Source organism: Pelophylax lessonae, assembly GCF_965119305.1.
Source record: "Pelophylax lessonae genome assembly, chromosome: 3".
NCBI classification, from domain to species: domain Eukaryota; kingdom Metazoa; phylum Chordata; class Amphibia; order Anura; family Ranidae; genus Pelophylax; species Pelophylax lessonae.
This window is the reverse complement of record NC_138770.1, coordinates 665720519-665864697: the sequence shown is the minus strand read 5'-3', so window position 1 is coordinate 665864697 and position 144179 is coordinate 665720519. Positions and strand designations below refer to the sequence as shown.

The window sequence follows — 144179 nt, the reverse complement described above, 5'->3', positions numbered from 1 at the left end:
GCCGCATCAGCATTATGGTTCCCCTCAAAGGGCCGGTTGTATCTGTAAGACTAAATGTCCAGAGCGCCCCCTATCCCCCCCTCTCCTTACATCACCCCCCACTATCAGAAGTTAAAAGTTCCCCACCCTCAGCTGCAGACACCTGAGATAGGGGCAAGGGCAGAGATGAGTCTTGGGCAGCTTCACAGAGAAGCGCAGGATCTTGCAGAGCAGTTTTGTCCTCTTCTCTGCTGTCGACTGCTGAGACAAGGGGATGGGCGGAGAAGAGGGGGGTGCCTCAGCTCAGGAGAGGTGCGAGGGCCACGTGAAATGGCCTGGCGGGCCGGATTCGGCCCCCGGCCTTGTGTTTGACACCTGTGCTGTACATGGTGCATTGTGCCCAAGCATGGTAGCCAGGCACTATAGCAATGTGTATAAGACCTGGGGGCAACCAAGTACTGGTAGGCCTGCTTGCCTTATTGGAAAGGGGGCTGCTATAGGCAAAAAACACAGAAGCCAGCTATAGTGCCTGACCACCAATGCTAGGGGTAGGCATGACATTATCACAAGCCTTTAAAAAGAACATTTTACTGTGAAAATGGACTCATTTATTTGCTGAGGAGCTTTGCAAACGGCACGCCAAGTCCAGGAACTGTTTTAGTGTGTGACACAGTCTGGGAATGCTTAAGGTTAACCCGCCTGACCTCCATATGTAACCTCCATATGTTTTCTAACTTTAAAAATGGTTGTGTACTGTACTTAAGGGCTTAAGTTACGCTCTTCTAGTTCAGAAGCAAGGCGGGTTAAACTGATTACATGACTGCAGGGGGACCCCAAGTCTTGGGATTTTAGTCTTCCTGCAAAAGATCCAGCCCAAGAGTCAGTCAAGGCATTTTTCAAGGCCCTGGGTTCTATGATGATCCAAACCATGCCCACTTAGCAGGAACAAACTTTAGGTTACTATGACGGTAAATGCACCGCTGAACATTACTATTCGGATTTCTGCCACTGGGCTCCTGACTCAGGGTGGAATGACCCAGCTCTAAGAAGCCAGTTCAGGTTAGGCTTATCAGACACCAACCACGACTCCTTAGTACAATACCCTGAACCAAAGTTGTTGAATGAAGCCATGTACGGAGCCATCTATATAGACATGCATTTACAGGAATAGCATAGAGAGAGGTTTGTTCCCTCGTCTCCTAGTATGCTGCCTGCTTATTCTCCATCAGGCTTTCCTGAGCCCTCTCAACCACTTCAGAAGGAGCCCATGCAAATTGCCACTATTAATTTATCCTTTAGGGAAAAGGCTAAAAGAAGATTCCAGGAGCTCTGCTTATACTTTGGCGACCTCGGCCACTGTGTCGCCAGCTGTCCTAATAAGCCGGGAAACGGCAAGAGTCTGGTGCGGGTGAGGTCTGATTCTTTAGACTATACGGAGCCAGGTTCCCTCTGAGACAAACTTATGTGTTTCTGCATAACTTAGTTCTGCCATGTTTTCCTATCACCCCTCAGCTGTCAGATTCTGGTGCCACTAGTATTTGAATCAATACAGACCTAGCACACAATCTACAGATTCCCTTGACTAATGTGCACAGACCATTTTCAGTCCTAGCTGTTAAAAATTCCCCCTTGTCCATGAGCTTTGTCACCTAATGCACTGTAGCTAATATTATGACCATTACAGAATTACATAAAAAGACAATCAGCTTCTACTTAAAATATCCACTGCCTATCCCTGTATGCTAGGTTATCCCTGGCTCAAACTCCATAACCCCCACATAGATTGGTCTACAGGGGAGATTATGTCCTGATCCCACCGGCCTCCAGAACTGCAATAAAACCGCATATCTTACAGTTCCAGCTTTCCCTACCTGTTACGCTGACTTTGTTAACGTGTTCTCTGAAAAGGCCGCATCTGTTCTCCCTCCCCATCAGCCATTTGACTGTCCAATAGACCTCCTGCCTAACATTACCCCTCCTAGAGATCACATTTACCCGCTGTCACGCAGCTCTGAGCTCTACAATTTACAATAGCTTACCTCCTGCACAAGTAAAAAGGGCCCCTTCCCCTGACCTTTCAAAGTCTATTTAAAAGGCTCAGTTTAATGCTCTGCATAATTTACACCCTAAAAATCTTTACCCCCCCCCATTTTAGGCTTAAAGTGCTTTCTAAAGCACAGGATGTGAAGATGGCCGAGCACCCAGGGATTACTAAAACTTTTTCTTTGGTTTCTTGCAGTTTTTGGTGTCCCTCTCTTCGTAAGGTCTCCCGTTCCTATGTAAAATCTTGCAAAACCTGTGCTCACTCTAAGTCCTCGTAAATCAAGCAGTCTGGATAACCCCCACATTTGCTTGTCCCTAAACGCCCTTGACGGCACATCCAGGCTAACTTGTCCCCAAGTTCTACTGGCCAAAAAAGCTTTGTGGATCGCCTTCAATCTCAAACTCCTCAGATTACGGTCAGGGAAAAGGTCTGGCTGTCCACAAGAGATCTGTCTCTCAAGAGTTCCCTCACAGAAACTGGCCCCTAGGTTAATCTGGTATTCTTTAGACTACATTTTCCTGCTTGAGGATTCCTAATCTCTTCCATGTTTCACTTTTAAAACCTCTTCAGATGGCTACCATTGTTTTTTTTCTGCTTCTGCTCATGGTCAACAACAAGAAGAATATGAAATGGAATGTATTTTAGACTCTGGGAGAGTAATGGCCCGTACACACGATCCGAAAATCGGACGAAAAATAACGCTGATCGTTAGTACACAGCTTACGAGAGGCGATCACGACAGTTCGCCCGATATTATCCAGTCGTGCAAGCATAAAAATTTTGATCGTATTATAACACATCGTACGATAATCGTATTATCAGTATGTTGTTCGTCCGAAAAAAATGGTGAGCAGTAGACATCATTTCCCCTCACACCCTACAGCGTGGTTACGCATACCGGAAGCTTTTGAATCATCGTCCGAGAAAATTCGTATCTCAAGTAACCTCTCCCGTTTGCGAATATAATTGAGAGTTCCTAGCAACCAAAAAAAAATGGATTTTTGTAAGAACTTACCGTAAAATCCTTTTCTCTTAAGCTCATTGACAGACGTAGTCTTCTTGATTCTCAAGAGCTGGGTTATGTTGTCTCCGCAGGAGTAGGACTAGGCAGAATGACAAAACGTTCTGGCTCCACCCTAGGGGGCAGTCCCTGAGGGTATATCCTCCCTCTCTCTGCTACAGGGAATCAGTTCTGTTTAAAGCAGTACAGAGAAATTAACCCAACCCAACTCAATGATAGAGGGGCGGGTACTACGTCTGTCAATGAGCTTAAGAGAAAAGGATTTTACGGTAAGTTCTTACAAAAATCCATTTTTCTCTATCGCTCATTGACAGACGTAGTCTTCTTGATTCTCAAGAGCTGGGACATCCAGAAGCAGTGCCACAAATGAGGGGTGGGATTGACAAAATCAAATCCAATCTAGTAGGCCCAACCGGTGCCAAACTAGAAGTTTTAAAGGCTCATTATAAACAAAGAATGAGACTAAAAGAAAAAATTTTCCAACGGAAAAAAACCCTCGAGGTAGACCACTGGTCTCCTCAAATTGCGGCCTGCAAAACCTTGCGGCCAAATGAGGCATCAGACGATGCCATTACATCAACTTTATAATGTTTAGAGAAGGTATGCACCGACGACCAGGTAGCCGCCTTGCACACCTGGACCACTGACGCCTGATGGCGAAAGGCCCATGACGCACTAAGTGCCCGAGTGGAGTGCGCCTTAACAGGGAACGGGGGCTCCCGACCCTTAATAGAATAAGCCTGTACTACCGTCTGTCTGATCCATTTGGAAATGGTCGCGGCAGATGCAGGCAACCCCTTTTTGGGTCCATCTGGGATCACAAAAAGTGAATCCGTCTTGCGAAACGAGTCTGTCGTTTTCAAGTATACCCTGATCGCCCGGACCACATCCAAGGAGTGCAAAGCAAATTCCCGAGGATGACTGGGCTTAGGACACAGGGAAGGTAATACAATTTCTTCATTCAGATGAAATTCTGAAACTACTTTTGGTAGGAAGGATGGATTCGGACGAAGAACCACCTTATCTCTATGAACCACCAGATATGGTGAACGACAAGATAATGCGGCCAGTTCTGACACCCTGCGTGCAGAAGTAATAGCCACCAAGAAGGCCACCTTCTGGGACAACGTGGGTAGAGGAATCTCCCTAATATCTTCAAAGGGAGGTTTCTGAAGAACCGACAACACTAAATTAAGATCCCAGGGGGGTAACGGCGCGTGCACTGGCGGAGCCAGATGTCGCACCCCCTGGATGAAATTCCGCACCAAGGAATGAGTAGCCAAAGGCTTCTGAAAGAAGATGGCTAATGCTGAGACCTGACCCTTGATAGTACTCAAGGCCAGTTTCTGCTCAACCCCTTGTTGCAGAAAAGCCAATATTCGACTAATCGAATAAGACCGAGGACGGAACCCTAAAGGTTCACACCATGCAATGTAGGACTTCCATGTGCGATGATAAATCTTTCTGGAAGTCGCTTTCCTTGCTTCAACTAGAGTAGGAATAACTGAAGCTGACAAACCTTTGTCCTTCAGCACCTGGGTCTCAATAGCCAGGCCGTTAAAGCCAGCGATCGTAAAGCAGGATGGAAGATCGGTCCCTGAGACAGTAGATCCTCCCTGAGAGGAAGTCTCCATGGGACGTCCGCCACCAGTCTGACCATGTCGGCGTACCAAGCTCGACGAGGCCAGTCCGGAGCTACCAGGATTACTGGGATTCCTTCCTCCTCTACCCTGCGAAGAAGTCTTGGCAGTAACGCGAGAGGAGGGAAGGCATATATTAGCTGGTATTGCCCCCACGGGGCGATCAGTGCGTCTGCGGTTTCTGCTAGAGGATCGCGGGAGCGAGCCACGAATCTCTGAACTTTCCTGTTGAATCGTGATGCCAACAGATCCACATCCGGTGTGCCCCACCGTAGGCACAACTGGTGGAAAACGTCTGGATGGAGGGACCATTGCCCCTGATCCAGGGTCTGACGGCTGAGATAATCTGCCTGCCAATTTTCCACCCCCGGAATGAACACCGCAGAGATTGCTGGAACAAATCGTTCCGCCCAGCGAAGAATGCAAGCCACTTCTTTGGCCGCTCGGACACTCTTGGTGCCCCCCTGATGATTGACATAAGCCACGGCCGTGGCATTGTCCGACTGGATCCGAACCGGGCTGCCCTGGAGCTGCTCGGTCCAGTGAATCAGACAAAGTCTGATCGCTCTCAGTTCCAATACATTTATCGGTAATCTGGATTCTTCCGGGGACCAAAGTCCCTGGACAGATAACTGACCGAGAATTCCTCCCCATCCGGATAGACTGGCATCCGTGGTCACTATCGTCCAATATATTGGCAGAAATGACTTTCCCTGGCTGAGCATTGGAGACCGAAGCCACCAAACCAGAGACTCTCTGGTCTGTTTGCTCAATCGTATCTGATTGTCCAGGGATTCCGGATTCCGATTCCATCTGAGAAGAATCTCTTGCTGAAGAATTCGGGTATGGGACTGGGCAAATGGGACTGCTTCGAATGAAGCCACCATCAACCCCAGAACCCTCATGCACGTCCGAAGGGAAGACCAGCTGTTGGACAGTAACAACTGGACTGCTGATTGAATCTTTCGAAGTTTCCCTACCGGAAGGAAAACTCTCGTCCTGACTGTGTCTAGAATTAGACCCAGATATTCGAGCCTCTGGGTGGGAACCAGAAATGACTTTTGCTGGTTCACCAGCCACCCGAATTCCTGTAAAGAAATCATAGTAATTTCTATGTTTTGTAGCAAGGTCTGAGGAGATTCTGCATGAAGCAGAAGATCGTCTAGGTAACCTAGAATCGATATACCTCTTTGGCGCAGAAGTGCCAACATTGGGGCCAACACCTTTGTGAAGACCCGCGGAGCCGTGGCGAGACCGAAAGGTAACGCCACAAACTGATAGTGGTTCTCCTCTACGGAAAAGCGTAGAAAACGCTGATGTCCTGCGAAAATGGGAATGTGAAGATAGGCGTCCTTGATGTCTATGGACGCTAGGACATCCCCTGGATGCAGGAAGGCTGCTACCGTGCGAATGGACTCCATTCTGAATCTTCTTATGTTGACGAAAGAATTGAGTGCTCTTAAGTCCAGAATTGGACGCACTTTGCCCTCTTTCCTGGGTATTGTAAACAGGTTTGAATAAAACCCTTGAAACCGTTCTGTCCAAGGAACGTGGACTACCACTCCTTGTTGTAGTAAATCTGTGACTGCTCTCCGCAGATCTTCTAAACGATCTGCGGATAGACGGATATTGGAAGGGAAGAATCGCGCCGGTGGGAGAGATCGAAACTCGATCTTGTACCCTGACCTTATGACTTCGCAAACCCATTTGTCCGGGATTCTGGAAAGCCATGGATCCGGGAACCGGCGAAGACGTCCCCCCACCCCAGTTATGGGTGGGGGCGCACCTTCAGGCTTTGGATGGTTTATCTTCGGGTCTGGAGGGGGCGGGCTTTTGCTTGCCCGACCACCGACCCCTGACGCCTCCTGCAGGAGCTTTGGAGGACTTAGTTTTTTCACCCGCTGGACGAAAAAACCTCTTGTGAGCAGAAAAAGAAGGCCCTCGTCTTTGACGAGTTCCTTTACCTTTAAAATTTTGCGGTAAAAAGGTGCTTTTTCCACCGGTGAGATCCTTAATGATCTCATCTAAGTTGGCTCCAAATAGACGCTCTCCTGAAAAGGGGATATTAGCCAATGCTTTTTTGGAACCTTGGTCGGCTATCCAACCTTTTAGCCACAGTGTACGCCTGAGAACCACTGCTGAGACTGATGCTCGCGCCATTAATGGAGTGGCGTCTAACGCCGCATCACATACAAACTGTAACCCCTGTATCATTTGTTCCAACAAATCTGATACCGCCTGAGGGACTTCTTCTAAGTCCCGGCGTAACCACTTGGTCCATTCAGTTACAGCCTGCGAAACCAGACCAATAGCAATCATTGGCCTGAAAGCTGATCCAATCAAGGAAAACATGGTGCGAGACATAGCTTCCATCCTGCGATCCACCGGATCTTCAAAAGACGGAGCGTCTTCCAAAGGAATAACCGTGGCTCCATTCAATCTAGCAATAGGTGAATCCACCACAGGTGGTTCCGTCCATTTCTTAATAAGGGTTTCCTCAAACGGATAACGCCTGTCAATGCGTTTGGAAATATTAAAAGTGCGTTTTGGCAGACGCCATTCTTCATCGATTGGATTGCCAAAACATTTGGGCAATGGAAAAACCTTTGCCACTTTGATGCGCTTTTTAGTCCCAAAAGGGATCTCAGTTTCAGCTATTTCTGATGGAATACCCTGTAACCTTAAAGTCTCTTGAACAGATACAATGAGTGCGTTTACCAACGCTTCCTCTCGGGCTATGGCAGATGCCGAAACATCCTCCTCACTGTCTGAAGAGACAGGACCCGAGACACCAATACCAGATGAAGTACCTGCAACTGCAGAAATAGGCTCAGAGTCTGAATCCGAGGTTTCAGATAATAAGGGGTTAGGCGGGGGTCGCTTTCTTGCGCCCTGTCCCTGACAAGCCACTTCCACCCGGGACACAAAAGTTTCCATAATAGCTGACAAAGATTCAATTGTCAATGGGGTGCTGGAGGATCCCGCAGACCCCTCGAGGGGATCCGGAGGAGATACATGAGTGGCAGGGTCCATGTTAATACAGGACACTTTGCCAGCAATAAACAAAAAAACTTTTTTTTTTTTTTTTTTTGTGTGTCTCCCCCTAGCGCAATAGCGCCCCTCAGAGTACCTGCTTCTCGATCCCAGAGAGAGAGAGAGGGACCCCCAAGGCTCACCAACCGATGCAGTGCAGTTTCCAACAAACTGCAGCCAGCGTCTGTCTTACACAGACTGGAAGGAGCTGTTTGCTTTTTCCCGGGCAGAAGGCGTGGCTCCGCCCCCTGTGTACGCCTTCCGGCGTTCCCAGCCCTCCACGAGGAAGCTGGGCTCACAAAACATGGCCGCCCCCATAGAAGAGACATAAGACTCCAAAAACATGGCGGCCGACGTGACCTGAGGACATATATGTATTCGGTCTACGGCAAAATGGCGGCGGACCGCCGATATCGTCTTCCCAGCACATCCACCTGCACTCTGGTTCTCCTCTACCTGAGAGGTGACATATGGATCTACAGAGATACACTGCACATAAGGTAGGATTATACCTCCTATGTCTGCTGTAATGTTACAGTCTGCTGGGTAGAGTGTTAGCTCTTGAACCAAGTCCACTTCCCACAAACACATGCTGTATTACAAGGGGGACTTGTAAGTGTCAGATATATACTGACCATATATGGAGGGGCCCATAATATATACTGCCTCATAAATGAGGAAAAAAAGGGAACGTTTTACTCACCATACCGAACCGACAGGCACCCTCTCTTCATAATACCCTCTCCACCGGGGTGGGGGTTTGTGGACGCCTCGACTCTCTGGTCCTGGCGTCCAAGCGAGCTTTAACTCGCAAAGTCAGTCCCTTTACTGGGACTCCGTCGCGGCCGACTCAGCGCACTGGTCTGCACGCGCCTTTTAGGCAGAAACCGGGGTGACCACTGGATCTCACATCCAGCCCGTCGCCCGGCCCCGCATACTTACTTGAATATGTCGCGGCCAACCAAGCGCAATGCCTGGTCTGCACGCGCTCGTAGGCCGGCTGGGCTGACCACAAGTGTCGCCCAGTCCGGCATTTTTGCTTGAAGATCTCACAGGAAAAAAACACTGGAGAAAAGTACCTAAAAAATGTCTTTTTCTTAAAGAAAAAAAGTCTTGCCAGGACCAAAAGATCCCAGCAAGGAGCTTAGGTCCTTACTCCTGACTAGACAGAAAAAAACTGATTCCCTGTAGCAGAGAGAGGGAGGATATACCCTCAGGGACTGCCCCCTAGGGTGGAGCCAGAACGTTTTGTCATTCTGCCTAGTCCTACTCCTGCGGAGACAACATAACCCAGCTCTTGAGAATCAAGAAGACTACGTCTGTCAATGAGCGATAGAGAAAAACGGACGGAACGTCGTCCGATTATCGTATCGTGTGTACTGGGCATTAGGTCCAGTATCTGGTGGCCTAAAAGGGCTTTGATCCCGAGGAGAATTCTTGGGGCCCAGCTGCATCTGTTTATGCCAACAGACTTGTACTGAACTTCCATTGCTAGAATCCTGACATACCTGCTCCGAGGGGTCTGGGGGCCCCTCCTTAATGATGGGGGGGGGGGGGGGGAGGATATGTCAGGAACGTGTAACCCTTCTGTTTCATGACAGTTGCTGGTCATATTCCAGCATCCTGGTTTTGTCTGAGCTGCATTCTCCCTATCCACCTACAAGGTGATTGATGTTGCTAGTCTCTGGGTGGAGAACAAACCTGTTTTAAGCCAACCAAAAAAATCTGTGTCTTGCTTGTGGTAGTGTTTTCAACATGTGCTTCAAGCTCCCTGTTTGCCTGCTCTGTTCCTTTACCTTGACCTTCTCCCTGCCTTGCCTGCCAAATTGGATTCCCTTGTTGATGACTTCAGATCAGATATTGACTACACTCAGAACTCAGCCTGCCATGAACCTGGACTGTCTGACCACTCTTCCTGCCAACCGCAAGTACCTGTTTAATGTGCTTGGTTCGCATCTGCCCAGGCACCACAGCATTGTGTAAAAGACCTGGGGGCAACCGAGTACTGGTAGGCCTGCTTGTCTTATGGAAAAAGAGGGCTGCTATAGGCGAAGAACACAAAAGCCAGCTATAGTGCCTGAACACCAACGCTTGGGGTAGGTGTGACAGAAGATATGTTCCTATAGAGACGTCATGTAAAGGGACATAATTCTACAATGATGTTGTGAAATGGTACATAAAGTCATGTTCCTACAGACATGTCATGAATACTACAAAGTCGCATTGTTCTACAAACATGTCATGAGATAGTACAAGGTGACTTGTTTGTACAGACATGCCATAGACATTATAAGGGAATATAATTCTACAAATATATACAACAGAATGACATGTTCTTGCAGACATCACATGAGACAAGGTAATACAGGCATACCATTTACGTACACTCACGAGTACGGACACAGCTTGGTCAGCTTGGCATGGCAATACTCCCAAACCATAAGTGACAGGGATAACAAACTTAGGGAGCATCGAGAGGGGACCCAGGACTACAACATATCCTATTTTGTGGTCGACCATGTTGCCTTGGTAATCTACCATTGTCACTTATTATTTGGGAGCAGTGCCATGTCAAGCTGACCAAGATTTCCCAAAGAGTTAGTTTATTTACATGCATTGAGAAGTGAAAAAGGTATTGCTTCACTTTAAGTACATTTTCGCTTTACATACATGCTCTGGTCCCATTGTGTACTTAAAAGTGGGGTATGCCTGTATGACAATTTGAGAAGCATCTCATGAGATACAACAAAATCATTGTCTGACAGATATGTCCTATGATACTCAAGACCAAAGATACAAACTTTATGTGACTTACCTGGTGCCATCCAAAATCAACAACACAAAATATTCAATAAAATGTACATTTATTACAAATATGGTTAAAATTTCATAAAAATATAGCATACATCGACATAGTTACATCATTCAAAAGGAATGACCTATAGTGTATATGAACTTTAATGTCCTCCGGGCATGGCAGGACATCATAATAAGGTACGCCAATGTGAATTCTACTCTTCTTCTGGCGTAATAATGTCTTCTCCTTTTAGTTGACCCATACCGAGAGTGGTCTGACTACTATGGCAAATTTATACAAAGACTTTGCGGAGATCTATGCCTCTATACTCCCGATGAAGCTTTTCAGCAAAACCTGTTGAGTCTTGACTTGATCCATATTCAAGATCTTACGAATTTGTTGAACAAAGAAGGAAACAATGCATGGCTTATGACAAATTAAGAACACGTCATTAGAGGCTTTATATTATACGCTATGGGTCATTCCTTTTGAATGATGTAAGTATGTTGGAACACACAATTTTAATTTGGAATTTTAACCACATTTGTAATAAATATAAATTATATTGAATGTTAGTACTGTAGCTATATAATGATACTACAACAAAATGGTGGCTATCTGCACACAGACACCAACTCCCTGTTGCATAAATGTGAATTAGATGGTAGATGGGTAAAACATTCCTTCAGCTCCTGTTCTCCACCTGAAGAAAATTCCTTAGAAGGGGTTCTCCCTTTTCGGGGCTTAATCCCGAAAAGAGAGAAAGGTGTCTGTGAAGTTCTCTACAGGTGGAGAACAGGAGCTGAAGCCATCTTTTACTGATCTCATTCACATTTATGCAACAGGGAGCCGATGTCTGTGTGCAGATGGCCACCATTTTGTTGAAGTCTACTGGAGCCTGACAAGCCGAGTCTGTCTGTCTTGCACCAGTCTTTTCACATGCTGATCTGACTGATGCAGGTTTGGAGGGGCATTGGAGCGATATTATTTTAATTTTTTGGGCTACATAAGATACTACAAGTTTCTATAATGTGATGTGGTCCTACAAATGTCTCCTTAGATGACATAATGTAAAATTAATCTTCAGGAAAATGATGTAATACTACAATGTGGCATGGTCCCACTAAAATGTGATCAAATACTGCAGTGTGACATGGTTCTACAGGAGACTCTACGTGTGAGGTCCTCCATAGGGTGCCAGCACACATGACCTAATCCTTGAGTGGGCAAACCATAGGCAGGTCTTCTTTTTCCCCATGCAGTTATTGGTAAATTCCATTTTTTAAAAGAATTTCCCTTTGAGTGTAGATTTAGGCCATAACATTGTGAAGTTTTACACATGCAGAAGGACCCGGTTTAAGTGAAAGCTGTCAGGCTTTGCAAGTACTGAAGTATAAGCATGCATTAGTTAAGCCAGTCCACCAGCTGGAGCTTGTATTGACACAAGGAACATGGTGAAATGGCCGAGGCTCCTGATGTACTCTGAGAAGCTTTAAAACAGTGGCTCGTGGAGAGAAGAATATATCCAGTACTGATATAAAAGGCTGATTTCAGTCCTTTTAAAGCCATGCATCGTGATATGCGCCGAATCAAACCATGTGGCTTTTAGACTGCATTAAAATAAGAATGTATAGCTCAACACCTCAAAATATGAAACACAAACCCATCTATTATTGCTCATGTTCCTAGTGGGAAATTACTCTACCCTACTACTCTCTATAACCCCTTCTATTACTTATAGCATGTTTCATTTCACTTTAACTTCATCTTGTGTCTCCTTTATTACTCCACCATGTATTTAATCTAATATTCCACCTTGTATCTATTCTGCTACTCCACCTTTTATCTACTCCAATACTCCACCTTGTATCTATTCTTCCACTCCATCTTGTATCTATTCTACTACTCCACCTTGTATCTTCAATAATATTTTTTTAACTGCAATGACTATAAATGCTTCCTTTTTAATGCCAATTATTGACTCCCTGTTGGTCTACTACAAACCCAAATGTTCAATCCAGTGGTCGTGTCTTCGGCATGTATTACTATGATGGGGCACCAGTGTAATCATGTGTCTCGGGGTTCTTTCACTTTACATTTTCTATACTTCAGTCACTTCGTACTTTAGTAACTTACACACAAGTAAATTAAATATAAAGGCAACTGATACTTGGAGGAAGATGACACTGCAGCTCCATCATGGTCATCATCCATGAAAAGAAAAAAGTCCTCACCGGAGAGCCTACTTGGTGGGGCTAGTGCCAGGATTTGTCAAACCCGTCCCTTTTTATAAAGACTGCCAGTTTACGGTATGACCTTGCCTATATTCCAAAGTAACATTACTCACAATATCTTATGCAGGTCCTCCCTGTAGCTTTTCATATTACTAATAGCAATTTTTTTCCTGCCAAAAATTAATCAGTATTAGGAACTTCTATTATTTACTACAGCTCCTTCTATTATTCCAAAAAGCTTTGTATAACACCTCCTATTATTTCCTATAATTCTGTATAACTACTTTTATCTCTTAAAGCTCTGTATAATTTTTATTCTTACTGTTATCCCTTACAGCTCTGTTTAACTGCTTATATTATTACCTATAGCTTTGCATTGATCCTTCGATCATCCCCTATATTCTGTATAGCTCCTTCTATTACCCCTTATAGCTTTGTATATACCACCTATTATCCCATATAGCACTGAATAACTCCTCCTATTATGCCTTAGAACATAGGTCTCCAAACGTTGGCATCGAATGCGGCCCTTTGCTTGTCTTTATCCGGCCCTTGGGACACTATTCTTCCCACTGATATGAGGCAATATTCCTCCTACGGACACCAATGATGGGTCATTCATCTCACTGACACCAATGATGGGACACTATTTCTCCCACAGACACCAATGATGGGGCACTATTCCTCACACTGACAACAATGATAGAGCACTATTCCTTACACTGGCACCAATAATGGAGCACTATTCGCACTCACACCAATGATAGGGCACTATTCCTCCCACAGACACCAATCATGGGGCACTATTCCTCCCACAGACACCAATCATGGGGCACTATTCCTCCCACAGACACCAATCATGGGGCACTATTCCTACCACAGACACCAATCATGGGGCACTATTCCTCCCACAGACACCAATGATGGGGCACTATTCCTCCCACAGAAACCAATGATGGGGCACTATTCCTCCCACAGACACCAATGATGGGGCACTATTACTCCCACCAACACCAATGATGGGGCACTATTCCTCCCACAAATACCCATGATGGGCCACAATTCATCTCACTGAAACATGATATACCTGCGCTCAGATTCTAATAGCTTGTCCATGCATATAATATACCAGGTGCTAAAGGGGTGTGACCACATATCAGCACTAAAAATACTGGATGAACTCTCTGCACACTGCTATACCCTTTCAAGCAAACTTTGCATTAAAGCAAACTTTGCATTAAAAACAGGGATATTTAGTTCACACATATTGCAATACATGTAAGCTGAGCAACTGCGTAAAAGCAATCCCTCTTTAGCCAGTCCTACTCTGCTTTGCCACTACACATGCTACTGTGGACACAATGCCAACTGTGAAGCTCTCTCCCATTTTGTATCTTTTTGCCCCAGGATGGCATTGTGTCAACAGTAAAATTTGCAGCGGCAAAGCAGAGTAGGACTGGCTAAAGAGGGATTACTTTACCGCAGTTGGCCAGCTTATACATGTATTGCAATATCTGTGAACTAAATATCCCTCATTTTTATTGCAAAGTTTGCTTGAAAGGGTATAGCAGTGTGCAGAGGGTTCCTCCAGTATTTACAATTCATCTCACTGACACCAATGATGGGGCACTATTCCTCCCACAGACATCAACGATGGGGCACTATTCCTTCTACTGACACCAAAAATGGAGTATAATTCCTTTCATGATACCGACAATGGAGCATAATTCCTCCCACTGATATAAACACTTGAACACTTTTCCTCCCACAGACACCAACAATGGGACACTAGTCCTCCCAGTGGCACCAACGATGGGGCACTATTCCTCCCACAGACACCAATGATGGGACACTATTCCTTCTACTGATACCAAAAATGGAGCATATTTCCTCCCACTGATACCAACAATGGGGCACAATTCCTTTCACTGATATAAACAATTGAACACTTTTCCTCCCACAGACACCAACGATGGGACACTAGTCCTCCCAATAGCACCAATGATGGGGCACTATTCCTCCCACAGATACGAATGATGGGACACTATTCCTTCTACTGACACCAAAAATGGAGCATAATTCCTTCCACTGATACCGACAATGGGGCAGAATTCCCCCCCACTGATATAAACAATGGAACACTTTTCCACCTACTGACACCAAAGATGGGGCACTATTCCTTCTACTGACACCAAAATGCAGCATAATTCCTTCCAATCATACCGACAATGGGGCATAATTCCTTCCACTGACACCAACAATGGGGCATAAATCTTCCCACTGATAGGACGATGGGACACTAGTCGTCCCACTTTTCCTCCTGACACCAACGATGGGACACTAGTCCCCCCAATGGCACCAACGAAGGGTCACTATTCCTTTCACTGATACTAGTGATTGGTGTACTACTCCTGCCACTAATACCAATGATGGACCACTACTCCTCTTACTTTGTTTACAAAGTTTGGAGACCCCTGCCCTAGAGCACTGTATAACTCCTACTATTATTTCCTGTAGCACTGTATAACTCCTTCTATTATTCCCTGCAGCACTTTATAACTCCTACTATTATTCCCTGTAACACCATGTAACTTCTTCTATTATTCCCTGTTGCACTGTATAACTCCTCCTATTATTCCTTGCAGCACTGTATAACTCCTCCTATTATTCCCTATAGCACTGTATAACTCCTCCTATTATTCCCTGCAGCACTGTATAACTGCTCCTATTATTCCCTGTAGCACTGTATAACTCCTCCTATTATTCCCTGCAGCACTGTATAACTCCTCCTATTATTCCCTGCAGCACTGTATAACTCCTCCTATTATTCCCTGTAGCACTGTATAACTCCTCCTATTATTCCCTGCAGCACTGTATAACTCCTCCTATTATTCCCTGTAGCACTGTATAACTCCTCCTATTATTCCCTGTAACACCATGTAACTCCTTCTATTATTCCCTGTGGCACTGTATAACTCCTCCTATTATTCCCTGTAGCACTGTGTAACTCCTCCTATTATTCCCTGTAACACTGTATAACTCCTCCCATTATTCCCTGCAGCACTGTATAACTCCTCCTATTATTCCCTGCAGCACTGTATAACTCCTCCTATTATTCCCTGCAGCATTGTATAACTCCTCCTATTATTCCCTGCAGCACTGTATAACTCCTCCTATTATTCCCTGCAGCACTGTATAACTCCTCCTATTAATTACTAAAGCTCTGCATAATTACAGTATAATAAAACCTCTTCTATTATTCCCTGTAGCACTGTGTAACTCCTCCTATTATTCCCTGTAGCACTGTGTAACTCCTCCTATTATTCCCTGTAGCACTGTGTAACTCCTCCTATTATTCCCTGCAGCACTGTATAACTCCTCCTATTATTCCCTGTAGTACTGTATAACTCCTCCTATTATTCCCTGGTTCCCTGTATAACTCCTCCTATTATTCCCTGTAACACTGTGTAACTCCTTCTATTATTCCCTGTGGCACTGTATAACTCCTCCTATTATTCCCTGCAGCACTGTATAACTTCTCCTATTATTCCCTGTAACACCATGTAACTCCTTCTATTATTCCCTGTAACACTGTTTAACTCATTCTATTATTCCCTGTAGCACTGTATAACTCCTCCTATTATTCGCTAAAGCTCTGTATAATTACAGTATAATAAAACCTCTTTTGCTAATCTCAGCCATATACAGAGTAATATTCCGATAATCTGGAGTTTCAGCTTCCCCTGAAAACAGAAAGTCTCCACTACAGCAAAGAGTCCGCTTCATGCATCCAGTAACTCCTTCCACTGCAAGTGGTCTTCGGTAAAAGCCTCCATCCATCCGGCAGTCAAGGAGTTGGGGGGGCGTCAAAGCTCACCATGCACTGACAAGTGTGTAAAAACGTCCGACTTCCGATACATCAGATGTATCACTTGGGGTGATAAGGAACTGGCAGCGGTAGAGATGCCATTTATGAAACATGCCGGAGTTACCCATGTCTCTCACCATCTCGTTAGCGACTCCACAGCCGTCAAGATGCTCACCTGATCGCGGCTCATTCAGCTCGGAGCCTGTGAAGTAGAATAAGTTGGCATTTCCATGGAAAGTCAAGAAAAAGGGGGCCAAAATTACCAGAATTGTTTGCATTATAAACACATTATAACCATGAGTACAGCTCCGGACAGGTTTTGGTCAGATTTGTAGAAGGACAAATAACAGAAATGACATCTTGCGCTACCAATATATGTGTAAATACCGTAATTAAACTATATATGTTGCCGCTAGATAACGGTCATGTGTTTCCACATCAGCTGAAATGTACATGGAAAAGTGCAGCGCAACTAAATGTAAATACAAATAATCAATATTCATACTACAAATAATCACACTTATATCTTCATAATACCACATATTTTCAACTTTTAATGTTTTTTCCCTTTGATGAAGTCACACGTCATGTGACGAAACGCGTCAGTGGCAGAGCCATGTGACATCATCATGAACTCAAACGGGAGTATACATGCAGTGATTCTAATGTTATTCCTATATGGAATATGGAATATTATAATGGATATTTATTGAAAGTATGGACTCCAGAAGTTGAAAATTTGTGGTATGGTGAAGATATAAGTTTGATTGTTTTTGGTATGGGTATTGATTGTTAGTAATGTATTAATATTTAGTTGTGCTGTACTTTTTCAGATTCTAATATCAATTGCCAAATACCCAACATATATTAGAATGGGCCCATACTAAAAAAAATACATTCAAATGCCAGTCAACAGGAAGCTTGTTCATTTTATTAACTGTGCCAACAGCCTTTGGAATGTCAATATCGGCACTCATCTGAACATAACTTTCAGGATGGGGACACGCACTTCTTTCCATGGAATAAATACATTTACATGACATCCAAAATGTCATCATCAACAAAAAACTTAATATTTTACATCTACAGTGCCTTAAAAAGTATTCATAACCCATATAAATGTACCACATTTTGTCATGTTACAACCAAAAACGTAAATGTATTTTATTGGGATTTTATGGGATAGACCGACACAAAGTGGCACATGATTGTGAAGTGGAAGGAAAATGATAAATGGTTTTCAAAATGTTTTACAAATAAATCTGTGAAAAGTGTGGCGTGCATTTGTATTCAACCCCCGTTAAGCCTCGTACACACGCACCGATTGTTGGCCGACCGATCGGCCGACTTTTGTCCAGTGTTGTTGTGTTGGTTGAAATGTGCTCTAGACTGCACACAAATTTTTTCGGCCAACAACAACCAACTTCAGAAGTGATGTCACGTGCTGGTTTACTTTTCGTGTGTTTTTTCTTCTCTGAGCATGCCCAGTCTTGCTCATCTGATGTTTGTCGGCCGAAATCTGTACTGACTGACGAACAATCGGCCGTTCTGTTGTTGGCCAACAAAGATTTTATAGCATGCAGACCAGATTTTGTTTGGCAGAAAAGTCGCAGTCGGTTGTCGGAAGCATCATACTAACAAGCCGACAATCGGCCGATCGGACGTTGGCCGAACATTTACGGCCGACAATCGGTACGTGTGTACAGGCCTTTACTCTGATACCCCTAACTAAAATCTAGTGGAACCAATTGCCTTCAGAAGTCACCTAATTAGTAAATAGAGTCCACCTGTGTGTCATTTAATCTCAGTATAAATCCAGCTGTTCTGTGAAGCCCTCAGAGGTTTGTTAGAGATCCTTAGTGAACAAACAGCGTCATGAAGGCCAAAGAACACACCAGACAGGTCAGGGATAAAGTTGTGGAGATGTTTAAAGCAAGGTTAGGTTATAAAAAAGTATCCCAAGCTTTGAACATCTCACAGAGCACTGTTCAATCCATCACCCGAAAATGGGAAGAGTATGGCACAACTGCAACCCTACCAAGACATGGCCGTCCACCTAAACTGACAGGCCGGGCAAGGAGAGCATTCATCAGAGAAGCAGCCATGGTAACTCTGGAGGAGTTGCAGAGATCCACAGCTCAGGTGGGAGAATCTGTCCACAGGACAACTATGTTGTGTACTCCACAAATCTGCCCTTTATGGAAGAGTGGCAAGAAGAAAGTGAATAGGGAAAGACCTGAAATGAGATAACCTCCATACAGAGAGTTCCAAATTAAAAAGTTTATTATCAAACGTAGCTACGTGAGAGCACACCCCTATAAAGCCAGCCTGTATGCTCTGATCTGATGGATCTCAGATCCCCTTTTTATAGCGTATCTTATCACACAACACACATTTAAGAGTGATACATCAGTATGGGGGGCGATAGTACACGGTGGTGCTCTACTGATAACATCTTAGCAAAAACATGTTTCTAACAAATTCACAAATGTCATTTTAGCTTCACTTACCAATATAGAAAATACATATGTATATATATCACCCTAACTTATCAAAAGCCATTGTTGAAAGAAAGTCATAAGTCCGGTTTGCAGTTTGCGAGAAGCCATGTGGGGGACACACCAAACATGTGAAAGAAGGTGCTCTGGTCAGATGAGACCAAAATGTAACTTTTTGGCCTTAAAACAAAACACTTTGTGTGGCGGAAAACGAACACTGCACATCACCCTGAACACACCATCCTGTAACGCTCCTGCGTTTTTGTAACAAGATGGATTTGCAGCTGCAGAAATCTCCACTCAGCAGTCATGTAGAGATGTGTTGAAATACCAATTCCAACTCCCAAGACTCATCACTGTGGCCTGCCTGATTCAGCATACAAATATACACACTCAATAAGATGTTCCTGGAGTGATAGATGTATATAGCAGTATAGTGGTGATGTGCTGAAGGGACAGGTATGAACAGTGACAGTAGATGGCAAGCACTTGAGAGAAATGTTCAGGAGAGTATAGATGGTAACAGGTAGGATGCAGATAGGTTAGCAATCATGTATGGTAGTAGGTGGTAGGATAGCAGATGACATACAGGAGAGACTAACCCAGTGCAAGGATAGATGTTAGTAGGCTCAAGAGCTAGCAATCTAAATAACAGTGCAGATGATAGGTTTAGTATTGCATAGAGAGTGACAGTCTTTAGTGAGCAATAGATATAGTGTAAGTAGGTTTTATGGAGGTTTCCCCTGCGGGGTACTTATCACTAGAGAGTAGGTTAGTAGCGGGGTCCGGTAATGAGGAGTGATCCGGTAGCGGGATACAGGGATCAGGAGCGAGGTTCCGGTCTGTTCAAGGCAAAGGAAAGCAACTGGAGGTTCCGACAGCGAGACACACTAGCAAGCATGTGGACAGCCAAGCAGGTTGAACGAACGATGTGAGTGAGACCGCCGGCGATTGAAATAGCCGCTCTGCGGCGCTCAGCAGTGACCTCATCGCTCTTAAAGGTATATGCGTACCACCTAAAGGGAAAGGTGGGACACATTGAAAAGAAAGTAGTAAATAAGGGTACTAGAGGTACCAGAATCTTACAGTACCCCCCTCTTAAGGCCGGCTCCGGAAGGCCTATAGTACTGGTTTCTCTGGGTATTTCGAGTGAAATCTTCGTATAAGCCTAGGTGCATGTACATCAGAGGTATCTAACCAGGTGTCGTCTTGGGGTCCATAGTTCTTCCATCTTATGAGATACTGGAGTCTTCCTCTATGGATGCGAGAATCCAAAATCTCTTTGATCTCATATTCTTCTCCGCCTTCAACTTGTATAGGAGGTGGAGGCAAGATGGTAGGCCTTATTCCTTGGTTAGGAACGTGTGGCTTCAATAGCGACACATGGAAGATGGGATGGATCTTGAGATCTGCCGGTAAGGTGAGCTGTACTGCAGCTTTTCCAATAAGTTTCCTGATTGGGAAGGGTCCCAAGAATAAAGGTCCAAGCTTTTTGCTAGGGATCTTTAATCTTAAATTTTTTGTTGATAGCCAAACAAGGTCCCCAATAGTATACTGAGGAGAAGGTCTTCTACGAAGGTCGTAGTACTTTTTTTGTTGACTATGAGCGTGTGAGATGGTAGTATTAAGTAAACCCAGAGAGTCTTTTATTTGGGTAAGATAGTCTGAGGCTACTGGGTTACTTGAGGGAAGGATGCGTGGTGGAAGAAGAGAGGGATGAAACCCATAGTTCAAGTAGAACGGACTTTGTTTGGTAGTACTGTGGGTTGCGTTGTTGTAAGCAAATTCTGCTAGGGGAAGGAGATCCACCCAATCATCCTGTAGGTATGATGTGTAGCAACGTAGATATTGCTCAATGCACTGGTTGACTCTTTCAGTCTGTCCGTTGGTCTGAGGATGGTAGGGAGAAGTGAGCTTTCGCTCAATCCGTAGTATGTGACATAGTTCTTGCCAAAACTTGGAGATGAACTGTGAACCACGGTCAGATAAGAGAGTCTTTGGAATTCCATGTAACTTAAAGACATGTTTCACTAGTAGTTCCGCTGTTTGTTTGGATGAAGGTAATCTGCGAATAGCAACGAAATGTGCCATCTTTGTTAGATGGTCCACTGACACTAGAATGGTATTAAATCCTTTGGAAGGTGGTAGTTCTACTATAAAGTCCAAGGACACAACTTCCCATGGAGCCTGGGGTATTGGTAGACTGCATAGTAGACCGGATGGTTTTGTAGTGTCAATTTTGGACCTGGCACAGATGTTGCATGAAGAAACAAATTTCTGTACAGATGTCTTCATCTCAGGCCACCAAAACTGTCTGGTAAGCAAATTAAGAGTTTTCGTCATACCTATATATCCTGCCATAGGCACATCATGTGACAATTCCAGGATCTTGGTACGCATAGTAGGGGGTATGTAGAGTTTGTCGTTGTAGTAGAGGAAGCCTTCTGCATCAGTACTTAGGTGTGGTGGAGGTGAATCCAATCCTATACTGTGCAAAATCTCTTCCTTCAAGGAACGGACAACCCCAATAATACGCTTGTAGGGTATTATAGGAACAGAAGGGATTTCGGCGTAATTATTTTCAGTTAATCGTGATAGCGCATCCGCTTTTTTATTCTTGTCTGCAGGCGTGTAGGTCACTAGGAAATTGAATCTCAGGAAGAATAGTGACCATCGTACCTGCCGGTGGGAGAGAGTTTTGTTAGTCTGAAGATATTGAAGATTTTTATGATCTGTATATATGATTATTGGTAATCGGGTACCTTCAAGTAGATGTCGCCAGTTTTCCAGAGCCAGTTTTATGGCAAGCAACTCCTTTTCACCCACTGGGTAATTTACCTCTGGGCTGCTTAATGATTTGGAGAAGAAAGCAACTGGATGGAGTGGTGAAGTACTCGTTGGTCGTTGGGAGAGAACTGCTCCTACTGCCATATTTGACGCATCTACTTCCAGAATATATTGGAGGGATGGGTCTGGATGGCGTAGTATGGGAGCAGAGGTAAAGCTTGATTTTAACAAGCGAAAAGCGCCACTTGCTTCATCTGACCATTTAAATGTTTTTTTTATACTTGTGAGCTGTGTGAGAGGTCTCACAATGGCAGAGAAGTTCTTGATGAACTTCCTATAGAAGTTTGAAAATCCAAGGAATCGCTGTAGAGCCTTGCGGGTGGTTGGTATAGGCCAATCCTGAATGCAGGATATCTTACTCATATCCATCTTGATTCCGGTTTTGGATATGATGTATCCTAGGAATAATACTTCTTCTTTATGGAATAGGCATTTTTTTAATTTCACGTATAGATTGTGTGTGAGTAGTCTGGATAACACAAGTCTTACATGTTTTATATGTTCAGACAAGGATCGTGAATAGATAAGTATATCGTCCAGATATACCACCACACAGACATCAAGTAAGTCTCTAAAGATGCCGTTTATGAATCGTTGGAAGGCTGCGGGAGCGTTACATAGCCCGAATGGCATTACAAGATATTCGAATAATCCGTATCTGGTTCTGAATGCTGTCTTCCACTCATCTCCATCACGGATTCGGATTAGATTGTATGCCCCTTTCAGGTCCAATTTTGAGAAGTAGGTAGCTCCACGCACTTGTTCAATGAGTTCAGGGATGAGCGGTAAAGGATAGCGATCCTTTACTGTGATGGCATTCAATTGCCTATAGTCGATAATAGGCCTAAGACTTGAGTCCTTATTGCGGACAAAGAAAAGTCCTGCAGCTGTGGAAGAAGTAGAGGGTCTAATAAACCCTTTTGCCAAATTCTCATCCAAGTATTCCTTGAGATGAGAAAGTTCATCCTGGGAAAGAGGATAAACATGACCAAAAGGCAATTTGCTATTTGGGAGTAGATCGATAGTGCAATCGTAATCCCTATGGGGAGGCAATATTTGAGCGTTTTTCTCAAGAAAAATTTTGGACAGATCCTGATAGCATAGTGGTGCAATCTCATCTGACACCACAGACAGGATCTTTCCATAAGACGGGAGGTTACACGTAGTCTCGCAATAATAAGAAAGGAAGGTTAAGGTCCGTTTCTTCCAATCTATGGTTGGTTGATGTGTGTGTAACCAGGGAAGTCCCAAAACAATGGGAAAGTGGGGTGAAGATAATAGATCGAAGGTGGTGGTCTCCGTATGAGACTCGTTAGTAGTGACGAGAAGTGCTTGTGTCTGATTAGTGATTGGGCCAGAAGATAACGGAATACCGTTAATAAGACTAACAGAGACAGGCTTAGGTTTTGAAATAATAGGTACTTTATTTAAAGTAGCAAAACGTATATCGATATAATTTCCGCAAGATCCTGTGTCGATCATGGCTTTAGTGGTAATCCTAGTCAGGTCCCACTACAATGTCAAACGAACCAAAAGATAAGGGTTAGTAATTGAAGTTGTTAATCCCCCCAGGAGGACATGTGAACACTCACCCTCTTTTTTGCGGGCAAGGGGACAGACGCTTATCATATGATCCGGGGATGCGCAGTACATGCAGAGATTACTGGATCGTCTCCTGGCTCGTTCAGTAGTTGATAAAGGTGGGCGTATGGTTCCTACCTCCATAGGAGTAGGGTCAACAGCGGCAATCCGAGAAGGACTGGACAATGGCATTCCCATTTTTTCAGCCTTTCTTTCTCGCCGCCTGTCTATGTTGATACTGAGTTGTATCAAGGCATCCAGAGTGCCAGGTAAATCCGCTCGGACGAGCTCGTCTTTAACGGCTTCTGATAGGCCGAGTCTGAATTGAGTTCGCAGAGATGTGTCATTCCACCCTGAATCAAGGGTCCATCTTTTGAACTCTGCTACAAAGTCTTCTACAGGTCTCCTACCTTGTTTCAAGGACCTCAATTGAATATCAGCAGTACTCTGCCTATTGGGGTCATCATATAAACTAGCGAGTTCCGCTAGGAATAAAGCATAGGAGTTGAGAAGCTGATCATCTTTCTCAAAGAGAGAGTCTGCCCAGGCCCGTGGATCACCCGTCAGATATTAAATAATAGTACAGACTTTAATATGATCAGTAAGGTAAGTACAAGGTTTTAGCAAAAAAAGTAACTGACATGCGTTTTTGAATTCACAAAATTTTTTGCGATCACCTGTAAACACTAGGGGAGGATTTATTTTGGGTTCAGGGGGCTGAGCAGTGGCAAGTTGTGATAGACGGGTTACCTGCTGCTTCAGAGCCTGATTGTCTTCTTTTAATTCAGTAAGAGCATGTATTAATGCATTTACTTGTTGTTTTAATTGTGTCACTTGAGTGGGTATTTCTGCTGAATCCATTTTTTGGGTTCGTTCAATCTGTAACGCTCCTGCGTTTTTGTAACAAGATGGATTTGCAGCTGCAGAAATCTCCACTCAGCAGTCATGTAGAGATGTGTTGAAATACCAATTCCAACTCCCAAGACGCATCACTGTGGCCTGCCTGATTCAGCATACAAATATACACACTCAATAAGATGTTCCTGGAGTGATAGATGTATATAGCAGTATAGTGGTGATGTGCTGAAGGGACAGGTATGAACAGTGACAGTAGATGGCAAGCACTTGAGAGAAATGTTCAGGAGAGTATAGATGGTAACAGGTAGGATGCAGATAGGTTAGCAATCATGTATGGTAGTAGGTGGTAGGATAGCAGATGACATACAGGAGAGACTAACCCAGTGCAAGGATAGATGTTAGTAGGCTCAAGAGCTAGCAATCTAAATAACAGTGCAGATGATAGGTTTAGTATTGCATAGAGAGTGACAGTCTTTAGTGAGCAATAGATATAGTGTAAGTAGGTTTTATGGAGGTTTCCCCTGCGGGGTACTTATCACTAGAGAGTAGGTTAGTAGCGGGGTCCGGTAATGAGGAGTGATCCGGTAGCGGGATACAGGGATCAGGAGCGAGGTTCCGGTCTGTTCAAGGCAAAGGAAAGCAACTGGAGGTTCCGACAGCGAGACACACTAGCAAGCATGTGGACAGCCAAGCAGGTTGAACGAACGATGTGAGTGAGACCGCTGGCGGTTGAAATAGCCGCTCTGCGGCGCTCAGCAGTGACCTCATCGCTCTTAAAGGTATATGCGTACCACCTAAAGGGAAAGGTGGGACGCATTGAAAAGAAAGTAGTAAATAAGGGTACTAGAGGTACCAGAATCTTACACATCCCCACCGTGAAACATGGTGGTGGCAGCATCATGTTGTGGGGATGCGTTTCTTCAGCAGGGACAGGGAAGCTGGTCAAAGTTGATGGGAAGATGAACGAAGCCAAATACATGGCAATCTTAGAAGAAATCCTGTTAGAGTCGGCTAAAGACTTGAGATTGTCCTGCTGGAAGGTAAACGATCCTAAACATATAGCCAGAACTACAATGGAATGGTTTAGATCAGCCTTTCTAAACCTTTTCAACACAGAGGAACTCTTGAAATACATTTCTGATCTCGGGGAACCCCTGCCAAAAATTAAAAATCTACAACTCATGACACATTAGTGTGACAGTCAGTGGGAAGAATGCTCCTTACTCTTGTCATCATTGGGAATAATTACCCCCTCTTACAGAGAGCTAAAAGGAACAATGGTGTCAATGGTAACTTATCTGAGAGGCAGAAATTGCCCATTGCTCAATGAACCCCTAACAACCTCAGGAGGAACCCTAGGGTCCCACGAAACCCTGGTTTAGATCAAAGCAAATGGACGAGTCAAAGTCCAGACCTAAATCTAATTGAGAATCTGTGGCAAGACTTGACAATTGCTGTTCACAGACGCTCTCCATCCAATTTGGCAGAGCTTGAGCTATTTTGAAAAGAAGAATGGGCAAAAATGTCCCTCTCTAGAGACATCCCCAAAAAAGACTTGCAGCTGTAATTGCAGCAAAAGGTGGTTCTACAAAGTAATGACTCAGGGGGGCTGAATACAAATGCACACCACACTTTTCACATATTTATTTGTTAAAAAAGTTTAAAACCATTTATCATTTTCCTTCCACTTCACAATTATGTGCCACTTTGTGTCGGTCTATCACATAAAATCCCAATAAAATACATTTACGTTTTTGGTTGTAACATGACAAAATTTTGAAAATTTCAATGGGTATGAATAATTTTTAAGGCACTTTAGATTAATGTAAACCATTGATGTTCCAATTCATCCTATGCAAGTGATGATAACAGAAAATCAAAAAGATGTTTAGTGAGATAGAAAGAAAGAAGAAATTGTGGACCTGTATTGATGACTAAAGCCCCGTACCACACGCACCAATTGTTGGCCATAAATTTTCGGCCAACGTCCAATCGGCCAATCGTCGGCTTGTTAGTATGATGCTTCCGACAACCGACTGCGACTTTTCGGCCGAACAAAATCTGGTGTGCATGCTATAAAATTTTTGTTGGCCGTCAGCAGAACGGCCGATTGTTCCTCAGTCAGTACAGATTTCGGCCGACAAAAATGTGATGATCAAGACTGGGCATGCTCAGAGAAGAAAAAACACACGAAAAGTAGACCAGAACATGACATCACTTCTGAAGTTGGTTTTTGTTGACCGAGAAAATTCGTGTGCAGTCTAGAGCACATTTCAACCAACACAACAACACTGGACAAAAGACGGCCGATCGGTCGGCCAACAATCGGTGCGTGTGTACGAGGCTTAAGAGGTGGCTTCAAACACTGATAGGTAGTCTGACATTAAGAAGTGACCCAATAGCTGAAAGGCTGTATCTACATATGACTTTGACCCACAGAGGTTCTCCTGTATTGTACACAGCTATGTAAAAGGTAGGCATCGCCCCATTGGAAATCTTCACTCAGTACCAAGGAGAGGTGGATACAGCTTGGTATGGACCAAATGATATCTTCAGCACGCCTCAAGGAGGCTTTGAGGTATCTCCACTCGTCTGACAGCCTGATCACCTCCAATCCAGCAGAGAAGATTGGGCAAAAGGATGAGAAATCTCTATCAAATCCACAGAAAAAAAACAAAACTACAATCTAAGGCAACCTTTCTCATCCAGAGTTCCTCCAGAGGTTGCTGGGTTTCCGTGAGCAAGGTACAATTTCTGCCTTTCAAAAAAGTAACCAGACACCAACAATCTTTTCAGCTATCTGTAAGAGTGCCCTTTCTCCACTGACCACCAATGTAGGAGGGTAGTTTTCCCACGACCACCAATGTAGGAGGGTAGTTTTCCCACGACCACCAATGTAGGAGGGTAGTTTTCCCACCGACCACCAATGTAGGAGGGTAGTTTTCCCACCGACCACCAATGAAGGAGGGTAGTTTTCCCACCGACCACCAGTGTAAGAAGGAACATTGACCACCAATGTAAAAAGGGTCCTATTCTCACTGACCACCAATGTAATAGTTTCCTATTCCCACTTACCATCAATGTAATAGTTTTCTATCCCCACAGACTACCAGTATAAGAGGGCCCCTTTTCCTGCTAACCACCAGATGGTTCCTTTTTGCACTGACCAATAATGTAGGAAAGTACTTTTCTCACTGACCCCCAGAGTAAAAGGGCCATTTTCCCAATAATCACCAATCTAAGAGGGCCCTTTTCTCACTGGCCACCAATGTAAGAGGCTTCATTTTTCCACTAACCAACAATGGTAATGGGTGCTTTTCCCAATGACCACCAATGTAAAAGGAGCCTTTTTTCTCACGGACCACTATTGTATAAGGGACCTTTTCCCACTGACCACCAATGTAAGAAGGACCTTTTTCCCACTGACCATCAATGTAAGAGGGTCCTTTTCCCACTGACCACCAATGTAAGAGGGTCCTTTTTTCCCCACTGACCACCAATGTAAGAGGGTCCTTTTTTCCCCACTGACCACCAATGTAAGAGTGTCCTTTTTCCATTGACCATGAATGTAAGCAAGTCCTTTTCCCACTGACCTCCAAGATAAGAGGCTCCTTCCTCTCTTTAACCACCAATGTAAGAGGGTCCCTCTTGCACTGACCACCAATTTAAGAAGGTCGTTTTCTCATTGACCACCAATTTAAGAGGATCCTTTTCTCACTGACTACCAATGTAAGAGGGTCCTATTCCCACTGACCACCAATGTAAGAGGGTCCCTTTCCCACTGACCACCAATGTAAGAGGGTCCTTTTCCCACTGACCACCAATGTAAGAGGGTCCCTTTCCCACTGACCACCAATGTAAGGGGGTCCTTTTCCCATTGACCACCAAGATAGGAGGATCCTTTTCCCACTAACCACCAATGTAAGAGGCTCCTTCCTCACTTTAACCACCAATGTAAGAGGGTCCTTTTCCCATTGACCACCAACGTAAGAGGGCCCTTTTCTCACTGACTACCAATGTAAGAGGGTCCTTCTCTCACTGACTACCAATGTAAGAGGGCCCTTTCCTCCACTGACCACCAATGTAAAAGGCTCCTTTTCTCACTAACCACCAATGTACGAGGGTCCTTCTCTGACTGACCACCCATGTACGAGGGTCCTTCTCTGACTGACCACCAATGTAAAAGGATTCTTGTCTCACTGACCACCGATGTACAAGGATCCTTGTCTCACTGACCACCAATGTAATGGCACTTTTCCACTGCAAGTACCGGCTCTGCTCGGCCCTGCTTGGCCTTCTTTGGTTATCCACTGCATGGTACCGCATGGTACGGTGTTGGAACGGTTTGGTATGGTTTGCTTTTCCACTAAAGTAGTACTAAAGTAAGTGGGTGGGATAACAATGATTCTCTGACCAATCAGTGGCTAGTAGTGACAAACAGTCAAGGATGCATGCAAAGGATTGTGGGATATGGTATCGGTACGGCCCTGTTGGAACCACAACTGAGGTGGTACTGTTTAAGCGAGCCGTACCGTTCGGTTCCATGCAGTGGAAAAGCGCCGCCGTACCGTTCCTACACCGTACCATGCGGTAGCAGCAGTGGAAAAGCACAAAAGCAAGCCGAACCGTTCGGTTCCATGCAGTGGAAAAGCGCCTTAAGAGGGTCCTTTTCTCACCGACCACCAATGTAGGAGGGTCCTTTTCCCACTGACCACCAATGTAAGATGGTCCCTTTTTTCCCATTGACCACCAATGTAAGATGGTCCCTCTTTCACTGACCACCAATGTAAGAGGGTCCTTCTTTTACTGACCACCAATTTAAGAGGGTCTTTTCCAACTGATCTGCAATGTAAGAGGGTTCTTTTCCTACTGACTACCAACGTAAGAGGGTCCTTTTCCCACTAACCTATGGGTCTTTTTTTCCCACTGGCCATCAATATAAGAGGGTCCTTTTTCCACTGAACCTGTACAAGAACACATGAGGATATGAACCAACTCTGGAGGGATCTGGCAGTTTCTAGAGAGGCTGCATGAAATGGATATACACAATTAACAATGACCACCAACGTAAAAGTGTCCTCTTACTGACCACCAATTCAAATGTCCTTCTCTTACTGACCACCATTGTAAGAGGGTCCTTCCTCTCTTTAACCACCAATGTAAGAGGGACCTTCTCTCCCTGACCACCAATGTAAGAAGGTTCTTCTCTCACTGACTACCAATGTAAGAGGGTCCTTCTCTCACTGCCCACCAAAGTAAGAGGGTCTTTTTCTCACTGCCCACCAATGTAAGAGGGTCCTTTTCTCACTGCCCACCATTGTAAGAGGGTCCTCCTCTTACTGACCACCACTGTAAGAGGGTCCTTCCTCTCTTTAACCACCAAAGAGGGACCTTCTCTCACTGCCCACCAATGTAAGAGGGTCTTTCTCTCACTGACTACCAATGTAAGAGGGTCCTTCTCTCACTGACTACCAATGTAAGAGGGTCCTTCTCTCACTGACTACCAATGTAAGAGGGTCTTTCTCTCACTGCCCACCAATGTAAGAGGGTCCTTTTCTCACTGCCCACAAATGTAAGAGGGTCCTCCTCTTACTGACCACCATTGTAAGAGGGTCCTTTCTCTCTTTAACCACCAATGTAAGAGGGTCCTTCTCTCACTGACTACAAATGTAAGCGGGTCCTTTTCCACCTGACCACCAATGTAAGAGGGTCCTTCTCTCACTGACTACCAATGTAAGCGGGTCCTTTTCCACCTGACCACCAATGTAAGAGGGTCCTCCTCTTACTGACCACCAGTTCAAGTGTCCTTCTCTTTCTGACCACTATTGTAAGAGGGTCCTTTCTCTCTTTAACCACCAATGTAAGAGGGACCTTCTCTCACTGACTACCAATGTAAGAGGGTCCTTCTCTCACTGCCCACCAATGTAAGAGGGTCCTTCTCTCACTGACTACCAATGTAAGAGGGTCCTTCTCTCACTGACTACCAATGTAAGAGGGTCCTTCTCTCACTGACTACCAATGTAAGAGGGTCCTTCTCTCACTGACTACAAATGTAAGAGGGTCCTTCTCTCACTGACTACCAATGTAAGAGGGTCCTTCTCTCACTGACTACCAATGTAAGAGGGTCCTTCTCTCACTGACTACAAATGTAAGAGGGTCCTTCTCTCACTGACTACCAATGTAAGAGGGTCCTTTTCTCACTGCCCACCAACGTAAGAGGGTCCTTTTCTCACTGCCCACCAATGTAAGAGGGTCCTGCTCTTACTGACACCCAATTCAAGTGTCCTCCTCTTACTGACCACCATTGTAAGAGGGTCCTTCCTCTCTTTAACCACCAATGTAAGAGGGTCCTTCTCTCACTGACTACCAATGTAAGAGGGTCCTTCTCTCACTGACTACCAATGTAAGAGGGTCCTTTTCCACCTGACCACCAACGTAAGAGGGTCCTTCTCTCACTGATCAATAAAATTAGTAGCTGGCGACTGGACGTCATAAAGCAAGGGATGATAACGCGACTGTTGAGAATTACTGATGACCTTGAAGTGGACTCCGACAACGATTCCATTTTTGCTGATGATATGAAACTGTACAAGATACAATAACAAAGGAGGATGTGAACCATCTCTGGAGGGATCTGGCAGCTTCAGTCGAGGCCGCATGAAATCAACTGACACAATTTATCTCTGCATGTCAGGTCGAGGATTTGCTTTCAACTTATTGTTTATTTTAATGAATTGGCAATGAACAACGATGGGCAGGAATATAATATTCATACAGATCACCTAGTGTCCATAGTCCTTCAGAGAGACAAGAAAGGATTATATTATTAGGGGGGTGTTTGCGGCTAGGTGACAACGCTATATCAGGCACCTCATTCCTGGAGTAATGTATACGAAACAGGTCTATGATGGGATTATAGCGGGGCCATAAAGTAAAGAGAAAAACAATGTTAAATATAAAATCTATCACTATACACTACAATCGCCTATTCAACACACAACTGTGACTATCGAATACCTCGTTTCCACTGAGAGGATCGGTTCGGTATGCTATTTTGAGTGTTTCCATTATGAAAGTGGCCCATACAACAGAACCAAACCGCACCATTCCTGGTCCTCCTTCATAGGAAATGGTACGGTACGGTTAGGGCGGAGCTACTGACGTCACGCGATACATTCCACTGATTGGCGGACAGGAAAACGTCAATGCTCACGTCAAATGAAAGCGCAAAACAAACACCACATAAATCTCGCATGGCCCCTGGCGGTCCGACTTGCAGTGGAAACGCTCACCTGAATAGGCCGGACCATTCTAACCCTTCCAAACTGTACCAACCCGAAGCGTTCAGCTCAGTGGAAACGAGGCATAACTGGCATGAGCTAAAGGAAAGTATGTTGGACTTTATAAGAAACGTATATGACTATAAGTCTCCATCCCTATTCAATGTACTATTTCCCCAATTTATGGGTACAACATTAGACCATATTGGTTTATTTATGTCGTTTTGCAGATTTGGATGTGCATCCGCCCCTGAGAAGTGGTTGATTACCATGAAACGCGTCAGTGGTCACAAGTTAGCCTGTAGTTTTTGCTAGTATACTCTTACCTCCTTGCTGCATTGCTTCAACCTTGCTTCTTTTCACTTGTGTGGTTTGGCTGTGATCACCTATGGGCGCCGCCTGCTTTTCTGTGGGCTTTTATTTCCTGTCCCTTCATCACTTCCTGGCCCGCCTCCTAGTTGGCTTGTCTATATAAGACTTGCTCAGTGTAACTATCATTGCCTGAGCAACTTCACTGTTCTCTGAGCTCCCATCTGTATACCCCTAGGCTACTGTATCTGATTTACTGTGTACCGACCCAGGCTTCGTTTTTCCGTCTGTTTTTGTTTGCTGCCTGCCCTGACCTCAGCTTGTCTCTTGGATATCCTTTGGTCTGCTGCTTACTCTGCACACGCCAGCGGTCTCCACATCTTCAGCTGGGCCTACATGGGGGCCGCGACCTGGTTCTAGCTTGCTGCAAGTCCATCCCTAATATTAAGGGGCCCTGGTGAAGAAGCAGGCTGGGGCTTAGACTCCACGCCCTGGGGAATCTACAAGGGCTCACTAGCACAGCCCCGCTGACAGCGAGCACATTTGGATGCACTCTTATCTTTTTAGACAGTTCAATACATTTTATCGATTTTATTTTACTATCCTGCCTTTCAAGTGACCTTACGACATGAAGGATATACGTCCTTTTACCACATAATGCAATGTGCTAGGTTGCCATGTATATATATTTTTTTTATGCATATGATTGGTAACATGCTATCTGTATGTTCACAGACTCATACATGTATCTATGCGATTATTCTATGTCACTTATTGTCCAATACAATCAACTAGATATATTGTTAAAAGTGATTATGCTATACCATTTACTGTCCAATACAATTAAATGGATATATTGTTTACATTGACTCATTAGTCCGCCATGCTGTACATACTACATACAGGCCTCATTTAAAGTCCCAATTGCTTCCCCATTTCACATCCAACTGGCATGTGTAAAATTTTTTTAACTGGTTCCGGACCGCCCACCGCATATATACTGCGGCAGGCTGGCCTTCCTGCGTGGACCGATGTAGGGCTACGTCGGTCGCGCGCCGGCAGCTAGGGGGTGAGCGCGCTGCCGGCGGCGTGCTCCCACCCCCACTTGGCAGCGAGCACTCCGATGCACGGGGCAGGTGGCTCTGATTGCCCCTGACACCCGCGATCGTTCCCCGCTGAGAGAAGGACGGCCGGCTGTTGTAAACACATCTGACCGTTCTCTCTGGAATGATCACAGAGCTCCATTGATCCTTCTATATAGGATCACAGGTCTCTATGGTCATTCCATAAGCTCTGCCGCCATACAGTTAGAATCACTCCCCTAGGCTCACATTTAACCCCTTGATCACCCACAGTGTTAACCCCTTCCCTGCCAGCATCATTATTACAGTAACAGTGCATATTTTTAGCACTGATTACTGTAGTAATGTCACTGGTCCCCAAAAAAGTGTCAAAAATGGCAGTTAGGGGTCCGATCTATCTGCCGCAATGTTGCAGTCCCGCTAAAAACCACAGATCGCCGACATTATTAGTATTAAAAGAAAAAACAATAAAAATGACATAAATCTTTCCCGTAGTTAGTAGACGCGATAACTTTTGCGCATACCAATCAAAATACTCTTATTTATTTTTTAACAAAAATATGTAGCAGACAGCAAATTGGCCTAAAATGTTAAAACATTTTGATTTTTAATTTTTTTTTTTTGGGAATGTCATATAGCAGAATGTGAAACATATTTCAAAAATATGAAAAACATTTCAGAATTGTCGCTCTTTTTTTGTTTATAGCTCAAAAAAATAAAAATCGCACAGGTGATCAAATACCACCAAAAGAAAGCTCTATTTGTGGGGAAAAAAGGACATCAATTTTATTTGGGTACAGCGTCGCACGACTGTGCAATTGTCTGTTAAAATAACGCAGTGCCGAATCGCAAAATATGGCCTGGTCATTAAGGGGGAAAATCCTTCCGGTCCAGAAGTGATTAAAGTCCCAATTCCTTCCCCTTTTTACTTCTAACTGGCATGTGTAAACAGTTTTTAATGAGTTTATTTTTAATTATATACTAAATAAAATATGTGAATTTTTATGTTTAACATAATTTTTCGCTTTACTTTATGGCCCCGCTATAATCCCATCATAGACCTGTTGTTTCATATTATATTATTAGCCGGAAAACAACACAAATGGTCTGCACACACATCCATGTCTTTATGGACTTTGCTCAGTGCACTGGTCCAAATCATTTGGTGGAGTGGGGATTATGGTGTGGGTTATTTTTCAGGTGTCGGACTTGGGCTCTTAAGGCGTCAGAATACCAAGACATTTTGGACAATTTCATGCTCCCAACTTTGTGGGAACAGTTTGGGGATGGCCCCTTCCTGTTCCAACATGACTGCACACCAGTGCACAAAGCAAATTCCATAAAGACATGGATGAGCGAGTTTGGGGTGGAGGAACTTGATTGGCCTACACTGAATTCCGACCCCAACCCGATCGAAAACCTTTGGGAATAATTAGAGCGGTGACTGCGAGCCAGGCTCTCGTTCAACATCAGTGGCTGACCTTCCAAAATGCGCTTCTGGAAGAATGGTCAAACATTCCCATAGACACACTCCTAAACCTTGTGGACAGCCTTCCCAGAAGAGTTGAAGCTGTTATAGCTGCAAAGGGTGGGCTAACTCAATATTGAACCCTACGGACTAAGACTGGGATGCCATTAAAGTTCATGTGCGTGTAAAGGCAGGCGTCCCAATACTTTGGACAAAATATATATATATATATATATATATATATATATATATATATATATATACACATACATACACACACACACACAGTATATAGAATCCAGACTTCAAAATATGTCTGTTTTTCTCTACGTAATATTTCAACTAGTGATCGACTGATATCGTTTTTTTTATTGCCGATACCGATATTTTGGTCATCGCATATCGGTATCGGCCGATATTTTCGTACATTTAAAAAAATTATTTTCTTTTTCTTTTCTTCAGGTACTGTTGTGGAGGGATCTGGGGGTCTAAAACCCCAAACCCCTCCTCTGCACATAAACGCATTCAAAACGCCAAGTTTGGCTGTTTTGAACCCTGTCACTTTTTGAATTTGGCGCAGAGTACCCGGAAGTGATGTCATGACATCACTTCTGGGTTTTTACAAAGAGACCCGATCAGAGCCGAATGCGGTATCCCCGCCTGCTCCTTGTAATGACAGCTGAGCGGCCTCTCAGCTGCATCGGTTGTCATTACAAGACAGCAGACTGTCAGCTATGGACGGCGGTACCGGGGTGATGCCTCTAGCTGCAGCCATTACTCCAGTACAGCACTTTCCGAAATATCAGTCACCTCCGGGGGCCAATTCCGATATATCGGGAAATCGCATATTGGTTTCTTTGCAGAATTGTGACTCATTTTATCCTCTCTAGCTTTAGTAAATAAACCCCCAAGAGATAAAAAGCTGACAGGGGAGGGAGCTCCAGCACACAGCCTGTGATTGACAGCCTCAGCTCTGTTCCTGTGTGCTGTGTGAAGGGGGCGTATGTTCATTTCTCCCAATCAGCCATTAGAGTTCTCCTCACTGAGCTCTGCAGTATGTAACTGTTTTCTAACAGCTCAGACACGCTATATACATTCTGGACGTTAAACGGCTGTAGAGAAGAGAAGGCTACAGATAAACAGGTAGAACTTATGTAGGAGGATTTGTTTCCTTCTTGTGTATCATCTGAGGCCAATCACTTTACTAGGTATATGTAAGAGTTTACACCCACTTTAACCCCTTACTACCAACCCCAGCAGCCCCTGAAGTGGGTTTTGACATCAGGAGGGAGCTTCCCTCCTGATCACATGATCGCTGTGATTGGCTGTCGCAGAGGTCACATGATCGGAAGTCCGTTAACAAACAGTGACCAGGAGATGAAGGTGACAGCTCGGTCAGTGTGTTGAGAGTGTGGAGTGGGTGGCACTGGATGCTGCGGGGGCCCAGAGAGGTGCCTTTGAGGCTGAAGGGAACATATGGTGGTGGCTGTGCCTAGTGGGCACAGTGCCTGGGGGAGCAAAGCAAGCCAGCAGGAACATTTGGATAAGACATTTTTTTTTAAAACAGGACCAAATGAATAGAGGGGAAATACTGATGAAATGGCATATTTTTGTGTGTTACATGTGACTGAGGATGTGCTGTTTTATAATTTATGTAAAAGAGAGAAAGTGCCTAGACAGAAAAAAACCTGCTGCTCAAGTGTTGCAGAATGACATCTATCAGCAGAAGCAATGCCAATGCCCATGGTGTCTCGCTGTCAACCACATCGATGACGATGATGAGTCTGACCTCAGCACAAGGTGAGGAGCTCATATCTCTGCTCCTTGAGCTCAGGTTGTCCATTGTCTCCCACAGTGACTCCTACAGTCACCTAACCCATGCCTCCTCCTGGAATTCTACCTGTGCCAATCAAGGGACTATCTGTGCACCATGTACCTAGGGTGGAGCCTGCATCTGCTTCCTGCCATCTTGGACCTGTCACCAACACCAGCTGTTGACTTTTCCATTATCCTTGTCCTTAAAGTGGTGTTTCGCCCCCCCCCCCCTCTAAAAATTAAATGTCAGCAGCTACACATACTGTAGCTGCTGACGTTTAATATTAGGACACTTATCTGTCCTGGAGTCCAGCGATGTCGGCACCGCAGCCGATGGAAACATCGGCTGTTGGGTGCTGCCGCCGCCATTGCCGGTAAAGGAACCCGGCAGTGAAGCCTTGCGGTACCTGTTGCGCATGCGCTTAGCGCGATGTGCATTTCTATTGGCTTGGCGGCGGGGAAAGGAGGAGGGGGCCAAACTTCTGGGACGGTCGGCTGCGGCGCAGTGTCCCGGAAGTGGGGAAGGGTACCTGTCAAAAACAGGTAGCCGTTCCCCCCTCCCCCCTGAAAGGTGCCATTTGGCACCTGGGGGGGGGGGGGGAGGAAGCAAAATAGAGTAAGTTCCAAATTTGGGTGGAACTCCGCTTTAACTGCTTGCCACCCAAGCCAATTCTGGTATTTCTCTCCTACATGTAAAAAAAACATAACTTTTTTTTTTGCTATAAAACTACTCAGAACCCCCAAACATTATATATATATATATATATATATATATATATATATATATATATATATATATATATATCTTTTTTTAGCAGAGGCCCTAGGGAAAAAATGGCGGCTGTTGCACTTTTGTATTTCCCACGGTATTTGCACAGCAATTTTTCAAATGCAATTTTTTTGGAGAAAACACTTTCATAAATTAAAAAAAAAATAAACAAAAACACAAAATGTACCCCTAATTCCTGTATAATGTGAAAGATGATGTTACGTCAAGTAAATAGATACCTAACATGTCACGCTTTAAAATTGCGCACATTCGTGGAATGGCACCAAACTACAGTACCTAAAAATCTCCATAAGCGGCGCTTAAATATTTTTTACAAGTTACCAGTTTAGAGTTACAGAGGGGGTCTAGCTCTAGAAATATTGCTCTCGCTCTAACGATCGCAGCAATACCTTACATGCGTGGTTTAAACGCTGTTTACATATGCAGGTGCGAGAAAGAGGAGATAGGGGCGCTTTAAAAAAAAAAAAATTATTATTTTATTTTTACACTTTCCCTTTTAAATTTTTTTTTTTTTTTTGCTCACTTTTGTGTAAACATTCCTTGTAATAGGAATAGGGCTTGACAGGTCCTCTTTACAGAGAGATCCGGGGTCTATAAGACTCCACATTTCTCGTCCACGCTGGAAAGCCTGAGATCAAAAAAAATTTCCAGCAAAACAAACAGCAGTGTTTACATCTGCCGGCACTGGAAGTGAAGTCATGACGTCGCTTACGGCCTCCAAGGGTCATAGAGATGGCCGGGGACCATCTGGTCCACGGCCAGCTCTATGGTAAACCTTTGACCCCGGCGGATTTATTCTCCGTCTCCCTGATCGCATGGGAGAGACCCGAGAAGCACCGGAGCTGTAGGCATCATCCAGATCTCTTCACTCAAAGTAAATAACGTCATATGACCTCTACTTGGAGAAAGTGGTTAAAGTATTTGTAAATATTTTATATCTTTTTATGTGACAACACTGAAGAAATGACACTTTGCTACAATGTAAAGTAGTGAGTGTACAGCTTGTATAACAGTGTAAATTTGCTCTCCCCTTAAAATAACTCAACACACAGCCATTAATGTCTAAACTGCTGGCAACAAAAGTGAGTACAACCCTAAGTGAAAATGTCCACATTGGGCCCAATTAGTCATTTTCTCTCCCCGGTGTCATGTGACTCGTTAGTATTACAAGGTCTCAGGTGTGAATGGGGAGCAGGTGTGTTAAATTTGGTGTTATCGCTCTCACTCTTACATATTGGTTACTGGAAGTTCAACATGGCACCTCATGGCAAATAACTCTCTGATGATCTGAAAAAAGACTTGTTGCTCTACATAAAGATGGCCTAGGCTATAAGAAGATTGCCAAGACCCTGAAACTGAGCTGCAGCATGGTGGCCAAGACCATATACCTGTTTAACAGGACAGGTTCCACTCAGAACAGGCCTCGCCATGGTCGACCAAAGAAGTTGAGTGCACGTGCTCAGCGTCATATCCAGAGGTTGTCTTTGGGAAATAGACGTATGAGTGCTGCCAGCATTGCTGCAGAGGTTGAAGGGGTGGGGGGGTCAGCCTGTCAGTGCTCAGACCATACGCCGCACACTGCATCAAATTGGTCTGCATGGCTGTTGTCCCAGAAGGAAGCCTCTTCTAAAGATGATGCACAAGAAAGCCCGCAAACAGTTTGCTGAAGACAAGCAAACTAAGGATATGGATTACTGGAACCATGTCCTGTGGTCTGATGAGACCAAGATGAACCTATTTGTGTTCAGATGGTGTCAAGCGTGTGTGGCGGCTACCAGGTGAGGAGTACAAAGACAAGTGTGTCTTGCCTACAGTCAAGCATGGTGGTGGGAGTGTCATGGTCTGGGGCTGCATGAGTGCTGCCGGCACTGGGGAGCTACAGTTCATTGAGGCACCAGGAATGCCAACATGTACTGTGACATACTGAAGCAGAGCATGATCCCCTCTCTTCAGAGACTGAAACACAGGGCAGTATTCCAACATAACGACCCCAAACACACCTTCAAGACAACCACTGCCTTGCTAAAGAAGCTGAGAGTAGAGATGATGAACTGGCCAAGCATGTCTCCAGACCTAAACCCTATTGAGCATCTGTGGGGCATCATCAAATGGAAGGTGGAAGAGTGCAAGGTCTCTAACATCCACCAGCTCCGTGATGTCATCATGGAGTAGTAGAAGAGGACTCCAGTGGCAACCTGTGAAGCTCTGGTGAGCTCCATGCCCAAGAGGGTTAAGGCAGTGCTGAAAAATAATGGTGGCCACACAAAATATTGACACTTTGGGCCAATTTGGACATTTTCACTTAGGGGTGTACTCACTTTTGTTGCCAGCAGGTTTAGACATTAATGGCTGTGTGTTGAGATATTTTGAGGGGACAGCAAATGTACACTGTTATACAAGCTGTACACTCACTATTTTACATTGTAGCAAAGTGTCATTTCTTCAGTGTTGTCACATGAAAAGATAGAATAAAATATTTACAAAAATATAAGGGGTGTACTCACTTTTGTGAGATACTGTAAATAACCCCACATCCGTGGTTATAGGTCGAATTTAAATTCTAATACATTGTATATATTAATGTCTTACAGACATATCATTTATCTGGATTCGTGGGATGTTGTTGGGGGCTGGGTGACGCCTCTAATCCCACTCAGGTATGGGCTGTGCGGCAGAGGGAATCAAATCCTTGAGATCACTAGGAGTACTTCGGCTGGTATGTAATTCATCATAGTGCAATATCGAGATTGCATATATTTGATATATTAGATAAAGCTGGATACACACTATCCCACTTTTGTTGTTAGATTTCCTTCAGATTTACCTTTTCTATGTAGTGCAAGGGCCGGCCAGATTGCATACTAATTGAAAGTGTTTAGGTTTGACCTCATATTATCTGATTTTGGTAAGTCTAAAGGAAAAAGTCTTCAGAAAATCTTATAGTGTGTATGGCCCATTAGTGACTGAAACATGTTTTGTCTATTAATACAATATAGGAATACCAATAACTCTGCATAACTATATCCCTGAAGAAAGGTTATTACTTGAAACGCGTCGGGTCTATCAGAGATCTGTTACCAAGCCATTCCATGCACTCCAACGATCACTTTTCTAAGCCGTGACAACATTGTATTTTATTATGTATTCCATGTACATGTTATGTCTATATGTATGCCATTGCAAATTTTGAAAACAAACTTTCTCATTTTTTTTAGGATTCAATAAAATTATATTTTTATCATTATCTCATGTTTGGTGGCCTTTAAAGTTCCACTCACCACAGGCGGTTGTCCTATTGATCGCTTTGTGCACTGGTCCAAATCATTTGGTGGAGGGGGGATTATGGTGCAGGGCCGTTTTTTAGGGGTTGGGTTTGGCCCCTTAGTTCTAGTGAAGGGAACTCTTAGGGCGCCAGCATACCAAGACATTTTGGACAATTTCATGCTCCCAACAGTTTGGGGATGGCTCCTCCCTGTTCCAACATGACTGCGCACCAGTGTACAAAGCAAAGTCCATAAAGAAATGGATGAGCGAGTTTGGGGTGGAGGAACTTGACTGGCCTGCACAGAGTCCTGACCTCAACCCGATAGAACACCTTTGGGATGAATTAGAGTGGAGACTGTGAGCCAGGATTTCTCGTCCAATATCAGTGCCTGACCTAAAAAATGCGCTTCTGGAAGAATGGTCAAACATTCCCATAGACACACTCCTAAACCTTGTGGACAGCCTTCCCAGAAGAGTTGAAGCTGTTATAGCTGCAATGGGTGGGCCAACTCAATATTGAACCCTATGGACTAAGACTGGGAGGCCATTAAAGTTCATGTGTGTGTAAAGGCAGGCGTCCCAATACTTTTGGTAATATAGTATAATATATATATATATATATATATATATATATATATGACATTTCACATAGCCTGCAACTTTGGGTCTAACAAGTCGGATCCCAAGTCGCAGGAGTGTGAACTGAGCCTTAGAACCACTTTATCTACTGTGAACTATAATGTTTAAATCTCAGTCCCAGTTCACACTATAGCGATGACAGACATCGTATGTGATTCGCACTGCTCGGAAAATCACATGCGTTGTCTGTGCAATGCATATTCAGCCATACAGATTGTATGGTTAAATTCGCATCGCATTCGGACCAAAGTCGCATAGGACCCTTTTTTAGGTCCGCCCCAGAATTGTATCGCATGGGTGTTCACACCGATGCGATCCGATTAATGTCCGAACTGACAGTTCCCACTGCGATATGCAAACTGATCTGGAGGTGTCATTAACTTTGTATTGGCACCCCCAGCAGTTCACATATGGCAGTGTGAACTGCCTGCGAGTCGGGTGCGATGCGGGAACCTGCAGTGGATTTGCACTTAACCACTTGCCGACTGCTCACAGTATATTTACTGCGGTAGTCAGCCCCTCACAGGCAGAGCGACGTAGGTCTACGTCGCTAGCCTGTGAGGCTCTGGGGAGCGAGCGCGCGCCACCGGAGGCGCGCTCCCGCTCCTGCGCGGTCACGCCCCTCCCCCGCGCTGTGACCGGCGGACCCGATGTCCGCCGGTCACTCAGCGATCGTCAGGGGAGAGGGAGAAAGTCAGGCGGCTTATGTAAACAAGCCGCCTGTCATTCTCCCTGGTGTAGAAACACCGATCACACGGTTCTACTATGTAGGACCGTTGATCAGTGTTCCTACACTTCAAGCCACAGCCAATCACAGTTAGAAGCACGCCCCTAGGGACACACACAGCCCCTCCCTCTCAAATAAAGTTAACCCCTTCACTGCCAGTGTATTTTTACAGTAACAGTGCATATGTATAGCACTGATTACTGTAGAAATTTCACTGGTAACCCCAAAAGTGTCAAAAATGTCAGTCAAGGGTCCGATCTGTCCGCCACAATGTCGCAGTACCGCAAAAAAATTGCAGATCGCCGCCATTACGCGTTAAAAAAAAAAAACAACAAAAATGACAAAAATCTTTCCCTTTGTTAGTAAACGCGATAACTTTTGCGCAAACCAATCAAAATACGCTTTTTGCGATTTTTTTTACCAAACATATGTAGCATAAAACAAATTGGCCGAAAATGTTAAAAAATTTAGATTTTTACATTTTTTTGGGGGAATTTCATATAAAAAAATGTGAAAATATTGTTATTTTTGCAAAATTGACGCTCTTTTTTTGTTTATAGCGCATGATCAAAAAATCGCACAGGTGATCAAATACCACCAAAAGAAAGCTCTGTTTGTGGGAAAAAAAGGACGTCAAATTCGTTTAGGTACAGCGTCGCACGACCGCGCAATTGTCCGTTAAAACCACGCAGTGCCGAATCACAAAATACCCCCTGGTCTTTTAGCAGCAAAATCCTCCGGTGGTAAAGTGGTTAATCATATTAGTTGCAAACTTTCAGTAGGGGAAGAAGTTAGGAATGGTTGAGTATTAGGAGCTGCAGGGGGTTCTCTATGTCTTTGTTGAGTTTGAAGACGCTTTGAAGGCAGGCGTCCCAATACTTTTGGTAATATATTGTATATTATATTGTAGCATTTCATACCTTACAATATAAGCATCTTTGAAATGTATTGCAGTGTGCTCATTACATTACTGTCTGTTTGTAAGAGACATCATTTTTTTGGGAAGCCTCTTGCTATGGTTATGCCCTCCTGTCCTATCTTGCTTGCTATTTATGCTATTTAGGGTGTGCAAGCCTTATTTTACTGACTCCCCTTGGCTTCCCCTATGGGCTACACATTATAGTATTTCCAATTTTTGTCTTTTCGCAGCACTTGTAGTAATAGTAGCAGCAGCTCCCAGAGGAAAATGCTTGGTTGTCACCTCCGCAGGAAATCACTTTGCAGCTAATGTAGACTATCTATCCAGAGTAAAAGGAGAGCGGTACTTCCACTGTGCCGTGTTAATGGATAAGGCCATAAGAAAAGGTGCTGACGCAACTGATCTCTATCCATATGCTTTGCTCAGACTTCCCAGATCCCGCCGGTACACGAGAAAACTCCATTAGGCAAACAGGACTTGTGTTCCAGATACACATTCATTATACACTGAAACATTTACACCTGATAAAGTATGGAAAGAAGCCTGTTGGGAATCTACATAATCCATGCCCTGAGCCCCCTACATAATCCATGCCCTGAGCCCCCTACATAATCCATGCCCTGAGCCCCCTACATAATCCATGCCCTGAGCCCCCTACATAATCCATGCCCTGAGCCCCCTACATAATCCATGCCCTGAGCCCCCTATATAATCCATGCCCTGAGCCCCCTACATAATCCATGCCCTGAGCCCCCTACATAATCCATGCCCTGAGCCCCCCTACATAATCCATGCCCTGAGCCCCCTACATAATCCATGCCCTGAGCTCCCTACATAATCCATGCCCTGAGCCCCCTACATAATCCATGCCCTGAGCTCCCTACATAATCCATGCCCTGAGCCCCCTACATAATCCATGCCCTGAGCCCCCTACATAATCCATGCCCTGAGCCCCCTACATAATCCATGCCCTGAGCTCCCTACATAATCCATGCCCTGAGCCCCCTACATAATCCATGCCCTGAGCCCCCCATTCACATTGACAACGGCTTTGTAAATCATGCGACTTAAATCACACAATTTCAAAGCTGCATGTCAGTGCGACTTCCGGTGCGACTTGGAAGCGATCCATGCAGATGTCTTTGCAAGTTGCATCCAAAATCGGCAAAAGTAGTGCAGGAACTACTTTTTTTTTAAAATCGGTGCGGCACTGCAAAGTCGGCGGCGCACCGCTTTGAGCAGTGCGATTGCCGGCAATGGGGTGCGACTTGTCAACTCACATGACAAGCCGCTCCAATGTGAATGGGGACTCATTGAGGGAAATTTATTGAAACTGGTGCAGCCAGAATCTGGAGATGAATAGATGCCATGCACAGCTGCTCCAGATTCTGTAGGCTCCAATTTCAATAAATGCCCATAATAGTGGTGCACTGAAATGAAAATTTCCGGTACCGAAACCAAAAATTCTGGATGCACTTTGCCAAAAACCGAAATGGAAAAGCTTAAAAAAATAAATATATATATATATATATATATTGCTTATATATAATTGTATTGTATTCAACATTTTAATTAATTTCATCAATTTAAATAAATATGAATTTATTTTTAGCCATTCTCTGCACCAATATCAGCACCGATAACCATATTTTCAGCCATTATCACCACCGATAACCCTATTCTCAGGTTCGGATGTTTTGAATGCTGTCATTTTTTTTATCTGGCGCCAGACGGTACCCGGAAGTGATGTCATGACATCACTCTCAGGTTTTTACATGGAGACCCGATCAGAGCCAAATGCGGCTTTGATCGGGTCTTCGGTGGCCGTGCAGGGCGGTGGGACGGGAGACACGGGCGAGCCGCGGAAGGCGGCGTAGTCCCCTCCCGCTCTTTGTAATGACAGCCGAGCGGCTTCTCAGCCGCATCAGTTGTCATTACAAGACAGCCGACCGTCGGCTATGGACACCGGTACCGGGGTGATGCCTCTAGCTGCAGGCATCACTCCGGTACAAGCACTTTCCGAAACATCGGTAACCTCCGGGGCCGATTCCGATATATCGGGGAAAAGTGCATATCAGCCCTCAATATATTGGCTTTGCCGATAATCAGGCAATCCCTAGTGTGAAAGGGGCCCAAATGTGTGCCTAGCCCGTGTTTTTGTGTAACCTGTGTGCTGTTTTGACTAAGGGAAGTGCTCTGCTGGGAAACAAAATCCAACCCCATTCCTGCTGATAGAACAGAGCTCTCCTCACAGATCAGCGGGTGCCGTTGGTCATCCATAGGCCGGCACCCACTGATCAGCTTTAAGATAGAAGACCTGTCAGCAGCAGCAGCGTGCTGCTGGAGGGCTTAGTAATTTTAAGGTACGTTTCACATAATGTGCTAGTATGCGATGCATACTAGCACATTATAACATTGCCTTGCGGGGGAAAGTTTTTTTTTGTTTACTTTACTGTTTACTACTGCTTTTTCTCCTTTATGCATCTTTAGCGTCTTCAAACTCAACAAAGACATGGAGAACCCCCTGCAGCTCCTAATACTCAACCATTCCTAACTTCTTCCCCTACTGAAAGTTTGCAACTAATATGATTGCACTGATCTTGGATGAGAAAAGGTCTGGCTCTCAATCTCTGCTCTAATTCATCCCAAAGGTATTCTATTGGGTTGAGTCCTGACCTCAACCCTATAGAACACCTTTGGGATAATTTAGAGTGGAGACTGTGAGCCAGGCCTTCTCGCCCAACATCAGTGCCTGACATCACAAATGCGCTTCTGGAAGAATGGTCAAACATTCCCATAGACACACTCCTAAACCTTGTGGACAGCCTTCCCAGAAGAGTTGAAGCTGTTATAGCTGCAAAGGGTGGACCAACTCAATATTGAACCCTACGGACTAAGACTGGGATTCCATTAATGTTCATGTAAAGGCAGGCGTCCCAATACTTTTGGTAACATAGTATTGTAACAGAGTTCCAATACCCAGCCTAGGTATCCCCGCTGTATAATCCTTAAAGCTGAGGAAGTAATAACATACCCAAGGCCAGAATCCACCCCCCCCCCCCCCAGTAACTGGACGATACACAGTTCTGGGAGTCAACAACCTTTTTATTCAGCCACAGCTGGCTTTTATATGATTCCCCATGCAAGGGGTTTCCTAAATCATTTTCCAGGGGCATTCCCCGCTGGACCTGTAAACATTTCACAGAATCAACCAACACAAGACAACCAACATAAACAGTATTCTACTTTCCTACCAGCAACTAATAGATGACAATGATTCAATCAAACTGAGCCAATTAACTAGCAGACTTCTCATCATTGAGTTCCGGAACTACAATACACATTATTATAAGTGTAAACACATAACCCAGAGTAGATAACAGGTGAGTAAATCAGCGTAATCAACAATGTGTGGAAGTCAGGTGGTTGAGCTGATGATATTAGCATCTAATATGAGTCTGACTGTGTAGAGCTGCACGATTCTGGCCAAAATGAGAATCACGATTTTTTAGCTTTGAATAAAGATCACGATTCTCTCACGATTCTCTGTGTAACAAAAAAAAAAATGGGATAACTTTACTGTTACGTTTTTTTTTTTTTATTCATTAAAGTTTATTAATTGCGTTTGAAAGACTGCTGCGCAAATACAGTGTGACATAAAATATTACAACAATCGCCATTTTATTCTGTAGGGTCTCTGCTAAAAAAAAATATATAAAATGTTTGGGGGTTCCAAGTACTTTTCTAGCAAAAAAAAATGATTTTAACTTGCAAGCAACAAGTGTCAGAAGAGGTTAAACTTCCTTTCTCCCTGGCAGAGGGAAGGAAAAGATACAATGTAATCATTTTGTTTATAGTTACTGGGAGATTTAATGCTGATAGGCGTTTGCGGGAGGAAAGATACAATGTAATCATTATAGTTACTGGGAGTTTTCCACAGCTGTTTTCTCTGCTCCCTCAGCTATGCAAAGAATCGAGCATATGTCAGGTTTAGATCGTCAGGGGGGGTGAATCGAGATCGCGATTTTCATACGATTAATCGTGCAGCTCTATGACTGTGTGAAGCAGCCTCTTATTGGCAATAGGCTGCTAGGCCTTAACACGGATCCTTGGGAGATATTGTTGACAAATATTACTGTCCCATTTGAAGTATTCCAAACCATATTCTCAGTGTCCATTCCGCTACAAGTATTTCTCTATAAGAGCCCTTCCAATTGACGCTACTAAAGTTGCTGTAATTTAAAAAAAGATTCCTGCACTACTTTGATCCAATTTTGACATACCAAAGGGTGTAAAAGTCCTATCAAAGTCACTTCAAAGTCGTATCAAAGTTGGACTCCAAAGTTGCACTGAAAATCGCAAAACTTTTGGAGTCGGCTAGTGTGAACCGAGCCTAAAGGTAAATTTCATATGAAAATTTTCAGAACATTAGAATGTCATTTGAAAGATTTCGATTACTTTTAATATTTGATTTTGGTAAGAATGGACTTTACCGAACAAAAACCACACACACTGTTAGGAATGTGTTCGTCCGAGTACATTTTCCATCCTGTTTTTTCAAATTTTCTTGTTACGGCTGTTGAAACTGAACTTTGATTTGACCCACTAAAGAATAAAAAAAACAAAAGTTCTTACAACATTCTTTTCCCAAGAATTTTCGTTCAAAATTTTACCCATCTTTGGCCAACTTAAAGCAGAGCTCCAGGCTTCTTTAAAAGTCAGCAGCTACAAATCCTGTAGCTGCTGACATTTGTTATTAGGACACTTACTTGTCCAAGAATCCAGTGGTGTCTTCAACCCAGCAGATTTTCCAATCGGCTTCTCGGGTGCTGCCACCGCCATCTCAACTAAAGGAAACCAACAGTGAAGTCTTGCAGCTTCACAGCCGGTTCCCTACTGAGCATGAGCGAAGCGTGCTGTGCTTTGTGAATGGCCCGGTGACAAGGGAAGGAGGATGGGGGGGGGGCAAAGTCAGCCAGAAGTGAGTGAAAGGAATAAATGAAAGATCCCTGGTGCCGCACATCCATGGAGTCCTATGGTGGTATGAGAGAGACAGTCTCAGCCTGGGCTCCTGCCAGGCCACATCGTAAATAAGTTTAGCTTCGCCCCCCGGAGCTTACTCATGGGGATGAAGATCCCATGCGTGTAGGGAGTATAAAAGCACCCACACCCCTTCAAACTCAGTTAGCCAGGCCGGAGAGAGAGGGGGTGGGGTTGAATGGCAGCCCTGTGTCTGAATGGATACAGGGAGCTGCAGCTCGGCTCGGGTGCCCCCATAGCAAGCTGCTTGCTGTGGGAGCACTCAATAGGAGGGAGGGGCCGGGAGCTCCAAAGAGAAGAGAAGGACCTGGTCTGCCCTGTGCAAAACCAACTGCAAAGAGGAGGGAAGTAAAACATGTTTATTATTTTTATAGAAAAAAAAAACAAGACTTTACAATCGCTTTAAGAAAGGCGGCCCTACACAATTACATTAATGTCCTGCAGAATTTTTGTCTATTTAAAAATCTCATTACTGATACCAACTAAATACCTTAAAACATAACTACAGGCAAAAACTTTTTTTTTTAGATTTGGATAGGGGGGAGAGGGATTGGAACATTTGTCAGGTTCTTATAGCTGTCTGTGTCCCTGTTACCCTAAATTCACACCTATGCATTTTTTAGCGCATTTTGCGGTTTACAGGAACGCACTACAGTCCATGTTGCATGGTTTCCTATGGTACACATTAGAGCTGCATGATTTTGGATAAAATGAGAATCACAATTTGTTATGCTTAGAAGATCACGATTCTCGGCTTAACATCATTGTGACGGGAGTCACTTTGATTGGGGGCTCGTGGAACCCAGCTTACCTTAGAGAGGTTGGGAAATCCCTGTCTCAGCCCCCTAGGCCCCTCTTATGTGTAAGTCACCCTGTGTCTATTAGGGACATAGGATGACCAAGGAAATGATGGACAGCTACTTAATGGACACTGAGAATATGGTTTGGATTACTTCATATGGGTCAGTAATATTTATCAACAATATATCTAAAGAAATATGTGAGGACTATTCTTGGCCTGTTTGATTCTGAACATGTTCATTGAAAGAGATAATCACATTGGCCTCTGTTCCATATTCTTCAATGTAAGAGACGGACAGTCTGTTACAGGTGGTCTTCTGCTGTTGTCTGTGTATTAAGGTGTGATGTGTTTTCTGTTAAGCCCGTCTGTCCCATTGTTAATTGTTAATTAACTCACCTATTGTTTCTGTCCACATGGCTAGGTAAATAGCTCAGGTTAATTATATTTCTGTATAGAATTTCATCTGCATACGATAATGTAATCAGGCACCTGACCTGTGTGTGGTATATATTCAGTGTGAGTTTGTTCAATAAAGGTTCCAGATCATATACAAGCTATTCTCGGCTAGTTTTGTATGGGGGCGGCTAGAATATCTGATATCCATGTTCAGACTGGAGGAAGCGGTATTCCAATGGAAGCCCACAAGCACATTGTGGGGTCGCCGTTCCATTACAATCATCTTTCACATTATACAAAAGATTGGGATAACTTTACTGTTCGTTTTTTTTTATTTCCAAAAAAATTTCTTTTGAAAGATCGCTGCGCAAATACAGTGTGACATAAAATATTGCAAAGACCGTAATAGAATTCAATAGACCTGCACCAAAAACACAAGTGTTGCGTTTTTACATACTGCATGTCATTTTTTTTTTTAACAAACAATGCGTAGCTAGTTGCTAAGGAGTGGGCCGGAAAGCCGGCCGCCGCGTTCTTAACAACCATTGAGTCATCAGCTGTCAGCGGGCTTCACTGCTGACAGCTGAATGTAAAAACAAGAATTGCCAGCAATACAGAAAAAAAAATGGCAAAAAAACAGTGTGGGGTCCCCCCCAAAATCCATACCAGACCCTTATCCGAGCATGCAGCCCGGCAGGTCAGAAAAGGGAGGAGATGAGCGAGCATACCCTTGTGAACCATACCAGGCCACATGCCCTCAACATGGGGGGGGGGGTGCTTTGAGGCAGTGGGGACTCCTGTGTATGTCCTGTGAACCATGTTTTAACAGGCCGAATGTACCCAAGTTGATCGATCGATCGATCAACTTGGGTACACCTGAGCTATCGGATTTTACATGTGATTACAACCGGCTTGTCGGATCTTACATGTGATTATTGCTAACGGAAATCATAACTAATAGCAGTAATCACCATGTTCTCTCTGCGGGAGGGATTCTCCATCAACACTAACTGCGTTGATGGGGGAATTAAGTGATTTTTCTTCCAGCAACCCATTGTTTTAGGAAAGAAAATCGCTCCATCTATGGCAGGCTTTCTTCTATCCAAAATTCAAAAAATATAAATTGCCTTTAGTTTCACTTTAAACGTTTGGGTGAACCCAAAAAGGCCTCCGAATACACAACAATGTTCTCAGCCTGAATTGTTTTTATCCTCATTCTTACTGCAATTAGTCGTTTATGGCCAATAGACAGCAAAGCTATTACATACACAAAGAAATCTAAAACTCTGCAAACCTGTCTGTCAATTTTAAGAGGTTTATGTATGATGGTACTAGTCTGTCTACAGTCACCCATGAAGAAGTTGTATTGTATCCACTGCACATGCAAGCTTGCCCACAGTTTGTGTTGGGTGCTGTTCTGAGTTGGTGGATGGCACCACCATGCAATCACAGGAACATAACGATCTTCACCAGCACACCTTGGTATAGCGATATTGTCCTTTATTCAACTAAAGCAACAGGCATCACAGGCCGACAAAAAACATAAAGGATACATGAAAATTCTGCATCAGATTATCAAGCTACAGACTGAAGGTGTATGCACATTTTCTGATCAAGCAGCAATCCCTCATTCATCTCAGTAGCTACAAGCATTGTAGAGAAATTAATCTTCAAAATTCACAACGGAAGACCTGAATACCCAGCTGTCTCCCCTTATTTTCTATGGAGAGAAAAATCTTGGCAGCCTGCCATCCCTGGAATACACCTTGAAATTCTACATTCGATTATTAAACTACAGACTGAAAGTTCTACTAAAGCTTTTTTTTTTTTTTTTAAATAAACAAACATGCCTATACTTACCTGCTCTGTGCAATGGTTTTGCACAAATCGGCCCCTACCCTTTTCTTCTGGGGTCCCCCGCCTGTGCTCCAGGCCCCTCCTCTTCATCAGGTGCCCCCAGGAAAAGCCGCTTTACATGGGGGCACTTGTGCGTGCTCACTCCCGAGTCCTGCTAAGCCCGAGAGCCAATCGCTTCCCCTGCTATCTATCTGTCCAATGAGGCGAGAGACAGCAGCTGGAGCTTGTGCACTCATGCACATAGCTGGATTGAATGGGCTCAGGTAAGGAAAAGGGGGGTCTGGGGGGCAGCTGCTGCACAGAAGGTTTTAGAACCACTTGAAGGTGTATGCAGATTGTCTGATCAAGCAGCAATTCCTCATTCATCTAAGTAGCTATAAGCATTGCAGAGAAATTTATCTTAAAAATTGACAACAGAAGACCTGAATATCCAGCTTCCCTCTCCTTATTCTCTATGGAGAGCAAAATCTTGGCATCCTGCCATCCCTGGAATACACATGAACATTCCGCATCAGATTATCAAACTACAGACTGAAGGTGTATGGGGATTTACTGATCAAGCAACTATTCCTCATTCATCTAAGTAGCTATCAGCTTTGTGGAGAAACTCATCCGCAATCGTGTCACCGGATTTGAATGACAGAAGTTGGAGCCAATCGCTCCTGCTGCTATCTATATGTCCAATGAGGAGAGAGACAGTAGCTGGAGCAGCTGTGCTCCTGCACATCACTGGATCAAATGGGCTCCGGTAAGGAAAGGAAGAGGGGGGGGGGGCTCGGGGGGCAGCTGCTCACAGAAGGTTTTCACCTTAATGCATAGAATGCATTAGGTAAAAAAAAAAAAAAACCTATAAGGGGTTGTAAAGTCAGAAGTTTTTTTTATCCTAATCTATTCTATGCATTAAGCTAAAAAAACCTTCTGTGTGTGGCAGCCCTCCATATTGCTTATCTGAGCCTCTCTCGATCCAGTGATGTCCACGACTGTCTCAGCCATTCAGGACTCCCCTCCTCATTGGCTAAAACACAGCAGTGGCTCCATTGGTTCCCACTGCTGTCAATCAAAGTCAGTTTTTCTGTGTCTGAATGGATACACGGAGCTGTGACTCGGCTCTGGTGCCTCCATAGCAAGCTGCTTGCTGTGGGGGCATTTAAAGGGAGGGAGGGTCCTGAAGAGCCGAATAGGGACCTGAGAAGATGAGGATCTGGGCCACTCTGTGCAAATCCAACTGCACACAGCAGGCACGTATAAGACCCCATTCACACTACCGCGACTTGGACCGCGATTTGTCAGCCTGACAAGTCGCGGTCCTCATGCTCCCATAGTGTAGTACAGGAGCCGTACTAATAGGAGCGACACAAGTCGCTCCGACTTAGAAAAAGGGTCCTGTACTACTTCGGGGCGACCTGGAGGCAACTTGCATTGACTTCCATTATGTGAAGTCCATGCAAGTCGCGCCGAAGTCGCGCTGCACGCAACTTCACAGGTCGCCCCCGAAGTCGTGCACAAGTCATGCTTCCTGTAACGTGTTTGTTATTTTTATTGAAAAAAAAAAAATAATAAATACAGACTGTAAAATCACTTTAAGACCCGAATCACACTGCCACGACTTGTCAGGCAACTTGGTTGCCTGACAAGTAGCGCTCCATTCTGTGCAATGGAACCGTTCTAATCAAAGCGACTCAAGTCGCTCCGACTTAGAAAAAGGTTCCTGCACTACTTCGGGGCGACATCGGAGCGGCTTGCATTGACTTCTATCATAGAAGTCGTTTGCAAGCCGCGATGAAGTCGTGCTGCACGGGGCGGCTCAAAGTCGGGGAGACTTTGAGTCGCCCCAGTGTGAACTGGCTCTTAGGCTTTAGAACCACTTGAAGGTGTATGCAGATTTACTGATTAAGCAGCAATCCCTCATTCAGCTAAGTAGCTATAAGAATTGTGAAGACATTCATTTTCAAAATTCATGACAGAAAACCTGAATATCCAGCTTCCCTCTCCTTATTCTCTATGGAAAGCAAAATCTGGACATCCTGCCATCCCTGGAATGCACATGAACATTCTACATCAGATTATCAAGCTACAGACGGAAGGTGGAGAACCCCCTTCAAAAAAAAAACAGATTGGCCAGCACTGTAGGAGCTCCACCATTCATACACAAAGTAGATAGTTCTGAAACTATGAAACCTGGAGCATTCCTCCCATTGACACCAATGATGGGGCACTATTCCTTCCACTGACACCAATGATGGGGCCCTATTCCTCCCACCAACACCAATGACCGGGCGCTATTTCTCCCACTGACACCAATGATGGGACACTATTCCTCCCACTGACACCAATGATGGGACACTATTCCTCCCACTGACACCAATGATGGGACACTATTCCTCCCACTGACACCAATGATGGGACACTATTCCTCCCACTGACACCAATGATGAGGGACTATTCCTCCTACTGATACCAATGATGGGGCACTATTCCTTCCACTGACACCAATGATGAGGGACTATTCCTCCTACTGACACCAATTATGGGGCACTTTTCCTCCCACTGACACCAATGATGGGGCATTATTCCTCCCACTGACACCAATGATGGGACACTATTCCTCCCACTGACACCAATGATGAGGGACTATTCCTCCTACTGATACCAATGATGGGGCACTATTCCTTCCACTGACACCAATGATGAGGGACTATTCCTCCTACTGACACCAATTATGGGGCACTTTTCCTCCCACTGACACCAATGATGGGGCACTATTCCTCCTACTGACACCAATGATGGGGCACTATTCCTTCCACTGACACCAATGATGAGGGACTATTCCTCCCACCAACACCAATGACCGGGCGCTATTCCTCCCACTGACATCAATGATGGGGCACTATTCCTCCCACTGACACCAATGATGGGACACTATTCCTCCCACTGACACCAATGATGGGACACTATTCCTCCCACTGACACCAATGATGGGACACTATTCCTCCCACTGACACCAATGATGGGGCATTATTCCTCCCACTGACACCAATGATGGGGCACTATTCCTCCCACTGTCACCAATGATGGGGGCACCATTCCTCCCACTGACACCAATGATGAGGGACTATTCCTCCCGCTGACACCAATGATGGGGCACTAATCCTCCCACTGACACCAATAATGGGGCACTATTCCTCCCACTGACACCAATAAAGGGGAACTATTCCTTCCACTGACACAATGATGGGGCACTAATCCTCCCACTGACACCAATAATGGGGCACTATTCCTCCCACTGACACCAATAATGGGGCACTATTCCTTCCACTGACACAATGATGGAGCGCTATTCTTCCCACTCACATCAATAATGGGGCACCATTCCTCTGACTGACACCAATGATAGATCACTATTCCTTCCACTGACACCAATGATGGGGAACTATTCCTTCCACTGACAACAAAGATGGGACACTATATTTTTTTTCTCTACAGTCTGATCCCTCAAGAGACTGAAAGATAGTAAGCTTGCCCTTTGTTTAGAAAAAGTTTGGAGACCCCTGATCTAGAGAAACCTGGTGCAAATTTTCATTTGGCCTGCTTACAGCTGAACTCTGGAAATAGACAAAATCTACCCTTGCAGTGGCAATACCTATCTCATTCCTGGCTCTGGTGGGTCCCTCAATCCATGTGACTGATTCAGCACTGCCCCCTCTCTAAGGCTCTCTTAGCCTTGGTCGCATGCTTTCCCCCCCATGTACAATGCAGGGTCGATAGCCCTGCATTGTACGTAATGCTGCAGAGGGAACAGCCAAAGCTTGGAGCTTCAGCTAGAAGAAAACAGTACTGGAGCCTGCTGCACCGAGGGAGAGAGTGAGTAATACACCTTACCCCTGCACCCCTAAACTGAATGAGCATGTGGCCCAGGAGCCAGATGTGGCCCTTCACTTACCTTTATCTGGGGACAATTCCTCCCACTGACATTAACAATAGGACATAATTCCTGTCTCTGACATCTACATTAGGGCATAGATCCCCGTACTGACACCAACAAAGGGGTACAATTCCTCCCAATAACACCAACGATGGGGTACAGTTCTTCCCAATAACACCAACGATGGGGTACAGTTCCTCCCATTAACACCAATGATGGGGTACAGTTCCTCCCATTAACACCAACGATGGGGTACCGTTCTTCCCAATAACACCAACGATGGGGTACAGTTCCTCCCATTAACACCAACGATGGGGTACAGTTCCTCCCATTAACACCAACGATGGGGTTTGATTCTTCCCACCAAATGACACCAACGATGGGGTACAATTCCTCTCACTGACACCAAAGATGGGGCACTATTCCTCCCACTGATGCTGGGACATTTTCTACTTCGAATGGCAACTGTCCAGTCCCCCTAAAGTCTAAAGGACTGTAAACTTTAGTGCATTAGGCACCATTAAAAATGATGGGTGTCCCAGGCACCTGCACCAGAGGTGGAACCATAACTCTGAAGGCCCAGCCAAGTTCATATGCCACCCATCAGGGAACCACCAAACTCTGCATTGGCCTGCCCTGTGAAGGCCGCAGCAAAGAGAACATGGGACGCTGCCAGTGACATCCAGAGTTCTACTTGTCTGATGAAGAGAATGTGGTCTCTTACCCTTTAGGAGGCATGTGACCAATGCAAGGATCTCTCCAGCTGGCCCTCAATATTTGTATACATTGGAGTACATAAAGTAAAATGTATACAGGATATATTGCTTTTGATTGATTTATTGTTACCATGATCAGTGATTTTAAAGAACACAAGGAGACCCAACGCAAGGGGTATCGGTCTCCTGGCATCCAGAAGTACCAAAGGGTGAAATGTCTTCTGAAACCAATACTTTTTTCTCGAAGGCCCTGCTCCCCCCCAGGGGTAAATGCCCTCTTTACTCCCTTTAGGAATTTTTCCTATTTTTGGTCCCCCATCTGCTGAGATAAAAAAAAAAATCTAATTTTCTACTTACCTTCCCAACGCTCCAACGCCATTCCCAGCTTCCTTCTCGGTCTATAGCCAGCAGTCCTCTTCAAGGCAGAGTGACACACTGTCATTCTGCCCATATCTCATGAACCCAGCCTGTCATTTGCAGCCCCCCTCTAGAGAGGGCACCTTATCACACATTACTCCCAATACTTATGCAAGTGCCACCTCATCCTGGAAGAGTGTGTGCCAGTGACAGAAGATGAAAAACAAGCTGCAGTAACGTCACCAGACCGGCAGATAGACTTTAAATAAAAAGCTGTGTATAGGGGTGATAAAAAACAATAAATAATTAAGGAGTGGGGGGGGATGGAATCTGCAGGGAACGGAAAGAAGCAGGTGTGATGACTTTAAGACTGCTGTGGAAACTGTCTTTAAAGTACATGCAATTCCATACTATACAGAATAAAGTACGCAACTTTACTGATAAAGCAGCAGTCCCTCATTCACCTCTGTAGCTATAAGCACTGTGGAGAAATGAATCTTCAAAAATCACACCAGAAGACTCGAAATTCCACCTCCTCTCTCCTTATTCTCTATAGAGAGGAAAAACTCGTCAGCCTGCCAAAAAAAAATGCACTGAAGGTTCCTCCCTCTAACAGGAACACACAGTAGGTGAGTAGTGGAAACATATAGTGATGGTACCCTCTAACCTGAGCTCAGAGTGCTTGCTGCCCCTCCAATAAAAACACATAGTGGTGCTGCCCTCTAATGAAAACACATGGAAGCACACGTTTGCTACCCTCTAATAAAAACACACAGGAAGTGCTGCCCTCTGATGGAAACACATGGGAGCACACAACGTTTGCTACCCTCTAATAAAAACACACATTAAGTGCTGCCCTCTGATGGAAACACATGGGAGCACACAACGTTTGCTACCCTCTAATAAAAACACACAGGAAGTGCTGCCCTCTGATGGAAACACATGGAAGCACACAACGTTTGCTACCCTCTAATAAAAACACACATTAAGTGCTGCCCTCTGATGGAAACACATGGGAGCACACAACGTTTGCTACCCTCTAATAAAAACACACAGGAAGTGCTGCCCTCTGATGGAAACACATGGAAGCACACGTTTGCTACCCTCTAATAAAAACACACAGGAAGTGCTGCCCTCTGATGGAAACACATGGGAGCAAACAACGTTTGCTGCCCTCTAATAAAAAATGCACAAGGGATGCTGCCCTCTGATGGGAACACATGGGAGCACACAGTTTTTGCTGCTCTCCAATAAAAATACACAGCGGTGCTGCCCTCTAATGGGAGCACACAGAGTTTGTTGCCTTCTAATAAAAACAGGTGCTCCCATTTAATGAAAACACACAGTGGGTGCTGTCCTTTAATTGAAACTCACAGGGGGCATCGCCCTCTAATGGAAATACAAGCCAGGTGCTGCCCTCCAATGGAAACACTCAGCAGGTGCTGGAAGCTGTAGGCCCATTAAAAGAGATTTCTGAGTCTTTGTTGTGATTTTTGAGGATTAATTAGTTCACGGTACATGGAGCTAGAGAGGTGAGGGATGGATTTTTTTCGTGACTTTTAGTGCTTGTTAGTAGTATGTAAAAAATGTTATAGTCTGAGCACAGCTGCATTTTAAACTAATGGAAGACATCAAAGGAAGACATCTTTGACATACTATGAGAACAAGAACTACAATGCAGTCTACGTAAAGAGTGACACACAACGTGACAGTTACAACCTTGATTGATTGACATGATGTGGGACCATTCAGCATATTGTTCCCCATTTAGGACCATCCACCATATTGCTCTCCATCTCAGCCAGTAATTGGGTGTTACCAACATCTTTTTGCATCCAGAACAGCGGAGACAAATGGAAGACACCTATATGTCTCAAAACAAGCGAACCTGAACACTGGGACTGCCCATCATTGGTCAGCTGTTAGACCCTAAATGGCCTGGTTATCATATGTGATGCCCTTTTTTTATGGCATCTCTGGATATTAGAAGACCTTTTATTACACCAACAGATTATAAATATACAACAATTTTAGAGAAACGCCATATGGAACCGATAGTCAGACTTGGGTAGGCACTTGAAAATTGACTTCTCTACTGGGTTCCTGAATATTTTGGAGACTATCAAGGTATTGGTCCAAAGCTGGTGTCCTAATGATGTACTGGGGAGGATGACACCAACACTGGATGATGCAATGGCCACAGTGGTTGGGCAGAAATAGAAGTTCTGGTAGAGATATATACACCATATTTGTCTCCAAAACATTTAGAATGCCAACATGGAAATAAACTCACCAGTAACTGCATAAAATTCTTGAAAGAGTTGGCATATCAATGAGATCCACAAGCTGGGATGAAACGACATAAAAAATGATAGATGGGATACGTTTCCATCTTAGTAGTATAAAACAATTTCTACCACAGCAAGCTTTTGGAGGCACAGCTTCAGAATTTCTTTAATACTATCTGGATCCATGAAAAACACTACCTCTAACCTGCTGGTCAGAGACCAAGAGACTCAACAGTCTCAGAGTACATTACCAGTGTAACCTACTGGTCAGAGATTGAGAGGCCTAACCAAAGACCAACACTCAGAGCACCTCACCACTGTACCCACTGGTCAAACATGGAGAGACCTAACCACAAACCAACATTCTGAGAGCACCTCACGACTGTACCCCGCTGGTCAGACATGGAGAGACTTAACCACAGACCAACATTCTGAGAGCACCTCACCACTGTACCCCACTGGTCAGACATCGAGAGACCTAACCACAGACCAACATTCTGAGAGCACCTCACTATTGTACCCCACTGGTCAGACATCGAGAGACCTAACCATAAACCAACATTCTGAAAGCACCTCAGCACTGTACTACGCTGGTCAGACATCGAGAGACCTAACCACAGACCAACTTTCTGAGAGCACCTCACCACTGTACCCCACTAGTCAGACATCGAGAGATCTAACCCCAAACCAACATTCTGAGAGCACCTCACCACTGTACCCCACTGGTCAGACATCGAGAGACCTAACCACAAACCAACATTCTGAGAGCACCTCACTACTGTACCCCACTGGTCAGACATCAAGAGACCTAACCACAAACCAACATTCTGAAAGCACCTCACGACTTTACCCCGCTGGTCAGACATGGAGAGACCTAACCACAAACCAACATTCTGAGAGCACCTCACGACTGTACCCCGCTGGTCAGACATGGAGAGACTTAACCCCAGACCAACATTCTGAGAGCACCTCACGACTGTACCCCGCTGGTCAGACATGGAGAGACTTAACCCCAGACCAACATTCTGAGAGCACCTCACGACTGTACCCCGCTGGTCAGACATGGAGAGACTTAACCCCAGACCAACATTCTGAGAGCACCTCACAACTGTATCCCGCTGGTCAGACATGGAGAGACTTAACCCCAGACCAACATTCTGAGAGCACCTCACGACTGTACCCCACTGGTCAGATATCGAGAGACCTAACCACAGACCAACATTCTGAGAGCACCTCACCACTGTACCCCACTGGTCAGACATCGAGAGACCTAGCCACAGACCAACATTCTGAGAGCACCTCATCACTGTACCCCACTGGTCAGACATCGAGAGACCTAGCCACAGACCAACATTCTGAGAGCACCTCATCACTCTACCCCACTGGTCAGACATCGAGAGACCTAACCACAAACCAACATTCTGAAAGCACCTCACCACTGTACCACGCTGGTCAGACATCGAGAGACCTAGCCACAGACCAACATTCTGAAAGCACCTCACCACTGTACCGCGCAGGTCAGACATCGAGAGACCTAGCCACAGACCAACATTCTGAGAGCACCTCACCGCTGTACCTCATTGGTCAGATATTGAGAGACCAAACCACAGACCAACTTTCTGAGAGCACCTCACCATTGTACCCTGTTGGTCAGAGATAGATCTAACCACCAACTGTTTGAAAACACCTCACCAGAAAAACCTCCATCGTACCCTGCTGGTCAGAGATTGAGAGATCTAATGAGAAACCAACAAGCCGAAAACACCTGCCCACTATATCCTGTAAGTCAAAGATTGGAAGATCTAACCAAAACCAACATTCTGAGGGCACCTCACTACTGTACCCTGCTGGTCAGAGATCAAGAGAACTAATCATAGACAAATATTCTGTACCCCACTGGTCAGACATTGAGAGACCCAACCAAAAACGAACACTCTGAGAGCACCTCACTGCTATACCCACTGGTCAGACATCGAGAGACCGAACCACAGACCAACATTCTGAAAGCACCTCAGCACTGTACCCCACTGGTCAGACATTGAGAGACCCAACTACAGACCGACTTTCTGAGAGCACCTCACGACTGTACCCCACTGGTCAGACATCGAGAGACCTAACCACAGACCAACTTTCTGAGAGCACCTCACCACTGTACCCCACTGGTCAGACATCGAGAGACCTAACCACAAACTAAGATTCTGAGAGCACCTCACCACTGTACCCCACTGGTCAGACATCGAGAGACCTAACCACAAACTAAGATTCTGAGAGCACCTCACCACTGTACCCCACTAGTCAGACATGGAGAGACTTAACCCCAGACCAACATTCTGAGAGCACCTCACCACTGTACCCCACTGGTCAGACATCGAGAGAGACCTAACCATAAACCAACATTCTGAAAGCACCTCACCACTGTACCCCACTGGTCAGACATCAAGAGACCCAACTACAGACCAACACCCTGAGAGCACCTCACCACTGTACACTGTTGGTCAGAGATAGATCTAACCACCAACTGTCTGAAAACACCTCACCAGAAAAACCTCCATCGTACCCTGCTGGTCAGAGATTGAGAGATCTAATGAGAAACCAACAGTCTGAAAACACCTGCCCACTATATCCTGTAAGTCAAAGATTGGAAGATCTAACCACAAACCAACATTCTGAGGGCAGTGACCTCACTACTGTACCCTGCTGGTCAGAGATCAAGAGAACTAATCATAGACAAATATTCTAAGAGCATTTCACCACTCTTCCCTTCTGGTCAGAGATACCTAACCACCTCACCATCCTATCCTGTTGGCCAGAGATAGGCCTATCCACCAGTGTTGATTTCATCAACGAAAAATATTTTTGTTGTCTAAATTAACACAATTTTAGTCTACTAAAATACGACTAAAAATAAAACAATTCAGGTGACTAAATTACAACTAAAACTGCAAGACTATGACTAAAACTAATTCTAATTTGATGTAAAAATAACGCTGCTAACCACCAACAGTCTGAAGTACCTCCCCCACGAAAATGCTCCATCGTACCATGTTGGTTAGAGATCGAGGGACCTATCCAGAGACCAACAGTCTGAGAGCACCTCAGCACCATACACTGCTGGTCAGAAATGGACAGACCTAACCAGAGATCCTCGCCTGCAAACCTACGGAGACTTTATTGTCCACCTCCACCTGAATCCAGCACTTTGCACACCATCTATCCGGTATTGCCGGCTCTGGGTGGGCAGCCAATCCCACATTTTATCAGATTGAGCGTTCACCTACACTGGGATAAATTCTCAGTCACTTGCTGGTTAGCCAGGACTAGTTTAGTAGAGGATCAGTCACTATCATGTAATGAAAAGGAATGCTTAGAACATGGTCTAGTTTGTTATGAGAACTAGTTAGAGATAAGCCTAGCGGGATATAACCAGGACCTGTCAGTGATAATAGTTGGTTATAATGAGGACCTGTCAGTGATAGGAGAAGCTGGGTAAAATGAGGACTAGTTGGTTGTAATGAGGACCACTCAGTGACAGGCGTGGTTGGTAATAATATGGGCTAGTCAGGGATAGTCCAGAATCGTCTGAGTGGGAAGTGCTCAGTGCTAGGAGAAGTAGAGGACTGGTGAGAGAAGTATGCATGCAAAATGAGGACTGGTCAGTGAAAGTACTAACTGTTCATAATGAGAACGGGTGAGTGATCGGATTCGAGGGTGAAAAGATGATCGGTCTGACATAGAAGTAATTGGAAGTGATCAGGACTGATTAGTGACAGGTCTACTTGGGACTAATATTGACTGGTCAGTAATAAGAAAAGCTGGTAGCATAGGGGGCTGGTAAGTTACAGGACCAGTCAGGTATTTGGCTGTCATCCTCTCCGGACTAGTAGGGTGAGATGAGGATCGGTTAGTAGAAGGACGAGTTAGGTGTAATGAGGACTAGTTAGAAAGAAGAGTATTTGGCTGTCATGATCTCAGGACTAGTAGGGGGAGACGAAAATCTGTTAGTAGCAGGACAGGTTGGGTGTAATGAGGACTAGTTAGGAAGAATGGTACTTGGCTGTCATCGTCTCAGGACTAGTAGGGTTAGAAGAGGATCGGTTAGTAGCAGGGCGAGTTAGGTGTAATGAGGACTAGTTAGGAAGAAGAGTACTTGGCTGTCATCATCTCAGGACTAGTAGGGTGAGATGAGGATCGGTTAGCAGCAGGACAGGTTGGGTGTAATGAGGACTAGTTAGGTAGAAGAGTATTTGGCTGTCATCATCTCAGGACTAGTAGGGTGAGATGAGGATCGGTTAGCAGCAGGACGAGTTAAGTATAATGAGGACTAGTTAGGAAGAAGACTATTTGGCTGTCATCATCTCAGGACTAGTAGGGTGAGATGAGGATTGGTTAGTAGCAGGACGAGTTGGGTGTAATGAGGACTAGTTAGGGAGAAGACTATTTGGCTGTCATCATCTCAGGACTAGTAGGGAGAGATGAGGATTGGTTAGTAGCAGGACGAGTTGGGTGTAATGAGGACTAGTTAGGAAGAAGACTATTTGGCTGTTATCATCTCAGGACTAGTAGGGTGACAGGAGGATCGGTTAGTAGCAGGACGAGTTGGGTGTAATGTGGACTAGTTAGGAAGAATAGTATTTGGCTGTCATCATCTCAGGACTAGTAGGGTGAGATGAGGATCGATAAGTAACAGGACGAGTTGGGTGTAATGTGGACTAGTTAGGAAGAATAGTATTTGGCTGTCATCATCTCAGGACTAGTAAGGTGAAATGAGGATTGGTTAGTAGCAGGACGGGTTAGGTGTAATGAGGACTAGTTAGGAAGAATGGTACTTGGCTGTCATCGTCTCAGGACTAGTAGGGTGAGATGAGGATCGGTTAGTAGCAGGACGAGATGGGTGTAATGAGGACTAGTTAGGAAGAAGACTATTTGGCTGTTATCATCTCAGGACTAGTAGGGTGACAGGAGGATCGGTTAGTAGCAGGACGAGTTGGGTGTAATGAGGACTAGTTAGGAAGAATAGTATTTGGCTGTCATCATCTCAGGACTAGTAGGGTGAGATGAGGATCGATAAGTAACAGGACGAGTTGGGTGTAATGTGGACTAGTTAGGAAGAATAGTATTTGGCTGTCATCATCTCAGGACTAGTAAGGTGAGATGAGGATCGGTTAGCAGCAGGACAGGTTGGGTGTAATGAGGACTAGTTAGGTAGAAGAGTATTTGGCTGTCATCATCTCAGGACTAGTAGGGTGAGATGAGGATCGGTTAGCAGCAGGACAGGTTGGGTGTAATGAGGACTAGTTAGGTAGAAGAGTATTTGGCTGTCATCATCTCAGGACTAGTAGGGTGAGATGAGGATCGGTTAGTAGCAGGATGAGTTGGCTGTAATGAGGACTAGTTAGGAAGAAGAGTATTTGGTTGTTATCTCAGGACTAGTAGGGTGAGATGAGGATCGGTTAGCAGCAGGACGAGTTAAGTATAATGAGGACTAGTTAGGAAGAAGACTATTTGGCTGTCATCATCTCAGGACTAGTAGGGTGAGATGAGGATTGGTTAGTAGCAGGACGAGTTGGGTGTAATGAGGACTAGTTAGGGAGAAGACTATTTGGCTGTCATCATCTCAGGACTAGTAGGGAGAGATGAGGATTGGTTAGTAGCAGGACGAGTTGGGTGTAATGAGGACTAGTTAGGAAGAAGACTATTTGGCTGTTATCATCTCAGGACTAGTAGGGTGACAGGAGGATCGGTTAGTAGCAGGACGAGTTGGGTGTAATGTGGACTAGTTAGGAAGAATAGTATTTGGCTGTCATCATCTCAGGACTAGTAGGGTGAGATGAGGATCGATAAGTAACAGGACGAGTTGGGTGTAATGTGGACTAGTTAGGAAGAATAGTATTTGGCTGTCATCATCTCAGGACTAGTAAGGTGAAATGAGGATTGGTTAGTAGCAGGACGGGTTAGGTGTAATGAGGACTAGTTAGGAAGAATGGTACTTGGCTGTCATCGTCTCAGGACTAGTAGGGTGAGATGAGGATCGGTTAGTAGCAGGACGAGATGGGTGTAATGAGGACTAGTTAGGAAGAAGACTATTTGGCTGTTATCATCTCAGGACTAGTAGGGTGACAGGAGGATCGGTTAGTAGCAGGACGAGTTGGGTGTAATGAGGACTAGTTAGGAAGAATAGTATTTGGCTGTCATCATCTCAGGACTAGTAAGGTGAGATGAGGATCGGTTAGCAGCAGGACAGGTTGGGTGTAATGAGGACTAGTTAGGTAGAAGAGTATTTGGCTGTCATCATCTCAGGACTAGTAGGGTGAGATGAGGATCGGTTAGTAGCAGGATGAGTTGGCTGTAATGAGGACTAGTTAGGAAGAAGAGTATTTGGTTGTTATCTCAGGACTAGTAGGGTGAGATGAGGATCGGTTAGCAGCAGGACGAGTTAAGTATAATGAGGACTAGTTAGGAAGAAGACTATTTGGCTGTCATCATCTCAGGACTAGTAGGGTGAGATGAGGATTGGTTAGTAGCAGGACGAGTTGGGTGTAATGAGGACTAGTTAGGAAGAAGACTATTTGGCTGTTATCATCTCAGGACTAGTAGGGTGAGATGAGGATTGGTTAGTAGCAGGACGAGTTGGGTGTAATGAGGACTAGTTAGGAAGAATAGTATTTGGCTGTCATCATCTCAGGACTAGTAAGGTGAAATGAGGATTGGTTAGTAGCAGGACGGGTTAGGTGTAATGAGGACTAGTTAGGAAGAAGAGTATTTGGCTGTAGTGATAACGCCCAGTGACGGGAGAAGCTTAGTCACACGAGGACTGACCGGTGATCGGATTAGTTGGGTGAAAAGGGAAGCGGTCAGGGAAAGGACTAGTTTGGTGCAATGATGAGAAACGGTAGAACTATTCCAGTGTGATCAGCACTGGTGACTGGGAATAAAGTGGACTGGTCGGCGATGGGATTAGTGGAGTGAGGAAGGCTGACCAGTAACAGGAACAGTTACCTAAACTAAGGACTAGTCAGGGACAGGACTAGAGAGCTGTGCTGAGGACTGGTTGGTGGTGAAAATGACTGGTCAGCCATAGGACTAGTAGGGTGTGATGAGGACAGGTTAGTGGAAGGACTGGTCGGGTGTGATGAGGACTGGTTAGTGGAAGGACTGGTCGGGTGTAATGAGGACTGGTCGGGTGTGATGAGGACTGGTTAGTGGAAGGACTGGTCGGGTGAGATGAGGACTGGTCAGGTGTAATGAGGACTGGTTAGTGGAAGGACTGGTCGGGTGTAATGAGGACTGGTCGGGTGTGATGAGGACTGGTTAGTGGAAGGACTGGTCGGGTGAGATGAGGACTGGTCAGGTGTAATGAGGACTGGTTAGTGGAAGGACTGGTCGGGTGTAATGAGGACTGGTCGAGTGTGATGAGGACTGGTCGGGTGTGATGAGGACTGGTTAGTGGAAGGACTGGTCGGGTGAGATGAGGACTGGTCGAGTGTGATGAGGACTGGTCAGGTGTAATGAGGACTGGTTAGTGGAAGGACTGGTCGGGTGTAATGAGGACTGGTCGAGTGTGATGAGGACTGGTCAGGTGTAATGAGGACTGGTTATTGGAAGGACTGGTCGGGTGTAATGAGGACTGGTTAGTGGAAGGACTGGTCGGGTGTAATGAGGACTGGTTAGTGGAAGGACTGGTCGGGTGTAAGGAGGACTGGTTAGTGGAAGGACTGGTTGGGTGAGATGAGGACTGGTTAGTGGAAGATTTGGTTAGTGGAAGGACTGGTCAGGATTGATGAGGACTGGTTAGTGGAAGGACTGGTTGGGTGAGATGAGGACTGGTTAGTGATAATACTAGTCGGGTGTGATGAGGACTGGTCGGGTGTGATGATGCCGGTAGATCCGGGTGTCCGGTAATAGGCGGAGGATCGGGTCTTTCCGATGGATTCCGCACAGAGATTGGGGTGTCAGAGACGGCTCGGGTCACCCCGGCATCCCATCCCCCTCCCAGATGTCAGTACATTAGGGCGGCACTCACCTACCGGGCGGTGTCCGGCGGGTGTCCCGGGTCCCCCCGGAGCTGTCCCTGGTGCTGCAGAGGAGCCGGATACTCCCACAATGCACCGCGACCACTGCACTGACGTCACAGCCTGCAACACACCCACTGACACAACAATGTCACCGTACACCGCTACAGTGCACAGTACCGACAAATCACCCAACATCCCCGTACACCCCCATTGTACCACACATCACCGTACACCCCCACACTATACATCCCCCCTATACCACACATCACCGTACACCCCCACACTATACATCCCCCCTATACCACACATCACCGTACACCCCCACACTATACATCCCCGCTATACCACACATCACCGTACACCCCCACACTATACATCCCCGCTATACCACACATCACCGTACAACCCCACACTATACATCCCCCCTATACCACACATCACCGTACAACCCCACACTATACATCCCCCCTATACCACACATCACCGTACACCCCCACACTATACATCCCCTCTATACCACACATCACCGTACACCCCCACACTATACATCCCCTCTATACCACACATCACCGTACACCCCCACACTATACATCCCCCCCTATACCACACATCACCGTACACCCCCACACTATACATCCCCTCTATACCACACATCACCGTACACCCCCACACTATACATCCCCCCTATACCACACATCACCGTACAACCCCACACTATACATCCCCCCTATACCACACATCACCGTACACCCCCACACTATACATCCCCTCTATACCACACATCACCGTACACCCCCTCACTATACATCCCCCCTATACTACACATCCCCGTACACCCCCACACTATACATCCCTCCTATACCACACATCACCGTACACCCCCACACTATACATCCCCCCTATACCACACATCACCGTACACCCCCACACTATACATCCCCCCTATACCACACATCACCGTACACCCCCCCACTATACATCCCCCCCTATACCACACATCACCGTACACCCCCACACTATACATCCCCTCTATACCACACATCACCGTACAACCCCACACTATACATCCCCCCTATACCACACATCACCGTACACCCCCACACTATACATCCCCTCTATACCACACATCACCGTACACCCCCACACTATACATCCCCGCTATACCACACATCACCGTACACCCCCACACTATACATCCCCTCTATACCACACATCACCGTACACCCCCACACTATACATCCCCCCTATACCACACATCACCGTACACCCCCACACTATACATCCCCCCTATACCACACATCACCGTACACCCCCCCACTATACATCCCCTCTATACCACACATCACCGTACACCCCCTCACTATACATCCCCCCTATACTACACATCACCGTACACCCCCACACTATACATCCCCCCTATACTACACATCACCGTACACCCCCACACTATACATCCCCCCTATACCACACATCACCGTACACCCCCACACTATACATCCCCTCTATACCACACATCACCGTACACCCCCACACTATACATCCCCCCTATACCACACATCACCGTACACCCCCACACTATACATCCCCCCTATACCACACATCACCGTACACCTCCACACTATACATCCCCCCTATACCACACATCACCGTACACCCCCACACTATACATCCCCTCTATACCACACATCACCGTACACCCCCACACTATACATCCCCTCTATACCACACATCACCGTACACCCCCCACACTATACATCCCCTCTATACCACACATCACCGTACACCCCCCACACTATACATCCCCTCTATACCACACATCACCGTACACCCCCCACACTATACATCCCCTCTATACCACACATCACCGTACACCCCCCACACTATACATCCCCCCTATACCACACATCACCGTACACCCCCCACACTATACATCCCCGCTATACCACACATCACCGTACACCCCCCACACTATACATCCCCTCTATACCACACATCACCGTACACCCCCACACTATACATCCCCCCTATACCACACATCACCGTACACCCCCACACTATACATCCCCCCTATACCACACATCACCGTACACCCCCACACTATACATCCCCCCTATACCACACATCACCGTACACCCCCACACTATACATCCCCGCTATACCACACATCACCGTACACCCCCCACACTATACATCCCCCCTATACCACACATCACCGTACACCCCCACACTATACATCCCCCCTATACCACACATCACCGTACACCCCCACACTATACATCCCCCCTATACCACACATCACCGTACACCCCCACACTATACATCCCCGCTATACCACACATCACCGTACACCCCCCACACTATACATCCCCCCTATACCACACATCACCGTACACCCCCACACTATACATCCCCCGCTATACCACACATCACCGTACACCCCCACACTATACATCCCCCCCTATACCACACATCACCGTACACCCCCACACTATACATCCCCTCTATACCACACATCACCGTACACCCCCACACTATACATCCCCCCTATACCACACATCACCGTACAACCCCACACTATACATCCCCCCTATACCACACATCACCGTACACCCCCACACTATACATCCCCTCTATACCACACATCACCGTACACCCCCTCACTATACATCCCCCCTATACTACACATCCCCGTACACCCCCACACTATACATCCCTCCTATACCACACATCACCGTACACCCCCACACTATACATCCCCCCTATACCACACATCACCGTACACCCCCACACTATACATCCCCCCTATACCACACATCACCGTACACCCCCCCACTATACATCCCCCCCTATACCACACATCACCGTACACCCCCACACTATACATCCCCTCTATACCACACATCACCGTACAACCCCACACTATACATCCCCCCTATACCACACATCACCGTACACCCCCACACTATACATCCCCTCTATACCACACATCACCGTACACCCCCACACTATACATCCCCGCTATACCACACATCACCGTACACCCCCACACTATACATCCCCTCTATACCACACATCACCGTACACCCCCACACTATACATCCCCCCTATACCACACATCACCGTACACCCCCACACTATACATCCCCCCTATACCACACATCACCGTACACCCCCCCACTATACATCCCCTCTATACCACACATCACCGTACACCCCCTCACTATACATCCCCCCTATACTACACATCACCGTACACCCCCACACTATACATCCCCCCTATACTACACATCACCGTACACCCCCACACTATACATCCCCCCTATACCACACATCACCGTACACCCCCACACTATACATCCCCTCTATACCACACATCACCGTACACCCCCACACTATACATCCCCCCTATACCACACATCACCGTACACCCCCACACTATACATCCCCCCTATACCACACATCACCGTACACCTCCACACTATACATCCCCCCTATACCACACATCACCGTACACCCCCACACTATACATCCCCTCTATACCACACATCACCGTACACCCCCACACTATACATCCCCTCTATACCACACATCACCGTACACCCCCCACACTATACATCCCCTCTATACCACACATCACCGTACACCCCCCACACTATACATCCCCTCTATACCACACATCACCGTACACCCCCCACACTATACATCCCCTCTATACCACACATCACCGTACACCCCCCACACTATACATCCCCCCTATACCACACATCACCGTACACCCCCCACACTATACATCCCCGCTATACCACACATCACCGTACACCCCCCACACTATACATCCCCTCTATACCACACATCACCGTACACCCCCACACTATACATCCCCCCTATACCACACATCACCGTACACCCCCACACTATACATCCCCCCTATACCACACATCACCGTACACCCCCACACTATACATCCCCCCTATACCACACATCACCGTACACCCCCACACTATACATCCCCGCTATACCACACATCACCGTACACCCCCCACACTATACATCCCCCCTATACCACACATCACCGTACACCCCCACACTATACATCCCCCCTATACCACACATCACCGTACACCCCCACACTATACATCCCCCCTATACCACACATCACCGTACACCCCCACACTATACATCCCCGCTATACCACACATCACCGTACACCCCCCACACTATACATCCCCCCTATACCACACATCACCGTACACCCCCACACTATACATCCCCCGCTATACCACACATCACCGTACACCCCCACACTATACATCCCCGCTATACCACACATCACCGTACACCCCCCACACTATACATCCCCGCTATACCACACATCACCGTACACCCCCCACACTATACATCCCCTCTATACCACACATCACCGTACACCCCCACACTATACATCCCCCCTATACCACACATCACCGTACACCCCCCACACTATACATCCCCTCTATACCACACATCACCGTACACCCCCACACTATACATCCCCCACTATACCACACATCACCGTACACCCCCACACTATACATCCCCTCTATACCACACATCACCGTACACCCCACACTATACATCCCCGTTATACCACACATCACCGTACACCCCCCACACTATACATCCCCCCTATACCACACATCACCGTACACCCCCACACTATACATCCCCCCTATACCACACATCACCGTACACCCCCAAACTATACCACACATCACCGTACACCCCCACACTATACCACACATCACCGTACACCCCCACACTATACATCCCCCCTATACCACACATCACCGTACACCCCCACACTATACATCCCCCCTATACCACACATCCCCGTACACCCCCACACTATACATCCCTTCTATACCACACATCACCGTACACCCCCACACTATACATCCCCCCTATACCACACATCACCGTACACCCCCACACTATACATCCCCCCTATACCACACATCACCGTACACCCCCACACTATACATCCCCCCTATACCACACATCACCGTACACCCCCCACACTATACATCCCCCCTATACCACACATCACCGTACACCCCCACACTATACATCCCCTCTATACCACACATCACCGTACACCCCCACACTATACATCCCCTCTATACCACACATCACCGTACACCCCCCACACTATACATCCCCTCTATACCACACATCACCGTACACACCCCCACACTATACATCCCCCTATACCACACATCACCGTACACCCCCACACTATACATCCCCTCTATACCACACATCACCGTACACCCCCACACTATACATCCCTCCTATACCACACATCCCCGTACACCCCCACACTATACATCCCCTCTATAACACACATCACCGTACACCCCCACACTATACATCCCCTCTATACCACACATCACCGTACACCCCCACACTATACATCCCCCCTATACCACACATCCCCGTACACCCCCACACTATACATCCCCTCTATACCACACATCACCGTACACCCCCACACTATACATCCCCCCTATACCACACATCCCCGTACACCCCCACACTATACATCCCCTCTATACCACACATCACCGTACACCCCCCACACTATACATCCCCTCTATACCACACATCACCGTACACCCCCACACTATACATCCCCTCTATACCACACATCACCGTACACCCCCACACTATACATCCCCTCTATACCACACATCACCGTACACCCCCACACTATACATCCCCTCTATACCACACATCACCGTACACCCCCACACTATACATCCCCCCTATACCACACATCACCGTACACCCCCCACACTATACATCCCCTCTATACCACACATCACCGTACACCCCCACACTATACATCCCCTCTATACCACACATCACCGTACACCCCCACACTATACATCCCCGCTATACCACACATCACCGTACACCCCCACACTATACATCCCCTCTATACCACACATCACCGTACACCCCCACACTATACATCCCCCCTATACCACACATCGCCGTACACCCCCACACTATACATCCCCTCTATACCACACATCACCGTACACCCCCACACTATACATCCCCCCTATACCACACATCACCGTACACCCCCACACTATACATCCCCTCTATACCACACATCACCGTACACCCCCACACTATACATCCCCCGTTATACCACACATCACCGTACACCCCCACACTATACATCCCCTCTATACCACACATCACCGTACACCCCCACACTATACATCCCCTCTATACCACACATCACCGTACACCCCCACACTATACATCCCCTCTATACCACACATCACCGTACACCCCCACACTATACATCCCCCCTATACCACACATCACCGTACACCCCCACACTATACATCCCCCCTATACCACACATCACCGTACACCCCCCACACTATACATCCCCTCTATACCACACATCACCGTACACCCCCACACTATACATCCCCTCTATACCACACATCACCGTACACCCCCACACTATACATCCCCCCTATACCACACATCACCGTACACCCCCACACTATACATCCCCTCTATACCACACATCACCGTACACCCCCACACTATACATCCCCTCTATACCACACATCCCCGTACACCCCCACACTATACATCCCCCCTATACCACACATCACCGTACACCCCCACACTATACATCCCCTCTATACCACACATCACTGTACACCCCCACACTATACATCCCCCCTATACCACACATCACCGTACACCCCCACACTATACATCCCCTCTATACCACACATCACCGTACACCCCCACACTATACATCCCCCGCTATACCACACATCACCGTACACCCCCACACTATACATCCCCTCTATACCACACATCACCGTACACCCCCACACTATACATCCCCTCTATACCACACATCACCGTACACCCCCACACTATACATCCCCCCTATACTACACATCACCGTACACCCCCACACTATACATCCCCTCTATACCACACATCACCGTACACCCCCACACTATACATCCCCCCTATACCACACATCACCGTACACCCCCACACTATACATCCCCTCTATACCACACATCACCGTACACCCCCACACTATACATCCCCCCTATACTACACATCACCGTACACCCCCACACTATACCACACATCACCGTACACCCCCACACTATACCACACATCACCGTACACCCCCACACTATACATCCCCTCTATACCACACATCACCGTACACCCCCACACTATACATCCCCCCTATACCACACATCACCGTACACCCCCACACTATACATCCCCTCTATACCACACATCACCGTACACCCCCTCACTATACATCCCCCCTATACTACACATCACCGTACACCTCCACACTATACATCCCCTCTATACCACACATCACCGTACACCCCCACACTATACATCCCCTCTATACCACACATCACCGTACACCCCCTCACTATACATCCCCCCTATACTACACATCACCGTACACCTCCACACTATACATCCCCTCTATACCACACATCACCGTACACCCCCACACTATACATCCCCTCTATACCACACATCACCGTACACCCCCACACTATACATCCCCCCTATACCACACATCACCGTACACCCCCACACTATACATCCCCCCTATACCACACATCACCGTACACCCCCACACTATACATCCCCGCTATACCACACATCACCGTACACCCCCACACTATACATCCCCTCTATACCACACATCACCGTACACCCCCACACTATACATCCCCTCTATACCACACATCACCGTACACCCCCACACTATACATCCCCTCTATACCACACATCACCGTACACCCCCACACTATACATCCCTCCTATACCACACATCACCGTACACCCCCACACTATACATCCCCCCTATACTACACATCACCGTACACCCCCACACTATACATCCCCGCTATACCACACATCACCGTACACCCCCACACTATACATCCCCCTATACCACACATCACCGTACACCCCCACACTATACATCCCCTCTATACCACACATCACCGTACACCCCCACACTATACATCCCCGCTATACCACACATCACCGTACACCTCCACACTATACATCCCCGCTATACCACACATCACCGTACACCCCCACACTATACATCCCCTCTATACCACACATCACCGTACACCCCCTCACTATACATCCCCCCTATACTACACATCACCGTACACCTCCACACTATACATCCCCTCTATACCACACATCACCGTACACCCCCACACTATACATCCCCTCTATACCACACATCACCGTACACCCCCTCACTATACATCCCCCCTATACTACACATCACCGTACACCTCCACACTATACATCCCCTCTATACCACACATCACCGTACACCCCCACACTATACATCCCCTCTATACCACACATCACCGTACACCCCCACACTATACATCCCCCCTATACCACACATCACCGTACACCCCCACACTATACATCCCCCCTATACCACACATCACCGTACACCCCCACACTATACATCCCCGCTATACCACACATCACCGTACACCCCCACACTATACATCCCCTCTATACCACACATCACCGTACACCCCCACACTATACATCCCCTCTATACCACACATCACCGTACACCCCCACACTATACATCCCCTCTATACCACACATCACCGTACACCCCCACACTATACATCCCTCCTATACCACACATCACCGTACACCCCCACACTATACATCCCCCCTATACTACACATCACCGTACACCCCCACACTATACATCCCCGCTATACCACACATCACCGTACACCCCCACACTATACATCCCCCTATACCACACATCACCGTACACCCCCACACTATACATCCCCTCTATACCACACATCACCGTACACCCCCACACTATACATCCCCGCTATACCACACATCACCGTACACCCCCACACTATACATCCCCGCTATACCACACATCACCGTACACCCCCACACTATACATCCCCCCTATACTACACATCACCGTACACCCCCACACTATACATCCCCGCTATACCACACATCACCGTACACCCCCACACTATACATCCCCCTATACCACACATCACCGTACACCCCCACACTATACATCCCCTCTATACCACACATCACCGTACACCCCCACACTATACATCCCCGCTATACCACACATCACCGTACACCTCCACACTATACATCCCCGCTATACCACACATCACCGTACACCCCCCACACTATACATCCCCTCTATACCACACATCACCGTACACCCCCACACTATACATCCCCCTATACCACACATCACCGTACACCCCCACACTATACATCCCCTCTATACCACACATCACCGTACACCCCCACACTATACATCCCCGCTATACCACACATCACCGTACACCCCCACACTATACATCCCCGCTATACCACACATCACCATACACCTCCACACTATACATCCCCGCTATACCACACATCACCGTACACCCCCACACTATACATCCCCCCTATACCACACATCACCGTACACCCCCACACTATACATCCCCCTATACCACACATCACCGTACACCCCCACACTATACATCCCCTCTATACCACACATCACCGTACACCCCCACACTATACATCCCCCTATACCACACATCACCGTACACCCCCACACTATACATCCCCTCTATACCACACATCACCGTACACCCCCACACTATACATCCCCGCTATACCACACATCACCGTACACCCCCACACTATACATCCCCCCTATACCACACATCACCGTACACCCCCACACTATACATCCCCCTATACCACACATCACCGTACACCCCCACACTATACATCCCCTCTATACCACACATCACCGTACACCCCCACACTATACATCCCCGCTATACCACACATCACCGTACACCTCCACACTATACATCCCCGCTATACCACAAATCACCGTACACCCCCACACTATACATCCCCTCTATACCACACATCACCGTACACCCCCACACTATACATCCCCCCTATACCACACATCACCGTACACCCCCCACACTATACATCCCCCGTTATACCACACATCACCGTACACCCCCACACTATACATCCCCTCTATACCACACATCACCGTACACCCCCACACTATACATCCCCGCTATACCACACATCACCGTACACCCCCACACTATACATCCCCCCTATACCACAAATCACCGTACACCCCCACACTATACATCCCCCCTATACCACACATCACCGTACACCCCCCACACTATACATCCCCCCTATACCACACATCACCGTACACCCCCACACTATACATCCCCCCTATACCACACATCACCGTACACCCCCACACTATACATCCCCTCTATACCACACATCACCGTACACCCCCACACTATACATCCCCGCTATACCACACATCACCGTACACCCCACACTATACATCCCCTCTATACCACACATCACCGTACACCCCCACACTATACATCCCCGCTATACCACACATCACCGTACACCCCCACACTATACATCCCCGCTATACCACACATCACTGTACACCCCCACACTATACATCCCCGCTATACCACACATCACCGTACACCCCCACACTATACATCCCCCCTATACCACACATCACCGTACACCCCCACACTATACATCCCCGCTATACCACACATCACCGTACACCCCCACACTATACATCCCCGCTATACCACACATCACCGTACACCCCCACACTATACATCCCCGCTATACCACACATCACCATACACCCCCACACCATACATCCCCTCTATACCACACATCACCGTACACCCCCACACTATACATCCCCCCTATACCACACATCACCGTACACCCCCACACTATATATCCCCCCTATACCACACATCACCGTACACCCCCACACTATACATCCCCTCTATACCACACATCACCGTACACCCCCACACTATACATCCCCGCTATACCACACATCACCGTACACCCCCACACTATACATCCCCCCTATACCACACATCACCGTACACCCCCACACTATACATCCCCACTATACCACACATCACCCTACACCCCCACACTATACATCCCCTCTATACCACACATCACCGTACACCCCCACACTATACATCCCCCGTTATACCACACATCACCGTACACCCCCACACTATACATCCCCTCTATACCACACATCACCGTACACCCTCACACTATACATCCCCCGCTATACCACACATCACCGTACACCCCCACACTATACATCCCCTCTATACCACACATCACCGTACACCCCCACACTATACATCCCCACTATACCACACATCACCCTACACCCCCACACTATACATCCCCTCTATACCACACATCACCGTACACCCCCACACTATACATCCCCACTATACCACACATCACCGTACACCCCCACACTATACATCCCAGGCTATACCACACATCACCGTACACCCCCACACTATACATCCCCGCTATACCACACATCGCCGTACACCCCCATACTATACATATACACGATACAGGATAAAATTTTCTGCACCAATACAATCAGTGCATCCACCAGCGCCCTCTCAGGCGCATGTGCAGTAAAAAAAGGAATCATCCTCACTGCAGAGCATTCGAAGTGCGTGGACGGAGACCCATTAGCTAAAGTCTAAAGACCATAAATGACATAAGAGGACATAGCCCCCTATAAAGGGGAAGAGGGGGCCCGTCGTGAAGCAGACGCGCAGGCAGAATACCCCCACACAACAATGTCTGCACGGTGCCCCCGGGTTCAAGGGGGGGCAAGGCAGTCCATATGTCCACCCCCCCCCCCCCGAGGGGGGAGGGCAGATGCCCATCTGCTGCTCTATCACCCTGGTCAGCAGCTCGGTCAGCCAGCCTCGAGCAGGTCCCTAAGCCGCGGCATAAATTTAGGGCCCGATCTGGTCGCAGGTCTGTCGTCAGCTCTATCGGTTAGCAGCTCAGACAGCCTGACATGGTACCCGGATAGCGGCGAGTAGGCCGCACACCGCAGCCTCTATTTTCAGCCTAATCTGGCCGTGTGAGGCGATCCGTCGGCCATACCACGGTACCAGGTGGGCGCCACGCCGAACAGTCCACCTCCCAACTGGGGTGGGGGTGCTGCCAGCCAGGGGGTACGCTGCGACTCAGGGAGTTCCAGGTTGATAGTGTCCCAGCGAGATTTGTCCACTTGCAGGCTCATCCCCATCCATCGGGGCTTTGTCGTGGTGATGCCTAGTTCTGGACTATAACCTGCTCACGCTCGTTTGCCAGGCTGGGAGACCATAAGGATCTAGAATATCCAGTCCGAAACCACATCTGGCTGTTGCTTGTAGTTCTCCAGGAACTAGTGAAAATAAAAAAAAATAAAAATCACAAAAATAATAATCTTTCCCTACTAATAGCTAAGATCAAAGTCCCAGCAGGGAACTAGGCAGAAACAAACTGACTGCTATAGTAGAGTGTGTGGGGTTATGCCTGCAGGGACAGCCCCCATAGGCATGGTAAAGCTTTTTACTGCCTAGTGCCTATTCCCGATTGGAGGAGCATAAGCCAATGGTCTAAGAAGATATGGAGCTGCATCTGTCAATGAACGATAGAGAAAAACAAGTGGTCTTGTGGCCTTGTGCCCTTTCCCACAGTGGGGTCCCAAACCCATAGTGATATTAGGAGCACCCTCAGGTCACCACTCCTAGGGGGCACTGAACAAGTAGCCCTGCCTATATCAGAAGACACTGGACCCCTCCACATTGGGGAAGTATTCTGACCTCCACCTTACCCAGTTGAGGCTTAAAGCGGAACTATGCTCTACTCGGCTCCAGCAATGCAGTGTCCTGGAGCTCCCTGCCAGCCAGCCACTGACATCTTCTAGCAGCCGGATTCCGGGTATCAGCCTGCCGCTTTCATTGGCCGGGCCTGTGACAGACGTAACCAAGATAAGGGCTTTTGGAGAGGGCTAGGAGCAAGCCTCTTACCAACTGATTTTGGCCCAGAGAGCAGATCATTCTCTAATGATGGACAACCACTTAATGGGTGCTGAGAGCGAGGCTTGGATTACTTCTCTGAATAAGGACAATAAAACTTCCCTTCTGGAGTGGATTGAAATGTGTAATATTAATCATGGGACAGTAATATCCCTCTAAGAAATCTATGATACATTAATTCCATTGTATCAGAACGATGGAACATTATATGAGCTTTGCCTCATGGACTATTGTAGGTAGGAGCCAGACAGTCTGCTACTGGCTTCTCCTGCTATTGACTGAAGGTGTTGTGTTTTCTGCTCAACGCTGGGTAAACTCAGGGCAGATGTTAATTTCATCAACTCATGCCACCTGTCTTTCACTCATTGTTAATTGTGTTATTAAACATACCTATTGTGTGCTAGAAAACTACTGTGGGGATGTGTTTAGACTTATAATAATGTGTATCGTACTTTGAGAGCTTGATTCAGGCAAGTCTGACATGAAATGAGATCCCCGATTGTCCATGTGGCTAATTAACTTAACCGGAGAAGTGGTTGTACCGGGATGATGCTTGCAGCTGCTGGCATCAACCCGGTACCATTCTTTAGAGCCGGCGGTAAGCTTTCAGAAGATGGGAGCTGCTCGGCTGTTTTCCCAGTGAGCGGGAGGGAACATCCCCCCCCCACCTTCCCACGGCTCTGCCCGGGTATTCCCTCCCACAGGGAGACCCGAGCAACCAGCCGGAACATCCGCCGGCTGGTTGGAGTCCCAAACAAAGCCAGATTTGGCTTTGATTGGGTCTCCGATGTAGTGGCGGCTGGTGCTCAAGATTTTTTTTGGGGGGGGGGGGCGCAAACAGAAAAATGTAATAGGCATTGCTTTGCGGCACAAAACGCTGTAAAAAATTGCGTGACTTTGAGGTCGCAAAAGTGTGAAAGGTGCCTTCAGTAATTGTATAGTGTGCCCCCTTTCAATGCACAGTGACCAGCGTACATGCCCCCTTCAATGCACAGTGACCAGCGTACATGCCCCCTTCAATGCACATTGACCAGCGTACATGCTCCCTTCAATGCAGAGACCACCATACATGCTCCCTTTCAATGCAGTGACCAGTATACATGCCCCCTACAATGCAGTGACCAGCGTACATGCCCCCTTTCAATGCAGTGACCAGCATACATGCCCCCTTCAATGCAGTGACCAGCGTACATGCCCCCTTTCAATGCAGTGACCAGCATACATGCCCCCTTTCAATGCAGAGACCAGCATACATGCCCCCTTCAATGCAGAGACCAGCATACATGCCCCCTTCAATGCAGAGACCAGCATACATGCCCCCTTCAATACAGTGACCAGCATACATGCCCCCAATGCAGAGATCAGCGTACGCGCCCCCTTCAATGCAGTGACCAGCATACATGCCCCCAATGCAGAGATCAGCGTGCGTGCCCCCTTACTTACCTGGAGCAGCAGCAGCGGCGGCAGCGATCGGCTTCTCCTCGGTCCCGGCGGCGCGCGTCTCCTCCAGTCCTCCCGCTCCCGCCTCCTCCTCGGCCAATGGCATGGGGGTTTGCCTTGCGGCCAATCAGGAAGCCCGTATCGGACACGCCTCCTGATAGGCCAGGAGGATCGGTGTGACAATGGCGAAGTTCTTACAAAAATCCAGTTTTCTCTATCGTGCATTGACAGACGCAGCTCTTATGCTTCTTATACCATAGGGACGTCCCCAAAGCAGTGTAGGCATGAGGGGTGGGAAGAACACAAAAAAAAAAAAAACAGGTAACGTTTTTCCAAAGGCTAAACATAGCCAACTATGTAACAAAGCTCAACCAGGAACCACAGGAGCTTACCCATAGAAAGCAAATATAAACCCCTGAAATAGAAAAACAAATCTCTTTAACCACTTGCCGACCGCCGAATGACTACTTACGGCGGCGGTCAGCCCCTTACAGGCAAAGCGACATAGGGCTACGTCGCTAGCCTGTGAGGCGCGAGGGAGCGAGCGCCGCCGGAGGCGCGGTCACGGACTCTCCCGCGCATGTGCCCGGCGGACCCGATCGTCCGTTACATCGGGAGAAAGGCAGGCGGCTAATATGAAACAAAGCTGCCTGTCATTCTCCCCTGTGTAAGAATGGTGATCATACGGTTCTGCTATGTAGGACTATTGATCACTGTTATTACACATCAAGCCACAGCCAATCACAGTTAGAAACACGCCCCTAGGGACACACTTAACCCCTCCCTCTCAAAAAAAAAGTTAACCCCATCACTGCCAGTGTCATTTTTACAGTAGCAGTGCATATGTATAGCACTGATTACTGTAGTAATGTCACTGGTAACCCCAAAAGTGTCAAAAATGTCAGTCAAGGGTCCGATCTGTCCGCCCCAATGTCGCAGTCCCGCAATAAAAAAAAAAAAAATCGCACAGGTGATCAAATACCACCAAAAGAAAGCTCTGTTTGTGGGGAAAAAATGGATTTTTGTAAAATCTTACCGTAAAATCCTTTTCTCTTAGCTCATTGACAGACGCAGTCCTCTTTGATTCATATCAAATTGGGTTACACTGCCCTCTACAGGAGTAGGACACTAGGCAGAAGAAAACGTTCTGGCCCCACCTTAGGGGCAGTCCCAGAGGGTATATCCTCTCTCTCTCTGCTACAGGATTTTAGTTATGTCACAAAGCAGTGTCAGAGAATTTAACCCAACCCAACTCAAAGATAGAGGGGCGGGTACTGCGTCTGTCAATGAGCTAAGAGAAAAGGATTTTACGGTAAGATTTTACAAAAATCCATTTTTCTCTGTCGCTCATTGACAGACGCAGTCCTCTTTGATTCATATCAAATTGGGACATCCCAAAGCAGTGCCACAAATGAGGGGTGGGATTAACGGAAATCAAAATCCAATCCAGAAGGCCCAACCGGTGCCATCTTGAAGTTTTAAAGGCTCATCAGACAAAAGGGATGAGACTCAACTAAAAAATCCAACAGAAAAAAACCCTCGAGGTAGACCACCAGTCTCCTCAAATTGCGGCCTGCAAAACCTTGCGGCCAAAAGAGGCATCTGACGATGCCATCACATCAACTTTATAGAATTTTGCAAAGGTATGCACTGCCGACCATGTGGCCGCCTTGCAAACCTGAAGCACTGACGCCTGATGGCGAAAGGCCCATGACGCACTAAGCGCCCGAGTGGAGTGCGCCTTAACAGGGAACGGAGGCTCCCGACCCTTAATAGAATAAGCCTGTACCACCGTCTGTCTGATCCATTTGGAGATAGTCGCGGCAGATGCAGGCAACCCCTTCTTAGGGCCATCCGTGATCACAAACAGTGAATCCGTTTTACGAAATGAATCCGTAGTATTCAAGTATACCCTATTGCCCGAACTACATCCAAGGAATGCAGCGCGAATTCTCGAGGATGACTGGGCTTAGGACACAGGGAAGGCAATACAATGTCCTCATTCAAATGAAACTCTGAAACCACCTTGGGCAGAAAGGATGGATTCAGACGCAAAACAACCTTATCCCTATGAACCACCAGATATGGGGAACGACAGGATAATGCAGCCAGTTCTGACACCCTGCGTGCAGAAGTGATAGCCACCAAGAAGGCCACCTTCTGGGATAAAGTAAGCAAGGGAATCTCCCTAATATTTTCAAAGGGAGGTTTCTGAAGAACCGACAGTACCAAATTAAGATCCCAGGGCGGTAAGGGTGCGCGCACCGGTGGAGCCAGGTGTCGCACTCCCTGGATGAAACTCCGCATCAGGGAATGAGTAGCCAGAGGCTTCTGGAAGAAGATTGCTAATGCTGAAACTTGACCCTTGATAGTGCTCAAGGACAGTCTCTGCTCAACCCCCTTTTGCAGAAAGGCCAATATTCGGGCCACCGAATAAGAACGTGGAGGGAACCCAAGAGATTCACACCACGCAATATAAGACTTCCATGTGCGATGATAGATCTTTCTGGATGTCGCTTTCCTTGCTTTAATTAGAGTAGGAATCACTGAAGTCGACAATCCCTTGTCCTTCAGCACCTGGGTCTCAATAGCCAGGCCGTTAAAGCCAGCGATCGTAAAGCAGGGTGGAAGATCGGTCCCTGCGACAGCAGATCCTCCCTGAGAGGAAGTCGCCAAGGAACGTCTGCGACCAGCCTGACCAGGTCGGCGTACCAGGCCCGACGTGGCCAGTCCGGAGCTACCAGAATAACTGGGATTCCCTCCACCTCTATCCTGCAAAGAAGCTTCGGCAGCAACTTGAGAGGAGGGAAGGCATACAGTAGCTGATACTGCCCCCACGGGGCGATCAGTGCGTCTGCGGCGTCTGCTAGAGGATCGCGGGAGCGAGCCACAAACCTCCGCACTTTCCTGTTGAGCCGAGATGCCAACAAATCTACATTCGGGGTGCCCCAACAAAGGCACAGTTGGTGGAATACCTCTGGATGAAGAGACCATTCCCCTTGATCTAGACTCTGACGGCTGAGATAATCTGCCTGCCAATTCTCCACCCCCGGAATGAATACCGCGGAGAGAGCTGGAACAATCCGTTCCGCCCAACGAAGAATGTTGGCCACTTCTATGGCCGCCAGGACACTCTTGGTGCCCCCCTGGTGATTGACGTAAGCCACTGCTGTGGCATTGTCCGTCTGGATCCGCACCGGGCTGCCCCGGAGCTGCTCGGTCCAATGAATCAGACAAAGTCTGATCGCTCTTAGTTCCAATACATTTATCGGTAACCTGGATTCTTCCAGGGACCAAAGCCCCTGAGCAGATAATTTGCAGAGAATTCCTCCCCACCCGGATAGACTGGCATCCGTAGTGACAATCGTCCAGTATATTGGAAGAAATGACTTCCCCTGGCTGAGCATCGGCGACCGAAGCCACCAGACCAGAGACTCCCTGGTCTGCTCGCTCAGTCGGATCCGATTGTCCAGGGAATCTGGATTCCGGTTCCATTTGAGAAGAATCTCTCTCTGAAGGATTCGGGTATGGGACTGGGCAAATGGTACTGCCTCGAAGGAAGCCACCATCAAACCCAGGACCCTCATGCAAGTCCGAAGGGAAGGCCAGTTGTCGGCTAGTAACAACTGAATCGTTGATTGAATCTTCCGGAGTTTCCCCACAGGAAGAAACACTTTTGCCCTGGATGTGTCTAAAATGAGACCCAGATATTCCAGCCTCCTGGTGGGAACCAGAGATGACTTCTGCAGGTTCACCAGCCACCCGAACTCTTGTAAAGAGATCGTGGTGATCTCTAAATTTAGCAACAGAGTCTACGGAGACTCCGCACGGAGCAGAAGGTCTTCTAGGTAACCCAGAATTGATATGCCTCGTTGTCGCAACAGCGCCAAAACTGGGGCCAACACCTTTGTAAAGACCCGGGGAGCCGTGGCGAGACCAAAGGGTAACGCCACAAACTGATAATGGTTCTCTTCTACGGAGAAACGCAGGAAACGCTGATGTCCTGCGTAAATGGGAATGTGAAGATAGGCATCCTTGATGTCTATGGACGCCAAAAAATCCCCCTGATGTAAGGAGGCCGCTACTGTGTGGATGGACTCCATCTTGAATTTTTGTACCTTGACAAAAAGATTGAGTGCTCTTAAGTCCAGAATTGGACGCACCTTGCCCTCTTTTCTGGGTATTGTGAAAAGGTTCGAATAAAACCCTTGAAAACGTTCTGTCCAAGGAACGTGGACCACCACTCCTTGTTGCATTAAATCCGTGACCGCCCCCCGCAAAGCTTCTAAGCGATCCGGGGATAGTCGGATATTGGAAGGGAAGAATCGCACCGGTGGGAGTGATTGAAACTCGATCTTGTATCCTGACCGTATGACCTCGCAAACCCACTTGTCCGGGATTCTGGAAAGCCATGGATCCGGAAACCAGCGAAGACGTCCCCCCACCCCAGCTATGGGTGGGGGCGCACCTTCAGGCTTTAGTAGTCTTATCTTTAGGTCTGGAAGAGCCGGACTTTTGTTTACCCGACCAGCGCCCCTTGAAACCTCCTGCAGGAGTTTTGGAGGGCTTTGCCTTATCGCCCGCCCCCGCGGAGCGCAAAAAATTTTTATGAGCGGAAAAGGAAGGCCCCCGTCTCTGACAAGGTCCTTTTCCCTTAGTATTCTGTGGCAAAAAGGTGCTCTTGCCCCCAGTGAGATCCTTGATAATCTCATCCAAGGTGGCCCCAAATAGGCGATCCCCCTGAAAGGGGAGATTAGCCAAAGTCTTTTTGGAACCTTGGTCCGCCGACCAGCACTTCAACCACAGCACACGCCTGAGGACCACCGCTGAAATCGAAGCCCGCCCCAACAATGGAGTGGCGTCCAGAGCAGCGTCACAGACAAATTGTAACCCTTGTATCATCTGCTCCAGCAGGTCTGATACTGCCGGGGGATGCTTCTCCCCTCTAAGTCCCGGCGTAACAACTTGGTCCATTCCGTCAATGTCTGCGAAACCAAACAAATTGCAATCACTGGCCTAAAAGTTGACCCAATCAGGGAAAAGATGGAGCGAGACACGGCTTCCACCTTACGATCCACCGGATCCCTAAAGGACGGAGCGTCCTTCAATGGGATAACAGTAGCTTTATTTAATCTGGAAATTGGTGGATCCACCACAGGTGGTACTGTCCATTTCTTGAGGAGGGATTCCTCAAACGGATAACGCCTAATAATGCGTTTGGAAATACCAGGGGTTCGTTTCGGACGACCCCATTCCTCTTTAATTATATTACCAAAACATTTGGGCAAGGGAAACACCCTCGCCATCTTAGTAGGTCTATTAGTACCAAAAGGAATCTCAGTATCAGCTACTTCCGCCGGTGTAACCTCAAGTCTTAAGGTTTCCCGGACAGAAACAATTAGTGCATTCACCACTGCTTCTTCTTGAGCTATGGCGGATGCTGAAACGTCCTCCTCACTATATGAGGAGACAGTACCCGAAACACAAGTCCCAGATGAGGGACCTGCAGCTGCAGCGACAAGCTCAGAATCTGAAGTTTCAGATGAAATAGGGGTAGGCGGGGGTCGCTTCCTTGCGCCCCGTTCCTGACAGGCCACCTCCACCCGGGATACAAAAGACTCCAAAACCGCTGATAATGCATCAATTGAAAGTGGGGAACTGGAGGGTCCTGCAGCCACCTCGAGGGGATCAGGTGGGGATACATGTGTGGCAGGGTCCATGCTAATCCAGGACACCTTGCCAGTAAAAAATTTGCAAAAGAAAAATAAAAATATTTTCTTTTTTTTTTTTTTTTTTATGTGTAATCCCCCAGCGCAATAGCGCCCCTCAGTGTACCTGCTTTGGACCCCACAGAGAGAGAGAGAGACCCCAAGGGCTCACCACCTGATGCAGAGAAGCTTCTACCAAACTGCTCTCAGCGCTGTCCTATAGAGCTGCACGATTCTGGCCAAAATGAGAATCACGATTTTTTAGCTTGGAATAAAGATAACAAAAAAAAAATTGGGATAACTTTACTGTTATGTTTTTTTTTTTTTATTCATTAAAGTCTATTAATTGCGTTTGAAAGACTGCTGCGCAAATACAGTGTGACATAAAATATTACAACAATCACCATTTTATTATTCTAAGTACTTTTCTAGCAAAAAAAAAAACTGATTTTAACTTGCAAGCAACAAGTGTCAGAGGAAGGTCTAGTCTTTAAGGCTGCATTCACATGTCAGCTTATAATCGCGGGCAGAACCGCCGCGGTTCCGCCCGCGATTCGGAGATTTATTGCAAATCGCGGGACGCTTAGCGTTGCCCGTTGATTTGCAATAGCCCCCCAAACGCCGAGCGATGTTGCCGCGATTTACGCCCGCCGAATCGCGGCAACATCGCGCAAACAAAATTGCGGGACGCAATACGCTCCAAAGAAGCTCTTGTACTTTTTTTTTGCGCGATGTTGCCACGATTCGGCGGGCGTAAATCGCGGCAACATCGCTCGGCGTTTGGGGGGCTATTGCAAATCAACGGGCGACGCTAGGCATCCCGCGATTTGCAATAAATCTCCGAATCGCGGGCGGAATCGCGGGCGGAACCGCAGCGGTTCTGCCCGCGATTATAAGCTGACATGTGAATGCAGCCTAAGAGGTTAAACTTCCTTTCTCCCTGGCAGAGGGAAAGAAAAGATACAATGTAATCATTTTTGTTTATAGTTACTGGGAGACTTTAATGCTGATAGGCGTTTGCGGGGAGGCTTTTTTTTTTTTTTTTCCACAGCTGTTCTCTCTGCTATGCAAAGAATTGAGCAAATGTCAGGTTTAGATTGTCAGGGGGGGTGAATCGAGATCGCGATTTTCATACGATTAATCGTGCAGCTCTACTGTCCTATGCAGACCAGGAAGTCCTGTGATCACTTTCCCGGGTAAAGGAAGTGGCTCCGCCCCCTATACACGCCTTCCGGCGCTTCTACTGCTACTCCTCGAGGTAGCTGGGTACATCAAACATGGCCGCCCCCATGCAGGAGACAACAGGCTACGGCAAAATGGCGCCCTGCGTGACCTGCGGGCGGCCTGTGTAAAAAATAGCGGTTCGCTATGCGGCCTATGGGCCTGCGGGATCCGTGCAGCAAGATGGCGGCGGCCTGCCGCTCTTGTGTGGCTTCTTACTGGAGGATTGGCGGCGGCCTGCGGACGGCTATGGAAGGCTGGCGGCGGCCTGCAAGTGCAGCCTGCGGGAGGATGGCGGTAGCCCCTGCTACATCACTCTGCATAGGGTAAGTGCTTAACCTTTTACCTACATGCCAGTACTTTCTAGGATTATCTAAATAGTCAATTCCTCCTGGAGTGTCAGCTCCCAAACCAAGCCTCATGGAGCGTCAGCTCCCAAACCAAGCCTGCTGGAGTTATTCCTGTTCATCCAATCATACTCTCAAAAAGGAAGATCTGTGAACATGTCATAGGACAGAGGGGGAACCTTAGGATTAAAGGATCCGACCATCCACAGAGGGGCCCGTATCCATCCCAAAAACCCGACAAGGGGGAGGGGGAACATCTACTCACCATACCGGAACCGACGGGCACCCACTCCTAACAGAACCCCTCTCCACCGAAGTGAGGGGGCTGTCAACCAATGCAGATGCCATGACTCAGTTTCCAACTGGTCGTAGGCGTCCTGGCGAGATCTTTAACTCGCAGGGCCAGTCCCTCCAGCGGGACTATGTCGCAGGCCGACCCAGCGCGGAGCTAGGGCCTGCGCGCGTTCGAAAGCCGGCTGGGGTGACCACTGGATCTCAACATCCAGCCCGTCGCCCAGCTTCAGCATAATTGTTTGAATGTGTCGCGGCCGATCCAGCGCGGAGCTGGAGTCTGCACGCGCTCGTAGGCCGGCTGGGGTGACCACTGGATCTTAACATCCAGCCCGTCGCCCAGATCCGGCATAATTTGCTTGAAGATCTCACAGGAAACTGGAGAAAAAAAGCGAACTAAAAAAGGATTTATCTAAAAAAATCTTGCCAGGACCAAAAGATCCCAGCAAGGAACTTAGGTCCTTACTCCTGACTAGACAGAAAAAAACTAACATCCTGTAGCAGAGAGAGAGAGGATATACCCTCTGGGACTGCCCCTAAGGTGGGGCCAGAACGTTTTCTTCTGCCTAGTGTCCTACTCCTGTAGAGGGCAGTATAACCCAATTTGATATGAATCAAAGAGGACTGCGTCTGTCAATGAGCGACAGAGAAAAAAGGACGTCAAATTCGTTTCGGTACAGCGTCGCACGGCCGTGCATTTGTCCATTAAAATCACGCAGTGCCGAATCGCAAAAAAGGCCCTGGTCAGGAAGGGGGTAAAATCTTCCGGGCTTAAGTGGTTAAACAGCAGCCTGCAAAACCTTGCGGCCAAAGGATCCATCCAAAGATGCCAACAAATCTACCTTGTAGAATTTTGTAAAAGTATGTACAGACGACCAAGTCGCCGCCTTACACACTTGAGTAACAGAGGCCTGAGGAAAAACCCAAAAAGGCACTCAGCGCTCTGGTAGGACGCACTGTCACAGGGAAAGGAGGAACCTGACCCTTCAATGAATAAGCCTGTACAACCGTCTGCCTAATTCATCTGAATATAGTCGCAGCAGACGCAATCAAACCCATACGAGATCCCTCAGTAAAGACAAAAAAAAAAAAAAAAGTCTGATTTCCTAAAGGACTCCGTGGCCAACCGGTAAACCCTGATCGCCCGAACCACATCCAGAGAGTGCAAGGCAATTTCCTTGGGATGCTTAGGCTTGGGACAGAATGAAGGCAAAACCATGTCTGCATTGAAATCAGACAGCACCGCAGGAAAAAAAAAAAAAAACGGAGTAGGTCAGAAAACCACTCTTATCTCTGTGGACGACCAAATAAGGCGGACAGGAAAGCGCTGCCAACTCAGATACTCTGTGAGCAAAAGTAATAGCCACCAAAAGGCAAAGGTATGTCCTTATATTCTAAAAAAGAGGCTTTTGAAGAATAGACAAAACCAAAGTCAAATCCCACGGAAGCAAAGGGGATCGTCTCGGAGGAGCCATATGGACACACTCCTTGAAGAAAAGTGAGAATCAGGTAATAGCAGCCAACATACGCAGGATGGAGGATCGGCCCCTGAGATAGCAGGTCCTCCCTCAAAGGCAACTGCCAGGGAGGCACAACAACCATCTTTACCAGGTCTGTGTACCAAGACCGATGAGGCCAGTCTGGAACCACCAGAATCACCGGAACATTCTCCACTGCCATCCTGCAGAGAAACCTCGACAACAGCTGTATTGGAGGGAAGGCATAAATCAGCCAATACTGGCTCCAAGGAGCTACCAATACGTCGGCCAGAGGATGGAGGTGGCGGGAAAGGGATTCCACCCGTTTGTCCACCGGGTCCTTGAAGGCCGGGGAATCTTCCACGGGTACCACAGTAGATTTATTAAACCTGCAAACAGGGTGGTCCACCCTAGGTGGCACCGTCCAGCGGTTGGAGACCGAGTCAACAAAGGGATAACTGCGTTTAAAGTGCTTAGGCACCCTGCCATTGTCCATTCAAAATACCATGTAAGGCCTCGAGACAAGGAAACACCTGACCCGATTTCTGGGCTGTGCAGGAGCCAAAAATACCTGTGTTCCCGACTGTGTGGGCTCATCAGTCAATTGTAAAGTTTCCCTTACTGAACAAATCAGTGCTTCCACCATAGCGCATTCCCACGCTGCGGCTGAGAAGGACAGGTCCTCTTTGCCATCCGAATGCGAGGACAGGGATCCCTCAGGGAGGGGGTTGTCCATGGCGACCATATCAGTCTCGGAGGCAGAAGACCAGAGAAGGCAGCGGACGTTTTTGGTTAGCAACATATTTCACGACAAGATCAACCTTTGATGCCAGACTTGTTAGACTTTCCAATGCTGCAGAAAAACACTATGGACTGCGAGCCAGACATACCGGCAGTCGCACTGAGGGGGTCTGATAGAGAATTTACCTCCTGGGACTCCATTTTGTGACCTTTAAATTTGCGGTTGCGGTCCGCCCTGCCCCATCGTGCTGTACTCCAAGTTACCCTTTAAACAGCAACGTCTGCAGCATTGAGTAATGAGCACAGGAAGCAACATCAATCCACAAGAGGCCGAACTGCCTGTGTCGCTCCAGGCTACAACAAAATGGCGCCAATACAACTGCATAGGAAGCCTAGGGAAAATGGCCACATCACCTCACACAGGGAGCCGATGCCCACACCTAAGATGGTGGCCGAACACTGCCATGCGGTCAAGACCCAGATACAAGGCCACACCAGTGACCTACCTAAACAGACCCCACAGGATAAGGTAACAATGTATACCCCCACCCCCCCCCCTCGGGCGCCAGACGCCGAATATTGTGCCCCCATGCGGGAGCAGAAAGGGCAGGGCTGGGATCCTGATAGGCCAGGGGGATCTTTTAGGAAAACAGGGTCCTATTATCCCCAGGAGTGGGCCCACATTCCCCCAAAGGCTACTAGGGACACCCGCAAAGTTACGAGTGGATCTCGAGCCCTTTCCCTACGATCCAGACAGACGAAAGGGCAGCTTGTGAGCAAAAAAGAAGGGACCCCGCTTACAGCAAGGTTAGTTGCCCTTAGCTGCCTGCGGAAGCAATGTACTCTTGCCTCCCGTAAGGCCCTTAAAAATCTCTTCCATAGAGGCACCGAACAAAACTGTCACCTACAAAGAGATCAGTCATGTGGTGAAGCATTACCACCGTAACTGAAACCCTGCCAGCTAAGGGGGGCCGCATCCAGGGGGGGCTGCATCACAAACATACTGTAACCCCGGGATCCACTGACTTGCCAGATCCGCCAGCTCAGAAGTGTGTTGACGCCCCTCCTGATCCTGGCGCAAAATCTTAGCCCATTCCATTAAAATCTGGGATACCAAGGTGATAGCAAACACCGGTCTCAAAATTGAACCAGCCACGGTGAAGAGGTACCGCACCAGAGCCTTAGCTCGTTTGTCCACGGGGTCCTTAAAGGACAGAGAATCCTCCACCGGCAAAAAAGTGTGGCCTTATTTAGCCTGGAAACCGGAGAATCCACCAAAGTTTCCTCAGAAGAGACTCCTCATAAAGGGATATCTCCTAGCAAAACGCTTAGGTATTCCAACCATGCGTTTCAGGGAACCCCACTGACTAGTGACAATCTCGTCAAAATAGGCAGGAAAGGGAAACACCATAGTCACCTTGGAAGATTTGCGTGTGCCAAACCGCACCGGCGTCACCGACTCAGCTGCAGCTGAGTCCTCCAATTTTAAAGTTTCCCCCACTGACACAATCAGAGCCTCCACCAACGCTTTTTCATGCGCGGCTGCAGAGGTGGAGGACTCATGCTTACTATTCGCGCACTCATAGTGCGTGGACGCAGACCCAGTGCGCTGACTCTCGTCCAGGGCAGCCAAATCCACCTCAGATTCTGATGAAGCAGAGGATACAGGTGAAGGGGGGGGGGGGGTCTTCTTGCCAGGCCTCCTTTGCACCCACGGCGCTATATACAGCAGAGGAAGGATTGAGTACCCCCAGAGACTCACCACCTGAGCTGGAGAACGCCAAAACAGTCTGCCACACTACTAGAAACACTGCCCTGAAACTAGAGGCCCCCACAGCCTCAGCACTGCAAACTACAGGAAAATGGCCACCATTAAAACTATGGGGCAACCAAAAACATGGCCGCCGGACTACACAAACATAGCCGCCAAAGCCGGGAATACAGAATCTACTGCAAAATGGCGGCACTACGTGGTGCTGCACGTGAAGGGAAGTACAGAGACCCCAGGAGGGGACCCCCCTGCAGCACTCCAGGTACAGACACCCCTACTAGGGGGCCGGTAGCGGCATCACCCACTACTTCTCTAGCCCAGCACCATACAAGCCCCCCCCCCCAGGGCATCTACACAGGGGAAACCCCGCTAAGGAGAAGGGGAAAAAGTATGAGGGGGAGGAAGGACACAGGAGGGGCCTACCATCCTTGGGGAAAGGCCCGCGACCACCCCAACAATTCCAGGGGGGGGGGACACTACTCACCATACCACAGTCACCAAGCGGGGGCTACTCCCAGCAGTCCACTGCACCATCCTGGAATGGGTGTGCTGTGGCCTGAGGTATGCTGCGACTCTGATCGCGACTGCTGTCGTGACCAGGGCTATGAGACCTCACAAGGTCTTTCTCTCGCCGGCCAGCCCCTGTCCAGTGGGGCTATGTCGCAGACAACCTAGTGCAGAGCTAATAGTTGGGTCACACTCGCAGGCCAGACTGGGAAGGCCATAAGGATCTAGAATATCCAGTGCGTCGCCCAGTCCAGCTGTTGATTGTAGTTCACACAGGAACAAAAATAATAAAGAAAAAGTAAACCAATTCCATTTAAAAAGGAAAAATGCCAGGACCGCAGATCCCAGCAGAGAGCCAGGTCCTTACTTCTGACTAGGCAGAAAAAACAGGAGTCCTACAGCAGGAAGTGATGGTATACCCTCTGGAACTGCCCCAGGGGTGTAACCAAAAAGATTTCCGCCTAGTCTTACTCCTAAAGAGAGACAGCATAAAGCCCAATGGTCTGAAGACTTGAAGCTGTGTCGGTCAGTGAATGAAGGAGAAATGCTGTTTATTTCCCTTGCATGTCCCCCTCAGATCTACAGCGAGTGCAGTTCTAAGTGCACTTGTAGTGTACAGTGGATTTGTCTTTAGTAAATAAACCCCAAAGCATGTCTCTCCTGAATTCAAATTCCTGTGGGTTTGCCCATTTTGGTTTACTACATAAAGTTCAATTTTAACCACTTCAACACCAGACCTATTCTGATACTTCTTACTTGTAAAAATCTACGTCCATTTTTTGCTAGAAAATTATTTAGAACTCCCCGGAATTATATATTTTTTTAAAGTAGAGGCCCTAAAGCAGTGAGCTCCACAAACTGTGGCCCTTTACTTGCCTTTATCTGGTCCTTGGGGCACTGTTCCTCCCACTGATACCAACAAAAGGGCACTATTACTGCAACTAACATCAATGGCAGGGCACCATTTCTCCCATTGTTACGAATGATGGGGTACTATTCCTACCCCCGATACCAATGATGGGGTACTATTTCTCCCACTGACACCAACAATGGGGTACCATTCCTCCCACTGACACCAACGATGGGGTACTATTCCTCCCACTGACACCAACGAAAGGGCACTATTCTTTCCGCTGACACCAACGATGGGGCATTGTTTACTCCCATTGACGCTGGGGCATTTTCTACTCTCTTTGGCCACAGTCTAGCCCTCCTTAAGCCTGAAGGACAGTACACTAGTCCTTGGTTTAGAAAGTTTGGAGACCCCCTGCTCTAGACCAAGGATACGTTTTCCTTGTGCTCTCCTTTTTTGCTGTGCCCTGTACAGTCCCCGAGCCAGGCCCACAGGAACCTCCTTACTCTGATCTTAGGAGCTTCCGTCTGTGCTCCCCTGCTAACTGGTGGGCCTAAAATTGGGGTCAGAACCCCCCACTCCTTTCAGGATCTAGTGCTTCCTATCTGGAATACATTGCTGGCCCCTCATTCTGCTAATCAGCTTACATGGATCCTTCTGATGAGCCAACGGGCCCACAGCAAGAGTATTTGAACCCTTATGATTGCTGCACCACGCTCTTGCTACCGGTCCCTTGCTGTGTCCGGATCGCTGTACTGAGACTCTGGCCCTCTCCCTTGCTATGCCACACTGCAGTCTTGTGATCCTGCTATTTGTCTCTCACTGCACCCTCGAGTCTTACCCCTGGGCTTGCCCCTTGATTCTGCAGAGTCTCTCTGGCTGTACGATACGGTTATCTTTCCCCACTCCTGTGTATGGAAATACGCCAATAAACACCCCCCACATGTCCCATGTGATCTGCCTCTGTGTGCGCTCATTCAGCTGTTAAAAGGGAATGTCAAAGTAGACCTCTGAAGCCCAACCCATGTGTGCTGGGCCTGGTATCCTGTATAGCACCAAAAGGGTACCAGGCATTGAAACATTCTGTATTCCAGCACCCACAACTGAGATAAAGCCCCCGTACCCTGTAGAATAAACTCTGCGTAAAAGTATAGGTAAAGCCCTAGTCATACAAGGGAGAGAGCAAGGGCTGTGAGTGCATGACCAGGTAAGTAAGCACTGACCACCATGCTGGGGGGGGGGGGGGGGGGGGGTTACATTTATTGCCACTGACCACTAATGCAGGGGAAGTGGTTACAAAAAAAAAAAAAAACACTGCCACCACCAGGGTGGGGGGTTTATTAATAGCATTGCACGTGAGCACCGGTGTAGCAGTATGATGGTTGGGGGTTAAAACCACTACCACCATCAATGAAGGTGGTTGTTATTGCAGCCACTGACACCAATGCTGGGACTATTACGACAGCCACTGAAACCAATATTAAGGTTACGATTGTGGCGGCTCATACCAATGCTGGGCGGGGGGGGGGGGGGGGGGGACTGCATTCACTGACACTGGTGCAGGTTTTTGCTATCACTGACACCAATACTCAGGGTTTTTATTGCAGCCACTAACACCAATGCTGGAGAGTTTTATTGCAGTCGCTGACACCAATGAAGAGGGTAACCACTGCGATCACTGGCACAAATGTTGGGGATTACTTTTGTGGCCACTGACACCAATAAGGGGGTTACCATTGCGATCTGACACCAATACTGGGGTTATCGCAGTCGCTGGCACCAATAATGAGAATTCCGATTGCGTTCACGGTCACCAATGTGGAGGTTATTATTGACATCACTGATGGAGATTTTATTTTTGCAGCCACTGAGACCAATGCTGGTGGTTATTATTGTGCCCACTGACACAAATAATGGGTGTCACCAACAGCGAGGGTTCATTTTAATGCCACTGGCACCAATGTTGGGGCTTATTTTACTTGCATTCTCTACAATGTGCATTGTAGTACACTGCAAAAAAAACACATCAGGATCAAAATTGTTGGGCATTGAGGTGCATTACAGCTCATTCAAAAGGGCTTCCTACCTTGACCCAATGAACCTGAACCCACAAACGCAGTCCTCAGTCAGGGGCTGCACTTGAAGGCCCTCTATAATTTTTAAGTTAGCCTAGGACATTGGGTGGTCAATAAATCATATAGGATAATTCAGCCATGTACTGTACAGACAAACCAATCAGGAGTGGGTGCTGAGCCTCAGTCAGACCACTTATCTGATTTACAGGGAGATTCTGCTTAACCCGTGAACAAGCGTATTAGAATAATGACCTGCCATTCTTCGCATTCATGATGAAACATACATAAAAAGAAGAAAAGACAGAAAAAAATAAAAACTTTTATTACATCACACAATGTATTGAGTTACAATGATGGGAAGGTGACAGTAAAGTATTCCGAGAGGATTCCTTCCATTTCCTCAGACTCGTAGTCCCTAACCAGGAACGAGTGTCCATCGTGTGCACCCCGAATCATTGCAGACAGTACTGTAAATAGAAGAAGCACAACGTGATTCTAGAGAATGGAAATGGGATACAAGAACATCTGCAGTTCAGGCGATTCTCGTTTATATAAAAAACTCTGCAGAGAGAATGAAGGATAGCACTCTCAGCTAGCTACAGACATTCATATAAGCCCATGTGGCCTACAGCCACCTGCCAGGCACCCACACTTCCCCTGTGATAAGGACTTGGTGGCTCTCAGGGGTTGTGTACAGCATAAAGAGGACCCTCCCGGACATTGCAGTGGTTAGTTTGCCTGAAGATATCCATAAGCTATAGTGCTATTACGCCTGACCTGTAGAAAAGGGTATTTCATCTTAAATGGGAACTTCACCCAAAAGAGGAAATTCTGATTTAGCTCCTTTCCCCCTTCATTTTTTTTTTTTTTTTTGGGAGGATTAGAGTGGAGGGGAAGTGGCTATTACCTAGGCGATAAGATCGAAAATAGAACAAAAGATAAACACTATACTAGTGCATCTCCCCGCGCCTCGGAAAAGGTTTTGATTAAATATAAAAGTATAAAAAGGTGTGTAATTAGAAATACAATATAAAAATATATATTGTGTGGCAGCAGCTGTAGGTTTAACCACTATACCACCGGAGGATTTTGCTGTCTTACGTCTGGGCCACGTTTTGCGATTCGGTACTGTGCGACTTTAACTGACAATTGCGCGGTCATGCAACGCTGTACCCAAACAAAATTGACGTCCTTTTATTCCCACAAAAAGAGCTTTCTTTTGGTGGTATTTGATCACCTGTGCAATTTTTACTTTTTGCGCTATAAACAAAAAAAGAAGTGACAATTTTGAAAAAAAAATAACAATATTTTTCACATTTCTTTTATATGAAATTCCCCCCCCCCCCCCCCCCCAAAAAATATAAAAATCAAGATTATTTATCATTTTAGGCCAATTTGTTTTCTGCTACATTTTTTTTTTTTTTCTACCAAAAATATCGCAATAAGCGTATTTTGATTGGTTTGCGCAAAAGTTATTGCGTTTACTAACTAAGGGAAAGATTTGTAGTTTTTGGTGTTTTTTTTAACGAGTAATGGCGGCGATCTGCGATTTTTTTTGCAGGACTGCGACATTGTGGCAGACAGATTGGACCCTTGACTGACATTTTTGGGGGTACCAGTGACATTACTACAGTAATCAGTGCTATACATATGCACTGTTACTGTAAAAATGACACTGGCAGGGAAGGGGTTAATTTTATTGGAGAGGGAGGGGTTAATGTATGCCTGGTGCTTACTGACGTGTGGGGGGGGAGGTGACTGAGTGACACAGGGACAGATCACAGGTTCAGCTATGCTGAACCCTGCAATCTGACCCTGCCTGTCACTTAGGAGATCCGCCCGCTTTGTTTACACAAGCGGCGGATCTCCACACTCGATTCCCCGACGATCGGGGAAGAGCAGCAGTGATCACCGCCGCTATTCCCCTGGTCCGACTCCCGCTGTGACTGAATACAGCGGGAGCGAGCCTCCGGTGGCACGTGCCGCTGAGAGAGGGGAATGTCTGGCGACGTAGGTCTACGTCGCCAGATGTTATCGAGCCACTTTGCCGCAGTAGAGCTCCAGTGAGCAGTGGTAAAGTGGTTAAATGGATGATAGAAAAATAGCCTAGGCTATATACAGCGCTTGCCTCAAAAAAATTATCTTAATGTATGTGAACAATGTTGAAAACTTATCTTTACAGTACAAGTGAAAATACAAATCAATTGAACATATGAAAATTAATAAAAAGTTCCAAGAAATTGATAGATAAACAAGTCTTTTCCGGTGGTGGTCAATATATGTGAATAAAATAAATGTAAAATTCAATAAAGTCTTTTCAAGTGGTGATCTGGGGCAAAGTGCTTCGTGCTCAATAAATAAAAGTTTGTGACGTGGATTCCTCTTTTCCTGTGGCTTGTGGTAGAAATAAAGGACTTACCAGAATTGTTGGGTCCTATGTGCTGTATAGCACTAGGACCTACAGCGCTTGGAGGCCGTTCAGGCTGGATTGGGGATCCCCTTTGTGGATGATCCTGGTGGGATACAGGTTAGGTTCCTCCTTACCCGATCCTCAGGATATGGGGTTAAAAGAAAGGCTCCAGATCGTGTATTATCGTTTTAAAAGTTTATTCATCAAATATTCATAAAAATCGGAGCGAAGAAAGACTCAAACTCCAAGTTTGCAGGCAAAGAAACCGCTTACAACCACCTCCTAGCAGAGTGGCAAGCGGAGTGTTCCAGCTTGCGTTCCACGTGGTGCGTAGCGTGCTGACGTGCGTTCCACAACCTTGACGCGTTTCGTCACTTCCTGTGACGTTTTCAAAAAGGTCACTTTGCACCTGATCACCACTTGAAAAGACTTAAATGTAAAATTCAATAATTTTATTCACATATATTGACCACCACCGGAAAAGATAAGAGCGAAAGGCTCCCTCACTCCGCTGTCTTCTGGGAGATGTCACAGGTCCATTCACAGAGCGTGGTTTGCCAGGTGAGTGCCCTGTTATTAAAAGTCAGCAACTACAGGAGATTATATATATTATCACTACTGTGAAGAACCTCTTTAAAAAAGTAGACTTTTGGTTTGCTCTGGGTGTCAGATGATTACTTTTAAATTTAAAAAAAAAAAGTCAAAGTATGGGCAAAGCTTTTTTTGGTCATACTTCTCTTTTTTTAGGTCACAGGAGTGCACTCACTTTTTCTCTCCTTTGACCCAGAATCTGGAGACATCACAGAGGGCTAGGATTTTTGGAAAGGTTTCCGACCATATTGTCGGGATCCACCCAGCTGCCTGTTTGACAGATGGGTCCGGATCTTAAGCTGGATACGCACTATACAACTTTTGTTGTTAGATTTAATTTAGATTAAAGCCTCGTACACACGCACCGATTGTTGGCCATAAATTTTCGGCCAACGTCCAATCAGCCGATTGTCGGCTTGTTAGTATGATGCTTCCGACAACCGACTGCGACTTTTCGGCCAAACAAAATCTGGTGTGCATGCTATAAAATTTTTGTTGGCCGTCAACAGAACGGCCGATTGTTCCTCAGTCAGAACAGATTTCGGCAGACAAAAATCAGATGAGCAAGACTGGGCATGCTCAGAGAAGAAAAAACACACGGAAAGTAAACCATCACATGACATCACTTCTGAAGTTGGTTGTTGTTGGCCAAAAACATTTGTGTGCAGTCTAGAGCACATTTCAACCAACACTGGACAAAAGTCGGCCGATCGGTCGGCCAACAATCGGTGCGTGTGTACGAGGCTTTACCTTCAACAATGCAGTGCAAGGGCCTGCCTGATTGCATACAAATTGAAAGCGTTTGGATTTGACCTCAGATTATATGGTTTTGGTAAATTTAAAGGAAAAAAATCTAGAAACAATGTTATAGTGTGTATGGCCCATTAGCGTGTGGCTGAGAGCTGAAGCCAGCTGTGCCTTGCCCCTCTACAGCAAACACTGGAGGGGCAGAGCAGAGAGCAGTGACTGACGGTCAACACTACGTTTAGAGCTAATCGAGAACTGAGCATTCAACAGTCATGCGATCACTCAGTTCTGAGGCTTTGAGCCGCCAGGAGACCGCTGCAGCATCACACCGATGAGTATTTATGTGTTTTTTTATACACTCACCACACCAGAATGCCAAGCGAGAAACCACACCACATTCCAATCGCATTGCCCTTGCAATCTGCAGCTGGTGTCAGTGCAAAGTTAACAATTTTGCAAACACAGTGCGCTTGCCCGCACCGGATCGTATGGTACATAAAAGTACAATGCGATTCAGTTGCAGTCTGTTGTGGTGCAATTTTAGTCCAAAATCGCACTTCATGTGAATCAGTCTTCCTGTGCGATTCACATGCAGTTCCTAGTGTGAATGGGCCTTTATACTTGGTTACATCTCAGTGGTGTACCAATGGCATTTCTCAGGGTGGGGTTCCTGATGGCAACAGCAGTGGAACAGGCCTGTGCACTGGCAGTGGGACAACACAAACGGAAGATAGGGACAGCAAATACGGACCTTCACGGCAGGAGGAGCAGGCACTATTTTAATGTTAGAAAGGTAGGGGTGACCAGCGCTATGGAGTAAAGACCTTAGACAGTGGTGAAGGTGTAAGCTGCCAACAACCGAACCCTCAAGGGGTTAAAGTGTGAAATATATATAAAAGGAGGTTGTAACGGCGCTACCTTAAAGTGAATAAGTGCTTGTTATATGTGCCAAAAAATAAAGTGCCAATAAAGTAAAAATGTGTCATAAAAATCATTGGTTTGAAATAAAGTGCACTAGTGGTTTGTGGTGTGACCAAGTTAGCTGATTATTAACCTGGGCCCATGAGGTGCAACTTTGTAAAGTGCAAGTGCTGTGTTGCATATACTCAAGGAGTATGAAACAATAAGTTCCCAATGTGCGTTTATTTCATGATGGCCGTTAATAATTTCAGCAAATTAAATTAAAATTCATAAATAAACCAGTGATTAAAATACATGAAAACAGTGAACATAAATTTATCCGTGCTATGCGTGGCGTTTTGTTGCCACTTATGTGAAAAGTAACAGGTTATATGAGAGAAAGAAATAGATAAAAAATGGGGTTGCAATTCTTTTGTACATCCACTAGATGTCGCCCCTAAGTATACGACCTGTACTTGAGGAAGAATGGTCGGTTGCTTCCGGGGTCCTCCAGTGAGCCAAACTTGGCTTTTAGTACTGCACACAGCTCTGGATATCCATCCTTCCCGGCGATCCGCTCCCGATGTGACGTCCTATAAGAGATCGCTCCTCACCATAACACACCTCTCCCGTCCTCTTCAAGCAGGATGGAATATAGAGACCGGAGATCTTCTCGAAGAGGCAGACGCCACGGGGCGTCGACCGCCAAATGCACGAGGTCTGCGTACCAGGACCGGCGAGGCCAGTCCGGTGCCACAAAAAACACTGTGTTCTGGTTCCGAGTTCAACCTGCGAAGGAACCTGGACAGCCATTGAAACGGTGAAAACGCATACATCAGTCGGTACTGATGCCACGGAGCTACCGACGCGTCTGCCCGAGGATCGCGCGGCCTTGCCACAAAGCCTTTTCACCATGCTGTTTAGATGAGACGCGAACAGGTCTACCTCCGGAAGACCCCACTTCGCGCACCACATCTGGAAGACATCCGGGTGGAAGGACCATTCCCCCTGGTCCGGGGACTGTCGGCTTCAGATAATCCGCCTGCCAGTTCTCCACCCCCGGAATGTGAACCGCCGATATCGCCGGGACGTGTGTCTCGGCCCAAGACAGAATGTCGGCCACTTCCCGAGCCGCTCGGGCTCTCTTGGTGCCCCCTTGGCAATTGACGTAAGCCACCGCCGTGGCATTGTCCGTCTGCACCCGAACCGGACAGCCCTGCAGCCCGTCCGGCCAATGGTGAAGGCAGAGATTCACCGCACGCAATTCCAGAATGTTGATCGGAAGGGAGGAAACCTCCTCCGACCAAGTTCCCTGGGCGGACAGAACGCCCAGAACACCACCCCAGCCCGACAGGCTGGCATCCGAGGTGACCACCGTCCATTAGAGAGGACGAAAAGACTTGTCCCCCGACACCGCCGGGGACTGGAGCCACCACAGAAGGTCCCTTCTGGTGCGATGGCCCAACGAAATCTGGAGATCCAGAGATTGCGGTCGCCCGTCCCACCTGGACAGGATCTCCGCTTGGAGACCCCGCGTGTGAAACTGGGCGAAGGGAATCGTCTCGAAGGCCGAGACCATCAATCCCAGACAACTCAAGCGCATCCGGAGTGACGAGCACGGAATGTCCCTAAGGGACCTGACTTCTTCCTGAAGAGTCCTGAGTTTGTCGTCTAGTAGGAAGATCTTCGCCCGGACCGAGTCCAGAATCATTCCCAGGTAGGGAAGACGAATCGACAAACACAGCGTCGACTTTGGAAAATCATCGTCCAACCAAACTCCTGTAGAGTCAGCATCGTGATGGACAGGTCCTCCTCCAGACCCTGGCTGGTCGCAGACCGAACCAGAATATCTTCCAGATACCCCAGGACAGGGATGCCCTGGGCTCCCAACAAACCAGAAACCGGTGCAAGCACCTTGGCGAAAAACCGTGGAGCTGAAGCGAGACCAAAAGGTAACGCCACGAATTGGTAGTGATCCTCCGCAATGGCGAATCGAAGGTACCTCTGGTGACCCTCGAAAAACGGGATGTGAAGGCACGCATCCTTCAAGTCGATGGAAGCCATGAATTCCCCCGGAACCAGGGCAGCCACCACCGACCGCAGGGATTCCATGCGGAACTAGCGAACCCGCACAAAGCGGGTCAGAGCCTGTAAGTCCAGAATTGGACGTACCCTGCCCTCCTTCCTGGGCACAGTGAACAGATTGGAAGAGAAACCCCTGAAATCTGTCCCGATGAGGCACCGGAACCTCCTGAAGGAAAAAAACCTGCTCTCCGGCCGAGAGAGAAAACTCGATCTTGTAGCCAGAACGAACAATTTCCTGAACCCACCTGTCCCAAACACGGGCCAACCAGGGTTGAAGAAAAACCGAGCAAGCGTCCCCCCACCCCAGAACTGGGTGAGGGCGCCCCTGCAGGCCACATTGCTATTGGCAGCGGGTCCGGACTGGCTGGACTTCTGGTAACCTGACCACGGCTTCTTTTGGGAGCCTTGACCTTTGAACGGCTTGCCCTTATAGTGCACCCGAAAGGCACGAAAGGACCCCCGAGAGGGCCTAAAAGAAGCATGCTTCTTACCATGAGCAACCTTAGCCTTGCGGGATTGGGGCAAGAGCGTGCTCCTACCACCCGTGATCCCCTTTATCAGTGTATCCAAGGATTCTCCAAAAAAAAGGCGAGATCCATCATAGGACAGATTGGCTAAGGTCTTGCGCGAAGATTGGTCCACAGACCAACACCGCAACCAAACCAGGCGGCGAGACAATACCGCCACACTGTGAACACGTGCAGCCAACGGTACTATATCCAAGTCCGCATCACACAAATACATGACACCCTGATGGATTTGATCCACCATATCCAATGTCGCCGGTGAGGCTGAATCAGCCACCAGGACGCGCCTGAGTACCTGCGTCCAATTCGCGACAGCCTGGGCTGTCATAAGCGAAGCAAATAGAGCCTTTAGCATAGAACCCGTAATAGAGTAAGTATGACGGGCAAGAGACTCCAGCCTCCTGTCCGTAGCATCCCGGAACACCGGGGTGTCCTCTGCAGGAATCGCAGTGGACTTATTCAAAACCGCCACCGCGTGATTTACCGGAGGTGGCACACACCACCGCTCATCAGTAGCGGGCGTGAAAGGATACTTGGGCGTATATTGCGCCATTTTTCCTTAACAGCGCGCAGAAAAACATCAGTGCAAGGAAAGACCTGCGAAGTCATGCGTCTTTTCTGCGTCCCATAAGCTGCCAGGGCAGCAGGAGGACATGGTTCATCCTGTAAACGCAGTGTTTGCTTGATAGAAGCAATCAATTCATCCATGAGTGCAAGCTCTTCAGGCGAGCCAGGGGGAGAATTATCCACCCCTTCTACCCCAGCCTCCACCTCGGACCCCCAAGATCCAGGGAGGAACGGGACCCTGATAAGGAGACCCCAGCTATAGCAGCCCCATCACCATCACCCTCTGAATCAGAGGAAATTGAAACTCTGGGCCGTTTTGTGGATCGAGCAGCCACAAGCATTTTCACCTGAGCAGCAATGTTAGCCACAACCGCAGCCAAACCCCCCCCCCCCTGGGGGGGGGGGGAAACAGCAGTCCCTTGGTCACCCACCAAAGTGTTAGGAAATTTCCTGAGAATCCATTGCCCCAATACCATGCCAGAGAATAAAGGGTTAACAGCCCCTTAAACAAGCGCGGCGAGCGCTGCCCACCGCACACACACACTAGCACAAGTTTGACCCCCCACAGGGAGAAAAAACTCAACTCAGGCAAGGAAATAGGGACAGGGAGGTAAAAACCTGTAAAGACCACCGCTGCTGCTGCCTCGATCGGGAAAGGAAGCTATGCAACACAGGGCGCTCTATGAAAGCCTATGGAAGGCTACAAGAAAATGGCCACCCGCAGTGAGACCATGCGGCCGGAATGAGCGCTGCCAAAATGGCGCCGTCTGGCGCTGAAAACGCCGCTCCTCCACCTCAGTGAAGTGGAGAAAACACACCACATGTATTAAAACATGGCGGAACGCCGCAGCGGTCGCTGTAATGTGCCCCAAACATGATATAAACATGCTCCACAGCACACAGCCGTTCACACATTCACAGTCTGACACAGATAGTGCAGCACATCCCCCCCTCCTCGCAGCCCACAGCATGCAGCCAGAGAGATAGGGAACTTAACAGTGTGAACACAGGCAGGGTTACACAGTCCCAGACTGACACCCCCCAGACAGACAGGTCACCACACAGATACACTTACCTCCTAGATGGCGTGGGGAACCCGCACAGGCGAACAAGCCACTGCACATGTGACAGGGAGAGTCGCATCCAGGACGCAGAAAAAATGGGGTTGAGAAACCGCACAGCGTCCAGTGAGGTAGCCACCTCACCATAGCATCCCTGCACCGAACAGGGATGGGTCGTTCATTGCGCCAGGAGCGTTACCTGGCTGAACGCTCGATGGCAGGCTGGGAAGCCACTGACCCACAACCTGCTAACAGGGGGATCAGCCCGAGACCCAGCCCGCACGAATCCTCTTCATCAGAAGAACTAACTAACGCTGACAAAAATAACAGCTAAGTAAAGAGAGAGAAAAAACTCAAACAAAAATCAAAAAAGAATAGAGAAAAGGCTGAGACAAAATGCCCCAGCACAGAGACATCCAGCTACTCCTGACAAGCTAGACATTGAAACTGAAGTATGAAACAGGAAGCAGGAGGGTATAGACTGAGGGGACCACCCCCTGGGGTGGGGATATGTTAAAAGCTTTAATATTGACATATTCTGTTGCCTAGCTACTCCTACGGAGCAAAGTCTAATACCCCATTGTGACGAATATGAAGATGGCGGCGACTGTCGGAGGACGTAAGAGAAAATCTAATTTTTTTTTACATTTTTGGCCAATTTGTTTTCTGCTACCTAGGTTTGGTAAAAAAAAAAATCACAATAAAGCATATTTTAAATGGTTTGCGCAAAAGTTATTGCGTTTACTAAGGGAAAGATGTCATTTTTGGGTTTTTTTTTTTTTTTAACGAGTAATGGCAGCGATCCGCGATTTTTTTTTTGCGGGACTGCGACGGACAGATCGGACCCTTGACTGACATTTTTGACACTTTTGGGGGTACCAGTGACATTACTACAGTAATCAGTGCTATATATGCACTGTTACTGTAAAAATGACACTGGCAGGGAAGGGGTTAATTTTATTGGAGAGGGAGGGGTTAATGTATGCCTGGTGCTTACTAACGTGTGTGGGGGGAGGTGACAGTGTCACAGGGACAGATCGCATGTTCAGCTATGCTGAACCCTGCAATCTGTCACTTCTTGTCACTTAGGAGATCCGCCCGCTCTGTTTACACAAGCGGGCGGATCTCCAGACACGATTCCCCGAAGATCGGGGAAGAGCAGCGGCAATCGCTGCTGCTCCTTCCCTGGCCCGACTCCCGCTGTGACTGAATACAGCACGTGCGCTGCCGAGATAGGGGAGTGTCTGGCGACGTAGGTCTACGTCGCCAGACGTTATCGGGCCACTTTGCCGCAGTAGTGCTCCAGTGAGCAGACACCAAGTGGTTAAAGATCATATGAGATTTTAGTGATCAAGGCCCCCTTGCATAGGGGGGTTTCTAGCTTCACAACGTGCTTCCCAGCGTTTTAGTGAACCTGGGAGGTAACGGTGCAGCATTTAGCCCTGCTGCCTTTAGCCAGCCAAAGTCTATGGCAAGCTCTGGATGGATGGCTCTGAATGCTGTACCGAGTCGTACTTGCGGGTATAGCCCTATGCATTCAGGGATGAAGGTCCAGGGCGCAGAAAACCTGCTTTTTGGGCATACATCCCTGAATGCATAGGGTCATAAAAGGGAGTACCACTTGATACAGCCATAGACTTTGGGGTTGATTTACTAAAACTGGTGTGTACAAAATCTGGTGCAGCTCTGCATAGAAACCAATCCACTTCCAGTTACAAACATGTTATACTTACCTGCTTTGTGCAATGATTTTTCATAGAGCAGCCCCGATCCTCTTCTTCTGGGGTCCCCCGCCGGCGCTCCAGGCTCCTCCTCCTTATCAAGTGCCCCCACAGAAAGCCATTTTCCCTGGGGGCACCTATTCAGACTTACTCCTGAGTCCCGCTGCTGCTTCCATCGTCAAGGACAGCGGGACTCGGCCCTGCCCCCCGCGTCGCAGGATTTGAGATTGCTAAGAAAAGGGGGTGGGGGATTCCGGAGGAACAGACGGTTTTTATCACCTTAACCAGTTTATGACCGCCCGCCACAGATGTACTGCGGCAGGCAGCTGCTCCCAGGCGAATTGCCATACATGTAGGGCGCTTGCTCTCAGGAGGCTAGGGGGCGAGCGTGCGACACGCTCCCGCCCCCACTCGTCAGCAGGGAAGCCGATGCAGCGGGCAAGTGGCCCTGATTGCCGCCTGACACCCGCGATTGTTCCTCGCTGAGAGAATGATCAGCTGTTATAAACACAGCTGACTGTTCTTCTCCCTGGAATGATCACAGAGTGCATGTGATCCTTCTATAAAGCATCACATGTCTCTATGGTCATTTCAGAAGCCACGCCCCCCACAGTTAGAATCACTCCCCTAGGCTCAGTTAACCCCTTGATCGCCCATAATGTTAACCCCTTCCCTGCCAATGTCATTATTACAGTAACAGTACGTATTTTTGGCACTGATTACTATAGTAACGTCACTGGTCCCCCCAAAAGTGTCAAAAATATCAGTCAGGGGTCCAATCTGTCCGCCGCAATGTCGCAGTCTCGAGAAAAAAAAAAAAAACGCAGAGTGCCGCCATTACTAGTAAAAAAAAAAAAAAAAAAAAACGACAAATCTTTTCCGTAGTTAGTAGACGCGGTAACTTTTGCGCTAACCAATCAAAATACGCTTATTGCGATTTTTTTTACCAAAAATATGTAGTGAGTTTCAGAATGTCATAGCAGAATGTGAAAAAACTGAATTTTTGTAGAATCTTACCGTAAAATTCCTTTCTCTGAGTCCTTTGACAGTCGCAGCCCACTCATTCAGTCTTCACCAATGGGTATTGACCTCTTATCCATAGGAGCAAGCTAGGCATAAGACTTCAAAACAAAGTAATTTACAGATACACACCTATGGGGGCTGTCCCACTGGTCCAATACCCCCCTGCTATCAGCATTCCCAACTCAGTTTGGTAGCAAGCAGTTAAGAGTCCAAAAGAACCCCAATAGAGGGGCGGGGGCGGCGACTGTCAGAGGACTCAGAGAAAGGAATTTTACAGTAAGATTTTACAAAAATTCAGTTTTCTCTTACGTCCTCCGACAGTCGCTGCCCACTCATTCAGTCTTCACCAATGGGATGTCCCAAAGCAGTGTAGACATGAGGGGTGGGAAACGGAACCGTCACAAAGGCAACGCAGCACCCAAGTCAGAGAAAGGTAAATCCTCTGGGCAACAAAAAAGGGATCAACTGGAGCAACAACCCAGGAAAGCAAATAAACAAGGGTAAAACAACCCCAACAGCCAGGGACCCGCAAAACCAGGGTCCACTTAAGGCACTGCCGCACAGAGAACTTTGTGGCCAAAGGAGGCATCAGCTGATGCCAGAACATAAAGTTTGTAAAATTTGGAAAAGGTGTGCACCGACGACCAAGTCGCAGCCTTGCACACCTGAACCACGAAGCCTGGATGTTGGAAGGCCCAGGACGCACTCACCGCTCTGGTAGAGTGCGCCTTGACAGGGAAGGGCAGAGCCCGGTCCCTAAGCGAATAGGCCTGTACAATCGTCTGTCTGATCCATTTAGAAATGGTTGCCGCAGACGGAGCCATACCCTTCCGAGGTCCCTCAGGAAGGACAAAAAGAGAATCCGACTTCCGAAAGGATTCAGTGGACGACAGGTAAACCCTGATCACCCGGACAACATCCAAGGAATGTAAAGCAAACTCCCTAGGATTCGCACATAGCGAAGGCAAAACAATGTCCTCATTAAGGTGAAAATCAGTAACCACCTTAGGAAGGAACTGGTTAGGAGTCGGACCACCTTATCCCTATGAACCACCAGGTAAGGGGAGCGGCAAGACAGGGCCGCCAATTCCGACACTCTGCGGGCAGAAGTGATCGCCACCAGAAAGGCAACCTTTTGCGACTGCAGAGGCAAAGAAATTTCCCTGATGTTTTCAAAGGGAGGACGTTGCAAAACGGACGGAACCAAGTTCAAGTCCCAGGGAGGTAAAGGCGCCCTCCGAGGGGGGGCCAAATGACGCACACCTTGAATAAAGGTGCGAATCAAAGAGTTAGACGCCAAGGGGCGCTGAAAAAGGACAGCCAGTGCAGATATTTGGCCCTTAATCGTGGTCAACGCAAGGTGCTGGTCCACACCAGTTTGAAGGAAAGCCAACACCGTCGCCACCGAGGAGTGAGGAGGTACGCCCCTGGATTCACACCAAACAAAATAAGCCTTCCAGGTACGGTAATAGATCTTACCAGACGAGGCCTTCCTAGCCGTGAGTAGGGTAGGAATGACCTTCGATGAGAGACCCGTCTCTCAGAACCAGCGACTAAAGCAGGATGGAAGATCGGTTCCTTAGACAGTAGATCGTCTCGTAACGGTAGCCGCCATGGAGGCTCGACGGCCAGTTGAATGATGTCCGCGTACCAAGACGGGCACGGCCAGTCCGGGGCCACCAGAATCACCAACTTCGGTTCCGAGACCAACCTGCGAAGGAAGCAGGACAACAACTGAATCGGGGGAAAGGCATATATCAGACGATACTGATGCCAAGGCACCACCAGCGCATCCGAGGCATCTGCCAGAGGATCGCACATTCTTGCCACGAACCTTCCCACCTTGTTGTTTAGCCGGGACGCGAACAGATCCACATCCGGGGATCCCCATCTCGCACACAGCATTCGAAACGCCTCCGGATGCAGGGACCATTCCCCCTGGTCCAGGGTCTGGCGGCTCAGATAAATCGGCCTGCCAATTCTCCACACCCGGAATGTGAACTGCCGAAATCGCCGGGACATGTGTCTCGGCCCAAGACAGAATTCTGGTCACTTCCTGGGTCGCCCGGGCACTCCTGGTGCTCCCTTGGTGGTTGATGTAAGCCACCGCAGTGGCATTGTCCATCTGCACCCGTACAGGGCGGCTCCGAAGACGATCCGACCAATGGAGCAGGCACAGCCTGATCGCTCTCAATTTCAAGATGTTTATTGGCAGGGAGGATTCCTCCACTGACCAAGTGCCCTGGGCAGACAGGGGCCCAGAACGCCACCCCAGCCCAACAGGCTGGCATCCGTGGTAATCACCGTCCACAGCAATGGCCGGAAGGATTTCCCCTCCGCTACGGCCGGAGACTGGAGCCACCACAGAAGATCCACTCTGGTTTGGCGCCTCAAAAGATACCCTCAAGTCCCAGGACTGAGGAAGTCTGTCCCATCTGGCCAGTATCTCCGCCTGGAGAGACCGCGTGTGAAATTGTGCAAACGGTATCGCCTCGAAGGCTGACACCATCAACCCCAGGGACCGCATACAGGTCCTGAGCGACTGGGACTCGTTGTCCCTGAGGGACCGGACCTCGTCCTGCAGGGTCCGGAGCTTGTCCTCCGGCAGAAACACCTTCGCTTGGGCGGAGTCCAGGACCATCCCCAAATAGGGGAGACGAACCGAAGGAGACAAAGTCGACTTCTGAACGTTCATGGTCCACCCGAACTCCTGGAGCATCTGAACCGTAGTGGACAGATCGCGCAGCAGGCTCTGACTGGCACTCGACCTTAACAGGAGATCATCCAGATATCCCAAGATCGCAATGCCCTGTGCCCGTAACAGGGCCAAAACAGGAGCCAGCACTTTGGTAAACACCCTCGGAGCCGAAGTGAGAACGAAAGGTAACGCCACAAACTGATAAGTGTGCCTCCGCGATTGCGAATCGGAGGTTCCTCTGATGACCCTCGAATATGGGGATGTGTAAATACGCATCCTTGAGGTCGATAGAAGCCAGGAAATCTCCTGGGCTCAAGGAGGCTACCACCGAGTGGAGCGATTCCATGCAGAATTTGTGAACGCGCACGAATCGGTTTAGAGCTTTCAAGTCCAGAATTGGACGCACCTTGCCCTCCTTTCTGGGCACAGTTAACAGATTCAAGTAAAACCCCTGAAATCTGTCCCGATGTGGCACCGGGATGATAACCCCCTGGGTGAGAAGATCCTGAAGTGCCCGATGAAGATCTTGCAAACGATCTGCGGTCAAATGAAGATTTGAGGCAAAGAACCTGTCCGCTGGCCGCGAAAGGAATTCGATCTTATAACCAGATCGAATGATTTCCTGAACCCACCTGTCCGGCATCCGGAGCAGCCAAGGTTCGAGAAAACCGCGCAGACGTCCCTCCACCCCTGGAACGGGTGAGGGCGTCCCTTCAGGTCGAGGCAGACTGGGCCGCCGCTCCAGCCTGGGCGGCCTTTGACTTGCCCGCCCAAGGCTTACTCTTGCCACCATGGCCTTTTAAGGGTTTCCCCTTGTCCTGTGCTTTGAAAGCACGAAAGGACCCCTGGTTCGGTTTAAAGGAAGGGCCGCTTACCGCGGAAGAACTTACCCTTAGGATTCTGGGGCAGCTGAGTGCTCTTGCCCCCAGTGACTCCTTTAACCAACCAATTCGTCCAGGGATTCCCCAAAAAGACGAATCCCCGCATAAGGGATGTCAGACACCGTCTTCCTGGAAGTCTGGTCAGCCGACCAGCTCTTTAGCCAAACCAGGCGACGGTTAAGCACCGCTACACCAGACAGGCGCTCGGCTAAAGGGGCCTCATCTAAGGCCGCGTCACACAGGTACATAACCGCCTGACTAATCTGGTCCACCATCTCCAAAGTAGTAGCGGGGGCAGAGTCAGCCACAAGGGTGCGCCCAAGCACCTTGGTCCAGTCTGCCACAGCCTGAGACACCATGACGGATGCGAAAATAGGTTTCAGCAAGGAACCCGCCACCATATAGGCACGGCGGGCAAGGGATTCCAACCTCCTATCCGTAGGGGCCCTGAACACCGGAGAATCCTCAGTGGGTACCAGAGTGGCCCTGTTTAATCTGGACACCGTGTGATCCACCTTAGTGGCCACAGACCAGCGCGAATCTGTAGGAGACGCAAAGGAGTTGAAAACGTTTAGGCACCACAAAATTGCGCATCAAATTGCACCATTGTTCATTCCCCGTCTCGTGAAACTCAGTGGGGCAAGGGAACACCTGCGCCGCTTTTTGGGATCTGCGGGTCCCAAAAGAGGACCGCTTACCCGGAGGGTTGGGCTCATCCTCCAAATGTAGTGTATCTTTCACAGCAGTAATCAGCGCAGACATAGCAGCAGGTTCCTCTTGCCGTCCCAGGGGGGGGAATCACCCCCCTCCTCGTCCTCCGCCTCCCCTTCAGACTGGGAGGAATGAGACCCCTCCAGTGGTACACCATCTTCGGCAACCATGTCAGACTCAGAATCAGAAGAGTGAGAAAACCTAGGCCTTTTCCTAGAATCCCGTTCAGCCATCAAAAGATCCACCTTGGAGGCTAAAGTTGCAAGTGCAGCAGTAAGTGTAGATGATTCAGAGGAGCCTGAATCATCCACCAAAACTGGGGGAAATTTGCTGTCCTGGGACTCCATAAAAGAACTTTTTTGGCGCTGGCCCTTTAAATCGCACGGCGATCCCACCGCAATACACCGCTATTAAGGACTACACTGATAGACCCCTCAGGCAGGAATAAAGCTGATAGCCAGATATATTCCCCACAAAAACACAGACATGAGGGGATACCACAGACCTAGCAGACTGCCATCCCCCGACAGAGGCCCCACACAGAACGTACTTACCGTACCAGATGGCGTGGGGGCCTCTCCTCGACGGGAAGCCTCCCACCCCAGGTGATGGGGTGCCGTCAGCCAAAAAACGCAGGACTCTAGCAACGCACAGAACCGCGGTTGAGACGTCCAAGCGAGGTGGCCACCTCGCGGGCTTTCGTCCCTGAGGACAGGGACAGGTCGTTTGCGAGGCAAGGGCGTACGCATAGCCTGCTAAACGCTCGAAGGTGGGCTGCGATTCCATAAGGCCCCCTGTCCTGGAGCACCAGGACGGCCAGTCCGACTCCCAGCTCCGCAAACGCCGTAGTCTTCCGAAGATCCAACTAACTAGGCACAGGAACAAAATAAAAAGCTAGCAGTGCAAGAAAAAAAAAAAAAATGGATTTTTGACTTACCGTAAAATCCTTTTCTCTTAAGCTCATTGACAGACGCAGAATCCATATCTTGATATCCATAGGGTTATACTGCCCCCTACAGGAGTAGGACACTAGGCAGGAAAAAAGTTCTGGCCACACCTATGGGCAGTCCCAGGGGGTATATCCTCTCTCTCCCCGCTATAGGATGTCAGTTATGTAACAAAGCAGTGTCAAAGACTTATACCAACCCAACTCAAAAATAGAGGGGCGGGTACTGGGACAACAGAAAAAAATCCAATCCAGAATGCCAAAACAGAGCCAACCAGAAAAACAGAGGACTCAATTGAACTAAGCAGATGAGACCCACCTGAAAAAACAAAACCCCCGAGGTAGACCAAAGGTCCCCTCAAACAGCGGCCTGCAAAACCTTGCGGCAGAAAGAGGCATCCGCCGATGCCAGCACAACAACCTTATAAAATTTTGTAAAGGTATGAACCGACGACCAGGTAGCCGCCTTGCAAACCTGAAGCACCGACGCCTGATGGCGGAAGGCCCAGGAAGCACTAAGAACTCGAGTAGAGTGCACCTTAACAGGGAACGGAGGAACCCGACCCTTAATAGAATAAGCCTGCACCACCGTCTGTCTGATCCATCTGGAGATAGTCGCGGCAGACGCAGGCAACCCCTTTCTAGGGCCATCCGTGATCACAAAAAGTGAATCAGCCTTACGAAAAGTCAGTAGTAGCCAAATACACCCTGATCGCCCGAACCACATCCAAGGAGTGTAACGCAAACTCGAGGATGACTGGGCTTAGGACACAGGGAAGGTAACACAATATCCTCATTCAAGTGAAAGTCGGAAACCACCTTAGGAAGGAAGGATGGATTCGGACGAAGAACCACCTTATCCCTATGAACCACCAGATATGGTGAACGACAGGATAACGCGGCCAGTTCCGACACCCTGCGTGCAGAAGTGATAGCCACCAAAAAGACCACCTTCTGGGATAAGGTAAGCAAGGGAATCTCCCTAATATTTTCAAAGGGAGGTTTCTGGAGAACCGACAACACTAAATTAAGATCCCAGGGCAGCAAGGGAGGAGGAGGAGCCAGGTGCCGCACCCCCTGGATGAAATTCCGCACCAGAGAATGAGTAGCCAGTGGCCTCTGGAAGAAGATCGCCAATGCTGAAACCTGACCCTTGATAGTGCTCAAGGCCAGCTTCTGCTCAACCCCCCGTTGCAGGAAGGCCAATATCCGAGCCACCGAGTAAGAACGTGGAGGAACCCCGAGGGACTCACACCATGCGATACAAGACTTCCATGTGCGATGATAGATCTTTCTGGAAGTCGCTTTCTTCGCTTTAATCAGAGTAGGAATAACTGAAGCAGACAAACCCCTGTCCTTCAGCACCTGGCTCTCAAAAGCCAAGCCGTCAAAGCCAGCGACCGTAAAGCAGGATGGAAGTTCGGTCCCTGAGACAGCAGATCCTCCCTGAGAGGAAGTCGCCAATGAGCGTCCGCGACCAGCCTGACCAAGTCGGCGTACCAGGCCCGACGAGGCCAGTCCGGAGCCACAAGGATGACTGGAATTCCCTCCAACTCTATCCTGCGAAGAAGTTTCGGCAGCAACTTGAGAGGAGGAAAGGCATACAGCAGCTGATACTGCCCCCACGGAGCAACTAGTGCGTCTGTGGCGTCCGCAAGAGGATCGCGGGAGCAGGCTACAAACCTCTGCACCTTCCTGTTGAGCCGAGATGCCAAAAGATCCACATCCGGGGTGCCCCAACGAAGGCACAACTGGTGAAACACCTCTGGATGAAGAGACCATTCCCCTTGATCCAAGGTCTGACGGCTGAGAAAGTCCGCCTGCCAATTTTCCACGCCTGGAATGTGAACTGCGGAGAGAGCCGTAACAAACCGTTCCGCCCAACGAAGAATGCCGGCCACTTCCACGGCCGCCAGAACACTCTTGGTGCCCCCCTGGTGATTGACATAAGCCGCGGCCGTGGTATTGTCTGACTGAATCCGAACCGGGCAGCCCCGAAGATGCTTGTTTCAGGGAACCAGGCAAAGCCTGATCGCTCTCAGTTCCAATACATTTATCGGCAACCTGTATTCTTCCAGGGACCAGAGCCCCTGAGCAGACAGCCTGCCGAGAACCCCTCCGAACCCGGATAAACTGGCATCCGTGGTGACAATCGTCCAATAGATCGGAAGAAATGACTTCCCCTGACTGAGCATCGGAGACCGAAGCCACCAAACCAGAGACTCCCTGGTCCGCCCGCTCAGCCGGATCCGGTTGTCTAGGGAATCGGGATTCCGGTTCCATTTGAGAAGAATCTCCTTTTGGAGAATCCGCGTATGAGACTGAGCAAAAGGTACTGCCTCGAAAGATGCCACCATCAGTCCCAGAACCCTCATGCAAGTCCGAAGGGACGGCCATTTGACTGAATCTTCTGGAGTTTCTCCTAAGGGAGAAACACTTTGGCCAAGGACGCATCCAAAGTCAGGCCCAGATAGTCCAGCCTCCTGGCGGGAACCAGGGATGACTTCTGCAGGTTCACCAGCCACCCAAACTCTTCCAAAGAGATCATGGTGACTTCAAAGTTTGACAACAGAGCCTGCGGAGACTCCGCGCAGAGGAAGAGGTCGTCCAGGTAGCCCAGAACCGATATGCCCCGCTGCCGCAACAGCACCAGAACGGGCCAAAACCTTTGTGAAGACCCGGGGAGCAGAGGCGAGACCAAAGGGTAATGCCACAAACTGATAATGGTTCTCTCCCACAGCAAAGCGCAGAAAACGCTGGTGTCCTGCGTAAATGGGAATGTGAAGATAGGCATCCTTGATGTCTATGGACACTAGAAAATCCCCCTGATGCAGGGAGGCCACCACTGTGCGAATGGACTCCATCTTGAATTTTTGCACCCAGACAAAACAATTGAGCGCCTTCAAGTCCAGAATTGGACGCACCTTGCCCTCTTTCCTGGGCACTGTGAACAGGTTTGAGTAAAAACCCCGAAAACGTTCTCCACAGGGAACAAGAACCACCACTCCTTGTTGCATCAAGTCCTTCACTGCCCCCAACAGAGCCTTAGGCGATCCGGGGACAGTCGTATATTGGAAGGGAAGAACCGCACTGGTGGAAGCGATCAAAATTCGATCTTGTATCCTGACCGTATGACCTCGTGAACCCATTTGTCTTGAATTCTGGAGAGCCACGGGTCCGGGAACCGGCGAAGACGCCCCCCCCCCCACCCCTGATATGGGTGGGGGCGCACCTTCAGGCTGAAGTGGTCTTATCCTCAGGTCTGGTAGGACCGGATTTTTGCTTACCAAACCAGGGTCTCTTGAAACCCCCCGGGGGGGAGGGGGGGGGCTTTGGAGGGCTTCGCCTTGTCACCCGCCCCAGAGGAGCAAAAAAACTTCTTGTGAGCTGAAAAGGAAGGTCCCCGTCTGCGTTGAGGTTCCTTACCCTTAGTAGCCTGTGATAAAAAGGTGCTCTTGCCCCCAGTGAGACCCTTGATAATCTCATCCAAGGTAGCAACAAACAGGCGATCCCCCTGAAAAGGGAGATCAGTCAAGGCTTTTTTGGAAGCCTGATCCGCCGACCAGCACTTTAACCATAGCATGCGCCGGAGGACCACCGCCGAGATCGATATGCGCCCCAGCAATGGAGCAGCGTCGAGTCACAAACAAACTGTAGCCCCTGCAGCAACTCCGCCATGGCAGGGGGGAGACTTCTCCCCTCCAGGTCTCGGCATAACAACTTAGCCCATTCTGTCAACGTTTGCGAAACCAGAGCAATGGTAAACACTGGCCTCAAGGCCGACCCTGCCAGGGAGAATATGGAGCGGGACACAGATTCCGCCCTACGATCAACCGGATCCCGAAAGGACGGGGAATCCTCCAACGGGATGACAGTAGCCTTATTTAGTCTGGAAACCGGCGAATCCACCGAAGGTGGCACCGTCCATTTCTTAAGGAGGGACTCTTCAAACGGGTAGTGCCTAGCAATCCGTTTGGGCATCCCAGGAGGTCGTTTTGGACAGACCCACTCCTTTTTAATGAGATCCTCAAAGCATTTGGGAAAGGGGAACACCTTCACCACCCTGGAGGGCTTGCGAGTGCCAAAGGCAATTTCCGTATCAGCTGCATCCGCAGGTGCAACCTCCAGTTTTAAGGTCTCCTGGACAGACACAATCAGTGCGTCCACCAGCGCCTTGTCTTGCGCTATGGCGGAGGCAGAAAGGTCATCCTCACTATCAGAGGAGACGGGGCACGACACAGCAGCCCCAGAGGAGGGACCCGCAGCAGCGACTGGCTCAGAATCAGAATCTGAGGCATCAGACGAGACAGGGGTAGGCGGGGGTCACTTTTTAGCCCCCCCCTCCCTGACAGGCCACCTCCACCCGGGACAGAAGACTCCAGGACCGCCAAAAGCGCATCGATGGTGAGCGGAGAATCGGAGGGCCACCTCAAGAGGATCAGGTGGGGACACATGTGCAGCAGGGTCCATGGCAACACCAGGGGAACCCGTCAGCAAAATATGACAAAATTGAAAAATAAAAGAAAAACTTTTTTTTTGTTAAGAATCCCCCAGCGCTACAGCGCCCCTTAGTGGTCAGACAGCGTGCTTCGAGACCCCCGCAGAGAGAGAAAAGAGACCCCCAAAAGGCTCACCACACAATGCACCAGAGTTCAAACAGGACTGCTCTCAGCGCTGTCTACATGACAGGAAGTCTTGTGGAGCGATCTTCCTGGGTCTAGGGAGGGGCTCTGCCCCCCTCACACGCCCTCAGTAACACCCACAGCTGCTCAGCTCTCAAGCAAGACGAGCTGGGTGTACCAAGATGGCCGCCGCCATGCAGAGCACATGTAGGCTACAAGAAAATGGCGGCCCAGCAGCTTCAAAAGGGGACCCCGCGTGCCTACCCCCGGATCGATCGGCAGATGGGCCTGAAAAGCACAGGTAGTAACCCCCCGCGCACGATCGTTTAGGTCAACACCGGCGGCGCACCCCACCGCCCCTATCTGCGGCCTGTAACCTAGATTCAGCCCTCTGGAGTCACCTCCCACAACCCACTAGTGAGGGGGCAGATAAGTGGGGGTGCGTAACAGGACAGAGGGGAACCCGGTATCATGAGGGTCCGACCATCCCAGGGAGGGGCCCGCGTCCACCCCAAAACCCGTCAGGGGGAGAGGGGGAACATTTTACTCACCATACCGGAACAGGCGGGCGCCAACTCCTGACAGAACCCCTCTCCACCGAGGTGGGGGGGCTGTCGGCCAACAAGGACGCATCGACGAGATGTTTAACTCGCGGGGCCAGTCCCCGTCCAGCGGGACTATGTCGCGGCCGACCCTGCGCGGAGCTAGGGCCTGCACGCGCTCGTAGGCCGGCTGGGGTGACCACTGGATCTCAACATCCAGCCCGTCGCCCAGATCCGGCATACTTGCTTGAAGATCTCACAGGAAAAACTGGAGAAAAAAGCTAACTAAAAAAAAACTTGCCAGGACCAAAGATCCCAGCAAGGAACTTAGGTCCTTACTCCTGACTAGGCAGAAAAAACTGACATCCTATAGCAGGGAGAGAGAGGATATACCCCCTGGGACTGCCTATAGGTGTGGCCAAAACTTTTTTCCTGCCTAGTGTCCTACTCCTGTAGGGGGCAGTATAACCCTATGGATATCAAGATATGGATTCTGCGTCTGTCAATGAGCGACAGAGAAAAACACTTAGCATGAAATAAAAGTAATAAAAAAGAAGGCTGAGACTGTAGCCTCAGCACAGGGAGAGCCTATCTTACTCCTAACTAGGCAGAAGACAAACTGAGTTGGGAATGCCGATAGCAGGGGGGTATTGGACCAGTGGGACAGCCCCCATAGGTGTGTCTATGTAAATTACTTTGTTTTTAACAAGTCTTATGCCTAGCTTACTCCTATGGATAAGAGGTCAATACCCATTGGTGAAGACAGAATGAGTGGGCGGCGACTGTCAGAGGACGTAAGAGAAATATTGTTTTTTTCAAAATTGTCACTTTTTTTGTTTATAGCGCAAAAAAAATAAATAAATAAAAAAAAAATAAAAAAAAACCCAGGTGATCAAATACTACCAAAAGAAAAAAGGGGGAAAAAAAAAGGACAGCAATTTTATTTGGATACAGCATTGCACAACTGCGCAATTGTCCGTTAAAGTAACGCAGTGCCGAATCGCAAAATATGGCCTGGTCAGGAAGGGGGCAAATCCTTCCGGTCTTAAAGTGGTTAATGCATAGAATGCATTGGGGTGAAAAAACTTAAGGCATTATACCACTTTAAAAACAGTAACTCCCTGGGATTGCCCCATAACTGCAACATACTAGTCAACAATATTTTCAGAAATAAATCAGGTTGCAGCGTTCCCTGCCCTCATCACCAGAGCTGGCCTTATTAGGGATTCATGTTGATGCCCAACGTTCTCAGCATTCCAAGCTGCTGATCTCCCATCTTCTGTACTATGCCAAAAAGGAGATTCTCATAAAATGGGCTTCACCAACTCCTCTGGTTCTTTCCTCCTTGGAGGCAATGATAGATGCAGCCCTACCCATTTATAAGATTACTTCTATTAATAGGAGGCTGTTCATTAAATATGACAAGGTTTGGTCACTATGGACTTCCACTTGAATGCTGACTGCTGGATCTGTATACTTGTATGCTGGGGCATGTTGCTCAGGTCATTGAGATGGATGAACTGGCCCTTAGTAACACTCTTTACTTCCTCCTTTCTTCTGCGCGCCCCCCCCCCCCTTCTTGCTTTCTCCTTTCTTCTGCGCGCCCCCCCTTCTTGCCTTCATTTCAGGATATATAGGGTTGATCGTTACATCCCTTTTCTGTATACTCTGGCTAGAAGTATTGATTCCCTTAATTTATCTTTTCTTTGTCTTATCTGCGGTAAGAAATACCAGGCATTGTACCTTGTCATATAGATTTGATATTGTCATGTTTTTTTTTTTTCTTTTTTAATATCAATAAAGCACTCCTGTTTTGTTAAACAGTATCTCCACTTTTGTTGAGGGAAAAAAAAAAAAAAAAAAGAAACAAACAAAAAAAAACACCCCTCTGGGTGATTTATGCACACTGCAAGGGTTTTAACAAACTTTGTTTTCCTGAAGAAATAGCAGTTAGTTTGTCTGTGTCCATGTGTAGAGTGGGTCTGTATGGGAGTGGTTTCATAATTATAAATCAGCTGCTGCATCTGCATGGCTCTAATGAGGAAAGTGGCAGGGTCTGCACCCCTTTAGATGTAATTTCCCTTTGAGGGTATCTCTCTAAAAATTACATTTTTGTTACAGGTGATGCCAAAAAATCTGACTTGTATCTTAGTGCAAACTTTTGGGGAAATCAGTCAGCCAATCACACAAGCTGGAAATTACCTATCTGGGTTGGGGGGGGGGGGGGGGGGATCTGCGTACAGAATGACTCCGGGTTGCATTTTACAGAAAATTACAGCTCTGCAGATTGAAAAGGGAAGGTCATTTTGAATAACATTCAATTACAATATGACTTGTGTCACAATTGTATATTCTATATATTTTTTTTATTTGCTTCCCCCACATGAAAGTGGAGTTACAATTTCATTGAACAAGCTGATGTTATAAGTTGATTGGCTACCATGCATAGCTGCACCAGATTTTGCACTTTAGTAAATCAATCCCTTTGACAGGCAGTGGGGCTGGATGCTGCGCCTGTACAGTACCTCTAGGGAGTCACGCTGTGCAACTAGAAGCTCCCATACGCAAGCAGCCTTACCCTGTAACATCATACCTCCTGTACAGAAAGGCCAGTTTTACGTGTTCAGCAGTTGCTATTAAAGTGGTAGTAAACACAGTTTTTAAAGTTGTTTTGTACCTACAGATAAGCCTACAATAAGGCTTACCTGTAGGTACAGTGAATATCTCCTAAACCTGCACCATTATAGGAAATATTTACACTGCATACAGCCAGCGACGTCGCTCTGAAATATTTACCCTGCATGCAGCCAGTGACGTCGCTCTGAAATATTTACACTGCATGCAACCAGTGACGTCGCTCTGAAGGTCTGCCGTACCGTGCAGGACCTTCAGAGCTCTGTGCCGTAGCCGAGGGCTCCCGCGCACATGCGTGGCCGTGACATCATCACGGCCCGGCAACTCATGTAGCTGGAGGCCAGGAACCCAGAAGGAAGACCAGGGGAAGGTGGAAGCCCTGTCAGCGCACCGCTGGATGGCTTAATTTAAAAAGGTAAGTCTCTCATAATATGCTAGTATGCGATGTACACTAGCACATTATGACATTGTCCTCCAGGGGGTTACACAGAGGTGGTAATGGATTCCCCTGGGTTACCAATAGCAACAGTCTGATAAACGTATAACTTTTAAGTCCTTGGCTCAGTCAATGAACAGTCCAAGGTATTTGTTTTTGTTTTGTGTGCTTTATTTAGAACTGGGATAGGAGAAGGGATGAGTGGGATACTCCAACTTGAACTATGCACAATTTCTGAGGACACTAACTGTAATGAGTGCGGCAAGGCCGCTGCTTCACCTTGCCACTGAAGTGAAGATAAAGAAAATTAACTCTGTTTTAGGTTACCCTTCAGGGTATAACTTGGTACCCCCCTTTCTCACTTGCTGTGTGCACTGACTCCACTTCCTGGGCAGACCCCTGGCAAGCTCCCTGGGTACTCACAGACACTGTTTTTCCTCAGGTTGCTCTGCCACTTGCTCCACAGTCAGTAGCCTCTGGAACTCCTGGCTCAGCACCACACGTTTGGCCCACTAGGCCTACTGCCTGTGACCACCTTCCACACTGACAGGAGGAGAAACAGCAGTCACCCTCCTACTGGGACCTGGCTTCCCGCCCAAAGACATCCTGTCACATCTGCCCCCGGCTTTTATGGCCTATCCCAGGATGCACCACTTCTGTGCCAACCCACAGCCACAAAAGCCTGTGTATCATTGGCTGGGTTTCCTCCACTGTCCAACGGGTTCCCCTATTGGATACAGTGGGGATACTCCCTCAGACCAAGTGAATCACACATGGACACATGCAACAGGCATAACTAACAGATCAGGTTCCCCTGATAAGCAGATGGAGCAAACAATGCTTTTACCTAGCACCTATCTAGGAGGGTGCTACATCAACATTTAAAAAACACAACAACACACAAGACTTTATTTTCACTTTAGGCTCCATTCACACCTGAGCCTATCGTTTTTCAGGTGTTATTTTTTTAGGTGTTTGGAGGCAGGCATTGACATCTGACCAAAAATGCTTGCAATCTGCCAAAAAAGAAGCTCATGGACTTTTTTTTAGCTTCAGGCGAAAAAACGCTCATATGTGAACAGGGGCCATAGAAATCAATTGGGATTTTGCTTGTTGGGCGGTTTAGATGAAGGTTTGAATTCAGAGATGAGCGTTTTTCAGCTCGTAAAACGCTCAGGTGTGAACAGGGACTTAAGCTGCGGTTTATGACTGCTTTAAAGAGGTTGTAAACCCGTGCATTTTTTTTTTTTTTTTTTTCACCCTGCAAGAGAAAGCCATAATGAGATAGTATGCATCGCATACTAGTTCATTATGCAATACTTACCTTAGAACGAGCCCCCGCCGTGCCGCTCACTCACCTCTATGACGGGCGACATGTACAGTCCCCCGTCTTCCGGGATCGCGGCATCCGGCTATCTGATTGGCCGGAGCCGCGGTGACGTCACTCCCGCGCATGGGAGCCGCCGGTCACGGCACGGGACTCTGAAGGAACGGCACGATCGGCCGTTCCTTCAGAGCGCATGCGCCAGTGACGTCACTGGCTGCATGTAAGGTAAATATCTCCTAAACGGTGCATGTTTAGGAGATATTTACAGTACCTATAGGTAAGCCTTATCATAGGCTTACCTATAGGTACAAGTTGTACAGGAGGGTTTACTTCCTCTTTAAAGTATAACTAAAGGCAAAAGTTTTTCTCATTTGTGGATAGCGTGGAGAGGGATTAGAACCCGTCAGTTTTTATTGCTGTCTGTGCCCCTGTTTGGGAGATTCACCCTCTCCATTTGACCTGCTTATCATTGAAAGTGAAACTAAAAGAAAATCCCAAATTTTGGGTGGCCCCCAGAAAATAGAGGGGAAATCTTCCAATGGCAACACAATTTCTGGTGACCTAGGGGTTCCCAAGGAATTCCCTTAATTTTCAGGGATTTCCTCACTTCCTGTTTGGCTATGGGACAGGAAGTGAAAGAAAATCTCCCCATTGGGACACTGATCGCAAAAAAAAAAAAAAAAAAATCTGACAGGGGTTATATTCCTCCCTTGTTCTTATTAAAAAAATGTTTAAAAAGTGTCGCCTATAGTTCTTTAAAAAGCCTAAACTTTGATTTTCCGCTTTCCGAGGATTCAAAAAACACTGTATAAACATCTCACCTCGTCCAGAAGAGGGTCTGAATAGGCACAAGATCTTTTTATTCATTGCCAAAGCCCGGCCCAGCTCATAGCCAACACCCAGGGACGGCTGGGTCACTTCTGCCACTACCACATCGGACTGTTGGAGCCACTCGACATCTCTGTCATGGATGAATTTGTCTCCTTTCTCGAAAGCGTCTTCCCCTACAACAGACAACGCAGAAGATTAGGGTGCAGTTTCCCAAATCCTGATACCAATCCATTAGGGCTGAAACAACTAATCGATTATGAAAATAGTAAACGATTTTCATAATCGATTAGTTGGTCAGCTGATTAAGTTGTCCTGCATACAGAATGCATTATTTGTAGGGATGCACCGATCCGACTTTTTTGGTCCCGATCCTTTGTGAAATTGCCGATCCGGATTCCGATCCGGAAGTACTGTTTTGTGAGCTTATAACAAAATAATACTTCCGGATCGGGATCAGCAGATACCTAGGAAATGTCCACATCACACAGCCAGTGATGTGGATACCGAAAGAAAGACGACCCCCCCTATAAACAGAAGAAGAATGCCTGCAACTGTAGAATTAGATGAGTAAAAGCTTTTTTTCTCCTATTGAATTGATTGCGGGAGGGTCAGAAGCCTGGAGAGTAGCGACGCCCCGGATCGGCCTGTGGGTCTGCTAAATTTTACCGATCCCCGATCCAGCTATTTTGCCAGTATCGGGGCCGATATCCGATCCGAATAACGGATCGGTGCATCCCTAATTATTTGTTTACATATCAGAAAATACAGTGCAGCACACATACAGCTCAGTACACCATCCATACATGTATGTAGATGGAAGAGAACTTGTGAATGTGTGAGGAGCAATGCCTCATGGCAAATGTAGTCCTGGGCAAGAGAAGGAACCAAGTGATTCTAAAGGCAGAGTTTTTATTTTATTTTTACCTTGCTATAGGGACACGCTATACCAGCCGTTCTCAACCTTTTCAACACAGAGGAACCCTTGAACTAAAATTCTGGCCTCAGAAGACCCCTGCTAAAAAAAAAAATGACTATATCAACAACTCATGATACGTTAGTGCAGGGCTCGACCAACCCCGGCGCCAGGTCGCATTGGCGACTAGAATTAGCGACCTGGGGTGCACTGCATGAGGTGTCCTGTCCCTTTTGCGCCCACCCCCTCCCCGAGTGCGCCATCCGATAATTTGAGGCCGCTGCTTTACGGCCTTCTTCAGTGAGAGACGCTTCCAACAGGGAACTGGCGCCCTCTTGGGGTGGCCGGGAGTTTGATAAGCAGTCACTAATAGCTATGTTTCCCCTGCCTGTTCTCAATGCCTGCCAATCTCCTTCCCAAGAGGAGATGAGACGCAAGTTTTTGCAGGCTTCATCTCCCTGTCCACTTACCAGTGGTGCACCGAAATTTCCGGTCGAAATGGGCTTCTTCCATTTCGGCCAAAAATGGGTTAAAGATGCCGATATTAATGATGCCCGCTGCGGGCGCAGCGCAGGTTTCAAAAGACCCGCCTGTGGCCGGCGGGCCGCCTCCCGGTGAGGTCACTACTACTACGATGTGCACGAATGAACTAACACATCGGGCGAGCGAGCGGCCGCTAATAGCTGTAACTATTAACTGTAAGTGAGCGCTTCACTTGCCCATCAGGCGGGTATCTCCTCTGACAGGGAAGTGAAGGGCTCACTTAATTATAGCTATTAGCGGCCGCTCGCCCGCCTGCCCGGTGTGTTAGTTCATTCATGCACATCGTAGTAGTAGTGACTAGGGATGTAACGATATTACCGCTATCGCGGTATCGCAGTGTTTTACATGGCCCGATACCGTCGTGGTGGGTGCACGGTCTGGCCGCCGTCTATGTGTCTCGTCGGCGGCTCCTGTCTGTCACTCACTCACCTCTATGCTATGCTGTAGTGCTGCTTGCTTACTGGCCGAGCCGAGGGGAGCGGTTGCCAGTTTGTTAGAGCAGTGTGGGTGGGCGTGCTTGTGGGGCGGAGGCGGGCGGAGCCAGCGCATGATAGCGGAGGACTCGGCGGAGCAGAGCCAGCTTCCCAGGCAGGCACCACGGCAAGACACTGACACCGGACCACCGGTGAGTAATAAATGACTGTGTATAAGAAAGAAATTTAAAAAAAACACTGACGCCACTCATCATGACATGTACTTTACTACTGGATTGGTCGGTTTTTTTTACACAGAAAGAGAGGATAGTTCTCAGAGTAAGCACATTGAGAACAGTGCTAAGAAGAGAAGAGGTATCATAGGTGCCGTGCTAGTGGGGAGTGGACAAGAGCATGAGGCCCAAAATGTGGTGTCTTCTAATCTTAGAGAGAAGGAGTGACTGTAATGTATATATTTCAAAGTGATTTTTTATGTGTCTTACTGGCTTTGCTTTCACATATTTGCAAACTTATTTCATTCCACAATATCGCAATAAATATCGTACCGTGAGGTCAATATCGAAATTGTATCGTACCGTGAGATTTTGATATCGTTACATCCCTAGTAGTGACATCATCGGGAGGAGGGCCGCCAGCCAGAGGCGGGACTTTTGAAAGGAAGGACACAGGAGGAGCTGAGAGTAAGGAGATTGCATCATTGGGATGGGGAGGGACGCTGAGGCAGGGGGCGAGGGATGCTGAGGCGGGGGGGGGGGGGGGGGGGAGGAGACACACTGAGGCGAGGTTACCAATGGTATTTGTATTATGCAGCAAGAGGGGGTTAATGTATTGCCACTGCTGGTCACTGATGCATTAGTGACCGACCAGTGGCAGTTAATTAACCCCTTTGTGCTGCATTAGTGCAACCAGTGTTAATTAACACTGATACTGGTTGCACTGTGACAGGGTGGCAGCTACAGGTGCATGTTGCTGCCTGTTTTTGGTGTATGCCCCTGTTCTATTTTAAAATCTGGGGGAAAAAAGTAATTTTCGGTTTCGGCCAAGGGCATCCTACATTTTCGGTTTCGGCCCAGAATTTTCATTTCGGTGCATCCCTACCACTTATCTTTGCTTAAAAAGTTAAGTGGACAGGGAGTGTGGTTATTATAATTTATTTTTTAAATCATTTAAAAAAAATAAATATAAAATAAATATACATTATAATATATATATATATATATATATATATATATATATATATATATATATATATATAATTTCCCCCCCCCCCCCCCCCATCTCCCTGCCATGCCACAGCCACACAGCCGAAGGCCCCTTTCACACAGGCTGTCTGATCAGGTCCGCCTGTCAGTTTTTCAGGCAGACCTGATCGGACTCTTCATTCTCCTCTATGGAGCGGTAATCTGCCACCATCTGATCCTGTCCGCCAGAAACAGACGGATGGTGGTTCTATTTTCTATCCACCCCGTGGATAGGATCAGATGGAAACAGACAGATGGTCTGTTTCCATCCAATTGCCCTATAGAGAGCGGGTAAGTGTGACAAGTTTGTTAAAAAAAAAAAAAAAAAAAAAAAAAGGTTTACCAGTATTGTGCATTAGATTTAAAATTATTATATCCATGAGAAAAAAAAAAAAACGCCTCAGCTTTTAACAGTAACAGTGCATATTTGTAGCACTGATTACTGTAGTAATGTCACAGGCCCCCCCAAAAATGTCAGTCAGGGGTCCGATCTGTCTGCCACAATCCCGTTAAAAATCGATGGCTACCATTAATAATAGAAAAAAAATAAATAAAAATGACAAAGCTTTCCCCTAGTTGTAAGACGTGATCACTTTTGCGCAAACCAATCAAAATACATTTATTGCGATTTTTTTTTTACCAAAAATATATAGCAGAAAACAAATTGGTCTAAAATGTTAAAAAATTTTGATTTTTAAATTTTTTTTTTGGGGGGGGGGGGGGGAATTTCATATAAGAAAACGTGAAAAATATTGTTATTTTTTCAAAATTGACACTCTTTTTGTTTATAGCGCAAAAAGAAAAAAAAAAAAACGCACAGGTGATCAAATACCACCAAAAGAAAGCTCCGTTTGTGAGAAAAAAAGGACATCAATTTAATTTGGGTACAGTGTCGCACGACCGCGCAATTGTCCGTTAAAGTCACGCAGTGCTGAATCGCAAAATAGGGCCTGGTCTTTGGGCAGCCAAATCCTCCGGGGCTTAAGTGGTTAAATATCCAACAATATAGCTGGATATTTATATTTACCACTGCATATGAATATTCAAGATTATTAACTAAATTATACACCAATTTTTTTTTTTTTAGCTTTTTATCCGATTAATGGATTATGAAAATCGTTAGCTGCAGCCCTACAATCCATTCTCTGCAATAGGCACAAGGTCATCACCAGGCTGGAACTGTGTGGTTTTCTTAATTCAGGAGCACAACCTCAGATCAATGCTGGTAATCTCCTCAGCTCATCCGCTACATGTAAATGAAGGTCTGCTAGAAGCATGCAAGCTGAGCTTCAAAGACATGGCTGATCCAACACCGCCATGCAAAATTCTGGCACTGGAGCAGAGATTTAGCATGGATACAAGAAGACTGTTCTTCCTGGGAGGGGGGGGGGGGGGGGGTCAGCTTTCATCTCCTGATCTAAAATAATTGTCATCAAATGTTAATGAATTCGTTAACCACTTAACCCCCGGAAGATTTTACCCCCTTCCTGACCAGGGCCTATTTTGCGATTCGGCACTGCGTGACTTTAACCACTTAAGCCCCGGAGGATTTGGCTGCTAAAAGACCAGGGGGTATTTTGCGATTCGGCACTGCGTGACTTTAACGGACAATTGCACGGTCGTGCGACGCTGTACCTAAACGAATTTGGCGTCCTTTTTTTCCCACAAACAGAGCTTTCTTTTGTTGGTATTTGATCACCTGTGCGATTTTTTGATCATGCGCTATAAACAAAAAAAGAGCGTCAATTTTGCAAAAATAACAATATTTTTCACATTTTTTTTTATATGAAATTCCCCCCCAAAAAAAAGTAAAGATCAAAATTTAACATTTTCGGCCAATTTGTTTTATGCTACATATGTTTGGTAAAAAAAAAAAAAAAAAAAGCGTATTTTGATTGGTTTGCGCAAAAGTTATCGCGTTTACTAACAAAGGGAAAGATTTCTGTCATTTTTGTTGTTTTTTTTTTTAACGAGTAATGGCGGGGATCTGCAATTTTTTTTGCGGTACTGCGACATTGCGGCGGACAGATTGGACCCTTGACTGACATTTTTGACACTTTTGGGGGTACCAGTGACATTACTACAGTAATCAGTGCTATACATATGCACTGTTACTGTAAAATTACACTGGCAGTGAAGGGGTTAACTTTTGAGAGGGAGGGGTTATGTGTGTCCCTAGGGGCGTGATTCTAACTGTGATTGGCTGTGGCTTGAGGTGTAGGAACAGTGATCAACGGTCCTACATAGTAGAACCGTATGATCACTGTTTCTACACAGGAGAGAATGACAGGCGGCTTGTTTACATCAGCCGCCTGCCTTTCTCCCTCTGCACCGACGATCGCCAAGTGACCGGCGGACATCGTGTCACACGCGCGGGGGGGGGGGGGGGTGTCTCCGTGACCGCGCGCCTCCGGAGGCGCGCGCTCGCTCCCCAGAGCCTCACAGGCTAGTGACGTATATATACGTCACTTTGCCTGTGAGGGGCTGACCGCCGCAGTATATGTACTTGCGGCGGTCGGCAAGTGGTTAAAAGTGCCGACCCCTTAGGTCAAAATGTATTTTTTCATATATTTCAGCTGGTCATCAAGCATGAACCCTGAAGAAGTAATCCTTTGCAAAACGCGTCGGTTTGATACTCCTCTATAAAATGTGTCTTTTCAAACAAAATGTTAACAGCTCAACCCAGTCAATATATCCTGTTAATTAGTTTTTTCATAAACCAATGATACTATGCTTTTAAAAAGAGGAAGCAAACTGCCATTGTTTATTTATACCTATAGGTAAGCCTATAATAAGGCTTACCTATAGGTACTGTAAATATCTCCCAAACTTGCACCGTTTAGGATATATTTACTGTATATGCAGCCAGTGAGGTCATCGGTGCATGCGCTCTGAAGGAACAGCGACCCCTGCCATTTCTTCAGAGCCCTGTGCCGTGACCGGCGGCTCCCACGCGGGAGAGAGGTCAGGTGGCTCCAGCCAGTCACACAGCCGGAGTCCGTGGACCTGGAAGGAAGAAAGGCGAAGATGGATGCCTTCTTCCGGGTGACCATGAGGGCTTCTTTGGCAGGTAAGTTTCACATAATGTGCTAGTATACGATGCATACTAGCACATTATACCTTTACTTTGCAGGTCAAAAAAAAAAAAACCCACATTGCTTTACTTCCGCTTTAAGCTATTTCATAATAAAAAGTGTTTATGGAGCTAAACCGCTAACAGGAGGCAGGAGCCCGCTGACGGCTCATGTCACAAAGACGGGAGACCATATGGTCGGATCCACCCAGGTGCCTGTCAGGACTACCACCAGCTTTGTCATGTCCCCGCATACCTGTGGAACTCTAGGGTCACCCCCCCCCCCTCCCTGGCGTAGAGCTCTATGACCCTCCAGTTGTCATGTAACCCCCATAGAAAGCTATGAAGATCTGTCATTCATTTCCCCCACAGAGTCCTAAATACCCCCAGATCTGTCATTCCGCCACCCAAATACAGCTCTACGACCCCAAACTCTCTCATGCCCCTCAACATAACTGACCCCCCACAGCTCTTTCATGAACCCCCTGTAAAGCTCTATTAATCCCCAGACCTGTACCCCCCCCCCCCCATTAAGCTCCATCAGCCCCCAGTTCCGATATGTATGCCCCACTTTACCTTAAAGCTCGAAGAGCCCCCCAGCTCTGTCTTGCTGTCACCCCCCCCCCCCCAGAACCCCTATGGCCACCTGGTAGCACACACCCCCCCCCCCAATATAGCTCTATGACCCTTAAACTCTCTCATGCCCCCCAATAGAACTCTCTGGCCCCCACACAGCTCTGTCATTAACCCCCTGTAAAGCTCTTTTAATCCTTAATCCCCAGATGTCACCCCCCTCCATTAAGCTCTATCAGCCCCCAGCTCTGTTATGTACACCCCACTTTACCTTAGAGCTCCAAGAGCCCCCCAGCTCTGTCTTGCTGTCACCCTCCCCCCAAAACCCCTATGGCCACCTGGTCTGTCTGGTAGCACCCCCCCCCCCCCATACAGCTCTATGACCCTTAAACTCTCTCATGCCCCCCAATAGAACTCTCTGACCCCCCCCCCCCACAGCTCTGTCATTAACCCCCTGTAAAGCTTAATCCCCAGATCTATCACCCCCCCCCCTCCATTAAGCTCTATCACCCCCCGGCTCTGTTATGTACACATCACTTTACCTTAGAGCTCCAAGAGCCCCCCCAGCTCTGTCTTTCTGTCAACCTCCCCCCAAAACCCCTATGGCCACCTGGTAGCACACTCCCCCCCCCCCCCCCATTACAGCTCTATGACCCTCAAACTCTCTCATGCCCCCCCAATAGAACTCTCTGACCCCCCCCCCAGCTCTGTCATTAACCCCCTGTAAAGCTTAATCCCCAGATCTGTCACCCCCCCCCCCCTCCATTAAGCTCTATCACCCCCCGGCTCTGTTATGTACACATCACTTTACCTTAGAGCTCCAAGAGCCCCCCCAGCGCTGTCTTTCTGTCAACCTCCCCCCAAAACCCCTATGGTCAGGCCACCTGGTAGCACCCCCCCCCCCCCCCAAAAACACTCACTCATAGAAATCTTTGACCCCCATTGCAGTCATCTCTCCCCGCATAGAGCTTGCCCCCTTATGGGGGGCCCTGTGACCCCCCCCCCCAAATCCCAGATAAAGCACTATCCACTGTCAGCTCTGCTATGTGCACCCCCCCCCCCCCCCGGAGCTCCATCATGCTGACCCCTCCTCTCCAAGAACTCTATGACCCCCCCAAGTCTAGCATGCCACCCCTCCCCATAGAGCTCTATGAGCCCCCAGTGGGCAGTTTGTTCATAGGACGAAATAGATCATGACTGGAGACCTCACATGGTGCCCCTCAGAGAGCCGCCATTTTGTCGGAGCCCTACAGGAGACAGGACAGGTTCGGCTGTCATTACCGGCTTCAGAGATCTCCGGTCGAGCAATGTGCTCGGTCAGCACGGTGCCATACCGCTGCAGCTCCCGAACGATCCTCTCATACAGAGCCCGGTCCTCCCGACCGCCCCGAATACTACCACAGAAATACACCGAGCGCGACATTCCCGCCTGAGTACAGACCGACCAATGGGAAGCCGGGGAGGGGTTATGTGACAGCTCTCCTAGTCCTCAGAGGGGGTCATGTGACCTTTCTCCTCAGAGGGGGGTCATGTGACTCAGGGCAGAGAGTATAAATAGTTGAGGGAGAGTAGTGATAATGAGGAGACAAAAATTGATAAGATGGTGGAAAAGTTATGAAGTTAGTTATTCATTTCTTTCACCCAAACCTTTGGGCCCAATCACGATTCGATTTGCGGCAGTTTTAACCACTTGAACACCAGGCTTTTTCTGGCACTTTTTGTTTACAAGTATAAATCAGTATTTTTTGCTAGAAAATTACTTACAACTCCCAAACATTATATATTGTTTTTTTTTTTTTTTTAGCAGAGACCCTAGAGAATAAAATGGCATTCGTTGCAAATTTTTGTCACACAGTATTTGCGCATTGGTTTTGCAAACGCAATTGTTTTGGAAAAAATAAGTTTGAATGAATAATAAAAAAAATAAACAAAACATCCTGCAATTTTTTGGTTTTATATGAAAGAAGATGTTACACCGAGTAAATAGATACCCAACATGTCACGCTTTAAATTGCGCACACTCGTGGAATGACGCCAAACTTTGGTATTTAAAAATCTCCATAGGTGACGCTTTAATTACTTCAATACAGGGCAGTTACACCTCCTTCCTGCCCAGGCCAATTTTCAGCTTTTAGCGCTGTTGCATTATGAAATGACAATTGCACGGTCATGCAACACTGTAATCAAACTAAATTGATGTAATTTTCTTCCCACAAATAGAGCTTTCTTTTGGTGGTATTTGATCACTGCAAGGTTTTTTCTTTTTTGGTACACAAATAAAAAAATACTGAAAAGTTTGAAAAAAAAAAAAAGTTTTTTTGTTTAGGTTATAAAATTGTGTAAATAGATATGTTTTTTCCTGCACTGATGAGCACTGATGAGGCTGCACTGAAAGGCACTGATGAGGAGGCACTGATGGGGTGGCACTAATATGCAGCACTGATATGTGGCACTGATAGGTAGCACTGATGTGCAGAATTGGTGGGCACTTATAGGTGGCACTGATAGGCGGCACTGATAGGTAGCACTGATATGCAGCATTGGTGGGCACTGATAGGCAGCACTGGTGGGGGGCAATGGTGGGCAGCACTGATAGATGGCAATGGTGGGCAGCACTGATCGGGAGGGCACCACTGGCAAGCTCCCTGAGCCCTGATTGACATCCCTTGTGGCCATGGTGGGCATCCCTGGTGGTAATGGGTGGGCATCCATGGTGGCCATGGGTGGGCATCCCTGGTGGCTCTAGTGGCACCCCCCCCCCAGGGTCTGCACTAGTAATCAATGCTCTGATTACCAGCACAGACCCCCCCCCCCCCCCCCCCACCGTGAGAAGAGCCGCAGATCGGCTCTCCTCTACTCCTGCCTGTCAGGCACAAACTGAGGAAGGCTGATGAATGGCTCTTCCTATTTACTATGTGACCAGCCGTGATTGGACACAGCTGGTCACATGGTAAAGAGCCTACGTCAGTAGGCTCTTTACCGAGATCGGAGATGCGGTGTGTCAGAGTGACACACCGCAGCACCAATCGCCACTCTGCGCGCCCCCCAGGGGCGCATTATCCTGCAGGACGTCATATGATGACTGCTCAGGATAATACAACCACCTTTCCGCCATCATTTGCCTATAGGGTGGGCGGGAAGTGGTTAAAGGCCCTTACAGGTTTCCAGTTTAGAGTTACAGAGGAGGTCTAGCGCTAGAATTATTGCTCTCGCTCTAACGTAGTAACACAGACATATCTCACATGTGTGGTGCAAATTCCATTTACATATGTGTGGGCACCTTACATATGTGTTCGCTTCTGCTCATGAGCATGGAGGGATGGGGGAGCTTTACTTTTTTTTTTTCTCTTATTTATTTTACTTTTTATTTTAACACTATACCTTTTATTTTTTTTTTTATCCCTTTTACAAGTAATGTAAACATTCCTTGTAATAGAAATAAGGCCCCTTTCACACAGGCTTCCCTATCAGGTCCGCCTGTCAGTTTTTCAGGCAAACCTGATTGGACGCTCCATGCACCCCTATGGAGCGGCGGATGTCAGCGGTGACCAGCCGATCCCCGCTGAGCAAAATGTTACCTGAACCCCTCTGAGGAAAAACGTCACATGACCCCCTCTGAGGAGAAAAGTCACATGACCCCCTCTGAGGAGAAAAGTCACCTGAACCCCTCTGAGGAGAAAAGTCACCTAATTCCCACTGAGGAGAAGAGTCACCTGAACCCCTCTCAGGAGAAAAGTCACACGAGCCCCTCTGAGGAGAAAAGACACCTGACTCCCTCTGAAGAAAATAGTCCCCTGAAACCCTCTAAAAAAAAAGCACATAACCCCTCTGAGGAGAAAAGTCACCTGACCCACTCTTAGGAGAGCAGTCATCTGAACCCCTCTGAGGAGAAAAGTCACCTGAACCCCTCTGAGGAGAAAAGTCACCTGAACCCCTCTGAGGAGAAAAGTCACCTAAACCCCTCTGAGGAGAAAAGTCACCTGACCCACTCTGAGAAGAAAAGCCACCTGAACCCCTCTGAGAAAAGTCACCTGACCCCCTCTGAGGAGAAACGTCACATGACCCCCTCTGAGGAGAAAAAAGTCACCTGACCACCTCTAAGGAGAATAGTTACCCGACCCCTCTGAGAAAATTCACCTGACCTCCTCTGAGGAGAAGTCACTTGACCCCCTCTGAGGAGAAAAGTCACCTGAACCCCTCTGAGGAGAAAAATCACCTGACCCCCCTCTGAGGAGAAAAGTCACCTGAGCCCCTATGAGAAAAGTCACCTGAACCTCTCTGAGGAGAAACATCACATGGCCCCCTTTTGGAAGTCACCTGACTCCCTCTGAGAAAAGGCACCTGACAACCTCTGAGGAGAATAGTCACCTGACCCCTCTGAGGAGAAAATTCACCTGACCTCCTCCAAGGAGAAAATTCACTTGACCCCCTCTGAGGAGAAAAGTCACCTGACTTCCTCTGAAGGAGAAAAGTCACCTGACGTCCTCTGAAGGAGAAAAGTCACCTGACTTCCTCTGAGGAGAAAAGTCACCTGACTTCCTCTGAGGAGAAAAGTCACCTGACTTCCTCTGAGGAGAAAAGTCACCTGACTTCCTCTGAGGAGAATAGTCACCTGACCCCTCTGAGGAGAAAATTCACCTGACCTCCTCCGAGGAGAAAAGTCACCTGAACCCCTCTGAGAAAAGTCACCTGATTCCCTCTGAGGAGAAAAGTCACCTGAACCTCTCTGAGGAGAAATGTCACCTGACTTCCTCTGAAGAGAAAAGTCACCTGACTTCCTCTGAGTAGAAAAGTCACCTGATTTCCTCTGAGGAGAAAAGTCACCTGATTTCCTCTGAGTAGAAAAGTCACCTGACTTCCTCTGAGGAGAAAAGTCACCTGATTTCCTCTGAGGAGAAAAGTCACCTGACCCACTCTGAGGAGAAAAGTCACCTGAACCCCTCTGAGGAGAAAAGTCACCTGAACCCCTCTGAAGGAGAAAAGTCACCTGAACCCCTCTGAGGAGAAAAGTCACCTGAACCACTCTGAGAAAATTCACCTGATTCCCTCTGAGGAGAAAAGTCACATGAGCCCCTCTCAGGAGAAAAGTCACCTGACTCCCTCTGAGGAGAAAAGGTACCTGACCCACTCTGAGGAGAAAAGGCACCTGACCCACTCTGAGGAGAAAAGTCACCTAAACCCCTCTGAGGAGAAAAGTGACCTGAATCCCTCTGAGGAAAAAGGTCACCTGACTTACTCTGAGGAGAGAGTTCACCTGACCCCCTCTGAGGAGAAAGGTCACCTGAACCACTCTGAGAAAATTCACCTGATTCCCGCTGAGGAGAAAAGTCACATGAGCCCCTCTGAGGAGAAAAGTCACCTGACTCCCTCTGAGGAGAAAAGGCACCTGACCCACTCTGAGGAGAAAAGGCACCTGGCCCACTCTGAGGAGAAAAGGCACCTGAACCCCTCTGAGGAGAAAAGTGACCTTAATCCCTCTGAGGAGAAAGATCACCTGACTTACTCTGAGGAGAAAGGCACCTGAACCCCTCTGAGGAGAAAAGTGACCTGAATCCCTCTGAGGAGAAAGATCACCTGACTTACTCTGAGGAGAAAGGTCACCTGACCCCCTCTGAGGAGAAAAGTCACCTGAACCACTCTGAGAAAATTCACCTGATTCCCTCTGAGGAGAAAAGTCACATGAGCCCCTCTTCTCCACCCCCCTGCGCCTTCCAACCCCCCTGCAGTGCTTTCCAACCCCCCCCCTTAATTCTCTCCAGTCCCCCCCCCCTCCGTGCCATTCAGCTCCTCCAGTGCTCTCTGCTTCCCCTGTGCTCTCCGGACCCCCTAGTGCTCTTCTATCTTCTATCATGTCCGCAGTTCTTGACCTTCTCTTGTATCATGTCCACAGTCTCTGACCATCTCTTGTATCATGTCCACAGTCTCTGACCATCTCTTGTATCATGTCCACAGTCTCTGACCATGTCTTGTATCATGTCCACAGTCTCTGACCATCTCTTGTATCATGTCCACAGTCTCTGACCATCTCTTGTATCATGTCCCCAGTCTCTGACCATCTCTTGTATCATGTCCACAGTCTCTGACCATCTCTTGTATCATGTCCACAGTCTCTGACCATGTCTTGTATCATGTCCACAGTCTCTGACCATCTCTTGTATCATGTCCGCAGTCTCTGACCATCTCTTGTATCATGTCCACAGTCTCTGACCATCTCTTGTATCATAAATTTTAAAGAAATATTGCTAGAGATGAAGTAGGAAGCACCACATCCCTTTAATTAAAGTAACTACAATGAAGGGGGGCAAAGTGGGACTTTAACGGTGCAAAATGATGGAGAAAAATCTGAATTCTCAAAAATTGTACATTTTATTACACATAGCTGTGTAATGTGTAATAAAATGTACAATTTTTGAGAATTCAGATTTTTCTCCATCATTTTGCACCGTTAAAGTCCCACTTTGCCCCCCTTCATTGTATCTCTTGTATCATGTCCACAGTCTCTGACCATGTCTTGTATCATGTCCACAGTCTCTGACCATCTCTTGTATCATGTCCGCAGTCTCTGACCATCTCTTGTATCATGTCCGCAGTCTCTGACCATCTCTTGTATCATGTCCGCAGTCTCTGACCATCTCTTGTATCATGTCCTCAGTCTCTGACCAGCATGTGTATCATGTCCGCAGTCTCTGACCATCTCTTGTATCATGTCTGCAGTCTCTGACCATCTGCTGTATCATGTCCGCAGTCTCTGACCATCTCTTGTATCATGTCCATAATCTCTGACCATCTCTTGTATCATGTCTCATGTCTGCAGTCTCTGACCATCTCCTGTATCATGTCCGCAGTCTCTGACCATCTCTTCTACCATGTCTGCAACCTCTGACCATCTCCTGTACCATGTCTGCAGCCTTTGACTATCTCCTGTACCATGTCTGCAGCCTTTGACCATCTCCTGTATCATGTCCACAGCCCCTGACCACCTCCTGTATCATGTCCACAGCCCCACACTTTTTTCCCAGGACTTGACCCCTGAGTATAGACAAGAGTAAGCGCCGCATTTGTGCATCTGTGCCATCCATACCAGTCCACCTGCACCTCCATCATGACTGTGGCTTTGGCCTAAAGAGTAAGCACCACATTTTGTGCATCTGACTGTGCCATCCATACCAGTCCGGCTGCACCTCCATCATGACTACCTGAACTGAAACTTTATCCCCAAGCAGGAGCGGCCATTAATCTTCTTTCTCCAGTTACAGTATATTGGTCAAATTACAAGTTAACTTTGTGGGGGTAACACAGTTTCAGCTAAAGTTATTGTGTTCACAGGGTAATGCCAGGGAAATGCAGCTTCAACCACTTGACGACTGCCGCACGGCTATATATGTCGGCAGTCAGCCCCTCACAGGCAAAGTGACGCATATATACACGTCACTAGCCTGTGAGGCTCTAGGGAGCGAGCGTGCGCCGCCGGAGGTGCGCCCCCGCTCGTTCACGGACCCCCCCCCGCGCGAGTGAGCGGCGGACTCGATGTCCGCCGCTCACTCGCGATCCTCCGGTACAGCGGTAAAAAGGCAGACGGCTAATGTAAATAAAGCCGCCTGTCATTCTCCCCTGTGTAACAGCACAGATCATACGGTCCTGCTATGTAGGACTGTAGATCTGTGCTGTTACACACACAGCCACATCCAATCACAGTAAGAATCACGGCCCTAGGGACACACTTAACCCCTCCCTCTCAAACTAAGTTAACCCCTTGACTGCCAGTGTCATTTTTACAGTAACAGTGCATATGTATAGCACTGATTACTGTAGTAATGTCACTGGTACCCCCAAAAGTGTCAAAAATGTCAGTCAAGGGTTCCGATCTGTCCGCCGCAATGTCGCAGTCCCGCAAAAAAAAAAAAATCGCAGATCGCCGCCATTACTCGTTAAAAAAAAAAACAATAAAAATGACAAAAATCTTTCCCTTAGTTAGTAAACGCAATAACTTTTGCGCAAACCAATCAAAATACGCTTTTTGCGATTTTTTTTACCAAACAGATGGTAAAAAAAAAAAAGTGGCCTAAAATGTAAAAAAAATTTTGATTTTTACTTTTTTTTGGGGGGAATTTCATATGAAAAAAAATTGAAAAATATTGTTATTTTTGCAGAATTGTCGCTCTTTTTTTGTTTATAGCGCATGATCAAAAAAATCGCATAGGTGATCAAATACCACCAAAAGAAAGCTCTGTTTGTGGGAAAAAAAGAACGTCAATTTAATTTGGGTATATCGTCGCACGACCGCGCAATTGTCTGTTAAAGTCACGCAGTGCCGAATCGCAAAATAGGCCCTGGTCAGGAAGGGGGTAAAATCTTCCGGGGCTTAAGTGGTTAAAATGTATGGCTTCATAATGAAAAGTATGAGAGGTGGCTGGAGAAAGATCAGGACCCGGGATGTTTGACATTTCGAACATGGGAGAGGCAGCGCTGTCTAGCCACGCTAAAGGTGCAAAGCACCAGTCTGCAGCTGCGCGCTAGACAGCTTTCAATCCGATCGCTGTATTTTTCACCCGTGCGCCTGAGATGACACCAGCTCCCAGCTGTGGCAGCGGTGCTTCCATCTCATCCACCGTAAAACAAGGGACCATTTTGAGTCACGCTGTATCCAGAAATGAAACCCTAACTGCAGAGGTACTGTACACTACAAAGCTTGTCATTTATTTTAGTAAAAATATGCTGGGTGTGACATGGATTTTCTTCTTATTTAACATGTATACATAGACATTTCATGAAACTTTAGGTCATGAATATTTACGTGAAGTCATGGAAAAGTCATGGAATTTTATTGGTAAAAATGTGTATGAACCATGGCTGTGGCTTATGTCGATCACCAAGTGGGCACAAGAAGCGCCTTGGCGGCTCTGGAGGTAGCCGGATTTCTAAGGTCGGCAGAAGGGTTCGTTTCAGCCCTCTTCGCCGTACACATTCCCGGGGTGGAAAACCTGGCAGGCAGGTAACCTCAATCGGCAGGCGTTGGACCAGGGGGAGTGGTCCCTTCATTCGGAGGTGTTTCATCAGTTGTGTCTCCGGAGAGGCATCCCCGAGGTGGATCTGTTGGTGTCTCGGCTCAGCAGAAAGATGCAGAGGTTTGTGGCTTGGTCATGGGATCCTCTGGCAGAAGCCTCAGGTGCCCCCCTTGGGGTCAGTATCTTCTGATTTACGCCTTCCCTACTCTCAAGCTTCTGCCAAGACTTCTACGCAGGATCAAGGCTGAAGGGATTCTGGTTATCTTAGTGGCTTCGGACTGGCCTCGCTGGGCTTGGTACGCCAATCTGGGGCGGTTGGCCGGCAATGTTCCTTGAAAGCTTCCTCTCAGGGAGGAACTGCTGTCCCAAGGACCGATCTTCCATCCTGCTTTACAGTCGCTGGCATTGACGGCTTGGCTGTTGAATGCCAGGTGCTGAAGGATGGAGGTTTATCTGAGTCGGTGACTCCTACACTGTTAAAAGCTAGGAAATTTTTATTTCTAGGAAGATCTACCATCGTACATGGAAGACGTACATTGCAGGGTGCGAGTCTCTTGTGGTTCATCCTCGCTCCTTCTCGGTGGCTCTGATCTTGAGCTTCCATCATGGGGGGTTGAACAGAAATGGACCTTGAGTATCATCAAGGGCCAGGTGTCGCTCTGGCGGTCTTCTTCCAATGACCCTTGGACACACACTCCATGGTGTGTACCTTTCTTTAGGGTGTCTGACCTTTGGTTCCTCCAGTGTGGTCCCCGTTGCCACCTTGGGTCCTCAATTTGGTGCTTTCAGTCCTCCAGAAGCCTCCTTTTGAGAATCTTTGGGAAATACACTTGCTTATGCTGTCTCAGAAGGTGGCATTTTTGGTGGCTATCACCTCTGCGCGCAGGGTTTCGGAATTGGCAGCGTTATCTTGTCGTTCACCTTACTTGGGGATTCAGAGATAAGGTGGAGGTGGTTCTTTGCCCCTGTCCGTCGTTCCTCCGAAAGGTTGTCTCTAATTTTAATTTGAATTAAGACATTATGTTGCCTTCCCTGTGTCCCAGGCCGAAACAACCAAAGAAAATTGCCTTGGATGTGGTCCGGGCAGTTAGAGTGTACCTGGCAGCTACGGAGTCTTTTAGGAAGTCACTCACTATTTGTGCTCACGGATGGGCCTCAGAAAGGGTTGTCCACTTCCTCTTCAACCATTTCCAGATGGCTCAGGCAGACGGTGATTCAGGGCTATTCATCAAGGGTCAGGTTCCTCCTTTCTCTGTCAAGGTGCACTCTACTCAAGCGTTCAGTGCCTCCTGGGCCTTCCATCATCTGGCGTCAGTGAGTCAGGTTAGCAAGGCGGCCACCTGGTCATCGGTGCACACTTTCACAAAGTTTTATAAAGTGGATGTGTTGGCATCTGCGGATGCTTCTTTTGGCCGCAAGTTTTGCAGGCTGCGAGAGGACCTATTGTTGCAGGCTGCGAGAGGGTGTATTGTTTTTTTTTCAGGTGGGCTCCAGTTTGTTTTTGTTGAGCCCCTGTTGCCTGGTGTGTGTGTGTGTGTGTGTGCGTGCGTGCGTGCGTGCGTGCGTGCATGTGTGTATGTTTTCTTTGCTGTTCCCACCCCTCATGTTTTACACTGCTTTGGGACGTCCCAACGGTTATGGAGATCAGGAGCTGTGTCTGTCAATGAACGAATAAGAAAATGGGATTTTTGACTTGCCGTAAATTCCATTTCTCTGATGCTCATTGACAGACGCAGCACCCACCTCTCTGTGGAGTTGTAATTCTTCTGACACTGCCTGTCTCTAAACTGAGTGCCTATAGTAGAGCGAGGGAGTATACCCCCTGGGACTGCCCATGGGCATAGCCAGACTTTATTTCTGCCAAGTGTCCTACTCCTGTATAATGGGGCAGTATAACCCCGACAGTTATGGAGATCAAAAGCTGTGTCCGTCAATGAACATCAAAGAAATGGATTTTACGATAAGTCAAAAATCCCATTTCGGTTTTTTCCCCTCACAAATAGAGCTTTATTTTGGTGGTATTTGAACGCCTCTGCGTTTTTTTTTTTTTTGCGCTATAACTAAAGAACCACAATTTTGAGAGAAAAAAAAAAATAATTTTTACTTTCCGCTATAAAAATGTAAACTTTTTTTCATCAATTTAGGCCAATATGTATTCCGCTGCATATTTTGGGTAAAAAATTCTAAAGTGTATATTTCATTGGTTTGTGCAAAAGTTATAGCGTTTACAAACTATGGGATATATTTATTTTATTTTATTTTTTTACTAGTAATGGCGGTAATCAATGATTTTTAGCGGGATTGCGGCAGACAAATCTGATGCTAAGTAACACTTTTTGGGGACCAGTGACACCAATACAGTGATCAGTGCTAAAAAAAAAAAAAAAATTCATTGTTACTGTACTAATGACACTGGTAGGGAAGGAGTTAACACCAGGGGCGATCAAGGGGTTAAATGTACTCCTATGGAGTAGGGCAGTGGATGTATTGGAGGAAAAGAAAGTGTGAGGGCAGTGGATGTATTGGAGGAAAGAAAGGTCTGTGTTTCAGCTTGGCTGAAACACAGGATCTCTCTTTTACTCCCTGACAGAACAGCAGTCTGCTTTGTTTACATAGGCAGACCGCCATTCGGTCATTCCTCCGAATGATCAGCGGGTCCCGGCCGCAATCGGGGTCACTGGGCCTGCTGATTGGCTCACTGTGTACAATCATAGCAGGAGTGGCACCTGCGCACCCCCTACATCGTGTGCAGTGCATCCGGAAAGTATTCATAGCGCTTCACTTTTTCCACATGGATAAAATTCATTATTTTCCTAAAAATTCTACAAACAATCCCCCATAATGACAATGTGAAAGAAGTTTGTTTGAAATCTTTGCAAATTTATTAAAAATAAAAAAAAAAGTCCCATATACATACAGTGCCTTGCGAAAGTATTCGACTCCCTTGAACTTTGCGACCTTTTGCCACATTTCAGGCTTCAAACAAAGATATAAAACTGTAATTTTTTGTGAAGAATCAACAACAAGTGGGACACAATCATGAAGTGGAACGAAATTTATTGGATATTTCAAACTTTTAAAAAAAAATAAAAAACTGAAAAATTGGGCGTGCAAAATTATTCAGCCCCCTTAAGTTAATACTTTGTAGCACCACCTTTTGCTGCGATTACAGCTGTAAGTCGCGTGGGGTATGTCTCTATCAGTTTTGCACATCGAGAGACTGACATTTTTGCAAAACAGCTCGAGCTCAGTGAGGTTGAATGGAGAGCGTTTGTGAACAGCAGTTTTCAGTTCTTTCCACAGATTCTCGATTGGATTCAGGTCTGGACTTTGACTTGGCCATTCTAACACCTGAATATGTTTATTTGTGAACCATTCCATTGTAAATTTTGCTTTATGTTTTGGATCATTGTCTTGTTGGAAGACAAATCTCCGTCCCAGTCTCAGGTCTAGGTCAACATTGGATCATTCAGAAATCCTCACTGAACTTCTGGAGAGAGTTTGCTGCACTGAAAGTAAAGGGGCTGAATAATTTTGCACGCCCAATTTTTCCGTTTTTTAATTGTTAACAAAGTTTGAAATATCCAATAAATTTCGTTCCACTTCATGATTGTGTCCCACTTGTTGTTGATTCTTCCCAAAAAATTACAGTTTTATATCTTTATGTTTGAAGCCTGAAATGTGGCAAAAGGTCGAAAAGTTCAAGGGGGCCGAATACTTTCGCAAGGCACTGTAAAAAACTGAAAAATTGGGCGCGCAAAATTATTCAGCCCCTTTACTTTCAGTGCAGCAAGCTCTCTTCAGAAGTTCAGTGAGGATCTCTGAATGATCCAATGTTAACCTAAATGACTAATGATGATAAATAGAATCCACCTGTGCGTAATCAAGTCTCCGTATAAATGCACCTGCACTGTGATAGTCTCAGAGGTCCGTTTATTTTTTTTTTTTACATTTATAATTTTATTTGGAATTTTCAGAAAAAAAAAAAAAATCATTACAGAATATATAACTCCATAATAGGTAGATAGGTTACAAAGACATCATCCACATCAATTTTCTCATCTCCTAGGTCTAATAGAGACCTCTAGAGATTTCCAACTCATTAATATGTAGTCATTTGTCAAATATTCAGCTAAGGCAAGATATTGTTAAGTCAGCAAGTCTCTTTCTCTATTCCTGCTCATTCAATCCTTGCCTCTCTTTACTTCCTTGTACTTTAATTTAAATGACCTACCCTCTAATCTTGTCTTTGTTTCCCCTTCTTCTTTCTATCTGTTCATTCCTTTCCTTTTCCCTCATCTTTTCTATATTAACTCCCCCCCCCTCTCTCTCTCCTCATTCATAACCACTATCAAACACCACACACACAAAAGAAGAAAAAAAAAAAAAAAAAAAAAACCCCGGAAAGTTCTCCTTCCCTCTCTCACCTCTCCTCCCCCCCTCAAAGAGTGGTAAGGAACCCCTCCCCTCTCATGCCACTTCCACACTCTGAGGTGGGGGCACCAGCAATTGTTTGCCTGCATCTGAGGATATGAATAAGTTCCATGTTCTCCATGTTTTTTTGTATTGTTCCTGTTTGTGTTGTGAGGAAAGCACAAGGTCCTCCATTTTATTAATGTGTTCTAATTTTCTTACCCAGTCGGACACCGTTGGCGTTTGTCTATTTCTCCAGTGTTGGGGAATACATGCTCTTGCAGCATTCATCATATGTGGCAGTACTGATTTTGCATATTTCCTCTCTGACTGCTCTGATATCTGTAAGAGGCAGAAGGCAGCTTCTCCCTCGATTTTATAGTCTGTTACTTTTTGGACTATATCACCAATCTCTGACCAAAATTTCTTTATCTCTGGACAGTTCCAGAAAATGTGATATATTGTGCCTTCCCCTTCTCCACATCTCCAGCACCTATCTGATTCTTGAGTGTACCACTTATGCAATTTGTCTGGTGTATTATACCACCTAGTCAGAATTTTATAGTTTATTTCCTGCATTTTCGTGCATTTAGTTGGTCTAAATATTGCTCTAAACATCCTCTGTTTCTGTGTGTCCGTTATGTCTATATTTAGATCCACTTTCCATTTTTCCAACCATTTCAGATTCGGTTGATCCAATGGAGTGTTCAACATTTTATATAAAATAGATAATGGGCGATCTATACCTCCTGTTTTCTCACATAGTTTTTCAAAGTGTGTCAGTGGTTTCTTAAATTTTTCCGGCTCCGGCAGCGACTCTAAAAAGTGTCGCAGTTGGAGTGCCTCCCATAAGAATAGCCTATATGGACCCTCCTCATCCATTAGTCTACCTATTGTAGGCCACATCTGCTGGCTGGTAAAGTTTTTGATACCATCTTGTCCTGTTTCCCACAGTTTTTTAAAATGCTGTCTCTCTAAGCCTGGGATGAATTTGGGGTTTCCCAAGATCGGATATAGTGGGGATTCTATTGAAGTTAAGTTTTGTCTCAGGGTCTGTTGAAACCCTATTCTTATTGTGTTTCCCAACAAGGAATGTAACTTCAGAGGTTTAGGGAGTGTCTTATAGCACCATATTGCTCTCTTTAATG

At 47.3% G+C, this 144179-nt stretch overlaps 2 protein-coding genes across 5 annotated transcripts in view; both read right to left on the bottom strand.

Moving 5' to 3' along the window:
- Positions 1 to 66189, bottom strand: part of TTBK1 (tau tubulin kinase 1) — a 166811-nt gene extending 100622 nt beyond the window's left edge. Inside the window, exons 1-2 of one of the 4 annotated variants that reach the window (XM_082249849.1) lie at positions 66092 to 66161; positions 16792 to 16818 (exon numbers count right to left, since the gene is read on the bottom strand). In XM_082249849.1, the coding sequence (XP_082105975.1) occupies positions 16792 to 16806 (15 nt within the window). In that variant the 5' untranslated portion in view covers positions 16807 to 16818; positions 66092 to 66161. Of the gene's footprint in view, positions 1 to 16791; positions 16819 to 66091 lie in introns of all 4 variants that reach the window. The other 3 variants (XM_082249850.1, XM_082249851.1, XM_082249852.1) reach the window with 3 other exon arrangements.
- Positions 66190 to 95880: 29691 nt separating this feature from the next.
- Positions 95881 to 131065, bottom strand: DNPH1 (2'-deoxynucleoside 5'-phosphate N-hydrolase 1). Its single transcript, XM_082248870.1, has 3 exons — positions 130895 to 131065; positions 122827 to 123009; positions 95881 to 96043 (listed from the first exon to the last, which is right to left on the bottom strand). The coding sequence occupies exons 1-3, from the start codon at positions 131034 to 131036 to the stop codon at positions 95922 to 95924; spliced, it is 447 nt and encodes a 148-aa protein (XP_082104996.1). The 5' UTR covers positions 131037 to 131065; the 3' UTR covers positions 95881 to 95921.
- Positions 131066 to 144179: the final 13114 nt, after the last annotated feature.

What these genes read in the sequence shown, in the direction of transcription:
- DNPH1 (XM_082248870.1), bottom strand. Translation starts at nt 131,036, where the DNA reads ATGTCGCGCTCGGTGTATTTCTGTGGTAGTATTCGGGGCGGTCGGGAG. An exon ending in ACCGGAGATCTCTGAAGCCG is followed by an intron (nt 123,010 to 130,894) that starts GTAATGACAGCC and finishes TGTCTGTTGTAG; the next exon opens with GGGAAGACGCTTTCGAGAAA. An exon ending in CAGACCCTCTTCTGGACGAG is followed by an intron (nt 96,044 to 122,826) that starts GTGAGATGTTTA and finishes TTCTATTTACAG; the next exon opens with TACTGTCTGCAATGATTCGG.